The 121,896-nt window shown below is 34.4% G+C and overlaps 4 protein-coding genes and 2 long non-coding RNA genes across 7 annotated transcripts; 4 read left to right on the forward strand and 2 right to left on the reverse strand.

Annotated features, from left to right (window-relative positions):
* Window positions 1-54,539: 54,539 nt before the first annotated feature.
* On the forward strand, window positions 54,540-100,191 carry LOC127874480 (dynein light chain Tctex-type protein 2B-like). 2 transcript variants are annotated; one of them, XM_052418837.1, is made up of 3 exons: window positions 54,540-54,586; window positions 96,924-97,085; window positions 99,396-100,191. In XM_052418837.1, exon 3 carries the CDS (start codon window positions 99,404-99,406, stop codon window positions 100,013-100,015), a length of 612 nt encoding a protein of 203 aa, XP_052274797.1. In that variant the 5' UTR covers window positions 54,540-54,586; window positions 96,924-97,085; window positions 99,396-99,403; the 3' UTR covers window positions 100,016-100,191. The 2 variants fall into 2 exon arrangements, with proteins under 2 accessions (XP_052274797.1, XP_052274798.1); XM_052418838.1 differs by lacking the exons at window positions 54,540-54,586; window positions 96,924-97,085 and adding an exon at window positions 99,025-99,148.
* Window positions 56,926-57,537, forward strand: LOC127872283 (dynein light chain Tctex-type protein 2B-like). The gene has a single exon (XM_052415613.1). It carries the CDS (start codon window positions 56,926-56,928, stop codon window positions 57,535-57,537), a length of 612 nt encoding a protein of 203 aa, XP_052271573.1.
* Window positions 72,841-73,440, forward strand: LOC127872284 (dynein light chain Tctex-type protein 2B-like). The gene has a single exon (XM_052415614.1). It carries the CDS (start codon window positions 72,841-72,843, stop codon window positions 73,438-73,440), a length of 600 nt encoding a protein of 199 aa, XP_052271574.1.
* Window positions 78,980-79,697, forward strand: LOC127872285 (dynein light chain Tctex-type protein 2B-like). Its single transcript, XM_052415615.1, has 2 exons — window positions 78,980-79,103; window positions 79,229-79,697. Exons 1-2 carry the CDS (start codon window positions 78,980-78,982, stop codon window positions 79,597-79,599), a joined length of 495 nt encoding a protein of 164 aa, XP_052271575.1. The 3' UTR covers window positions 79,600-79,697.
* LOC127874482 (uncharacterized) lies at window positions 85,573-92,333 on the reverse strand. The gene is made up of 3 exons (XR_008046940.1): window positions 92,216-92,333; window positions 90,079-90,172; window positions 85,573-88,621 (listed from the first exon to the last, which is right to left on the reverse strand). It is a non-coding gene; the product is annotated as an uncharacterized LOC127874482 (long non-coding RNA).
* A 2,107-nt stretch (window positions 100,192-102,298) lies between the features above and the next one.
* On the reverse strand, window positions 102,299-110,920 carry LOC127873483 (uncharacterized). Its single transcript, XR_008046177.1, has 3 exons — window positions 110,622-110,920; window positions 109,542-109,635; window positions 102,299-105,109 (listed from the first exon to the last, which is right to left on the reverse strand). It is a non-coding gene; the product is annotated as an uncharacterized LOC127873483 (long non-coding RNA).
* Window positions 110,921-121,896: the final 10,976 nt, after the last annotated feature.

Genomic DNA, 121,896 nt, shown 5'->3' on the forward strand with positions numbered 1-121,896 from the left:
ATGCGCTTTTTCGGCAAAGTTTTTTTTACCAAGCTTTTCACCTTAAATGACTTTTACATAACGCCAGAAGACATGCATGAATATATTCGAATATTTCAGGCTGATAGGAGATAAAACCTTGAACATTGACTACATCACCGTGTCTGGGCTCAGCGCAAAGGATGTAGCACTGTTCAATGTAAGGAATTCCGGACTACTCTCTATTTGTTTAAACGACACAAATTGTGACCCGGTTACAATTACGGGTTAAAATCCATCTCGCAGAATTTCAGGGTTAGTACTCGTTCTCTAAATCGTCCGGGGAATATTAAATTGACTATCGATAAACATAGTTTTGCTTTCAAGATGAAAAAAACAAACCTTACCGAATTACTATAGTGTCACGATAAGAGGAAAATCGTTTAATTATCCAACCAAAAATATTTGCCTTGCTCTGTCAGCACGTCTTGAAATCGTTCCTGAACGCCTGGATAGGCTGCCTTTATTTACCAGTTTGATATTTTGAACTCAATTTTGTATCGAAAAACATTGTGCTAAAATGTGCCATTTACAATTCGCAATGAGATTTTAAATGTCGCTCGTCATGCAAAAATTGGTCTTATTAATTATGCGCCCATCATATATAGTTCCCACTCAGCCTGCGCAACTCTCAGTTTGGTAAGGAGATACATTATGAGACCATAACACATTGAGTGATTTTATAGCAAATAGCATCGCCTCTGACCAGACTGCGCAAATGCACATGTTGGGCCTAAGATACGCTGGCCGAAACGCGTAAAACCCATTTTCGCATGACGCGGCTATGAAACTGTGATTCAAATGTGTCGAAAGAAAACTGCGTGAAAATCAAATATTAACATACGATAAATTTCGATTGTAAAGAAATACACTGATAATAAGCAAGTGAGGACAAATATGATGTGCACTAACGTAGTTTAGTTTTTTTTATCTAATTACTCTAATGTGTGGTTTGTCAATGATAAAACACATTCCATGCGGTGAATATGCGACTAACAAGTATTAAAACACAATAGTTAGCCTTTTGTATTCAATTCGCGTGCGTGGGTGGAGCTACTATTGCAAATATTACTCTCGGTGATTCCTGTTTATTAACTAAGAGTTACACATTAAATCTGTAAACAAATTAATGGTTTTCAGGACGCTAGGTCCGAATGTTTCGTAATGCAATAGACACCTTATCCGGTAGTAACTGAGGAGTTCCTTTCCTATGTGCTTTTACAACGCAATTGTTGTCGCTTATTAAGTTATAGAAAACATGATTTAGCTTCGAAAGCAAGGGCAATTTTTAAAATCTGTTATAATCACGCCGTTATAAACACCACCTGGTAACAATAATATCAGATTCAACAGATGCTTGACATTTAACTAGCCGCTATGTCGCCTCGTGCTTTCTTCTTCTTCATTATTTTTTATCGGGTGCACCGTAATTGTCTCCCATATGGACATCGTCCACAGAAAGACCTGTTAGTTGGTTACGGGGGATAGTGCAAGATACAGGAGACACCCCGTTCCAGAGGTAACCCTAGGTCTTTAAGTGCCCGGTGTATAGCACATAGTACACTGCACATCGGTTTAAAGTCTCATGCGAAAGACGAGTTAGTAGGTTAGGTGCAGCGGGGGATCGAACCAGCGATCTCTGGATTGTGAAACCAGTGTGTTACCACTAGACCACGAAACCGCTACTCGCCTCGTGCAACGCAACGTTAGATATCTTTAAGGAGACTGCCACAGAGCAGAATACATCGATATTAGATGCAATAATACAACTCCCAGCTATATTGACCCTCCTCCCAGCTATATTGACCCTCCGGTTCGCAGGGAGTTGCAACTGGTTTCTCGATTTACCATAAAAAATTTACCGCCTGGATTCCGGGCGCTACTTTATTGTTAAAATTAGCAACATAAACTATTTTCTGGCATGAATTAACACAAATAGATCGTCAATAATGAGCAAATTAAGATAACTTATATGATATGGTGTGCTGGCAGAAACAAGATTTTAACAAAAGTTTCAAACACGTCAACCGTAAATGCAAATGTCAACTTGTTTGCATATGGAACAATTTTTATTAACGAAAAGAAAAATTGAAGGAACGCACGCGGTGTGTTTACAACAACATGTACCAATAAACGGTTAACCTATGCTTTTCTCCGAACATACACTTTATGTTTTTAAGAAAGTTTATTTTCAAATATTAAACATTTGTTTTAAATGGACAGAAATTTTCTCTACATATTGTTCAAATTTTAATTAATACTTATGTTAATTGTAAATGAAAAGCGGTCAGACAACAGACTTTTGGAAGAAACAAAAGGAACGACGACCCTTAGATCTGCCGTAAGGGAATTATAATACAACATTTACAGCAGCAACATCATTAGCTCTAAAGCATACCATTGCTTTTAGCCATATACAAAATAGAAAATAACATTATTATTTCCCCAGGCGATTATAGCCGATTGTAGGACAAACGGCACCCGGACAATCGGCACCCAGTGTTTTTTTGCAGAGGCGGACAAACGGCACCCAGTAAATTTGTTGAGGCGGACAAACGGCACCCGGTTAATTTGTTGAGGCGGACAAACGGCACCCGGTAAATTTGTCGACCCGGACAATCGGCACCCGATTAAATTGAAAACTCGGACAAACGGCACCCGATTTAAAGCTAAGAAACATTTAATGTTTGTTTTTGTTACCAATAAAGACAGTTGACACCTTGTTGGACTTTATCGTACTGATTAGTTTAATCCGCTAATTGGGTTGAAAAACACAACAAAATGTCAATGTTAAAATTTTTTAAAAGACATTGCGAAAATAGGAGTTATATCTCCGCTAAGGACCGATTTTAAGATTCACGCAAATCCGTTTAGAAAATGGGGGGCGAGCTAGGTATTAACGACTATTGATCTCGGAGAATCTGTACCGGTGACCGGTAATACCCCGGTAATTATAGAGGTAATAGATAATCCACTGATAAGAGATAACATTACGTGCGTAATTAATATTCAAGCCGTATAACACACTCGTGTGCGCTGACACAATACACAGATGCATAGCGAAAAAGTCGCTTTCCAGGCACCTAACTGTCATGTTCGCTGTCCAATCGGTAAAGAGAATGCGTATGCGGGCGTGGTTAACTCGGCTTTTATTGACGATGCTGGAACAGCATCGTCTAAGGTATGATAACCATCAAAAAATTCTTTACAATGGCGACTTATGTAAAAGACCGAGCCAGTCCGATTGAGATAACTCGATTTTTCTAATCGAAATACCTCGACATCGTTGATTTTCATTGATAACATTCTCCTAGCAGAGTTGTCTTTCGTGTTTGAACATTAAACAATGGCCGCCCCCATGAGAGTCTCGAGTAAAAACTTTCTTACTGCATAAATTGGCTTGTTTTGCTATTTAGAAGCTGTCATTTATGATATATGAATTATTTATTCACTAAATCTCCGCTAATGACAACAATGGATGGAATTCGAAGGATATAATCGATGTGAATGGATCACTTTCTACAACAATGGCTTCGCCCATGAGAGACTTGATAACACTCGTGTCAAAACTTTCTTACAGCTTTAATCGGCTTGTTTCGCTATGTAGTAATGCAACAATAAATGGAATTCGAAGGATAGATTCAATGTGAATGAAGCACTTTCTGGATCTCGACAGCTTGACAAGGCAAAACTGGCATACTGATGATACTGGTATTTTTAGTTATCAATTTAAGTCACATTTTGCTTTATAAATTTTGTTCGAGCATTTTGCGACTTATTGAATGGCTATGGTACCCGATATCAACATGTCATATGGGATTTGCATATCATCAAGCTGTCCTGAAATACAACATTGAGTACAAAATCTTTACTCAAATTACTGGTTTGTATGAATTTTTTCTTCTTTCTATTTAAGTAGTTAAAATCATTAAAGTCCAAATAATTAGACGTAATTTACCGTTTAGTCCATGTATATCGACCTGATATTTATAGGAGTAGATATTATGTTAAAGGGGTCTTTTCATAGATTTTGACATATTTTGAAGTTAGTCATTAAATGCTTTATATATTGATAAATGTAAACATTGGATCTTAAAAGCTCCATTTAAAAATCCAGAATAAAATTCTTTAAAGAAAAAAAGTAGTTCGCAGCAGGGCTCGAACCAGTGACCCCCTTAGTCCTGGAGTAAAAACGCATTAGCCTGCTCGACTATTCTGCAAGTATAAATGGTTGACGTATTTTATACCTAATAAAAGCAATCTTCGTAGTTTCACACAACTAAACAACAACAACATAACTCTCCAAATTATTAAATCGTTTCGCGTTGCAACGCTTTATAATTTTTAAATCGTTAAAAGATGCATATAATGGCTATATTAGACCATGGTTAATGTTCAGTAATACTGTGTTTTTTTAAATAACATAACTAAAACGAAAATTTGCGAATCCGATATAACTTTTTTTAATTTTTTGTCAATTTACCAAAACGTGAAAAGATCCCTTTAAAGTTATATGAACTGTGTCTGTATCCCAGAAAAAGAGACATTAAGACGATTGGGGCCAGTTTAGATCCAGTTCAGCCTGCAGTTGCTTGAAAGCTGTTTGCTTAAGAGCGGTTTTCTGACAATGACAAATAGTTTAATTGGATACTGATTAGACTGCCATTTTCCTGTGACCTGGCTAATTAAATTCAGAAGCCTGGTAACAGTTTAACGTTAATGTTACCAATGTGTCAGACCAGGGCCTGGATTTTGAAATCTAGGACATGCATGGTCAGAAGATGTCATTTAAGATTATACATATTTTGAAACACATACAAATGCATACAAATATAAATAGTAAAATGCACTAAGTCAGAAGGCATTTGACTTCGGCTGGTGCTTTGGCACACCAGGTGTTTCGGTTGCAATAGTTTGATGGACTCGCTACTTGGATGTGTAGTTACATTATTTACAGTATATCAAACAGTATTTAGCATGAACCAATGATTTTTTCAAGAATAAATAATTGATGTAAAATGCTTGAAGGAATAATATTTAAGGTTTAAGAAGACATTGTCTTTTTGTTTTAAAGGATATCTTTGAAAATTATATTTTTTATGAATTTTTTGGCAACAAGGGGTAACGCATTTTTAAAAAATGTAATTAATTTTCTGACAAAAAAATGGTACCATGAATAGCATGAAACAATTTTTTTTTAAACATTTGTAATTGATGAAAATGATTGCAAAAATAATATCTAGGGTTTAATAAAGCATTTTTTATTTTATTTTAATAGGTTACCCTGAAAATTTTACTTTTCATGATTTTTTTTTCGCAACAAGAGGTTATGAAATTTAAAAAAAATGTTACTGGATTTTTAGATCAAAACTGGTACTATGATAATACTATGATGCACGCCAAAACATTTATAATTATATTGTTTATTCTTGAAAATATATTTCCCGTATTCACTAAAAATAACACTTTTGATCAGAAAATTCATATATAATGATGTTTACTTTTATTTTCAAGAAGCATAATGCCTCTTTTTAGTTGTATTCAGCCACAAGTTCTTGTCAGCCACTAAAGGGTTACATGTTGCCTTTCTTTTACTAAATGCAAAATAATTCTACACTTTGAGACATTCATAAAATATTTTATGTCTTAACAACACCGACAGGCTAATAAATTTATATATCAAGTACTTCCGCACTAACAGGACCATTCTAGGCGGGCAACCTAGCAACCTTGATTTGTTCATATCTTCCTATCAATCTGTTATATGTGTTATGAATCATTTGTTCGGAGAACATTTAGTGTTTGTTATAACTGTTAAATAATTCAATGTTCAAAGTGATATTGTTATTGACCGATAAACCAACATGCTGATTAAAAGGGAATATTTTACTAATTATTTGCATGTTATCTTACATGAGAAATATTTGCCGAAATGTTTTTCAAACTAAGAGAAATCTATATACAATTAATAATTGACGACGTTTATAAAAAAAACCATTTATGACATGGAAGTTTAAAGATGAAAATAAATAATGCAAGTTTTATCAGATATTCGTAATAATTTCCAATATAAATGAGTGTCTGAGCAATGTGGATGAATGAATATATCGGATAAAATGAACACTTGTCTACACTTGAATTATGATTTATTTTTCAATATTTTATGCACTTAAGTTTAGCCTTAATGCGTTTTTATAAGCATTTATAGACAGTGTCCCTCCCCAAAATCAAGGAATAATTACTTGTCATTCATTTGTGTAATGGTATACAATAATTTTGTGGTAGATTATTTGAGAAAAACATTAGAAACGAAACTTGTCAGGGATGAATTTTTCCATATGGTTATGGAAATTACCGATCGTCGGTTTCCGAAAAACGATACGTCACGGTTTCCAAAAATATGATGGTTGTGCCCAAAGATTTTGGTGTTAATGAACATTACTGGTTTATATTTTAATAATTTCGATTCTCATTTGATTAATAGGTACTTTCAAGGCTGATAAACTTGAAATATGCAAGCTATTCTTTCGTTTTGCATATGTCTGTCGATACATCTGTACAATCGGTTATTTCCGTAACCACTCGTTAAATTGTAGCAGACACAAGTTTAAATAAAAAAATTATGTTTTACACTAATATTCTACCTCTTTCTTGCTAAAAACTAATGCACGAATGATTTAAAAGTAATATTGCATCTTTTTTAGCCAGCTATGACCGCGAAAAAAAAACATAACAAACTTTTTGAATTACGATATTTACTTTATAAATAGCGTGCATGCGGCATGGCATTGCATGACGTTCCGCAAGATAAATATCTCGACTTTATTTATTGGATAATTTCGGACTGTTTCATCCAATCAGAAAATAGCTTTTCAACGTAATTTAGACCCATGTTTAGCGAGATAATTAAGTACCACCTTTTATACACTGCCAAATTGTGACATTACAAGTTGCCTCCCTTTTTGGTTTATGCTACTGTATTATTATGCCCCCCTTCGAAGAAGAGAGGGTATATTGTTTTGCACATGTCGGTCCGTATGTCCGTATGTCCGTCCACCAGATGGTTTCCGGATGATAACTCAAGAATGCTTATGCCTAGGATCACGACACTTCATAGGTACATTGATCATGACTCGCAGATGACCCATATTGATTTTGAGGTCACTAGGTCAAAGAGCAAGGTAACGGTGACTCGAAATAGTAAAATGGTTTTCTGATGATAACTCAAGAACGCTTATGCCTATTATCATGAATCTTCATGTGTACATTGATCATGACTCGCAGATGACCACTCTTGATTTTGAGGTCACTAAGTCAAAGGTCAAGGTCACGGTGACCCGAAATAATAAAACGGTTTCCGGATGTTAACTCAAGAACGCTTATGCCTAGGATCATGAAACTTCATTGGTTCATTGATCATGACTCGCAGATGAACCCTATTGATTTTCAGGTCACTAGGTCAGAGGTCAGGGTCACGTTGACCCGAAATAGTAAAATGGTTTCCAGATGAAACCTCAAGAACGCTTATGCCTAGGATCATGAAACTTCATAGGTACATTGATCATGACTCGCAGATGACCCCAATTGATTTTGAGGTCACTAGGTCAAAGGTCAAGGTCACGATGACCCGAAATAGTAACAGGGTTTCCGGATGATAACTCAAGAACGCGTATGCCTAGGATCATGAAACTTTATAGATACATTGATCATTACTCACAGATGACCCCTTTTGAGGTCACTAGGTCAAAGGTCAAGATCATGGTGACCCGAATTAGTTAAATGGTTTCCGGATGATAACTCAAGAACGCTTATGCCTAGGATCACGAAACTTCATAGATACATTGATCATGACTCGCAGATGATCCCTATTGATTTTCAGGTCACTAGGTCAAAGGTCAAGGTCACGGTGACCCGAAATAGTAAAATGGTTTTCGGATGATAACTCAACAACGTATATGCCTTGGATCATGAAACTTCATAGGTACATTGATCATGACTCGCAGATGACCCCTAATGATTTTCAGGTCAATAGTTCAAAGGTCAAGGTCACAGTGACTCAACCTTGAAAAATGTTTTCCGGATAATGACTCAAGAATGCTTACGCTTATGATCATGAAACTTTTTAGGTACATTGATCATGACGCGCAGATGACCCTATTGACTTTCAGGTCACTAGTTCAAATGTCAAGGTCACGGTGACTTGACACAGTAAAATGGTTTTCGGATTATAACACAAGAAAGCTTACGCCTATGATCATGACACTTCATAGGTACATTGATCATGACTCGCAGATGACCCCTATTGATTTTCAGGTCACTAGGTCAAAGGTCAAGGTCTCAGTGCCAAAAACGTATTCACACAATGTCTGCCACTACAACTGACAGCCCATATGGGGGGCATGCATGTTTTACAAACAGCCCTTGTTTCAAAAATGTGTTCATGTAGTATACTTATATTGATATTTACAAAATTGATGCATATGAATGATAGACTTTACTAAAATCATTTTAATGATACTGAAATCATGACAGTGAATTAATACTGATAATTATATAATATTTTGCTTGATACGATCATGTACATCTATATCAAATGCGATCATACTGTAGCTTCAGTGATGAATTTCATTGAATTAAATTAAATCCAAAATATAAGTAACTCCTATATCTCTCCCGCAGCGCGCATACCTTAACATCCTGCTGTGTACCTATCCAGATCCAGAAAAAGATATGATACATACTTAAGTATCATAGTGTTCAGAGGGGATAATTTTACCTCTGTTGTATCAATGTATTGTTTTACTTTTTTAACCAGTGTGTTAAAAGATATAAAACATAGCTCCAGGGTCTTTGCTTCAGGCAATGAATATTTCATATCCCGATCTCTTTTTCTAATGTATATTTTAACTAGTTCCTACATTCAATACAGTCAAATATATGTTAAGTAGTATCTGTACACATTGGTAGATTAAATTTGTACATCAAATATTATTTTTTAATTGTTTTAAAAAGATATAGTTACAATGTTCATACTAGATTAATTTAGAACCTTAGTCATGTCACGGAGATCTAAAGTCCGTGGTCATGTAGTAATTAAACATTTTTAAATATAACCACTTTTATATGGAGTCCTGACCAGATGGCAAATTATATGCAGAACTGCTCTTTATACACAATGGTTGAATGAAAAAAGTGACATCCTTTTCACATGGAAATTTCACTTTGACAGTCATGAAAAAAGAGCCTGCACAACACAGATCAAAAATACTTTTTATTTGTGGAAAATCCCATATCTTGAAACTCTATGTGCATGAATATCTCAAGTCTTCGTGAATTCAGGACAACAAAAATATTTTTTTAAGTCCGTAATTGACCTGGCTATAGTAATCAGATTATTATAAGCTCAATTAGTCTATTTATGTCATATGCTTTGTGTAGTGTAAACATACACACAATATTTCAGGTACATGATAGCAATAAATAATAACAAAGCCATCCATACTATAAAGGTCAATGTCAAAGCCTGTGAGAAAAATTTTAACGCATTGAGTGTAATCACCTAACGTGCTCATGGTGAGCTTTTGTGATCGCTTTATGGCCGTCGTGCGACGTCAACATTTGCCCTGTTAACTCTGTGGATGCCACGTTTGTATTCCAATCTTCATAAAATTTGGCCAGAATATAAGTCTCAATGATATCTTGGATCAGTTCGAAAATGGTTACAATTAGTTGAAAAACATGGCTGCCAGGGGGTGGGGCATTTTTCCTTATATTGCTGTAGTAAAACATTGTTAACACTCGAGAGGTCACATTTATTTTCCGATCTTCGTGAATTTTGGTCACAATATTTGTCCCAATAACATCTTGTTATCTCAGGTGAACGACTTTGGGCCTTTCATGCCCTCTTGTTTGTTCATCTTACCATTTGAAGAAGAGATATCACTGCACAGATGCCTTTTACTTTTAGAATATGTTATGCTGCATTTCTTATGTGGCTTGTTCGGGGTATATTGTTTAGCACATGTCGGTCAGTCCGCCAGTCGGTCCGTCCACCAGATGGTTTCCGGATGATAACTCAAAAACGCTTACGCCTAGGATCATGAAACTTCATAGGTACATTGATCATGACTAACAGATGAACCCTATTGATTTTAGGGTCACTTGATAAAAGGGTAAGGTCACAGTGACTAGAATGCTTAGGCCTAGGATCATGAAACTACATAGGTGCATTGATCTCTACTTGCAAATTACCCCTATTGATGTTTAGGTCACTATGTCAAAGGTCAAGGTCAAAGTGACTCAAAACAGTAAAATAGTATCCGGATGATAACTCAAAAATGCTTACGCCTAGAACCATTAAACTTCACAGGTACATTGATCATGACTGGTATATAACCCTTATTGACTTTCAGGTCACTTGGTCAAAGGTCAAGGTCACAGTTACTCATAACAGTTAAAAGGTTTCCTGATGATAACTCAAGAATAGTTAGGCCTAGGATCATGAAACTTCATAGGTAAATTGATCATGACTGGCAGATGATCCCTATTGATTTTCATGTCACTTGGTCAAAGGTCAAGGTCACAATGACAAAAAATGTATTCACACAATGGCTACCACTACAACCGACAGCCCATATGGGGAGCATGCATGTTTTACAAACAGCCCTTGTTTGTCTTATGTTGGTAAATGTTCATCTCGGTCAATTCTAGGTTAAGTTTGAAAGTAGGTCATATGTGGTCCAAACTAGGTCAACAAACCAAATCACAGAAAAGGTTAGTGAACACTCCAGAGGTCACATTTTCTCCCAGATCTTCATGAAAATTGGACAGAATGTTATCTCGATGAAATAAAGTTTCAGTTTGAAAGTTGGTAGTTTGTCAAAAACTAGGTCATTAGGTCAAAATATAGCAAACTTCATTTACCTTTCTACAGGTCACATTATCTTCCTGATTTTCATGAAAATTGCTTACAATGTCCATCTTAATCAAATCAAAAGCTGAATTTGCAAGTTGGTCATGTGCAGGCTAAAGCTAGGTTACAACTTAGTCAAATTATACACAAGTTTTTGACACTATAGAAGGAGTTTTGGGTGAGCGATACAGGGCTATCTGGTTTTAGAACAGCCTGTAGGTAGAAAGGGAAGGTATTGTATTTGTTTCAAAAGTAACATTTTATTGTTATTGGAAGTAACTGAGCAATTATATGATGTCATAAATTTGGTTATTTTGCTCACTTGTTATGATGTGACAAGGTGAGCTTTTGTTATCACTCTGTGTCTGTTGTATTTTATCCAAAGTTTATTGTGAACACATAAGATATCATTTTACAATGTTTAAAATTGGGTGTCACCTCTTTGCCAGATTCTTATGAAACTAGTCACCTCTATGTCATTGTGGGTTTCATATTCTATCAAAAATTAGGGCACTTGGTCAAATATAAGAAAAGGTCTGTTAATACTTTAGTGGTCACATTCTCTCTCTGATCCACTTGTAAATTGGTAAGAACATTATTTTAAATGATTTCAAAGTCAAGTTTGAAAGTAGCATATTCAACAGTTAGGTCACAAGGTCTAGTCTCAGTGATTAACAGGTCACGTTCCAAAGTGGGCCATGTGCTTCCAAGCTTTCTATAAATAACTAGAATCATTAAAATCTGTGTTAACACTTACTTTTTTTACCTGATCTTCATGGCAGTTGATCAAAATGTTCAAATAAATAAAAGTAGGAGCTCGGTAACAAGGCTCAACTAGATCGGATAGACGCAAATAGTTTGTTCATACGCACAATGCCTTTTTTTCTAGATCTTCATGGAAAATTAGTTAATACCACTAGGAAACATTCAGTTTCAGGTGAGCCACATTGTGCTGTTAAAGCTATCTATGTATAGTATAGATTGTTACAAAACCTTGTTTATCAATAAAGATAAATGAAAAAAATGGCTTTCTAAAAGTTGTAGTCTTGGATGATATATTCCTCAACTTATAATCTACGACAATCTTTTGAGAAGAAAAACTAAATTTTACTATTATTATACCCTAACATACTGTGATTGGGGGCTAGCACAAGAATTCTCAATTATGTTCCTCGAAAAATAATGGGTAAGCATATTGTTGCTGTTTTATCCAGTTGTCTGGACCATTACTCCCAAGAGAATTGTAAGTTCAAATATGAGATATTTAGGTAAATAAATCTCATTGATCTCAGTGTCCAAGAACGAAAACGATTGCACCACAACCATTAACTATTGACCTGTGGATAAATGACAAGCAATAAAAAAAATACACAATTGCGGTTATGTAGATAAACTTAAATGGATGCTTATTTATTTTATGCTTTCCGGTGATTTTTACAATGAAATAAACTGGTATTTTACTGTTTTAAACAGTGAAAAATAACAGTGAAAATATCGATATTTTTCGCTGTTTTTCTGGGAAAGTCGATATTCCACCGAATCCACAAATATCCTCTTTATATCCATCCTCTTCAAATGTATCGTCAAACCAGTACTTTCAGTACTTTGATTAAAAAATTAGCCGACTGCGTTCAATTTAGGCAATCAATCGGGCAGACGCTGATCTCCCTCTGTTATATGGCAATATCATTCGCTATGGCAGCGTGTCCACCCGCTTGATTAAAATAATCAAAATTTCATGACTTCGCGCAATAAAACTGAAAACATGCGATGTTGATATATTTAAAGTGATTTAAAAATAAAACATAATAGAGTTGATTTTTTAATATGTCTCTGAACCAATACGTAATAGTAGTATTTAAGGAAATGTTAGCTTTTATACAATTACACTTTTCAAAACGCCATTCCCTTCAACTTAATTATTTCTTTTTGAAAATAATTAATAAAGTATAGTTATGCAGAAGATATAGAGTCAAATCTAGAGTCAATAACTTTGTGCTTTTAACGTTAAAATTTTCGAATTTACTAAATAACAATACTTTTCGAGATTTTATGCCGAGTTAGACTATTTAAAAGTAAATATCTGCCTTTGCTTTAAACTGTATTGTTTCTTTATAAAAACATCTGATTAACGTATCATGTTAAAGGCAATATAAAAGTGTACACGGCTTCAAAAACGTAATTCATAAGCGAATCTATGTAACATTTCAGGCCGATGCAGATTTTCTAATTGAAAAGTACATTTCCTTCTTTGTCCTCACCTTTACTATTGCTAATATAAAAAGCTATAGTCGAAAATAAATTTAACGATTTTCAATGATGTAGCTCAGAAGATATTCAGTGGAGAAACTGTAAAAGATTTCATGCCGTGGCATACATTTTTTATTGAAAAGTTAGTATCTGCCTTTGCTTAAACTGTAATTGCATTAAAGTTTCTTAATCAAGTATCATTTTAAACTTAATAAAAACATAACGGCTGAAATAAAATGGATGAATTTATATCAAACTGTTCCGGCAATCTTTGCAATATTTCCTAAACTGATATATTTCTTTATTATTTTTTCCAAATAAAGTGTTATTTTACGATACACTATAAAACTATAAAACAATATATTGATGTTGCCTTCACTTATTACTGAAAAATAATATTAGCAAGACAATCACCATTTTGAATACACACTATTGAAATAAGAAAAGCACACCAATAATTAAATGTTAATTACTTACACGTAGAATTCTTATTGTTGCACAGAAAGCTGAGTTGTTTATTCCAGTGTCCCAACCAAAAGTTTTTGAAGTCTGTCACCAACAAAACGCTCACTATTTTATACCCAAATGAAATGACTAATAACTCCCATAGCTGTTCAGCCAAGTGATTAGAACATCCCAAAAGGCGCGTGTACAATCATCATTGCTGTCCATTATTATTTATTCGTAAACACGAACAACGCTGTATTGGATTTACTAGTCAATGAAGCCATGGGATGTTAGTTATCAAATGGTTTTGTCTCTCTGATAGTTTAAATCATATAAGTGCATTTTCTCTACACATAGTTTGTGCGTATGACAATTCCTGTGTGTGCTATCTTATATGTATACAAACATTTTCTATTAAGAAGAATCATAGGTGTTTCATCATAAATAATACAACAATCGTGTTATTGTCATAACAGAGAGTAGTTATGAGTAACGATAAAATAAGAAACCGTTGGTCTTTCTGTTAGGCGATTCGGAAAAATATGTGCATATTTAACATATTATGCATAAGATTTAATCAGCTGTTTAATTGGTAATCTACATGTACTTCACTTGTTAGAAACAATGAATCATTAAGAAGCACTGACAAACTCAGCATGCGGTGGAATCGACGAAAAATCATACCTGATCTAACAGGGACTTACTTAAACTATTCACACGGTATTCAATGCATATTGAAGTTTTATAGGCAAGTAGTCTTATACTGATATCACTGCACAGTGTCGTTGAGTCGTTTGGAGTCCGCGTACCCATAGGTCTTTGTATTTCTCATTTAGCGTTTACAATCCGCAAAATGCTGCGTAATAAAGATAAGGTATGATATGTTTATGGTAAGGGTTGCTTGTCGATAATAAGGATCGTCACTATGCATTAAAGTCACAATATACTAAAAGATTTCTTTAGCAAAATAAATGTTAAAGCAACTAGAGAAATGGCGCGGCAGAGGCCGACGCGTATCCCCACGCCGCATAGATGTTAAATTAAAAGGCATGTTTGGGTGGGCAAGGTCTATGTTGGTGGGGCCCCGCGGTGGGTATTGGGGACATGGATGGTCGAGATAGACGGTGTTGACATAAGAGATGTTTAGTATTAAGTTGAAGTCAATTCATGAATAAATCAACATGTTATGTTAAAACAGAAACAAAAAGCGTGTACGAAAAAAATATTGTGAACGAAAAAAAAAATGGGTACGAAATAAATTGGGTACGAAAAAAATATGCCAAAAAATTTGGGTAGCAAAACAAAATTTGGTTAGGAAAAACAATGGGTAGGAAAAGAAAATTTGGGTTCGAAATAAAAAATTGGGTACGAACAAAAAATTCGGTATGAAAAACTTTGGGTACGAACAAAATCGGGTACGAACAAATTTTGGGTACGAACAAAAAATTAAGAATGAAAAAAAAATTGGGTACGAAGAAATTTGGCTACGAAACAAAATTTGGGTACGAACAAAAAATTGGGTACGAAAAAAATTTGGTACGAAAAAAATTTGGGTACGAAAAAAAAATTGGGTGCGAAAAAAATGGGTCCGAAACAAAATTTGGGTACGAAAGAAAATTTTGGTAAGAAAAAAAAATGGGTACGAAAAAAAAAGGGGGTACGGGGAAGTAGTACCCGTGGACCTCTCGATAAATTTGAAAGAGGACGGGAACCAAGCTGCCTTTACCTTTATCAATGGCCCCGGGGTGGGTAATGTGGCCATGGATGGTCGAGATAGACCGTGTTGTCAGAAGAGATGTTCAGTATTTATTTGAAGTCAATTGGTAAATAAATGAAGAAGTTATGTTAAAACAAAATTTTTGGTGGGCGTGGTTCTCCACTATCTTCTCCTACACCATAAGCACTAAAACCTTGACACTTACACATATGGTACCTATGAGCATATATGCGACAATACACTATTTGGAATTTTGATCTGCCTCCTGGGTCAAAAGTTATTATCATGTGCGTCGCATGTTGTTCGTAAAATGAGTTTTTTTTACCCATTTTACCCATAACTTTTGACCCAGGGGTCAGATCAAAATTCCGTCGCCGTCACCGTCGCACAAATTCTCATAGCTTCCATGTGTGTAAGTTTCAAGGTTGTAGTGCTAATAGTGTAGGAGGAGATAGTGGCCAGGACGGACGGACAGAAAACGGAGATCAATACAATATCCCGACGCTTTTAATAAAAAGTGGGGATAATCACTTAACAAAAAATCAAGTCAAACTTTTGCGCATAGAGAGCCCCATTACCATATCTTTTATTAAAGAGAATTCCAAGCCAAATCGATTTAAAAAATGAACACAGACATGCCATGCTGTATGTAAGAAAGAACTGCACGCATAAATATTTAAAAACAAATCATAACAAGTGACAATACAGAGAATTGTTTCTTTAAATAAATGATGTTCCTTCCAAAAATATTTTCTATACTGTAACCTTTAAGTTTAAACTAGCCTTTAACCCAACCAACACGTTTAAGGGAATACACGCTGGTAAATTACCAAAACAAACAGACATATAACACCAAGGACTTATATCACTTTTCATTATTGTGTATAAAATACAAAATACCACACACACCTGAAATATTTGATATAACCCATATAAGCAGTATGATTTCCTTTCTAAATGTAATAAAAACTTAATTTTCAATCATGAACTAGTAGTTTCAGGAAAACAGGAAGCCAAGAAAAAATGTGAAACCAACAAAGGCATAGAATTGTGAAATATGCAAGCCAGAGTTCTCGACTTATGATTGTTGAACGCTGCACTTCTATACACCACAACCTACCTTTGTTCGAAGTTTGATGTCAATTGGTCTTATTGTAATTACGTTATGACCCGGACAATAAAAAAGTGAGATAAATAAAGTAATGCAGGGGCTATAGCTATAGTTCTTGTGCACTGAACTTCTCATCAGTGAGATCTATCCATATATGAAGTTTCATGTGAATAGGTGATATAGTTAAAGACTAATACTCCGGACAAAGTACTGGAAGCTGCCCGACCCCAGGCATGACATAGGTAATCCCTTAATATGGCTCCATTGCTCATTGTCGGCTCGGGTACTACTTACGTGTACCCCGGGTACTCTTAAGTATACTTACATGTACCCCGGGTACGGTAAATATACAATAAACAACCAATCCACCATTTACACCACACAATACCTGGTAATAAGACAAAATGCTGTCTTATTTCCAGGTATTGTGTGGTATTTAATATTACCTGAGCTAAGACACCTTATTAAATTATCTTCCTATATAATAAATTGATCAACAAGCACCTGTTTTAAATTAAATTCTTAGATTTAATATTCCTTGATCAATGGATTAAAATTAAATTATTAATTAAATTCTTATCTTAATTATTAAATGACTCTTGTTTCAAAACTAAATTTATAAATTAAATCATATATTAAATGATCAATTTATTAAAACTTCCCTTAACTTATAAAACTGAAGCACTTTTTTAATAAAGCACATTCTTCGATGGTTTTAACTACACAAAATAAACAAACCATTATTTATACTTATTTACACAAAGTAAGATTGTGAATGAGAATGAAGTCAAATTATAAATGTTTAAATTATTATAAAAAGTTGATTTAATTGGGGAGGGCTTATCTCTTATCTGACACCATACTGTGTCTGCCATTATAAATTTGAGATACATCAACTGATAAAGCGCATTTCAACACCCATATGCCCATAAACTAGATGACAACATTGGCAGTTCTGTATGAAATATTTCAGAACATTAGTAACTGGTATCAATTTGACATCTTTCTTGGGTGGTTTTTATGGATATTAGGGACAGTTAGAAAAGGAGAAATCCATCTCTGTTTGCACTAAAATTGAATCCAGATACTGAGATATGCTCAGTTGTTCATTGTTTAAAAAATCAATACTTATGAACCATTATCATATTATACTTGAAATAACTTTACTGTAATTAACATTCACATGTGGAATTTGAGCTTTAATTCCATTGAAATACTAGCCATAACACTTGTCAACTGTAATTTCCCATAATCTCCCTCCGTGTCTTGCCAGCCTGAGTCCATTTCTGTGTAACAAATTTATTTTTTATTCATTTTTGTATAATTTCAATCATCTTGAGATATAATTATTTATAAAAAATCAAGTTTATCGCATTCTCTCCGTTACGATTGCCATTTGCTTTTATTCATGCATCTGCCAATTAGGATAAAAAGTATGTAGTACATTTCTTCTGTTGGATAGGAATTTTACTAAGCAAAATACAATAAAATTCGCACTTTAGAGAAAAAAGTTATGATGATTCAAGCACCATTTGTATAGCTTTAATCAGCTTCCTATACCTTTATCAATGATAATCAGCGAGGTATGCCGATTAGAAAAATCGAGCTATCTCAATTGGACTGGCTCGGTCTTTTACATAGGTCGCCATTGTGAAGAATTTTTTCATGGTATGATAACTTTGACGAGCTGCTTCGCAGCATCGTCAGAAATGTATATGTATCAAATGACCGACTTTAAAATAATGATACAAGTTGTCATTCATATGTTCGCAATGCATTATAATGCTTCTTAAATAGTTTCATATGGCGTTTTGCCATAGCCATTTGCTATCCAAAACATACTATCCACCAGTGTTATCAACGGGACCATAATATAAGATCCTGTGTGTATACATATGTACTTAATATTTGTTTCACTTTGATAGCACGCATATTTGTATATATCCGACCATTAATAATAAAGTCAACGTAGTTTAAGTATCAGCGATGCTATTTGTGTAGATTGTGTGAAATTAATAAGTGTATCTGTTTAGCAGATGTGGAAGTTTATCAGTAACAAATCTGTGAACATAATGAATGTAATTAATTGTCAATTTAAATGTAGTTAACTGTTGAGCACATATGGCGTAAATGCAATTTATTGTCAATTTAAATGTAATTAACTGTTTAGCAGATGTAACGGTATCTCATAAAATTATCTTCGAAATAAATGAATGCAATTAGTATCTATTTTATTGTCAAGCTGACGCCACGCATTACGCACAAATGTTGCCCATGCTGTTGATGTAATTTTGAAACTTCCTATGTTCAGATACATGATGTTGTGATCGCTTTGCACATGCGCACTTAAATATTTTACGGGTCTTGCAGATTTTACTCTAAAACGGAAATGACCGAAAACGGAAGTTAAAGTATTGTAATTACCTAAAAAAATAACCTTTAGAAAAGGTTTGGTTACATACTACGGAAAAACGGGTACGAACAAATGTGGGTACTTAAAAAAAATGGTATGAAAAAAATGGGTACGAAAAAAAATGGGTACGAACAATTTTGGGTACGAAAAAACATTTGAGGGTATGGGGAAGTAGTACCCGTGGACCTCTCGATAAATTTGAAAGAGGACGGGAACCAAGCTGCCTCTACCTTTATCAATGGCCCTGGGGTGGGTAATGTGGACATGGATGGTCAAGATAGATCGTGTTGTCATGAGAGATGTTCAGTATTAATTTGAAGTCAATTGGTGAATTAATGAAGAAGTTATGTTCAAACAAAACTGTGATTGGGCGTGGTTGTCCTCTATTTCCTCCTACACTATTAGCACAAGAACCTTGAAAGTTACACATATGGTATCTATGAGCATATGTGCGACGGTGCACTATTTGGAATTTTGATCTGACCCCTGGGTCAAAAATTATTATCATGTGCGTCGTATGTTGTTAGTAAAATGATTTTGTTTACCCATTTTAAAGTTCTTGGTTGGCGTGGTCGGCCACAATATCCTCCTACACTATTGGCACTAGAACCTTGACACTTACACAAATGGTAGCTATGAGCATATGTGCGACGATGCACTATTTGGAATTTTGATCTGACTCCTGGGTCAAAAGTAGCTACCATGTGTGTAACTTTCAAGGTTCTAGTGCTTATAGTGTAGGAGGAGATAGTGGCCAGGACAGACGGCCAGAAAGCGGAGATCAATACAATATCCCCACGCTTTTAAAAGCATGGGAATAAAATTATACGCTTTATAATTGATACTACCAAATGTGTTTTGTTTAAAGAGCTGCATTTTCGGTTAATTAACAGAAAACGTTTTTTTCTAACTTTTAACCCTTTGCAAAACAATGCCTTATTCAGAAGATTTTCCCATTTATATCTTGGTCCAGTTCAAAATTTTCGTTTATACCTAATGATAAAATATAATATTTCTGCAGTGAAATAACAGCAGTGAAAATAAACAAATTGTTATTTTCACCGGTAAAAATAACAAATTTTCGGAACTACTTTTTCTATTTTTAGATTATCATATTAAGATTTACTTCGAGATTTATATATTTTTTATGATCACGAGTGAATTAAAAACGATATTTCATCGAATCCAACATTTTTTTACTATATGATTTTTTCACCGTTTATTTACATTGTAAAAGAGTTAAACCGGAAAATTTCGCTGTTATAATGACGTCAGTTTGTGTATTGAAATGTATTGAGGCTCGCCACGGGAGAAAGGGTAATATTTCAGCGAAAGGGAAACAGCTGTTAATTATTTTCTTGAAAAAGGGGCATAAAAGAAACAGAAAATTTGTTCATGTCAGTGTAAGATCGTTTGTTATTTCACTCGTGATCATAGAAAAATAATATTTTCTATGATCACTCGTGATATAACAAACGATCTTACACTGACATGAACACGTGTCCTCTATGTGTTACGTGAGGTGAAAAAAAAATTGTCACTAAATCAAAGTAAAGAAAAAGCTAATTAAAAAACATGGCTGCCGAAGGGATGGGTAATTTTTCTTATATATCTGTATATGGCTATACTACTAGTACAGAAGTCACATTTATAGTCCAATCTTCCTGCAAACTTTGTCAGAACATTTGTTCTAATGATATTTCGACTGAGTTCAAAATAGGTTCCGGTTCTGAAAAACATGGCAGTAAGGGGGCCGGCAGTTTTCCTTATATTGCTTTGGTAAAACTTTGTAACAATCTAAGCCACACACGGGCCGACAGACGAACATGATCTGTACAATATGGTAAGGTCCATCCTATCGGTCCAATTTACAGGAACATAATCCGGTAAAAAAAGAAACAATTAGTTAGTTTGTCCACGTTTGTTTAGGCCTCTTTTAACCCGATGTGTTGTAAATTGTAAAAAGAGCAATAGCGTCTTTATTAATATACTTTTCCAATCTCCACGCAGAGTTGTCGTTCCTTGCCCTCACAAACAATCTCTGCAATCTTAGAAAAATCCTATCAGATTTGGAAGGATTTTTTTGTTTAAGTATTATATTATGAAAAGTTATTTCCTTTTTTCTGTTTTGAAAATAGTGAATAAGTTTAGGTTCATAATAAAACCATAAATTATCTCAAGTGGAAAAAAGGAAACATAACAAAGGAAAAATTATTGTACAACGTGGCTGGACTATCATCATGTGGTTGGTAATGAAGTCATGGGTTTGATCCAGCTTGAGGTTGATTCTTTTCTGTGCGACCTGTTACTGACAAATTTTCAACGGCACCCGATTGGTATATTTTTGTGCATTGTTGTTATCTCAAGAATGCGGATCACAACGGTCAAATCTATGACGACCTAGACTCTTAACAAGATAATCTGAGTGTTATGTCATGCAGATGCTATCAATTTGTGTTCTTGGAATGGCAATAGTAATTTATAAATTACACTTCCCCGTGTGCTTGCACGGATGGTCGAATGGTTTCAGCCTTTAGCTTACTCAAAGGGTCAGTGGTTTGAGCCCAGTTTATGTCTTTTTTCATTATTTTATTTTATTAATGTTGTTACTGGAGCTATTTAGTTCCTATGTTTACATTTATCAATTTAAAACATTTATTTACAAAATTTAATTCATGCAAATATATGTGAAAAGATTCATTTAAATAATAAAGCTAGTACAACTCGAATGTCTTTTTTCATAATGTTTTAGTATACCAACATGCGTAACAGATAATACTGCATACAACATTATCAATGATTGATCGCGCTTTATTTAAACAAGTTTGTTCTCAAATACTTTTTTCATTTCAAAGAAAGTGTCCTAACTTCTGTGTGTATATAATTGTTCATTAGCTATATAAACAGAGCTGGTATCTACGGAAATTCTATTACATATATTCCTTCCAGATAGACATTCACATTATACGTACAAGAATTGACAACGATATCGTGATTATGTTCACAAATATGAACGCACAATATGTGCATTTCGCACAATAATGTCTATTTGGTATTATGTTTGATAAAATATAAATATTTATATATTATGAACATATGTTTGAATAAAATAAAAAATAATGTGTTATTAATTATCTTATTATGTGTACAGATGTTAGTAGAATGTAAACATAAAATACTCAATATTGCAAGCATCATAGTGATATGAATTTCTTACAGAAAAACAGAACTTTATATAAAAAATGAACAAAGCAAAGTACAAAGAAACATATTTACACTAATAAACGCAAATATGGATTATAATAAATTTAAAGACAGATATATTTCCAACACCTATATATTTTCCTTAGTATCGCGGGCTACCGCCCCCAAATCCCCGCTTTGTCGATAGTGGTAAACAACTGCGTACCGGTAAAGTGCAATCTAGCCCGTTTTTGTAGTGTTTAGTGTGGACACTACGGCATGTAAACAATAAATTCTTTTAATTGTAGAGACATGTGATGAATGCTATACTGCTTCATAAACTAAGGAGAAACGTTTCGATGTAAATAGTTGATGTTTTGTATCATGACAGTTTTTAATTTATTGTAATTTATTCAGTTCAAATGATATGCATCCAATGTTTTAGTCTGGGAACCAGACTACCGATGTTAACGATTATTTTGTATGATTAGTCAATGCACAATTCGGATTTATTCATTTCGGACCTATCCTGAATGAAGTTGACCCGTACTTTGTTATTTATGCATTGCTTGTTACCCTAGCAGTTCACACCGTGTCAACAACTCTGACTTTAACATAGGTAAAGAGCACTAATGCGCTTTTTCGGCGTGGCTGTTTTACCCAGCCCTTCACCTTTAAGAACTTTTACATAACGCCAGCAGACACGCATGCATATTTTCGAATATTTCATAGGCTGATTTGAGAAAAAACCTCTGAAATTTGGCTGCATCACTGTGTCTGTGCTCAGCGCAAAGGATGTAGCACTGTTCAGTGTAAGGAATTCCGGAATACTCTCTGTATATTCAAACGATACAAATTGTGGCCCAGTTACCATTACGCGTTAAAATCCATCTCGCAGAATTTCCGGGTCAGTACTCGTTAACTAAATCGTCCGGGGAATATATAATTGACTGTCGATGAACACCGTTTTGATTTCAAGATGAGAAAACAAACATTACCGAAATAGTATACAGTGTAGTGTCACGATAAGAGGAAAATCGTTTAATTATCCAACCACAAATGTTTGCCGTACTCGGTCAGCACGTCTGGAAATCATTCCTGAACGCCTGGATAGGCTGTCCTTATTTACAAGTTTGCTATTTTGAATTCAATTTTGTATCAAAAAGCATTGTGCTAAAATGTGCCATTTACAAATCGTAATGAGATTTTTAATGACCCTCGTCATGCGAAAATGGATCTTATTCTATATGCGTCAATCATATATATAGCCCACTCAGCTTGTGCATCTCCCAGTCTGGTCAGGAGATACATAATGAGTCCATAACACATTGAGTGATTTTATTGCGAACATCATCGCATCTGACCAGACTGCGCAAATGCACATAGTGGGCTGAAGATACGCTGGTCGAAAGGCATACGACCCATTTTCGCATGACGCGGCTATGAAAGTGTGATTTAAATGTGTCGAAAGAAAACTGTGTGTAAATCAAATATTTACATACGATATATTTCGAAGGTGAAGAAATATACTCATAATAAGGCATGTGAGGACACATATGATGTGCACTCCCGTAGTATAATTTGTATCTTCTTACACTAATGTGTGGTTTGACAATGATAACACACATTTCATATGGTGAATATTCGACTTACAAGTGAAAACAACAGCACAATATTTAACTTTTGATTTCAATTGAATTATTTAGAAATGTTAATTGCAAACTTTATTTCAAAGTCAGCATTTACGCCGACTTCCATTTTTAAAAAGATAGTTCTTGTTATATTTAGTTGTTTTCTTATATATTCGGTTTTAGCGATTATAAAGCATTTTTGTGGTTGTCTATAGTATACCTGTAGTAATTGGTGAACTCTTTTTCAACGTTTTATAAATTGAGAACTGTGAATAAAAACAAGCTTTACCTTTTACTGTTGCGTTATTAGCACCCGTAAATACAAAAGATCGCCGCTATCTGTTGAGAACAAAAGAACGTTTCCCAGAAATATCAAATTTAACCCCTGTATAGAAGCATGCACTATGAACGAGGTAACGAAACATCCCACTATACTTGTTTATCAGCAAAATTGTTATTTTCCCGCATCTAATAATAGCCTCAGATTATGCTGATGCTGTGGTTATCGTTCTTAGCGTGGTTAATAGCAGACCGACTTGTAACGCAAAACAACTAAGAATCGGCGGACAACCTGAAGTAAATTCATGTCTGTGTACATGTTAATTCATGCTATGTTACAGTTAATTACGGTTCCAGCAATAGCTATTCAACATGTTGTACACAATGTCAAGACGGTCAGAGAATGCATCACGTTGCGTGCCTTTGCGCCGATAACCATACATATGGGATTTAGTTAGTCACATTGAAGCGTTCTTCTCTTGGCAAAACACGCAACAGCAGCAACATTTGGGCGCCATTTACAACCTTATGTATGCATTTTCCATCGCGAAGATTTTTTCGACATAAACATCCTTATGCACACATTTCTCATTTCGGCTCTGCATGGTGTGTGTGTGTCCATGTTTTTTCGGCGTAGCTGTTTCACCCAGCTTTTCACATTAAATAACCTTTACATAACGTCAGCAGACCCGAATGAATACATTCGAATATTTCATTGGCTGATTAAAGAGAAATCCCACATAACGTTGGCCTGATTATTGCGTTTGTGTGCAGCTAAAGGATGTAGTATTGTTCAGTGTAAGAAACACCAGACTACTCTCTGCATGTTCATACGACACAAACAAAACACATTTTGGCCCAGTTTCAATAACGCGTAAAAATCCCTATCACAGAATTTCATGGCCCGTACTCGGTTACTAAATCGTCCGGGGAGGACATAATTGACTATTGATACACCGAAATACAAGTACTATAATGTAATGATAAGACGGAAATCGTTTAATTATCAGACCACAAATGTTTGTCCTTCTAGTTCAGCCCGTCTGGAAATCGTTCTTTAAAGCAAGAATAGGCTACCAAAAGTTTGCTATAAATAACACAATAGTCTACCGAAACGTAATCTGCTTAAATGTTCGATTTACAAAAAGCAAAGGGATTTGTTAAGTCCCGCGTCATGCGAACATGGGTTTTATTCCATATGCGGCCAGCGTAGCTATAGTCCAGCCTGCACATCTCGCAGTCTGGTCAGGATTTATTTAATGAAGCCACGACACTTTGTGCGATTTTATTGCGGACAGCGCAGCTTCTAACCAGACTACACTCGTGCGCAGACTGGGCTTGAGCTACGCTGGTCGAAACGCCATAAGACAAATGACGCGCCTCTAGATAGACTTTTATTTTCCTCCATTCATTATGAGCAAAAGATATAATACAGATTATAAACAATTACATACAATCGAGTATATACACATACAAGAGATCAAAATGAAGTAACTCAATACAGCCATTAGATTATTTACAAAGATAAGTAACATAACTAGAGTATATATATAAAAATAATTGTTAGGTCAATGACATGAATAAAGTCAATGATAATGAATTGAGTTCATTAATTCAATAATACACACATACGCACGCACGCACGCTCGCACGCACGCACGCAAAGTGTGATTTGAATGTTTTAAAAAAAATGTGTTAATCACATATTAAAATACCATATATTTCGAAGGCGAAGAAAAGGTCTATTAATAAGCAATGCGAGGACACATTGATGTGATCTCCCGTAGTATATTTGTTCACGTACGAACACTATTGTGTGGTTTAAATATACGTGCACTTAATAACACATGTGTCATGCGGTAGATTGGCGAATAGCATTAAAAAAACAATAGCAACCCGTTGTTTTCAATATAATTATATAAAAATGAAATTTTCTTAATTTTATGTCAAAGTCAGGATTTGCGCCGTATATCTTAAAAGGTATTTGCTGTTCTTATATGTGTCGAAATGCGTGCATTAAAATAAGGAAAGGTGAAAGAAAGGGATAATAATCAAAGACACCATAGGTCGCCGTAGTGTAATGGTTATGGTGTCCGCCTAGCGACCGAGAGATCACGGGTTCGATCCCCAGTGTGGGACCGTTCTTTAGATCTCCTCCAAATGACACCAAGTACTTGTTTAAGGCCCATGAAACGGACTCGAGGAGAGCGTTTCAATATGCCTGAGGCTTTCGATGCAATAGAGCTAAAATGAATAGGTTTAAACTAAAAACTTAAGACATAGATCAAATATCTCAGTATTTTAATGATACAGCTTTACTTTTTGGCAGATCTAAACCATCCCTTAATTGTACGCTAAATTAATTGCCAATATACTCTTGACTAAATATAAACTATGAAAAACTTAATGTATTTGATTGTTTATTGATTAACAATAGTGTAGTGACACGATCAATCACACATTATGATTCATATGGACAAGAAATGTCAGAAAATGTGAGTTCAATAAAAATATTATCTTTATAAATTTATAAATTGCTCGTTCGTGGAAAAGACACAGTAACCAACAAAGTTCATTTCTGATTTCTTTGCGTTTTATTTTTGCTTATTAACACAACACAACGTTTCCAAAATGTTTGTCAAATACAAGATACATGCGAAGCCCGCAATGGGCCCATCCCGCGAAAGCCAGCAATAATGCGACTTGTATGTCCGGCCGTTTAAGTAAGACTGTCCATAAATATAGATATAAACAACGAAAGCTTTGATAATTGTTATGTGTACAATTCTGATTGGCTGTGTAACGTCACGTGTCTACATATTCTGATTGGCCGTTTGTTAAGTCACGTGTCTGCAACCTAAATATACGTATGCAACGGACACCTAACGAATACATACGGAAATGACCGAAGATTGGCACATACGGTAAGCAAATATTCGTGTCCGGTAATTATAACCCGAGGCTAATGATTTGTTGATCCAGATGGCTGCCTATTTAAGATTGTATGAAATGTGGTACAAATTTCGATCATTATATAAATCCAACAATGCCCCAAATGTGCGTTTTGTGTGCGTTATGTTACACAACTTTCCCCCTTAATTTGATTTTTTTATATTTTATGTTTTAAAAAAAATCTTTTAAAATTTTACTATTGAATTACTAATTAAATAACAAAAAACTACATTCATATAAACACACTCAAATGATGGAAAATATGCGGATAACAATATAATTTCCTTGACAAGCATCTCTGCTGAAATAAATAACATTAGTAATTGATATACAATTTAAATGTCAATCGAAATGTTGTGTAGAACATTATATGTTGATCGTTGGCCATCTGTACATCTGGTGTCGTCCATGTTGTCTTGAAGTTGTAGCTCGCGGCGAATACGATGTTTCATTGAAGTCATTGCCGCCGTCATGAAGATAAGCCGATTGTGGATTCGCCCGTGGCAATTGGAATGCGTTTGTTGATTCAGCTCTGCTTTCCGATGTTTAACTTGCGTCGTCGATTGTCGTTTCCGTTGTATTCATCGTTGTTGTTGTTTTCGTTGTCGTTTGTACTTTTGTTGATGGCCCCAGCGTCTTCATTTCTCTCGGGACATTAAGATCTTCTATTGGCCATAATGCTCACGAGGTATTAACTATAGCAGTGTTCTCCTTGATGTCTTAGGCCTCGGAAGTATCATTCCAAATGCGTTATCTACGCACGTCAAACAGTTGAACTGCTGCATCTACTCTATAGTGTTTAACGTCACAAGTATTGTGTCCAGTGTTGCGTCACTTGTTGTCCTTCGAAATCTTCTGGCGTTGGTCTTCTTTTAGCGATAGAACCAGGTATTCACTTTGAGAGTAAACGCCGTGATGTTCCATTCTAATTATGTTGTTTGTTTCTTCTATTCGTTGTGGAAGGCGTTGTCTCGCGAAGTCGCTCTTCTTCGGCGTTGTCTTCAAATCTCGATATTTTTATCTGCGTCGTGGTGATACAAGTATCAGTTGTTCAAAATCATGGCAAACATTTATAAATATCCCCTTAGTTATTGTTAAATATCGTCATGACAACTTACTGTGATATCTTATTCAAAAAAATAAATTCTTTACAACGAAAAAATATTAGTCAATTCCTCAAAACATACTTCGGATAAGTACATGACAGTTTGACATCTGACAATCCATTTACTTAATATGACTTGTGTACCGCCTTAGGCATAATCATTTTACGCACGTGCAGCCAGTAAATTTTTGACAGGCGCGCGCCACTTTATTGACCTAGAGTAATGGGTAATGATAGACGTACCTGTTCATATCATGGTTTCATAAACTTCATCTTTATCACTATAGTTTTGCCGTTGGGCATAGATTTATTGACATGTTTGACCTGTGCACTTGTAAAAATGCGCAAATATGACAAGGCAGACTTTTATATATATGCATTCATAATATTAGAACACGTATCGGTATACTTCAAAATTCAGGTCTTCGCTCCTAATCGAACTACTCAAATAATTCTTATGCGACATCGCATCTTCTGTCCATAGCGTAATTTGCTTCGATGGCACAGGGATAAATTCTCTTACTCATGAGGACGCTAAGGTTATCAGAACCTCGGGCTCGGTATGTCCGAACGCTGATCAGTCAGCCGTGCTCATAAAATATAATTGTAACCCTTAAACAATTATATTAGAAATTTAATGCGTACATATCGTTATATTTTCACTGCGCTATACGCGTCAGATCGCATTAAATTCTTACTTACAATTACTCAAGACCTTCAATATTACCGATATCCTACATATATTTGCATCAACACAATGACGTATATACATATTTACATAATATTTTTTTTGTGTGTCTGCCCTATTCATATTCGCAATCAACATTATTTTTCTTATTTCCTATTTTCTTTATTTTACAATTCAGAAAACTATTTTTAAATTTTCCAATAATTTTATTTATTCGTCCTCTTTAATTTTCTTTATCGTTCTAATAAACAAAACCCGCCTTATGTTCTTTATTAAAATAATAAACAAAACTGTCTTAAATAATCCAAATTCCTAACTTCTTAATTCTGCCAATGTAAAATACTAGGTAAATTCTTTGAATATTTTTTTATATTTGTTCCTTCTTCGAGTTTTTCTATTATATTAATAAATAAAATCATCCACAAATTTTCTTTATTAAAATAATAAACAAAACTGTTTTAAATACTCTTATTTTTCCTCGTACATTTTAATTTAATGAAAATTTACAAACATTCCAACAATTTAAAATGTAAGTCCGTACATAATCCTATATTCTAACAATACCAAAAATATATAAAAATTCTGTAAATACTCTCTGTGTGTACACCTTTAATTTAATGAGTTCCATAACTCATAAAAATAATGTAAAACTCAAATATCTCTTTTTATTCTCAATTCACCGCTATTTATAAAAATGTGCCAGTAAATGCAAAATTGGCATGATTTTGATATTTGTAAAATTTGTTCGTATATAATTTTTTATCAACACTATTATTTTTAACATCTAACTAGATTAAATTCTTTAAAACAATTCTTAAAAATTTCGTTGTCATGACGCCTTTTACTTTAATTTTCTACTTTATAAATTTTGAAATTCCCTCTCCAAGTTTGCCATATTTTTTTTAAACAACTGACCTGAATTCATGTCGCGTTGTGGTTGTGATGTTTTCATTTTTTCGGCACGTGATCGCACTTGTGATCGTACTTCGGTCGTATCCATGGTACACGGCTCCATAAAATGTACTGTGTCACGTAATAATGTATCGTTCGTGGAAAAGACACAGTAACCAACAAATTTCATTTCTGATTTCTTTGCGTTTTATTTTTGCTTATTAACACAACACAACGTTTCCAAAATGTTTGTCAAATACAAGATACATGCGAAGCCCGCAATGGGCCCATCCCGCGAAAGCCAGCAATAATGCGACTTGTATGTCCGGCCGTTTAAGTAAGACTGTCCATAAATATAGATATAAACAAAGAAAGCTTTGATAATTGTTATGTGTACAATTCTGATTGGCTGTGTAACGTCACGTGTCTACATGTACAATTCTGATTGGCCGTTTGTTAAGTCACGTGTCTGCAACCTAAATATACGTATGCAACGGACACCTAACGAATACATACGGAAATGACCGAAGATTGGCACATACGGTAAGCAAATATTCGTGTCCGGTAATTATAACCCGAGGCAAATGATTTGTTGATCCAGATGGCTGCCTATTTAAGATTGTATGAAATGTGGTACAAATTTCGATCATTATATAAATCCAACAATGCCCCAAATGTGCGTTTTGTGTGCGTTATGTTACATCATGTCTTGTCTGTCTCCTTTTCTCTATCAGCTCATTTCTTTGTCGCTGTAATTCTTGAAGTTGTAACATTAGACCTGCAAGTAATATAACCAAAGTTCCATCACATATGCAATTTATATTACTGTCCGCTTTAAAGGAGTTAAAAGTATTATTATTGATTATTATGCGCGAAGGTTGTTAATCGGACGCTGTGTATCGCATACAGCAATTAGCGATTAGAAAAACATAGACAAGTTTTAGTGCAGACATTGCGTTTAACACGGAATTTCACTGCATGTGGGAAAATAAATACTTTTAACTCCTTTAAAGAGGACAGTAATAAAGCTTAATAAGAAGATTAAAGTAGGTTTAAATAAATTAACTTAACACAGGAGAAAGTTAATACAATATTTTGCATATAAAAATATAAAATAAAATAAATAATATAGATTCATAACCATATAGAGAAAATTTAATTTTTTTTTTAATTCAATAAAAGTTGCAAAGAAAATAACTTGAAATAAAATTAATAAATAATTATAATTGCAATGAAATAACATAATTGGATTATTAAACTTAAACTAAATTTAATTGCATTGAATTAATTAGATGAGTTAAATTAAATTAACTTAAATTAACTTGATTTAAATAAAACTAAATTAAACTTTATTAGGCTGAAATAAACTAAATAAACAATTTAATTGAGTGAAATTTAATTTAATTAGATTAACTAAATTGAATAAATCTTAATTCATTTAATTAAATTACTGAATGAGATGATGTGATATTAATGGAAAAAAAAACGTCAAACGAAATTGAATTAAATTGTGTTAGATCGTCAAATTGAATTAAATTCAATTGAATTGAATTAAGTTATATTAAATTAATTTTAATTAAGTTAAATTAAATTAAACTAAATTAAGTTGATTTAAGTTAAATTAAATTATATAAGATTAAATTAAATTAAAAATAAATTAAATTAAATTGAATTGAATTAAATTAAATTAAATTAGTGAAGTTGAAGTGAAGTTGAAGTGAAGTTGAAGTGAAGTTAAAGTGAAGTTAAAGTGAAGTTAAAGTGAAGTTGAAGTGACGTTGAAGTGAAGTTGGAGTGAAGTTGAAGTGAAGTTGAAGTGACGTTGAAGTGAAGTTGGAGTGAAGTTGAAGTGAAGTTGAAGTGAAGTTGAAGTGAAGTTGAAGTGAAGTTGAAGTGAAGTTGAAGTGAAGTTGAAGTGAAGTTGAAGTTAAGTTGAAGTTAAGTTGAAGTTAAGTTGAAGTGAAGTTGAAGTGAAGCTGAAGTGAAGTTGAAGTGAAGTTGAAGTGAAGTTGAAGTGAATTGAATTAGATTGGATTGGGTTAGATTCAATTAAATTTAATTGACTTAATTGAATTAAATTAAATTACAAAGATGGATGATATACATTTGACTGAAAGAAAAAAGGATACAACGGAGAGAAGAGCTTAAGGCAGAGATTGCTCAGAGAGAAAGAGAAATACAAGAGAGAAGAAATGAGAATAGATTGGAACAAATTAAACAAAGGGACAGAGATATAGTAATGTTACAACTTCAAGAATTACAGCGACAAAGAAATGAGCTGATAGAGAAAAGGAGACAGACAAGACATGATGTAACATAACGCACACAAAACGCACATTTGGGGCATTGTTGGATTTATATAATGATCGAAATTTGTACCACATTTCATACAATCTTAAATAGGCAGCCATCTGGATCAACAAATCATTTGCCTCGGGTTATAATTACCGGACACGAATATTTGCTTACCGTATGTGCCAATCTTCGGTCATTTCCGTATGTATTCGTTAGGTGTCCGTTGCATACGTATATTTAGGTTGCAGACACGTGACTTAACAAACGGCCAATCAGAATTGTACATGTAGACACGTGACGTTACACAGCCAATCAGAATTGTACACATAACAATTATCAAAGCTTTCTTTGTTTATATCTATATTTATGGACAGTCTTACTTAAACGGCCGGACATACAAGTCGCATTATTGCTGGCTTTCGCGGGATGGGCCCATTGCGGGCTTCGCATGTATCTTGTATTTGACAAACATTTTGGAAACGTTGTGTTGTGTTAATAAGCAAAAATAAAACGCAAAGAAATCAGAAATGAAATTTGTTGGTTACTGTGTCTTTTCCACGAACGATACATTATTACGTGACACAGTACATTTTATGGAGCCGTGTACCATGGATACGACCGAAGTACGATCACAAGTGCGATCACGTGCCGAAAAAATGAAAACATCACAACCACAACGCGACATGAATTCAGGTCAGTTGTTTAAAAAAAATATGGCAAACTTGGAGAGGGAATTTCAAAATTTATAAAGTAGAAAATTAAAGTAAAAGGCGTCATGACAACGAAATTTTTAAGAATTGTTTTAAAGAATTTAATCTAGTTAGATGTTAAAAATAATAGTGTTGATAAAAAATTATATACGAACAAATTTTACAAATATCAAAATCATGCCAATTTTGCATTTACTGGCACATTTTTATAAATAGCGGTGAATTGAGAATAAAAAGAGATATTTGAGTTTTACATTATTTTTATGAGTTATGGAACTCATTAAATTAAAGGTGTACACACAGAGAGTATTTACAGAATTTTTATATATTTTTGGTATTGTTAGAATATAGGATTATGTACGGACTTACATTTTAAATTGTTGGAATGTTTGTAAATTTTCATTAAATTAAAATGTACGAGGAAAAATAAGAGTATTTAAAACAGTTTTGTTTATTATTTTAATAAAGAAAATTTGTGGATGATTTTATTTATTAATATAATAGAAAAACTCGAAGAAGGAACAAATATAAAAAAATATTCAAAGAATTTACCTAGTATTTTACATTGGCAGAATTAAGAAGTTAGGAATTTGGATTATTTAAGACAGTTTTGTTTATTATTTTAATAAAGAACATAAGGCGGGTTTTGTTTATTAGAACGATAAAGAAAATTAAAGAGGACGAATAAATAAAATTATTGGAAAATTTAAAAATAGTTTTCTGAATTGTAAAATAAAGAAAATAGGAAATAAGAAAAATAATGTTGATTGCGAATATGAATAGGGCAGACACACAAAAAAAATATTATGTAAATATGTATATACGTCATTGTGTTGATGCAAATATATGTAGGATATCGGTAATATTGAAGGTCTTGAGTAATTGTAAGTAAGAATTTAATGCGATCTGACGCGTATAGCGCAGTGAAAATATAACGATATGTACGCATTAAATTTCTAATATAATTGTTTAAGGGTTACAATTATATTTTATGAGCACGGCTGACTGATCAGCGTTCGGACATACCGAGCCCGAGGTTCTGATAACCTTAGCGTCCTCATGAGTAAGAGAATTTATCCCTGTGCCATCGAAGCAAATTACGCTATGGACAGAAGATGCGATGTCGCATAAGAATTATTTGAGTAGTTCGATTAGGAGCGAAGACCTGAATTTTGAAGTATACCGATACGTGTTCTAATATTATGAATGCATATATATAAAAGTCTGCCTTGTCATATTTGCGCATTTTTACAAGTGCACAGGTCAAACATGTCAATAAATCTATGCCCAACGGCAAAACTATAGTGATAAAGATGAAGTTTATGAAACCATGATATGAACAGGTACGTCTATCATTACCCATTACTCTAGGTCAATAAAGTGGCGCGCGCCTGTCAAAAATTTACTGGCTGCACGTGCGTAAAATGATTATGCCTAAGGCGGTACACAAGTCATATTAAGTAAATGGATTGTCAGATGTCAAACTGTCATGTACTTATCCGAAGTATGTTTTGAGGAATTGACTAATATTTTTTCGTTGTAAAGAATTTATTTTTTTGAATAAGATATCACAGTAAGTTGTCATGACGATATTTAACAATAACTAAGGGGATATTTATAAATGTTTGCCATGATTTTGAACAACTGATACTTGTATCACCACGACGCAGATAAAAATATCGAGATTTGAAGACAACGCCGAAGAAGAGCGACTTCGCGAGACAACGCCTTCCACAACGAATAGAAGAAACAAACAACATAATTAGAATGGAACATCACGGCGTTTACTCTCAAAGTGAATACCTGGTTCTATCGCTAAAAGAAGACCAACGCCAGAAGATTTCGAAGGACAACAAGTGACGCAACACTGGACACAATACTTGTGACGTTAAACACTATAGAGTAGATGCAGCAGTTCAACTGTTTGACGTGCGTAGATAACGCATTTGGAATGATACTTCCGAGGCCTAAGACATCAAGGAGAACACTGCTATAGTTAATACCTCGTGAGCATTATGGCCAATAGAAGATCTTAATGTCCCGAGAGAAATGAAGACGCTGGGGCCATCAACAAAAGTACAAACGACAACGAAAACAACAACAACGATGAATACAACGGAAACGACAATCGACGACGCAAGTTAAACATCGGAAAGCAGAGCTGAATCAACAAACGCATTCCAATTGCCACGGGCGAATCCACAATCGGCTTATCTTCATGACGGCGGCAATGACTTCAATGAAACATCGTATTCGCCGCGAGCTACAACTTCAAGACAACATGGACGACACCAGATGTACAGATGGCCAACGATCAACATATAATGTTCTACACAACATTTCGATTGACATTTAAATTGTATATCAATTACTAATGTTATTTATTTCAGCAGAGATGCTTGTCAAGGAAATTATATTGTTATCCGCATATTTTCCATCATTTGAGTGTGTTTATATGAATGTAGTTTTTTGTTATTTAATTAGTAATTCAATAGTAAAATTTTAAAAGATTTTTTTTAAAACATAAAATATAAAAAAATCAAATTAAGGGGGAAAGTTGTGTAACATAACGCACACAAAACGCACATTTGGGGCATTGTTGGATTTATATAATGATCGAAATTTGTACCACATTTCATACAATCTTAAATAGGCAGCCATCTGGATCAACAAATCATTAGCCTCGGGTTATAATTACCGGACACGAATATTTGCTTACCGTATGTGCCAATCTTCGGTCATTTCCGTATGTATTCGTTAGGTGTCCGTTGCATACGTATATTTAGGTTGCAGACACGTGACTTAACAAACGGCCAATCAGAATATGTAGACACGTGACGTTACACAGCCAATCAGAATTGTACACATAACAATTATCAAAGCTTTCGTTGTTTATATCTATATTTATGGACAGTCTTACTTAAACGGCCGGACATACAAGTCGCATTATTGCTGGCTTTCGCGGGATGGGCCCATTGCGGGCTTCGCATGTATCTTGTATTTGACAAACATTTTGGAAACGTTGTGTTGTGTTAATAAGCAAAAATAAAACGCAAAGAAATCAGAAATGAACTTTGTTGGTTACTGTGTCTTTTCCACGAACGATACATTATTACGTGACAATGAAAAGGATGAGCAACATAGAGTTGTTGAAGAACAGAGAACAGAAATAAGAGATAAGCCTTTGAGGATCCAAAGTAGGACTTCAGACATTGAAAGTCAAAGACTAAAGGAGACCGTGATTAAAATAGAATATGAGGACGAGGACTTGAAAGGAGCATGTGGGCATACTAACTTCCATCCGGATATCGAGGAAATCGAATTTAAGGAAAATAGATATACTGAAAGGACATATGCGGATCGGTCACCTATTACAATCAATGAATACGGATATGTCGACCGTGAAAGGACAATGCCTAAGGACCAGAATCATTGTAAATATTTTGACCAGTTCTCAACCGTAAGCAATGACACTGTGGACAAAGGATTACAGTGGTTGCGAAGAAAGGAAATTCAACTTGAAGAAGAACATCATGCGAATTCTGAGGATAGAATTAAAATTGAGGGAGAGATAGATAGAACACAATGTTACCAGTTGATACACAAATGCAACAAGAGGGAAATGGACTTTGAAATGGAAATGGAAACTTTGCAGAAGCAAATTGAGTTAATGAAACTCGAGGAGAGGGAAGCAGTCAGAAAGATACAGATAAAGGAAGAGTTGAGAGAAACAAAACAAAAAGAAAAGCTACAAGCAGAACAAAGGAAGCAAAATGAAGACAGATTGAGGACACTCAAACAAGAGAAATATGAATTAGAACAGAGTTTATTAGAAAAACAGAGCGTTTTAAGCTCACTGGATGAAGAACTAATAGATTATGGCAAAGAACGAAATAAACCACCAAGTTTGTTGCTTGTCAATAAACCCACGAAGGGCTGACTAGGCCGGCGACATAATAATAATAATAGATATCTCGTGCATAAACCGGTGTTAGTAGTATTTGTTAGTAAGGCTACACATAACCATTAATGACTGTATACTCACTATGAAGATAGACTATATAAACTACATATATGTGGTATCTTGACGATAACAGATTATTAAATTATCACCCTATGACATAATCCCCCCTATTTGTAAAATGTCGTCTCGACATTTAAAGGAGTTTAAATAAATCTTTTTAGGGATTTAACATTGTTGGACTTGTAAAGATAAACAACAATGACAACACATACACGTTAGGTATGCCAATTTCATAATTTTATTTACAATGTAGTAATATATAAAACATATATTTAAGCATAATGAATCAACACCATTGATGTGTTACCTCTCTGTACATCGATCGTGTAACACATATGACTTAAAAAAAATCTGATCATTCACACATGCAAGTTGATTTATAAATCAAATGTTATATATGTGGAACACATCGATCACTGTCTTTGCACATTGAAATAACACTAAAATCAGTCACTTCTGGTCCCTCACTCAACAAGTTCATTTCATAAACTAAAGAACTGTTTTGGTGGGCGACGGATTCGCGTTGATCTGCGCAATGCTGGTGTTGTTTCGGATCCTCCGTCGTCGTCGGCCAGGGAAACGTTCCGTCTCCTCTGTGGGATAACATCAATATAAAACGGTAATAAAAGATCAGCCGTTAAACAATACAAACAATGCAAACGATGTAATATTCATTAATTGTATCATTTCAATACTAATAATACTAATAATACTAATAATACTAATACTTATAATAAAAAGAATAATAATAATAAGGAATATATAACTAATAATAGAGTTTACCTGCAGATATACATATGTATGTCTGCATTCAACGTCAGCACGAATAAAGGCGTCTGATCGTCAGTGTAAATCTGGTCTAGTGAAAGTGGCGGTAAGGATTAGATATCTCGTGCATAAACCGGTGTTAGTAGTATTTGTTAGTAAGGCTACACATAACCATTAATGACTGTATACTCACTGTGAAGATAGACTATATAAACTACATATATGTGGTATCTTGACGATAACAGATTATTAAATTATCACCCTATGACATTAACATGAAGTGCAGAAAACAAAAACCAAATTTAAATTGTTTTATCCATAGTCTTAAACTTAAAATCCAGATTGAGAAAGAAATAGCCCTCAGTAATGACAAATTGCAGATCCTTTATCAAAAATGGAATCGAATAAATTCTCATAATGCTTGTCCACTTACATACTATTCACTCTTATTTTAAGTTATATTTTTCAAATATTTTTTAGTATAATTGTATTTTTTTCAATATTATAAGATCATTATTAATATATAACAGAACCCCTACTATTGTCATAGATCGAAATGTCACACATCAATGTCTAAAACTGTATCAGGCATAGTTTCTGTATACTTTGTTAGAACCATTGTTGGCAAATAAAAAAAACAAACATGTAATTATGTATACAATATATGCTTTATAATGAATAAAAAAACTCGTTTACTGGTTTTGCATTTTCAGTATCAATATTATGAGTTATCAAAGTTGTATGACCTCTATCTCCAGCATCCTTACTAAATATAGATTGATGTTTAATTGAGTATTTCCTCAACATTTCAGTTTGATTAGAATCTAAATTTTCAGATGATTTTTGAAACATTTCTGTTAAATATTCAGGCAAAGTATTTGTTTTCTGACGTTTACCTATTTCTACTGCATTAACTACCATTCGGTAAACAATTTCAACATTTTCCAGTTTTGCAGTTGTAGTATCTTTAAAAACTGTAACTGGCTTATCTGTGAAATTAATAACTCTCACCGGTACAGTACAACTGTTTGGATTGATCAGCACTTTAGCTACCATTGAACCAGTATTCTGCACAAAACTGTCTGTACCCTCCAACAAACAACATACATTTCTGTCTATGTGATCTAAACCTTTTCCTGGAACTATCGTTTCTGTATTTGGCTCAACGACTATATTTTTGTGATTGCTACCCTACAACAACTAGCTGTATGTTTTGAAAAATTTCGAAGTAATTGCAATTATGTCACTTTTAACTAACATACAAGTTTTATTAAGGATCAAATCACATTTTTGACTTCTCATGCAATCAATATCAAGAATACCATCTTGCACAATGTCTGAAACTAACATCTCATGACTAAACACATGATTTCCGAATTGTTTATCCACTTTTGTTTTCACCAAAAAAGGCTTGTTTTCACAAGTAACAGTAATCATCATCATATTCACTGGATATTGTTGAGAGTGGAAACTCAAATATGTCGACATTGAAAAACTCAAACAAGCATTATTAAATTTAACATGATCAAAGTCACTTACCTTGTATTGACATGAGTTGAAACTCTGTTGTTGAAATTTTTTATACTTACTTCTATTGGTTTGAACTGGCTGAATCACAAGAATTATGTAGTCGTTTCTAACTTAATGCATTTGTTTGCCAGTTGTAATAGTAATGAAGTTGTTGTTCCACTACATACCATTCCAGCTTTTAATGTATCTTCGTATCCATGCATTTTCTTAAACTATGTTACTCGATTCCAAACTCATGGACGATTTTGTTGTCAAATGTTAGTGGTTTTCAACGCGATGTATACTTATCTACATAACAGCGCAGTAGGGTTCATTTTAAATACTTTGTGGTGATTTAATTTGTTACTTTTTTCTCAGCGTTCTTTCCAACGTTTTCGTCTCAGTCATCTTATTTTAACTGTCAGTATCGACTTAGTAACGAAAGTATGTTTTTCTCCCGAAAACGAATTGAGGTTCGTCTTTAAAACGCTAAATGAACTTTTCATGTGTAATGTGAACCCACTTATTTGCAAACATGTTATTTGTTCACGAAAATGATACTTTAGCCTGTAAATAGCTATTGTAAACTTCGCGCACCGAGCTGCCACTGCATACTACGATTTGTTTCGTCATGCCACAGGGGCTGTGGCGTTCCACAAAAGTTGTGGCGTGACACAATGTGGTGCCACATTGGGGTGTGTGGCATGTGGCATGCCACAATGTGGCACCGTGACGAGTATAAAAAGCCCGAGCGCGTTCATTCGGCACTCCAACATTTCTCAAAGAATCTGAACTCCATCTCGGGTTCACTAGAATTTCTAAATTAAACTAAGCAAATAGGTGCGCGTCTTTTCTACGTATTATTAATTTGGTAACTTACATAATATAAACAATATTTAATATCGAATATACTTTAAATTATTAAATATATAATCATAATTCGTGTAAAGATTTAGTAAATGATATATTATAATATATTAAATACTATATCGTAGTTTTTGTGTAACGCACTTTGAGCCAGTTAGTCTCTTTTCGATAATAGTACGTTTTGATAGGTTACATTTCACTAAGTTGTGTATACGGCTTACTATACTATTATCGCCATATCTTAACAAGTTTTCTTCAATAAAAATCTTAAACTGTTTTCAAACTCTTTGTCGACTTTAATCCTTTAAGTTAGAGTCATTAACAACAGCAATCACTCACTCACTTATAATTACATAACAAACAATTCACAATCACCAGCAGTACTAATGGATGACAAAGGCCAGTCACTACTGGAGGCGAAGACCAAGCCTGACAAAGTCCAGTCACCCCTGAAGGTGAAGGCCAAGCCTGACTCGCAACAATATATCTCCGGTCCACTATCTTTTTCCCAATTTTCTAAAATTTGAATTTATAATAGAAACATATGCACCAGAATCACACGAACAATATACTAGATATCCATTGATCATCACTTCACAAAAATAAACATTTTCAGCCCCTAAACTATTTAACTGAATAAATACACTTTTGGACCTTACATATGCTGTGGTCTGGTTGCGGTCCCCCAACTTTACCTGTTCCCGTTTCATACAAACCTTCTATCTTTGAAATTATTATTGTTCTGAACAGTTCTATCTGTATTCTTTTTTCTGCTAGGATATCTGCATGGTGGTTTGTAAGCAGTTCTGATATTGTTGTGATAATATATACTGTTATTTGATATATTTGTATTAAATAGATTTCCTTGAGTGATAAGTATGTGCTCTCTTTGATGATATTGACCATTTTTCTGTGATTCTAATTTCTACTTGAGCTGTCAGTGTCTCAATTGTATTTATCACATTTTCTAATGTAGGTTTAGAATAACCCTGAGTTTAAACACTTCTTCACATTAATTGGTTGACTTTTTTGCTTGTCCGTCAGTTGGTCAGTTTCTCCCCTTATAGCAATAGTTTCAGAGTTATCCAGACTATCAATGAAGCAATCCAAGGACAGAATCTCGATTTTTTCTGAATTTGCATCTGGGTAAGCATGTCGTGCAGTTTTCTTAATGTGTTGAGTAAGATCTGAAATTGTCTGATTTTTTCCCCAAGTCATTGATTTTAACTGAGCTCTAATGATTTCAGCTTTATTTCGAGTACCATACTTTGTTCTCAGTATTTCCACTCAACTATAGAAACATCTTTTCTCTATCTCTGTCAACTCACGAAGTAAAGACCTGGCATTTCCTGACAAGCTACTTGCCAAACACGACGACTTAGCTTGGTAAGACCAGTCTCTATCTCGGAGATCAAATAAATCTGTGTTGAATAGCCACCAATATAATTTGCACCATCATAAATCTGTTGTTTAATTTTCAAACTAGATGCTGAATTTGTGTGAACAATTTCTTATGGTGAGGTATTTGTGAACTGATTTGTGTTTAAGTTCCTTGTAACTTGTAAGTTTGGCAGTGATTGAAACTGACTTGGAACAGTGCAATTATTGTGTACATTTCTATTCCAATTGAAATCAATTTCTGGATCAGAATTTCTCATTTCTGAAATTTCTCCACACACAGTGTGCATTTTTAATTCTTTAGAGTCCATTCTGTTTTGTTATGTATCATTTATACATTAAATTGTATTCAAAATTGAGTATATTTGTTTTGACATATCTAGCAATTTCTCTTCTACTCTAGAGCTACAATCTGTTTCTAAATTATCTGACCTATCAGCAGTTGATATATATTGATCTATAAAAAATATGAAGTTTCTAACAACTGATTAACATATCACTGATATTAGCCTTTAAAATGTTAGTTACATATCCATCTGAAAATTTCTATCATATTATTTTTTTCTATTTTTAGTTACTGATGAGAAAAATTTCAAAAGTGGTGCCAGTTAAATTAATGCATTTGAAATATATGTATTATAAAATTAACATTTTGTATGTGTTTCTTTTTACTTGTGGAAAATTCATTATCCCTGCTAAACAAGGCCCTCTTTGAAATTCCCACAAATTTAGCATTGTTTTCTCTTTTCCCGAATCCCACTTATGACACCAATTTGTTATGCCGTATAACAAAATAAAACAAAGGGTTCATTCAAAATTGCTACTTTTACTTTCAATTTCAGTTTCATTATTTTCACTATAGCAAAAGCACATATCCGAAAATAGCATAAACAATCAATGATAAAATATTTGTACCTGCATCTTATTCTTGTATAAAATTTAATATTTTATTGAAACCGGATGTTTAATGTTTAAATTGTATTCGAAACTGAATGTGGTTTACTTTCGAATCCGCTATTTATACTTTTCGGGCGTGACGTCGATGACACGCGACGACCGTTATTTAAAAAAAAAACTACATATCTTAAGCAATACTTAAAAGAAAAATGTTTAAATTGTCGTTTAATTAACAGAAATCAGTGAAATAATGAATTGTTAATGACGCTTTAAAATAAAAAATCCTGCGTGGTGCATCAGTGACGAATTTGGCATTTGCTTCCAGATGTCTCTTGTTCGAATTCCGGATGATATGATACAATGTAGATTCTAATCAGCGTTTTACTTACCTTTATAATTTGTTCAGACTATCAAAACATTATAAAGTTCTTAATAAACATAGATTATGACATTTGTTCACACCAAAAAACTGTGCACAAGTTGCTTTAAATATTCACTATTCACTATTTATCGGTACATAACTAGTTGTGTGACTTCAAGAATTGTTGTTATAGCAATAATATACTACATTAAAACAATTGTAAAACTAATTCGTAGGACACTTGAATATTCAAATATTTAAAAACCACTAAATAAGACGTTCATAACGTGGTTATCTTCAATCATTTCTTCAACAGCACACGTTGTGCATAAAGCAAACACGGATCTTAACCTGTCTTAAACTCATGTCGTCACTTAACCCATAGACAGCAAGTGTTCCGTGATATTTTTTAATAGAATACAGTGATGGTATGTATGTTTATAGAGACTAATTATGAATATGCGACCCAGCCAGCGGAAACGAATTGATTTAACTTGATTTGTGATTTGAGTTAGACCGGATGTCCAGTGTATGTTGGCATAATCAAACGCCTAAAGAGAGTGGAAAATCATAAACACGTTCCGAGGAAACTACTTAAGGTTTAGGGTATGCAAAACAACTTTCCCATGTTCGTTTCAGTTTTTAATCAATTTCCTCTTTTGTTAAAGGTTTGTGAATACAAATTCCATTATATTCATGCCCCGTGACGTCATTATGTTAGTATCAATATTCCAGGAACAAACATGGAATACATCAAGAAAGCAGTGGCCGTAAATCTGAAAGGTTTTCATTTAAAAAACAACGAATCTTGTGTGTACGTGTTACACTAAGTGTATTTTTATAATAGTAGCAAATAAAGCAAACCGTGTTCACATGATCGATGATGTTCTCATTGACTTCAATGTTAGGTACTCGATGTTTCGTGCAGATGGAGCCCATGGAGCCCCCCCCCCCCTCGTTGTTCCCACCATTTGCATTTCACAACCTCCCACCAAACCCCTTAATTAATTTGCTCAATGATTGTTGTTTTTTTACTTTTTGTCGTTGAGTTCTGCCTTTACTTTTTAGAAAATATATTTTCACAAGTAAGACTTCCACAAAATTCAAAAGGGTGACATTGAAACTTCAAAAAGAACGCTTTGAAATAAGTAATCAATTAACATTGTCAACACAGATTTGATTCATACTTTTAAAAAACAATGTTTATTACGTGTCTATGCTTGGCGAGGACTTATTATCGAACAAAAAAACTGCATTTATCAATTATATTTCCCATTGACATTTTAAACAAAATTGATATTGTTAACGAAGCACAAAATGAAATAAATGCATTTTATAATACATTATCTTAAATCCTGTATGTGCTAGATTAATAAATAATTCACATTCAAAAATGTTAAGGGGTAGGTGTACCTTAAATTATCTATAAACTATTGTAATTATGCTTCTTTATCTAGTTACAACTTGCCATTGATCCTTTATATTGCATTTTTCTTACAACTGATATAAATGACTCTTACCCTTATTTATATTCACACATTTAGATTTATTTTGTCAGAAGTGTTATGTAAAATGATACTTAAACACATCAAACCGTTAATTGCTTGTTTCTATGAAATCATGTCGGCTGGATCATAGTTTTATACCAAGGGATTGCAAAACAAAAGTCCCAATCACTTCTTTCTTGCACGGTACGAAGCCTCCACATCTTAAAAACACGTTCTATTTGAATGAAGATGATAATGAGAACAAAAGCAAACACGTTCATCACTAAGTGGTTTCTTACATGTTAATGTCTGTACAACGAAATCAAAAATTGGCTTCAACGTTTTGCCTTTTTACAAAGGAAATAAGCAAGTAACATTAGACAATATTGTTAACGTCTACTCATTGAAGATGAAGATCGCCGTTATTGACTTATTTAGAAAATGACCGTGAAACGCCTGCGCCTACGATGCGTGTATCGTGTATATATATCTTCTTTGCAAAAAGTGTACAACACTTATTTTCCGCAAAGAACATTTAAAATGTGTTGTCAGAAATAAGCCCATTTCAAATATTTGCATTTGTATTATTTCATGACAGATAATTGATTAAATAAATTTGCGATAATGTTTAAACTAGTATAAAAGATTCAATTGCTTCGTACGTACTATTCTTAAAACACCACACGTACATAAATGAATCAATCGATATATAATAACCATTTTCTCGCCTGTGATGTCTCTGAACCGATATCGATCTCTTACTTATAACTCCAGGCCAAGGTGGAAATTTACGCAGAGGCTTGTAAGGAACGCGCCGTTTATGTCATATAAAAGACGTTCAAACAATGTCTCATGGCGCCTAAGTCGGTAGAGGATTGAAATGTGACGGCACTTGTAGGGGACTTGGATATAGACATCTTTTGAGTCAGGGCAATACTTAATAGTGTGTGATATTCAAGTATAGTGAGAAGAAAGGTATTTTGTATTTGAATTATTTAAAACTGTTGATGATTGTGTCGAAATAATTATTCGTATTGTTTTTGCAATAAAATTAAATTCTTTCATAAATAACGTTAATACTTTATTAATAGATTACAAAGAAATACATCGTTTCTATTTGTTAATTTAATATATAATGATGTTGATTGTTAGTGTTAATTTTTGTATGTTCTATGTTAATGTACTTGAACGCATGAGGCTATTGCTTGGTACTCTCGTATTCTCCGACAATAATATATATTTAGAAAAATGATTAGCTTCTCGTATTTACGAGTATGTGAATTCAGCTATTTTACTGCTATTATACAGCTTGTCAGTGAATCATATCTTAAACAAAAAAAATGCATTCAACATTTCATGAAAGAATTTTTGATGTGTGGCTTATATCTTCTTGTATATACCATTTGTATTCGTTTGAAAGCTGAATTCGTTTTTGTTTCCAATTACACGTCTTTCAACTATTTCATAATTATTCATTTTTTTAATAAAAATAAATCAAAACATTTAATAATACAGCCTGGTTTGATTGGTATTTTTTTATTTACAATACTCAAACCATCGTTAAATACTCAGCATTAAATGGCACCATACTGCGCTTAATAATTTTTGATAGACGATTTGTACAGAAATACTTTTTAAATATGTATCTATACGTTGATTTAGCAAATGCAAACACACGAAAAAATGCTCTTAAAAATATTTACAAGTTTGTGTTTATATTAGGACGATTATTGTCAAATATTTGCTCAGCTCTAAATCATTGAGATATCGATTAGATAAGGGTAATTTGTTATTCTCTTTCGGTAAGTATACTCTTGTGTCCACACCTGATTTTTAAGCTATCACTATGGCTTCAATATTTAAAACAAAACTTTAACTCAGTCAAAACTGTTAATATATATTTGAGGTAATAATTTTGTCTTATATAAAGAAGCAGTTTAGTATTTTTGATAAGTATATCTACATTATGTAAAACAACAACAATCAAAAACATTTATAAACGCGTACTTGTTAAAAAAAAAATCTAGAGCAATGGACATATGTAATGTAAAAAAACTCGTGTAGATTGAACATTATCGAAAAAGTAAAATATGTACGCATTACTTAAGAAATGTGATAAAGGTCATATGATAAACTATCAAGATTTCGTGAAACTACTTAGAAACATGATAATTAAGACTTTTAAACAAGTTTTATACGAGAACTCACATGTTCTTGCGGAACATCATCACTGCCGTGTTTCGTACCTGATACACTCACTGTTTCAGTAATTGTGCTTACTTTAATTATTTTGTTCGCTATTTTATTGTTTAACATTATTCAAAACAGTGCTTCTACTAAAACAACATAATGCTATTTTAAAAGACATTAACTGCTCTCATATTATTCAGTGATATTTTGTATAAAGTTTAAATGATTATTTGTGAGGAAATAATTAAGCATGTGGTCTTAATTTAAATATGAACTGATTGCAACGTGGTTATTATACATACTTTTATAGCGGATTATAGCGTATAAAACTTTATTCACTTTCAAGGCAGTTGTTCGAGTCCATTGGCATGTGTTCTTTTATGTACTTAAGAAATGCAAGATTGACAGAAGTTCGTTAATTTTGCTACACCTCATTTCTGACGTTCGTTTATTTAGCTACAAATTATTTCTGACGTTCGTTAATTAATCTGCACGTTATTTATAACTTTGTTCATATTGCTACAAGTTATTACTATCCGGTTTGGGTTTCCTTTTCAGAGTGTAGATCTACTAAAATGCAGACTTTAACTGCGGAGAATCTTGCGGATTACCGTAGCGACCACTCCGGAAGTAAGCGTCCGTCGCTGTTGTCAAAAGGGGGCAGCGAGGGTCGCATCAACACATATCTCAGTATGCGCCGGATGTCGCGTTAAGAGGGCCGTCCGAACAACCATTCAAGCCGAATGTCCATGATATCGCGATCAAGCGTAACCGGAAGTTCCTTTGGAATTAAGAACATTGGGCTATATCCCGTTAAGCTGCAGAACACGTACAAGCTGAAGCCGGACCCAAGTGAATTGTTCAAGCGCGGAAGTGTTAGTTATGTCATGCAGGAAGTGCTCGCTGAGTTCCTGGACGGTGAGAAGTACAACCATGCGCAGTGCCGAACCCTTTCACAAATGCTGACGGATCTCATCAAGACGCGCGTGAAGGACATGTGATTTCAGCGGTACAAGTTTATAGTGACGGTGACCATTGGTCAGGACAGTAACCGTGTAGTTAGCCGGTGTCTATGGAACAAGGACACGGACAATTACACCGAGGCTAGTTATAACAAGAATGGGTTGTATGCGGTAGCAGCGGTGTACGCGTGCTATTTCGAATAGAACATTGTTATACAGAGTGAGACATCCACATTATATGCTATAGACCATTTCTGTTGTTTTACTTGTAATTATGTAAAATATTGATATTCCTTAGTGCAAATTAAATAAGATCTAAAGGATAAAACGTATGTGTTATCGAGATTACGTTAAACAGTGTTTAATTTTTTGCATGTTATTAAAGTTAATTGGTTTCGTACTTCATGTATCCCCCGATAGCTTTTGAGAATAGTTTTGCTATTCAATTCAATTTATTGCTTTAAGATATTGATAATTTTGTATGTAAAATCGCTTTTGGAAGACAGAATTGCTACTACTTGTGCACTGTCTCCAGGTGATATTACAAATGTACATAACAGTGTTGTCTATTGAGTAAGACAAAGTATTATTTAGATGGTCAAAATCAACATCTGTAAGCCATAATTCCCAGGTAAGTGGCATGTGTCATGTAGTGTGATGTTTTTCAATTTTTATTATTTTTATTTTCAGAAATAATTGTGCAATATGTTTTGATTATTTCTGGTCTCAATTGACATCATTTGTTCGTGTAATTTAATGTTAAACAATGTTATACTATTGATAATTTTGTAATGCATTACTCCGTCCTGCATCCGTCGATACCCACCCTGTCCCCATGTTATAATATTGACAAGGACTGACTTAAGAATGTCCTCAAGCAAATCGTCTGCGCAAGAGTTCAGTTATTGACTACCTGAACTTTTCACATACGAATAACATGTACTGCTTGAAGTGGATGGAGTGCTTGAAGAGAATAAGGCGATACGCATTATTGATTGACATTAATGTTAAAATTCATTTAGTATATTTTCGTCTTGTGATGAGTGTAACGGTCATGGTTGTTGCTACACGACTAACTGATCGTTTGAACAATTAGTAAATATTGACATGCAATTGGCTGATTAACATGGGCGTGTGTGTTATTTAACCAGATGTTATCATTCCAAAGTGTTCTAGGTGCCAAAATCAGTACGTTGATAGCTGTTCCAGTATTTGAATGTTTCTATCTTAATTCTATTGCAAATAATTCACACAAGTTTTACTTGTATTCTAACACGCTGATCAATGGCTTTTTATTTCCTTTTGTAAGACGCTCTAAACGTAATTTATGTACATTGTATTTCATGTTTTACGTATACAAAACTGAAAAATAAGTCTTCCATTAAACATAGTGCCATTTAAATTACTCCTCAAACGACACTCATTAAAAATGTGTTAATATTTCAAATATTAGTTTTGTTTACGACATTTTATGATTCTCAAACAATACGTAATAAAAGACTTGCCATACCAAACCACATTATAACACTGCACGAGACAAGTTGGAGAGAAGAGCATAATTGCACAATCAGTCATTTGGAGCTCAATGCTGATTTACTGCTGTCAGAGATTGTCGGACAGAAACTAGTTGATAGGCGAGTCAGTGCAAGATAACATTTATAAATTTGAAGCGAAATTTCGAGAACGTAATTTTAAATACAGGAGTATGCAAATGCAGTTCTTAATATGTATATACTTAACAGTTTTGCACTTACGAGTTAATTCGACATTTAAACACAAAAAGTTGTTAAGTTAAGAACCTGTCGATGTAGCAAATATTATATAACCTAGCATATAAAACCTACCGTCAGGGAAATCAATTATAAACATTGGTTTATAAGCTTGTTTTGTTTTATGCTTTCCGGTTGTATATAGAGAAATATCAGTGAATTAGAACTGATGACTTCACTGTTTCAAACAGTGAAAATTATCAGTGAAAATTATCGATTATTTTCACTGTTTACTGTCAAATGACGTCATTTTTTTGACAAAATGACGTCATTATCCAAGCGAAATTCTTTAGTTAAACTCTTTAACAATGTATATAAATGGTGAAAAAAACCTAACATAAAAAGAAAATGCGTTGGATTCGGTGAAATATCGATTTTAATTCAATCGTGATCATAGAAAATATATTTTTTCACTCGTGGCTGCGCCACTCGTGAAATATTATTTTCTATGATCACTCGTAAATTAAAATGGATGATCCACCGAATCCATTAAATAGCCTCTATTTGTTTTCGGGTTTTCTGCCGTTTTTAAAAGTATTACAGTTACTTCAGTCAGCTGACCATGGATTACCTGGTTCACCAATACTAAGTGCAAACACGTATACCAGTAACAGACAACTGTACTACTTGAATCAGAAGTAGGCTAACATGGTCGTAGAAAGGATTTGAAATTCAATCCTTTGAAATAAATTGTATGGTAAAGCTGGGGATCGAATCCGCGATCCTCAGATGTGCTGTTTTTCCTTCTACCAACCGATCAGGGATCTTTATAAAAGGTGAGAGATGTTTCAATACATGGTGTGTTTCTCTGCATGTTTTGTGTTTTTTAACCATTAATGAAAGCGTTTCCCCTGCATGCTATCCTTTGATTTTCTTGCTGTGAGTTCTGTTTGTGATCGACTTAAACTCACTTCGTAAACTAGCTGAAAATCGCAAACAAGAAATAACATGCCTTTTTTTTTCTTTTGCTAACAAGGACACAAGCACAACGACATAAGAATGTATCATCATAGCTATAATTCGACATGTATATTGAGGCGTGTTATTCATGTATGTCAAAAACAAATGTTCTGTGCTATCGTAATTTTCAAGTGACTCGTCTTTAGGCACACTTCGCAATCTTCAAACATAAAAGCTATCTTTGAGTTAATATTACCAAAACATAACACCTTTTTGAGGTCTGAAATTAACAGGCTTAAGCGATATGAACGTCAAAGGGGACTGTATAATATTAGTTACACACATCAATATATCTTTCTGTTAGATTAGTGTTTATTGTGTTGATCTATTAATTTCTAATAAGCCTCTTTATAATCATAGTATTTGGATTTTAGTGTTGATTAAAACGCCGCGAATTTGTATAAACAATACAAAAAAGAACATTTTAAATAGTTTTTCAGAACTCGGGATCACCATTGTTCATACAACTTATAAAATTCATGAAAGAATTGATTCATTGACTGTCGAAAAAATGCGAGTTTCTAATGTTTTTCTCAAATATTCTACCAAGAAATTATTGTATGCCATTACACACACGAGTAACAAGTAATATTGCCTTGATTTTGGTGAGGAACACCGTCTATTAATGCTTATTAATACGCCTTAAGGCTAAACTTAAATGCATACAATTTTGAAAAATGATTAATATTTCAGTTTTTCGCTCCATCATATAGTTTAATCAATTCCCATAGCTCAGTCACTCAAGTATATATGAAATTATTACCAATATCTGATAAAACTTGTATTATTTAATTTATATTGAAACTTCTATTACATAAATGTTTTTGTCTTTTTATAAAAGTTGTAAATTTTATATAGATTTCTCTATAGTTTGAAAAACATTTAGGCAAAGATTATGCATTTAATATAAAATGCAAATAAAATATAAAATATTCCATTTTAATCAGTATGTTGGTTTATTGTAAAATAACAATATAACTTCATTGAATTATTTGAAAGTTATAACAAACATTAAATGTTTTCTGATCGAATGATTCGTGACACATATAACAGATTGATAGAAAGATATGAACAAATCAAGGTTTCTAGGTTGCCCGCCTAGAATGGTCATGTTAGTATGGAAGTACTTGATATCTAAATTTATTAGCCTTTGGGTGTTGTAAAGACATGACATATTTAATGAAATGTCTCAAAGTGTAGATTTTTTTTCATTAAGTAAAAGAAAGGCAACATAACCTTTAAGTGGCTGAGAAAACCTTGTGGCTGAATAAAAAGAAAAAAAGGCTGATCAAAAGTAGCATTTTTAGTGAATAGGGGAGATACATTTTCAAGAATAAACAATATATTTATACATGTTTTGGCGAAGTGCATATCATCCAGTATTATCATAGCATCAGTTTGGGTCTAAACAACCAATATCATTTTTTAAAGTTCGTAACCCCTTTGTTGAAAAAAAATCATGAAAAATAGAATTTTCAGAGTAACCTATTAAAACAAACATAAAATGCTTTATTAGACCCTAGATATTATCTCAGCAATCAGTTGTCATCCATGACTTATCTTTATAATAATTATTGTTTCATTCTACTCATGGTACCAGTTTTTTTGTTACAAAATTAATAACATTATTTAAAAGTGCGTAATCCCTGGTTGCCAAAAAATTCATAAAACATATAGTTTTCAACGAAATCCTTAAATACAAACAGAAAATACCTTCTTGAACCATAAATATTATTCTGCAAGCACTTTACATCAATTATTTATGTTTGAAAAAATCATTGATTCATGTTAATTTAATTAAAAAATATTATTTTGTGCATGTACGATGTGAATCTAAATTTAGTTTTACGTGTCACGTAATACACTCAAAACAGATACATTGTTAATGTATATCAATTTATGTAAATACTATCTTCATAGAACAACTTAATCATATAGAAATTAAAGTAATAAAGTAGAAACTATTATCATAAAGGCAAATATCAAATATTAAATAGTAATTAATAATATGATTATTATTGTGGCATATACTAAATATTGAATCACTCATAAATCATGTTTATAAAACGGGAATGTCATTATTAAATCGTGTAGAAATTATCTTCATGGAATATATACAACTAAAATACAAATTTCTTAAATTCGTATTGAAAGTTACTTTGTTTAAGTTTAAAAAATTGTCCGTTGAAAGTACGTAATAACGCGTGACCAGCAAACCAGTGAGGTAAACGCTTCCCGTTTCAAACGGTGAAGTTTTCAATAATTTTCATAATCCCGAGTCGATTCGTCTATCTTTTCTATTAATAGATCGTTTATGTATAAGTAAGCCGAAATGACAAACTCGTGCACGACGGTTACATGACATTCACCTCTGTGTTGGGCTCAGAACGGACTATTGTTATGAAAGCGTCTCATTTATGTCATGATTATTCCAAGCGTTCATCATTGAGGTTACAGAATACTAAACAAACTCTTGCACGACGGTTACATTGCATTCACTGCATTAAAGAAAACCATCTCATACCATGATATCTTATATCAGTCTTAATTCATTATTATAAAATTGATATGGTTTTTTAATGTTAAGAAACCAACATACATACACACGTCGAAGCAATTCCTAACGTCACTCAAAAAAAATATGTTCAATTGTTTACATTTGTGAAGTGCGTGGAATGATTCCATCTGCGTAAATGGGCAATAAATTAGTTCAAAAGAGTTGCATTAAAACTCGCAAGTTTTTGCACGATTTATCGTGCATTTAAAAGTCATATTTCTTAATTTAATGCATGCGATCTTAAATATCCAATCAAATATACGTTGAATGCGTTTGTTCGGTTTTATCTATTTTATAGACAAAATGGAGGGCTGAGCCTTTCGCAGAGTTGTATGTGAGAGCAAGGAACGACAACTCTGCGTGGAGATTGCCGAAATGACCGTAAGTTGCATCTCAGTAGACGGGTTGTTTCCCGGCTAATGAATGTTCTTACGATACGGTTACTATGTACTGAAAATTTATGTGCGTTTATTTCCGACTGTATTTCCGCAACATTTGGTATTTAAAGATGTTTAGAAACGAGGAGGTTGAGACTCGGAAAATGGTTTTAGATTAAGCGTATCTTTCTTTATTGACTGTGTAAACTGAAATTATTATTTTAATTGGACATTAAAGGAAATGTTAAGAAAGACTAATGTACTGAGGAACTCGTGTTTTAGGTAGTTATTGACGGAATAATTGAAATTATAAGTTAAATTGGATTTGAATTAATCTATGACTATGTTATTCATTTTACCACACATTGTTATATGGAGAAATTGACAATATTAAGATGGAAATAAACTGCATTCACTCAGTTAATACAACCAACGTCATTACGGCAAATTGCGCATGGCGTTGTTAAGTAAACTGAATAACGTCACATACGGATCATTTTAATTTCCTGCAACGATATCTTTTCATACGACACACGAACACTAACTCCGATCTCAATAACAAGACGAATGCTTCGGTTATTGTAGGAAAAGATGTACGAAATACCTTCGTCACAATTGGCTCGGGGCGCTTATTTGTCTTTGCTGTATTTTACGAAATTCGTCTTCAATGTACAATTTGTCTTGCCTATTTTGTGTTATTGTAACATATTTTTATAAATAAATTACAATTTAACACATATAAAAATCGTATAATATCACTTCAAAAGAACTGTATTCCAAATCGATATCTATAAATCACAAAGCGTTTCCTTAAGTATGCTGGTTATACCATACATAGCATGGAGCTTTTGCTTATACAGCACTCACTGATTGTATTGACATGTTAACATACACTACGTCGGCTTTACAGATCGACAGGCAAATTTCGACATAGTTGTGACTATCGAATTCCGCTCATTTTCATTGGGACATTTGCATTATAACGTTAGTTTGCATGTAACGGTCTTTTCATATATTTAAGTCATACAACTTATTTGGCATAGTAAATTTAAGTATAAATAAGAAACATATTTTACCTATGCCAATTAGAATATATCTGGTGGTAACAAGGTAGAAATCCGTCTTTTAGCGCTTTTAAACTAAAAAAATAATCGCGTTTGTCGAAATTAACGTATATGTATAAAAATCCTACTTTCGGTTTTAAAAGCGGTACCGTTTGAAAAATAATAAATTACTTGCTTACCAGGCTATAGATTAAATTTCAATTATGTCAATTAGAATATATCTGGTGGCTACAAGGTAGAAGTCCGTCTTTTTGCGCTTTAAAACTTAAAAATAATCGCGTTTGTATAAATGGACGTAAACGTATAGAAATCCTACTTTCGGTTTTAAAAGCGGTACCGTTTGAAAAATAATAAATTACTTGCTAACTAGGCTATAGATTTAATGACAATTTAGCACACTTTCAAAAAGCATCTATATGTATTGATTAATTGACATGTTCTTTATTTCAAGGTCAGAGGCAAGTTGTGTGGCTTTAAACAAGCAGCGTGTTTTGTATAGATAAATAACTGTGTTGTGTCGTGCGATGTATTGAACTACACTCCGCTTTCAACAGTGTTTCTTTTGAATAATTTGAAAACAGCACAATTAAAATAAATCCTTGACAAATGTCAGCAAAATTTACTTATATTAATCCGTTCGCAGTGTCCTATTCATTAAATATCAATGTATAGCTAAAAAAATATTTCGATAATCGATATCGCCAAATATGTTTATAAATCGATATAGATCTTTAACTAAACAACCCGCCAGGGTAATTATTTGCGCAAAGAGATGACAGCGGCAAATACGGAAGGTGCTTTTCATTTGCTATAAAAGACGTTCGATTTTCTTTCGCGCCTGAGAGGTTACGAAACTGAGATGTGAAAGGCGTTCGAGGGAGCTTCTATACGGACATGTTTTGAGTCAGTGTAAGAACACAAAGTTTGTTTTAATACGCACATTATACAACGGAAAGGTTTTTTACGCACATTATACAACGGAAAGGTTTTTTTCCAAATCTTTAGGTATGTTGTTCACATTTATGAACGAGAGTTATTTTTTCCATATATCATACACTAATATGATCCACAGCGGTTATGATTGGTATTCGTCAGTAAATATTAATATGAAAATTATTGGCCATTTTTTTGCGTGTAAAACATTGACAGTTATATTGTGTAATGAAAATTGTAACTAGTTTTTATTTACGATCTAGCCTCACAAAAGTTAAAATATATAAATGTTATTCATGGGAATTTTCAACCTGTGATAAATTAAATTGCAATACATCAAATACATAATCTATGAGGTGCTTTGTAATCTGACTTGTTTTCAACTGTATGGTTTGTGTTTTATTATATTTGATTTTGAGGGCTAAGCTAAATGTCCAGTGCGCGTTTCACTCGTTTAAATCACCACTTGCTTTGCATTGACATTCCAAGGCCTAATATATTTCGTATTTATGATATATCGAATAAAGTGCCCTGATTGTTTTTACTTGCAAAGGGTCACTGGGAGAAAATAAAAGACGCAATGATTGTAACACGAAATTCTCTTCAAATAATGATTAATGAGTTTCATTATTTCTTTGTTTATAAAGTGTGTTTGCTGTGTTGATTTTATCTTCTGGTCCGTGGTCTTTGAAATCCTTTTCAATACGATTGTTTGATAAAAGTAACACCTCGTCCTTCAAAAGTGCATTATAAATTTAATATGCCATGCACAGAAATCAAAGAAATTAAATGTGTATAATTAGTTTGCTAAACAATGTTAAAAATTATTTGCAAGCTTGTGTTTAAACTTGGGCGATGATTGTCAAATATTTGCTCAGTGCTGACTTTTTCAGACGTCGATCAGATAAGGGTATTTTGTTATGCTCTTGCGTTAAGTATATTGGTTTTCAACCTGTATTTTTCAAACTTTTAACAATACTTCAATATTAAATCGAAAATACTAATTTTATTTCAATCTGTAAATATTTATGTAAGGTCGGATATGTTTGTGACAGAAAAATACCTGGTTTCTGTTAATAAAAAGAAAATGTATACAGTTGAAATTATTAACAATCATCTTGCACATGGAACATTGGACATTATGAAAACCTGTAAAATACATGACACTTTTAAAAACTTTGCCGAACAACTTCAAGTCCACTCTACCTGAAATTACTTAGGAATATCTAAGCATTATATAAATAGAACATATACAGCTGTATTCCATATGCTATTGGGGGCATTTTTGAAACGTAAGGATTCATGCATACGTGGCCAAAACTGCATTTGACGACAATTATTTCATGTTAGTTTATTTTCTACAGATCTCCAGCGACAGTGCGCAAACTGAATGTATTCCTCTCTATTTCAATACATTTCAATATGTTGACACTTGTTTCCAATTTCCCATATATTGCAGTACTTTGTTGCGTATTGATGCAGCCTTATACTTTATTACAATATGTATTAAGCTGGGTTTTAATGAGATTCACTACCATAGAAATTATAGTATTGTTTTATTTTGATTTAATAATGTTTATTTAAAAAATGTGTTTACCCTAGAAATTGCTGTTTCAAAGATTCGATATTTTAATCATAGAACAGCGCCAATTATCATAGTTTGATCTATGCAATTAATCTACAATTTTACAGTGCATTACGTGATATTGTTCTGACAATAAAAATGATGCATGCTTAGACGTGTATGATGTGCCTAGCTTTATCTTTTAATTTCTTATTATGGAGAAGCGAATGGTATTATATCGATATATCATGTTTTAATTCTCTGTACCCGTTTAATTCACAAAAGCGGTTTAGATTCACCAGTATTATTGTTTAGGAACATAATGTTATATTTCATTATTGAAGTAATTGAAATCGCTTAAAATGCCAATCTAATTGCATTCGCCCACGTAAAGAATCTGTTGTAGATAAATGTTCATGGTTCGTGTCAGGCGCTTTATTTTGCTTTATTATGTATTATGTAACACTAGTCAATACAGTATTCATGTTGCAACTAAAAAGTGTTTATGCTACTCATCATTGAATACTATGATGTTGTTTAATGGATTCCAAATATAAAGTTAATTGGGGTTGTTCTTATGTATATGATGCTACCATTAATTACTATCCAGGTTTGATTGTCTTTTCAGAGAGAGAAATGGCTAAAATGCAGACTTTAACAGTGGAGAATCTTGCGGGTCACCATAGCGACCACTTCAGAAGCAAGCGGCCATCACTGGTCTCGAAGGAGGGCAGCGAGGGTTCCCATACGACCAATTACAGTATGCGCCGGATGTCGCGTTTCGAGGGCCGCCCTAGCGTCCAGTATAACCGCCGGATATCCATGGTGTCCCGATCCAGCGTAACCGGAAGTTTGTTTGGAATTAAGAACATTGGACTGTTTCCAGTGAAGCGGCAGAATACGTACAAGCTGCAGCCGGACCACAGTGAAGTGTTCAAGCCCGAAAGTGTGCGTGCCATTATACAGGAAGTTCTCGATGAATGCCTGGACGGTGAGACGTACAACCCTAGACAGTGCCGGAACCTCTCACAGATGCTCACGGACCTCATCAAGTCGCGCGTGAAGGACATGGGATTTCAGCGCTACAAGTATATAGTGACGGTGACCATTGGTCTGGACAGTAACCAGGGATTCCGTGTAGTCAGTCGGTGTCTGTGGAACAAGGACACGGACAATTACGCCGAGGCGAGTTATAACAAGAATGGATTGTACGCGGTGGCTGCTGTGTACGCGTGTTATTGTGAATAGTTCATTGATAAATGGCTTGTAAATTGCATGATGGGTGAGATGTTTCAATATAAATGTTATTTATTTTGACGAATACTTATGCAATATATTTATTTGAGAGTTCATCTCCAAGATGATTTGTGTGTATTTATCATCGTGATTAAATGTAAAACTATTTAATTGTTTATAATCCATATTTATTCACCACGTCCGCTCTTTATTCACCGATATTTCTTCAATATAATTCTGCAGGGTAATGATTTCTGACAGATGTTGCTTTTGACCATCTGAACAGTAATGCCCCTTTCCGACTGTACAGACAAGACTATCCTTTGTCATCACTTTAAGCAATCCCAGTCACCCAGAATCTTTCTTTCTCTAGTCCTGTTCTACACAAATGCACCATCTAAAACGTTTTCTTTGACTTCTGTTGTTACCGTATCTCCTGGTTCCTGAATTTAACACAAGGTGATCATATCGAAATAGTACATTAGTGCTGGAAACATTTGTATCGTTTTCATAAAAACAACATTATAAACTGAGTTTTGTTTCCAAGCGAGATTATTTAGGTGGATGTACTACTGCCTCAAGGTGGGCTGTAATTTATAATCGCCTATGACACAAGAGAAAAGGCAATCTCATTTTAATTAAATTAATTAATTAATAAATCAAGCATCTTAGACCTTCTCATTGCGACACACTGTGCTGCGAATAGTGGGTTGAGTACTTGAAGAAAATCAGGCTAGGTGCAATGTTGATGGAAAGGCAACGGTCAGCATATTTAGCTGACTGTTGTTTTCATTTCGTAGAACTCCGGAGACTGCTTCTATATGACGCTTGAACAATGTATTTGTTTATAGTATATACCGATTTAGAGGGGACTCTCGTGTAAAATAGTCGTTTATTTAATTTTACTTCAAACCATAAACCATAACCATTAAATGTAAATGGTTTATGTGTTTGTATATCAATATATTGTCATTTTCAATCCCAATATTGGTTAAAGTTGTCTAGAAATCTGTTTTTCCAATATGGTAAAGGGGCCAAATCAAGTTGTTTGGAAGCTCGTTCAAGTACTAAATATTTCTTCACTATTCCACTCGATTCTGTACGAGGGTCGATGCAATTGTTCGTGGTACATACTGAGAAAAACATGTAAGAAGTCGGACCCATTTCAAATTTCGTCAGCACATTATTTGAATATATACCCGCTCCTTGGAATACTGATGTTGTGATGAGCTTAATTCATCACACATGAACGTCGTTCACAGATGATTGAATTTGATACTATTTAGCCCGACCAGTATTCATCGATATCCGTCCTTTTCCATAAAAAACAACGATTGTATTGATTATAGCTATTGTCTCAGAATCTAACAGAAAAAGAGGCTCAACACACAACACGCAAAAGTTTTACTTTCATTCGTAAACGCTAATCAGTTGTTGTTAATTTGCTTTGAAATACATTTTTATTGTGTTTTTTTTTATTTATTTAATGTTTCACGGCAACCAAATTGGAATATAAAGAAGTTTATAAAGCGTTGTGCCATTTAAATAAATCCTCAAAGGCATGTCCTTCCTATACCGTTTTAAGAGTTGAAATGTTATTTTTGTTAACAATTAAATGTTATTAAAACAATTCGTATCCGGTAATACATAGACTTGCTCAACATCCCCTAACCACATTGAATACTTGGCAACACTATATGGGCAGTAAGAAGATAGGGAGAGAAATGCAATCATCTGATACTTAGTACTGATTTACAATTATTTGTCAAAGTCACATTAGCAACGAGTTTAACGGAGAGAATATTAAATAACAGAATTGATTTTCAAGTGATAAAATGTATTCGAATGCATTTCTTTAAAACAACTTTTCGGAAACGTAGTCATAAATGAAAAAAAATGAAATCGGAGCTATGATTTTAGATTGTGTTGTTTGCATTGTCATATACTTCGTTTGCAACTCTAATGAAAATTATACGAAAACTACTATATTCATGATTTGTTTATTAAGTATACGATAAACATAACCCCACGATAGGCGCTTCGGCAACGACCAACTATATGGAAGCAGATTGTGTGCATACATTAAGACAAAGTTTCGTTCTTTTTATTATCACGTCAAACATGCTTTAACAATACATATATTTCACACATGAGTTCGCAATTATTTTATATGCAGTATAAACAATAACCCGAAATAAATGATAACATACTATAGTACTCTTTAAATTGATAGTAAATAAGTAACTACATGAAACCTAATATACACGCATACATATGAATATATAAATAATATAGAAAACAATCATACGATAGCAATAGCACTGTAAACGCAATACTGCACGTGCACATGAAAAAAGGCGAAAAACGTGTAGACTTCCATGCACATTCATTCCATTCTTAGAACATCCAGATTTAAAAGACAAATTCGTTCTAACGTTTTAATTTTTTTTAAACACAGAGTGTGAACGATTGCATAATGTGCGATTGTTAACACCGGTTTATATCGCACGTGCAAAACAGGTAGTACACAGGTATCACATCGCTCATAAGGAAGGTTTAGTTTGACAACAAAATAGTCTAATCCTACGTGTATATCATTTATATAGCATGTTTCACACGAGTGTAAAGACACAACATACAACCTTTACTAGCTTAAGATAAATTAAACGCGTTATCGGGGTTGATGAATATCCCACCAATATTTATCACATATTATATGTTTGCTACGTGACAGATGTGTCATTGAGTCCGAAAAACGAGTGAACATATATGCTATCCAGCAAACAGGACCGAAAACTTATAATATGCAAGTTAAATTGCGAAATATTTTTTAATTGTTTTCAGTGAAAGTAAATATTTTTAGTTTGTTTCATTTTGTGTCTGGCGGTGTAGCTGTCTATTCTGATGTAGGCATTTATCGACCGTCAGCGTAACTGTTTGTTTCTGGTGATCCCAAGGTCGATCTCCAAGTAGTCTTTTGTATATTATTGTGTCAGTTTCCTCGTCATTGTATTTTTTTAGACAAGTTCATACTTATAAACATAACAGTTTGTTTTGTACGCTCAGTGATTGACAGTTCCCATTAAAAACGAAAACCTGTTAGCAAGTCCATTTAATGATTTAAATGATTTTCCCTTTTTAGGTTTGTGAAAAATCTAATGAAGATTTTGAAGCAAATGACGATCTATTTAACAGTTGAAAAAGCAACGGACAGCGATTATGCTTTAAGTTTTTCGGGTTAAATAACTGATCATGCTGACAAAATTGAATGGAGAAGATATGTTAGTCTGTATTTAAATAAAATTAGTAACAACTTATGTGATTATGATAATTCGTCATATTTTATGTAAATTGAATGTAACCCAAATACATACAGTCATTATTTTCCTTCATTACACAGACACTACTTAAGTTAACATAGAAGTAAAATTTTATTGAGAGGCGGTTATCTCTATGTTTTTCTCTAGCTTTTCTACATGCATCAGATTAGTACAATAAAAAAATCTGATGCAAAACAGATGGAATCAAATGTTTAGATATAAGATGAAAACGTTATTTCAATACATTTGTACATCAATATTCTGTAGAATATATCAGACATATCATTAACAACGCTACCTTATGTCAAGATTCGTTGACAGACCTCGCACAATATCTCATGCAGGCGTTTTCACAGCTCCTGCAGGGTAATATCCCCGTTCTCATATCTCTCTGCGCCTGCACTCTGTTTATCACCTTCAGCATCAGCATCTCCAGCTCTATCCTTCTCCCACTGAACCACAAGAGCGGCTCAGGGTGACAGATAATGGCTTGTAATATCTTCTCTAATCGCAGTATCACACTTGGACCTTCGTCCATCATATCCGTGATATTTGCTACCCATTTACGCTGCTGTTCATTCTGCAATCCACACGCTGCCATCAGATTTCGCTCCGGAATCATGTAGTATGGCAACTGTGATAGCCGATATGACAGTTCTTAGTGTTCCGAGTGCGTCATGTACCCAGTGGATCAAATTCCTGTCTTGAAACATTGCGGGCGGATTGCGGTCAGCCTGCCAAAGTATTATATTTTTCACCACGTAGGAAGATATTTCTTTATTTTTTTGGTTTCAGAACCTCTTTTGCAATCATTTTTAGAATAACGTACACTTGTATCTGAATGGCATTAAGATTATGAACGAGTTCCGTTTCACCCATGTTGAAGCAAATCCTCCACTCTAAATATTGAAATTCACTGCCTTTAAATGCTATGGGGGTAACAACAGATCCCAATGATACAACTTTCTTCACGACATCTGTAGGCGGCCAAAGTCGAGATCGTTGAGCCCATCTCTGCAGGATGCCGGGGCATTGACATCGTAATGCATACACCATGTCGATATTCAATCTAAGTCGTCTTGTTTTCGCTAATATCGGTAGTGAGGGCCCGGCGCGTTCAAGTGGAACTACGTCGTTAATTTGTTATTTTACCATTCGATCCAAAAATAATGCGCTGCTTAGCAAAACATTCCCTTGTCCATCATCACACAGAGCAGTATAAATATAACGATTAGTTACACGTGTGGAGGAAGGTCTCTTAAATAACATCCTGCAGTGTCCTGGGTAAACACGTGTATCCGTTATGAACATTTCTATATCTTCAGGTATGGTGTGTAGATTGACTCCAGCTTCAACACAGAGGACACTGTTTGGCACGAATAAAATGTCACAGTCGCTTTCATTTAAGCAGGTCAGCCCCTCCGCCTTGCTGCCAGTTGTGATGGCGGTAACATTATCAGAAACTGCGTTCACCAGCATATCATTTTCCCTGTACTTCTTAACACGCCTCCGTCTGATCTTTTCCCCGATTCCCAGCAGTGTCATTATATGGCAGACTTTCACGGACACAGCTTTGACATGATTCTGAAAAAAAACAGGATCAAATTATTCTATATACTTTAAACGTCATGTTATTTACCAGTATCATATTCCAGTATTGTGCATTTTTTTAAAAATAAAATATACATTTTGTGATATCAGCTAACATGTAAAATTGTTCATTATGAACATATTGTTATTTATTTTTATAAACTTAAATTAAAGTATTCTTAAAAAGAAACATAAAATCATTGATTTGCTTTACATTTACTTACCCCTATTATTTTAGTTACTCAATTTAAATTACTATTATCAAAGCGGCTTTTACGAAACGCATAAGCCTGTGTACATATATCTTTCGTTATCTGTGCACAAGCAGCATTCAATTATATAGAGGATATTTGTTGGATTCGGTGGATTATCGATTTTAATTCACGAGCCATCAAAGAAAATAATATTTTCACGAGTGGCGCAGCCACGAGTGAGAAATATATTGTCTATGATCACGAGTGAATTAAAATCGATACTCCACCGAATCCAACAAATTTCCTTTTTATGTTATGCTTTTTTCACTGTTTACATACATTGTTAAAGAGTTAAACTAAAGAATTTCGCTGGGATAATGGCGTCATTGTGTCCAAAAACTGACGTCATTTGACAGTAAACAGTGAAAAGTATCGATAATTTTTACTGATAATTTTCACAGTTTAAAACAGTGAAATTATCAGTTTTAATTCACTGATATTTCTCTATAAACCACCGGAAAGCATAAAATAAAACTCTACATCTATCAGATATTGTTCAAATTATATAGCGGATATTTGTAGGATTCGGTTGATTATCGATTTTAATTCACGAGTGATCATAGAAAAAATATATTTCCTATGATCACGAGTGAAATAAATTCGATATTCCACCGAATCCAACAAATTTTCTTTTTATTTTATGCTTTATATCACCGTGTTTATACATTGTAAAAGAGTTTTACTAAATAATTTCGCTGGGATAATGACGTCATTTCGTCAAACAAATGCCGTCAGTTACAGTAAACAGTTAAAATTATCGATAATTTTCACTGATAATTTTCACTGTTTGAAACAGTGAAACTATCAGTTTTATTTCACTGATATTTCTCTATAAACCACCTGAAAGCATAAAATAAAATTTTGTATTTTATACATCCAAGCAGAATACATTCGGTTAATAAGAAATTCCCTGGCTAACTCCAGATTAACATCTGTCTCCACCTCAGTATCTGGGAACGTTTTCAGTCCCTGATTTACCCCAAAGTGACGACTGTGTTTGACTAACGATTTTACAGGCTTAGGTGTGTGGCAACGCTTTACGACCCTGATTTACCCATGTGTAACGACTTTACAGACTGCAGTGGTTTGGAACGCTTTCAGTCTCTAATTCGCCGGTGGAAGACGACTGGACTGGCTGCTATGTCAGTCCATGACTTACACATGAGTGATGACTGTACAGACTGCTGTGTCTTGGAATGCTTAACGTCTCTGAATACCCATGAGTGACGAATGCACAAGCTGTTGAGTCTAGTAACGTTTAATAATTGCTTTATCCATGGTTGACGGCTGTACAGGGTGCTGTGTTTGGGAACGCTTTCAGTCCCTGACTTACCTGTTAGTGACGATGTGCTATTGTATCGGGGAAAGTTCTCAGTTCCTCACATAACATGGAGTGATGACGATAAAGACTGTACTGCTTCATATGGGAACGCGTTGAGCCTCTAACTTACCCAATAGCAGCGACTGTACAGAAATTGTGTCCGGGAAGCACTTTCAGTTGCTAACTTACCTGAGAGTAACGGCTGTATAGGCTGCTATGTATTGAAACTCTTCCGGTGTCTGACATGGTACGATTATTCCTGCTTTCTGCCATTTTCGTCGGCTGCAAGTTCAAATGAATTTGAAAATTTAACATAAATTCAACAGAAATAACTCAGGACTTAACATGTAGCCTAAACATTCCATTTTGTAAGAGATGGAAAATCTTACAGCAGGTTAACATATGGCCGGTGCCATTATGATATTCTGGAAAAGGATCGAAACGTAATCAATTAAGCCTTTTTGGGCTTAATAATGTTTTAATTTAATTACTGTACACGTTGATTATGAAATAACTCATGGAATTCACCATTTGATATATAAATTGTTATGTATATGCTTGTTCAAACAAGAATATTATAACAGTCCAAAGTATTCTTTCCACATGAGTTAAATATAAAAATTATTTGCACATTTGCGTAGATATTGGAATGTTACAGTAGTATTTAAAAATACATTTTTTTTATTGATTTTCACTTTCCATTTTAAAATAATCTTGCTAGTTATTGAAAGGAAAAAAGTGTTACAGTTAATAATTGTGCGATAAACAATCGACATGAATGTGTCATGGGAAACAAACTTTATCAACAAAAAAATATTTACGTAAGCATTAACAATGCTGCAAAAGAACTAATTGCAAATGAACTTACCGTCAGTTTAATCACAAGTAAACAAAGATTTGACAGATCATGGCAATGACTGCTGGGGATCTGTCATCTACCGGCTCTCTGTTATCTACCAATACATACATAGTTGGTGTCATTGTATGACTTCGCACTGTATAATTGATAACGATTGAAACACGATACAAATTTTTATATGTATTTCAGCTTTAGAAAGACTTGCTTAAAATATTATCGAAATAACAATTTTTATTTTTTGTCACGAAATGAAAACAAGAGAAAAGAATATTTCTCATGAATGAGCGAAAAATAATGTCGTAGACATATTCGTTTATGAGTAATTAATGTAATGTTCTATTGTTCTTAATCTTACGTATGTATTGAGTGCCTGGACCCATAAAGGGGTAAGTTTATACAAGACCCATAAGGGATAGGTTTTTGACACGTTTATTCGCTATGACTATCTAAGAGGAGCTACTAACGAAACAAGCATATGAAATACAGCAGGCAATCTTATTGGCCGAGTCTGGCTGTAGGCGGGGTTATCAGTAGGCGTTGCCAGACCGCTGACCATTACATCCCTCCATTCATTTAGAATGAAACATTTATACAGAATAATAAAAAAACACAAGTAGTAACCAATTCGTATTTAACTAACATAACCATATATAATAATATATGAATCGAGACACTTCATATGTTAGCACATCAGTTTCTGATATATTAAAATCATCTATATGTGACTGTTTTATATTTAAAATATGATCATGATTATTGGTACTGCACATAAACAATGTTCTTCTAGAGTGCATGTATCTTTTTTATGATTATCAGGCTTAAACTGTTCATGTTGTACTCAAGAGAACTTCCGATGTTTAACTAACAAAATTACAATAAAGCATACTGTTCAAATAAACAGTTCTCCATGGGCTTGGCATACATGTTTTTACTGGTTTTAGTTATAAATACAATCCTCCCATGATGACGATAATGAAAGAAATCATTAATGTTTATTTGTCTGCGATTATCTTAACACCCTGTTAATGTCCGTATCTCATGGGAGCGAGCGAGCAGATTTCTTGACCGCAGAGAGTGCCTTGGTTGTTCGTGGTAATTAATTTTTAAACGGTCAAAGAGTTCATAGGTTAAGAATTAAATTGTAGAGAGTCTGAGTTTTGATTCCGAATTGAAACCACACAATTAACAACTTAGGCATTATTATGGCCTTATCACTTTTAATGAAACACATATTTCACGGAATTCCGGACTGATCTAATTAAATTATTAAACATTCATTCACATAATATATTTGTTATCAGTCCTCAAAACGTCGTGGCGGTCGCCGCTTCTGCCGTTGGGACCGTCGGGTTGGGATTGTGCTGCCGTTGTGGACGTTACGTCGTCGGTCCTGGACGTCTGTCTGTACTGGTTTAAAATGTGATGCATCGCGACGAAACTGTTTTCCATTGTGTTCAACTGTAATTGTAGAGCCGTTCTTTTTGATGAGTGTCCCTGCAGCAGGGTTTAATGGCGCATCCAGTTTATGACGCGGTTTCTGTCGTATCAAAACGGTATCTTCGATTCTGCGATCCGCAGGTTTTGACTTCCGTTTGACGTCTGCGTTTCGCCTCTGGTTGCGTTTTGCAGGTGTGTCCCACGGTACGTTAGGAAGTGGACTTGATTTACGGAATGCAGTGTTTACATGCATCGTCGACAAGTTTATCCATTTATGGAAACCAGCATGTTTCTCTGAGTACACTTTTACATCGGACTCGACCTTGATGGCCTTCATGAGCTAGGTTTACAACTTGACGTTGCATACTTTCTGGTATACACAGTCTTGAACCGCGGAGTACTACATAATTGTCTTATATCTTCACTGAGGATAACTCATCAGCCAGAGCGCGGTATTGCTCATAGATAGCGCTGTTTTGCATTGATTGCCTTATGCCACTTGTTTTGTGATAGGGCAATAATTACCGAACATAATACTAAATCTTTGCTGGTCGCCTCTGCTATTTCTGCTAATGTTAGCGAATCCGGTACTGAAGAAATTGCCAGAAAGTTCGCGTAGTCTTTGGTAAAACTTCTTGTGCTGTTTGTTTTCACTGGATGCCTGGAACAATAATCGCAAATCATTTGGTTCCCTGAGCGATATTTGACGTTTAAGTTGTATGTGGTTAATTTCAATTGCCATCTTTCAAGTCGAGCAGATTGTATTTCCTTGGTGTTGTTGAAAATTGATTCCAGGGGCTTATGCTTAGTGATTAATGTAAATTTTGATCCGAAGAGATAGAGATGAAAGTGCTAGCAAGCAAACACGCATGCCAGTGCCTCGCGTTCGGTCTGTGAATATCTCTGTTCTAATGGTGTTAACGCGCGGCTGCCGTATGAGACAATTTTATTTTCCTGTATCAATATTGCTGATAAGCCTACGGGGCTAGCGTCCACCCACACTTCGGATCTTTTTGTGGGGTCGTAAAAGGTCATGACCTGGTCGCTGGTTAACACTTTCTGAAGACGTCTGAATGAATTTTCCTGCTCATTACCCCATTCAAATGCTTGATTTTGATGTGTAAGACGGCGTAACGGTTCTGATATGCTTGAGTAGCCATTGATGAATATCGATACATAATTTGTCATTACCAGAAACGACCGAACCCCTGATGCATTTTTCGGCCTTGCGACATTTTAATGGCCTCTATTTCCGCAGGGTCTGCAGAAATGCCGTCTTTGCTGAATATATATTCATAGAACTATAATGAGGATTGTCCGACTTTGCACTTGTCTTTGTTCAATGTGAGGTGTTTCTCTTGTAGTCTAGTCAAAAGAGATTCGAGTCTTTCATCGTGATTTTTCTTATTCGGACAATGGCATACAATATCATCGGCCATGTTTAATGTACCGCTAATGCCTGAAATCGCTTTGCGAATTACGTTCTGGAAGGTTTCTGGAGCCGCATTCACGCCAAAATTTAACCTTTTGTAGCGGCGTAGACCGACGTGCGTAGCAAACGTAGTCATGCTTCTCGATTCAGGCGCTAATTCGAGTTGATGGAAACCGTTCTTTAGGTCCATCCTCGAAAAAACCGTTGAACCATTAAGTTCCACAATTACGTCATCTATTGTTGGTGTCACGTGTTTTTCTCGCATGATCGCCTGATTTTTCTTTCGCATGTCTACGCACATACGAATTTCGTTTGGTGCATTAGGTTTTGGGGAAACAGCGATGCTGGATACCCATGGCGTCGGGACGTCTACCGTTTCAATGACGTCAAGGTCTTCAAGGCGTTTGAGTAACTTCTCCACTTTTTCTCTTATGTTAAACGGAATCCGTCTGGCCGGCTGTGCATCAATATGAAACTTGATCTGTGTGTCTTTTAATTTTCCGAGACCCGTGAATACGTCGGGGAATTTCTGGATAAAGTGTTCATAATTTGAGTCACTTGAAAGCGTCTTGATAATAGGTATAATACCAAGATTAGTGGCAAGTTCGTATCCAATTAAATTGTCATTATTTTGACGCACTTCGTGAAATGTTGCAGTCGTGAATTTGTTTTTTCTTTCAACTAGCAAAGTACATTCACCTCTCATGGCAATTGGTAGTGTCTGTCCAAATGCGTATGACTGAGTCTTTGATGGTCTTACTAGCGGATTTGGGTTCATTCTTGAGAGTGTTTGAGCATTGATGGTGTTGAGTGTACTTTCGGCATCTACTAGGAATGTAGCTTGAGTTCCATTTACGGTGAGTGTCACTTTTGGCAGTTTTGAAGTCGTTATTTTATTAACTGAGTTAAGTCCGAACAATACTTCAGGGTTCGAGTCCGCTTGAGAGCCACTTCCGGTATGTTCATGAATTTCATGGACTTTTGAGTGTGCGTAAAGACGTTTTCTACACACGGCTTTAAAGTGGTTCAGTTTGTGGCAGTAATTGCACTCTTTTCCTTTTGCTGGACAATGTGTGTTTTGAGGAAACTGACCTCCGCAATTTCTGCAAATGGTATTTGTTTTGTGCTGTCCATGTCGTGTTTGATGATGTGTTTAAGGTTTTCGTTTTTCTTTTTGCCTCGATTGACCTAAGCTTGTTCACGTTACGCTTTTCCTAGATAATTTAAAAAGAACTTTGAGTACTAAGATAGCGTTTATGTTTAAAATTAACAAATTCCGCGTGGTGCAGCGGTGACGCAATGGCATTTTCACCAGTAGGACTTCCTTTTCCGCTATTCAGTCATGAAATTCGTATAAAACAATCAAATTGGGTGACATTGAAACTACAAAAAGACCGATTAGAAGTAGATATCGAATAAGATTGTTAACACTGTTTTGAAACATACTTTACAATGTCATTTACATCTCAATGCTGGTCGAGGACATATTATCGAAGACATATTCTGAATGAATCAATATACCATTTCCCATCGACATTTTTTAACCAAATGATATTGTATACTGAGCACAAAATTAATAAATGAAATTTAAAATACATAATCTTAATGCCAATATGTGCTTATTCCATAAATAATACACCTTCAAAATTGTTAAGGGTACAGGTATGTGTACCTTAAATTATCCTAAACTAGTGTAAGAGGATTGATAGTAAGTAATTGAACTCTTTAATTGAATTCTTCACATCGTTCTCCCTTATTTAGTTACAAGATGCCACTGATTCTATATATTGCAGTTTTCTTACATCTGTTTTTAAATGACTCTTACTCTTATTTATAGGCCCAAATCTAGGTATATTTTGTTATATTTGTTATGTAAAATAAAAATGCAACCAAGCCGTAAATAGAAACATCATAGTACACACCATATACTTTATAGTCAATTTTGGATGGTATATGTACCTAACGCAATATTTGGCAGGCCTCTTTCCTGAATAGTTAAACAAATGCACACCACTGCATTCTTTAGCTGCACAAATACCATGTATATGACGATTATCAGTTATAATTGTTTGGTTTGTATTAGTCAATATATGAACACAATTTTGATGAGCTACAACTAACACGTGCACAAATAACATTCAATTTTTAACACGCATATTTATCTTGGTCGAATCTATCATTGTATACGAAAGGGCTCCTGTATATTTGACTTTATTTTCTTTCTATTATTCGAATAAACATCGCATAATTTTTATTGTTATGCTAATCGATAACAACTTTAAAACAGTATGAAGTATGATATGATTAGAAATATGAACAGTATGTGTGTTTTTTCTAACATGCGATCATGTCGGCTGAAGCGTAGTTTCCTACAAAGGGATTGCATGACGGTAATGCAAACAACTTCTTTATTGCACGGTAAGAAGACTCTACATCTTTAACAAAACTGTTTTAATGATGGTTAATGATTATGGGAACAAAATGAAACATACTTTCATCAATAATAGATTCCTTACATGTTAATGTCTGTACAACAAAATGACATTGGCTGCAACGCCTTTCTACACGGGACTTATATTAAATAACACTAGATAATATTGTAACGTATACATATTGAAGATCGCCGTTATTTAATTATTGAGAAAATGACCATAAAACGCCTACCGAATTATGATGCGTGTATCGTACATAAACTGGAGCTCTTACAAATCAAGCTCACGGTTAATTTATATTTACCAGTTCAAATGCACGTGTATTTAATTGAGCTTTACGTAATTGTCTCTTTATCTCGAAAGCGGCATATGTCGGTAGGAAATTTCCATAATCGTCTTTGCAAATAATGTACAACACTAATTTTCCGTAAAGACTATTTAAATTGTGTTGTCAGTAATAAGCCCATTTTTAATATTTTCATTTCTATTATTTCAAGACACAGAATTTATTTTTACGCCCAAATAATTTTATGATAATTTTTAAAACTAGTATAATGAACAGATCAATCGATGCGTACGTACTATTCTTAAAAAATAAATAAAAATAAAACATACTTGAATAAATCAATCGATAAATAATAACCCTTCTCTCGCCGATCATGTCTCTGAACCGATATCGATCTCTTACTCATAATAACTTCATGTCACGGTTGAAATTTACGCATCTCTAGATGACAGCGGCTTATTTTCATAAAGATGACGTTCAAACAATGTTTCTTGGCGCCTGAGTTGTTAGAAGATTGAAATATGACAACACTTTTAGTGGACTTGGATATGGACAGACGTTGAGTCAGTGCAATAATAAATAGTTTGTGATATACAAGTATAGTGAGAAGAAAGGTATTTTGTATTTGATTTATTTTAAATAGTTGATATTTTTTTGAAATTATTATTTGAATTCTTTTTGCATTAAAATTAAGATTTTTTTCATAAATTGCGTTAATATTTTATTACTATATTACCATTAATACATCCTTTCGATTTGTTTATTTAATATTTAATTATGCTCAATGTTAGTGTTATTTTTTCTAACTTCTCTGGCTATGTACCGGAATGCAGGCAGCTATGGCTTGGGACAATAACATACATGAATGAAAATGATGAACTTCTCGTATTCATATATTAACAGCGGGTTTTAAGTGAATCCAGCTAGTTAACTGCTATTGTGCATTTTGCGTGTCAGTAAATCATGTCTTAAATATTTAAAATACAGTCAAGATTGATGAAAGTTCATGTTGTGTGGCAAATATCTTTTTGACCATACCCTTTCTATTCGTTTGAAGCTGAATTCGTTTTGTTTCCAAGTACACGTCTGTCAATGGTTGCATAATGATTTTTTAAAACGAAAATTAATCAAATCATTTAACAATTATGCCTGGTTTGTTTGGTATTATTTATGTACACTACTCAAAACATCGTGGAGTACTCTGCGTAAACTGGCATTAGACTGCGGTCAATAATGTTTTATAGTAGATTTGTACAGAAATAATATTTTCAAAATGTATCGTTAGGTTGATTTAGAAAATGCAAACAAAGATTGCTCTTGAAATAATATTTACAAGTTAGTGTTTATATTGGGACGATGACTGTCAAATATTTGCTCAGCGCTAAATCATTGAGATATCGACCTGACAAGGGTAATTTATTATTCTCTTGCAGGAAGTATACTCTTGTGTCCAAACCTGATGTTCTAGCTATCACTAAGGCGTCAATATTTAAAACGAAACTTAAACTCAGTCCAAACAGTAAATATATATTTGAGGTCATATTATTATCTTATATAAAGAAGCATTTTAGTATTTTTGTTAAGTATATACATTATGTAAACAACAACAATTTAAAAACATTTATAAACGCGTACTTGTTAAAAAATATCACTAGATATTGGACATATGTAAATGTAAAAAAGCGTGTAGATTGAACATTATCGAAATATTAAAATATGTACGCGTTACTTAAGAAAGATGACAAAGTTCAGATGATGAAGTATAAAGTTTTCGTGAAACTACTTAGAAACACGATAATTAAGATATGTAAACACGTTTTATTCGAGAACTCATATGCTCTTGTGGAACATCATCACTGCCGTGGTTCGTAACTGATACATTCAGGACTCACTGTTTCAGTAATTATGCTTACTTTAATTATTTGTTTCGCTATTTTATTGGTAACGACATTAAAAACAGTGCTTCTATTAAAGCCATCATAGTGCTATTTTGAACACCATTGAATGCTCTCATATTTTATTGATATCTTGTATTAAGTTTAAAATTATTATTTGTATGGAAATAAATAATCATGTGGTCTTAATTTAAATATAAACTGATTGCAATGTGGTTATTATACACATTTTTAAAAGAGGATTATAGCGTATCACCATGTATTCACTTTTAATGCGTTTGTTTGCGTCCATTGGCATGTTTCCTTATATGTACTTTAGAAATGCAACATTTTCAGAAGTTCGTTAATTTTGCTTCACCTTTTTATCTGACGTTCGTTTATTTTGCTTAAAAAAATATTATGACGTTCGTTAATTTATCTGCACGTTCATTTTGCTACATGTTATAACTGTTCGGTTTGGGTTTCCTTTCAGAGTGCAGAGCAACTAACATGCAGACTTTAACTGCGGAGAAACTTGCGGATAACCGTAGCGACCACTCCGGAAGTAGGCGTCCGTCGCTGTTGTCAAAAGAGGGCAGTCAGGGTCCCATCAACACCAGTCTCGGTATGCGCCGGATGTCGCGTTTAGAGGGCCGTCTGAACAACCATTCTAGCCGAATGTCCATGGTATCGCGATCAAGCGTAACCGGAAGTTCCGTTGGAATTAAGAACATTGAGCTTTATACCGTTAAGCTGCAGAACACGTACAAGCTGCAGCCGGACCAAAGTGAAATGTTCAAGCCCGGAAGTGTTAGTAACGTCATGCAGGAAGTGCTCATTGAATGCCTGGACGGTGAGAAGTACAACCCTACGCAGTGCCGAACCCTCTCACAGATGCTGACGGATCTCATCAAGTCGCGCGTGAAGGACATGGGATTTCAGCGCTACAAGTATATAGTGACGGTGACCATTGGTCAGAACAGTAACCAAGGAGTCCGTGTAGTTAGCCGGTGTCTATGGAACAACGACACGGACAATTACGCCGAGGCTAGTTATAACAAGAATGGGTTGTACGCGGTAGCAGCGGTGTACGCCTGCTATTTCGAATAGAACATTAGTATATAAGGGAATTGTCCAAATGATATCATATAGAACATTTGTGTTGTTTTACTAGTAATTATGTAACCTATTTATATTCCTTAGCGCAAATTAAATAAAGTGAAGGTATGTTATCCCTATAACGAATTTGTTACAAAGATTAAGTTAAACAGTGTTTAATTGTTTTCATGCTATTAAAGTTAATTGGTTTCGAACGTAATGTATTCCCAAATAGCTTTTGAGAATTGTTTTGCTTTCCAATTATTGCTCAAAGATGTTGCTCTTTTTTGTCTGTATCGTCGCTTTTGGAAAATACAATCGACAGTATGAGTGCACTGTCTTCAAATGATAATACATAATAGTGTTGTCTATTGAGTAAGGCAATGTATTATTCCGATGGTCAAATACAACATCCGTAAGCCACATTTCCCAATAAGTAGCATGTGGCCTGTAGTGTGATAGTGTTTTTTTGTTCAATTTTAATGATTTTTATATTCAGAAATGATTGTGCAACATATCTTTTATTTCTGGTCTCAATTGAAAGAATTCGTTAGTGTAATGAAAGGTTTCACTATGCTATATTATTGATAATGTTTTATTGCATTACTCCGTCCGGAATTCGTCGATGCCCCGGTCTCCATTTTATAATTGACAAGGACTGACTTAAGGATGTCGTCAAGCAAATCGTCTTAGCAAGACTTCAGTTATAGACTACCTTCACCTGCGAGTTGCTTGTACTGCTTAAAATGGATGGAGTGCTCTAAGAGAATAAGGCGATGCGCAAGATTGATTGATATTAATCTTACAATTCATTTGGAATATTGTCATATTGTGTTTAGTGTAACGGTGAAGGTTGTTTCTACAAGACTAATTGATCGTTTGAACAATGAGTTTACATGTGTATATGTCATCGGCTGATTTACATGGGCGTGTGTGTTATTTAATCAAATGTTATCATTTCAAAGTGTTCTAGGTGCCAAAATCAGTCCGTTGATAGCTGCTCCAGACTTTGAATGTTTCTATCTTAATTCTATTGCAAATCATTCGCACAGGTTTCACTTTCATTCTAACACGCTGATCATATGCTTTTTTATTTCCCTTTTAAAGACGTTCTAAACGTAATTTATGTACATTGTATTTCATGTTTTACGTAGACAAAACTGAAAAATAAGTCGTCCATTAAACGTAGTGCCATTAAAATTATTCCTCAAACGACATTAATTAAGAATGTGTTAATATTTGAAATATTAGTTTTGTTGACGACATTCTGTGATGCACAAATTATACGTAATAAAAAATTTGCGAAACCACACCACATTATAACACCGGACGAGACAAGTTGGAGAGAAGAAGATAACTTCACAATCTGTCTCAATGCTGATTTACTGCTGTCGGAGGGTGTCAGACAGAAACGAGTTCATAGGAGAGTCTGGTCAATTATGGAATTGACGCGCGAGATAACGTGTATAATTTGTATTTGTTAAAAGCGACCAATGGAGTTCGTAATTTACAGTTTACTAGCGTTGAAAGTAGAAATACGGCATTGCTTTCCAAATGACATGCATGGTTTATTTAAATACCGGATTATGCGATTGCAGTTTTAATTTGTATATAATTTACAATATTGCACTTACTAGTGCATTTGACATTTAAACACAAAAGGTTGTTAAGTTAAGAACATTTCAATAAAGCAAATATTATGTAACGTAGTTTATGTTGCCTGGCGCCAGGGCGATCAGTTGTAAACATTTGTCAATTAGCTTGTTTTGTTTTTGGTTTTGTCGTGTTCAACGGTATTTCAGTTATTTCAGTCAGTTGGCCATCTAAAACTGGGTTACCTGGGCCACCAGTACGAAGTACACACATTGATACCAGTAACAAACAACTGTCCTACTTTAATCAGAGGTAGGCGAAATGGCCCGCGATCCTCAGATCTGTAGCCCTGCCGTCTACAGACCGATCAGGGATGTTTATTACAGGTAAGGGATGTTTCAATACATATGGTGTTTCTCTGGAAGCATTGTGTTTTGTTTTTTTATCAATTAATGAAATCTTCTCGCCTGCATGCTATCCTTTGATTTGCTTGCTTACCGTGAGTGGTTTGTGTACTTGACTTCAACTCACTGTGTCAACTAGCTGAAAAACGCAATCAAGAAATACCATGCCCTCTTTTCTTTTGCTAACACGTATACAAACACAACGACAGAAGAATTTATGTCTATCATTGAAATATATATTGAGGCGTGTTATTTATGTATGTCCAAAACAAATAGTTTAGTTTTATTGTAATTTGCAAGTGACTCGCTTTAGCGCACAATACACAATCTGCAAGCAAAATAGCTTTCTTTGAATTAATGGCCTATTATCAAAACATAACACCTTTTTTAGGTCTAAAATTAACGTGCAAGCGACCTTCCTGGTTTAAGCACTATACACGTCAAAAGGGCCTGTATAATTAGCTACACCGATCAATGTATCTTTCTATTCGATTTGTGTTTATTGTGTTGATCTATCAATTTATAATACGCCTCTTTATAATCATAGTATTTTGTGTTTCATTGCTGATTAAAACGCCGTGAACTGCATATACCATAAATAGAATGGAGCTTTTGCTTATGCAGAACCTGATTTATATTGACGTTTAACAATACAGATACACTATGCCGACGTTACAGATCGACAGACAAATTTCGACATAGTTGTGACTATCGAATTCCGCTCATTTTAATTGGGACATTTGCATAATAACGTTTTAATTGGGACATTTGCATAATAACGTTTTAATTGGGACATTTGCATAATAACGTTTTAATTGGGACATTTGCATAATAACGTTTGTTTGCATGTAACGGTCTTTTCATATAATAAACAAGCAGCGTTATTTTAATAGATTAATAACTGTGTTTTGTCGTGCAATGAATTGAATTATACTCCGCTTTCAACCATGTTTCCTTTGAATAATTTGATTACAGCACAATTAAAATAAATCCTTGATAAATGTCAGCAAAATATACTTATATTAATCCGTGTCCTATAAGTAAATGTATAGCTAAAATATTACGATCATCGATATCGCTAAATATGCTTATCAATCGATATAGATCTTTAATTCATAACAACCCACCAGGGTAATTATTTGCGCAAAGAGATGACAGAGGCAAATGCGGAAGGTGCTTTTCATTTGCTTTAAACGACGTTCGATTTTCTTTCGCGCATGAGAGATTACGATACTGAGATGTGAAAGGCGTTGGAGGGGGTTTCGATACGGACATGTTTTAAGTCAGTGTAGGAAAACAAAGTTTGTTTTAATACGCGCATTATACAACGGAAAAGTTGTTGGGTTTTTTTCAATTCTTTAAGTATGTGGTTCACGTTTATGTACGAGAGATTTGCATTAACGTAAATTTGTTTTATGACATAACATGTATGTGTTCATTTTAAAACTAAACCTCTGTCTGTCTGAACAACTCACTGTTACGTAGAGTTATTTTTGTCCATCTATCATACAGTCATATGATCTACAGCGGGTAATCTGGTATGTGCCAGTAAATATTAAAATGAACATTATATTATAGCCATTTCTTTGCGTGTAAAACATTGACATTTATATTTTTAATGTAAATTGTAACAAGTTTTTATTTACGATCTACCCTCAGAAAAGTGTAAATATATAAAGGTTATTCTTGGGAGTATTCAACCTTCAAGAAATTAGATTGCAATACATCAGATACATGATCTATGAGTTGCTTTGTAATTTGTTTTTTTTTACTGTATGATTTGTGTTTTATTATATTTGATTTTAAGGGCAAAGCTAAATGTCCAGCGCGCTTTGCATTGACATTCCAAGGCCTTATACATTTCGTATTTAATGATTTATCGAATAAAGTGTCCTGATTGTTTTTACTTGCAAAGGGTCACTGGGAGAAAATAAAAGGCATTATGATTGTAACACGAAATTGTCTTCCAATAATGATTAAGGAGTTTCATTATTTCTATGTTTATAAAGTGTGTTTGCTGTGTTGATTTTATCTTCTGGTCCGTGGTCTTTGAACTCCTTTTCAGTACGATTGTTTGTTTAAAGTTACACCTCGTCCTTCAAAAATGCATTATAAATGTCATATGCCATGAACAGAAATAAGAGGAACTAAAAATGCGTATGATTTGTTTGTTTCACAATATCTTAAACAAATATTTACAAGTTGTTGTGTGTACTTTAGCGATGATTGTCAAATATTTGCTCAGTGCAAACAGATTCAGACGTCGATCAGATAAAGGTATTTTGTAATGCTCTTGCTAAAGTATATTGGTTTTCAACCTGTGTTTTTCAAGCTGTCAACAATACTTCGATAATAAATCGAAAATACTAATTTTATTTCAATCTGTAAATATTTATTGAAGGATATGTTTCTGACAGAAAAATACCTGGTTTCTGTTAATAAAAAGAAAATGTATACAGTTGAAATTATTACAAATCATCTTGCACATGGAACATTGAACATTATGAAAACCTGTAAAATTACATGACACTTTTAAAACCTTTGCCGAACAACTTCAAGTCCCGTCTACCTGGAAGTACTTTGGAATATATAAGCTTTATATAAATAGAACATATACAATTGTTTTCCATATACTGTTGGGGCAAGAACTGCATTTGATGACAAATTATTTAATGTTAATTTATTTTCTACAGATCTCCAGTGACAGTGCTCAAACTAAATATATTCCCCTGTATTTCAATACATTTCAATGTGTCGAAACATGTCGTTTCCAAATGCCAATACATCACAGTACTTTGTTGTGTATTGATGCAGCCTTATACATTATTACGATATTTACTAAGTGCAGTTTTTATGAGATTCACTGCCAAAGAAATTGTATTATTGTTTAATTTTGATTCAATAATGTTTATTTAAAAATGTGTTACCCCTAGTAGTTACTGTCTCAAACAATCGATATTTTAATCACATGTTGATCTATTCAATTCCTCTACAATTTCAACGTGCATTACGTGATATTGTTCTGAAGATAAAAAGGATGCATGCTTAGACATATCTGACGTGCCAAGTTTTACCTTTTAATTTCTTATTATAGAGCAACGAATGGTATTATATCGATGTATCATGTTTATGTTCGCTTGTTCACCAGTGTACTTGTGTTGGAACATAATGTTATATTACATTATTGAAGTTATTTAATGCACTATAAAAGCCAATCTCATTGCATTCTCCCATGTAAAGGATCAGTTGTGGATAAATGTTCATGCTTCGTGGCAGGCACTTTATTTTTCTTTATCATGTATTATGTAATATTAATCAAAATAGTACTCACGTTTCACCTATTAAGTGTTTATGCTTCACATTATTGAATGCTATGATTTTGTTTAATGGATATGATATTGATATTGTGATATTGTCTAATGGATTCCAAATATAAAGTCAATTGGGGTTGTTCTTACGGATATGTTAATGATGTGGTTACAACATATTATAGTCTGTTTACCGGCGTCTACAATTGATTACTATCCGAATGTGTTTCCTTTTCAGACTGAGACATGGCTGAAATGCAGACTTTAACAGTGGAGAATCTTGCGGATCACCATAGCGACCACAACGGAAGTACGCGACCATCACTGGTCCCGAAGGAAGGCAGCGAGGGTCCTCATACGACCAATCCCAGTATGCGCCGGATGTCGCGTTTCGAGGGCCGCCCTAGCGTCCAGTATAGCCGCCGGATGTCCATGGTGTCCCGATCTAGCGTAACCGGAAGTTTCTTTGGAATTTAGAACATTTGACTGTTTCAGTGAAGCTGCAGAATACGTACAAACTGCAGCCTGATCACAGTGAAGTGTTCAAACCCGAAAGTGTGCGTGTCATTATACAGGAAGTACTCGATGAATGCCTGGATGGTGAGAAGTACAACCCTAAGCAGTGCCTCTCGCAGATGCTGACGGATCTCATTAAGTCGCGCGTGAAGGACATGGGATTTCAGCGGTACAAGTATGTAGTTACTGTGACCATTGGCCAGGACAGTAACCAGGGAGTTCGTGTAGTCAGCCGGTGTCTGTGGAACAAGGACACAGACAATTACGCCGAGACTAGTTATAACAAGAATGGATTGTGCGCGGAAGCCGCTATGTACGCTTGTTATTTTGAAAAGTTCATTGCTAACTGACCTGTAGCTTGCATGGCGGGTGAGATGTTTCAATATTAATGTTATTTATTTTGATGAATACTTATGCAATATATGTTTATTTGTGAGTTCATTTGCAATATGATGTTTGTGCATTTATCGTCGTGAATAAATGTAAAACTCTATTTTATTGTTTAGAACCCATATTTATTCATTCCGTCAGTTCTTTATTTACCGATATTTCTTCCATATAATTCTGCTGTGTAATCATAACAGACAGATATCGGTGTTGACCATCTGGACAGAAATGCCACTATCCGATCGTACATACAATACTATCCTTTGTCATCAATTTCAACATTCCATGTCGTCCAGAATCTTTCTTTCTCTAGACCTCTTCACACAAATAAACCATTTAAAACACTTAAGTTTTCTGTGAATTCTATTGTTACTGTATCTCCTGGTTCCTGAATCTTACACAACGTAAGCATATCGAAATAGTAGATAAGAAAATGAAACATTTGTGTTCATATAAGCAACGTTATAAACTAACTGATGTTTCTTAGCGAGAATATTTAGGTGGATGTACTTCTGTCACAAAAAGAGCTGCTATTAATATTCGCCAATGACACAAGAGAACAGACAAGTTTCAAATTAATTGAAAAGTAATCAATCATCGGAGGTCTTCTCATGACGACCTTCTGTGCTGAGAATAGTGGCTTGAGCAGTTGAGAAGATCAGGCTGGAAGTAAGGCTTGTCGAAAGGATAATGTCTGCTTATAAAGCTTACTCTTGTTTTATTTAGTAAAACTAATGAGGCTGGTTCTATATGACTGTTTGACCAATGTGTTTTTTAAATTACAACCCAATTTACCGTAGATCCTCATGTACAACGGTTCATTTGTTTAACTTTTTAAGACAAAACCGAATACAATTAAATGAATTTCGTTGCATTTGTTTTAATAACATCGGTAAATACCTTTTTAGAAGTGTCATTTATTACTGGTACACACATTTCACGTAGAAAAATGATGATTTCGGTACGCGCGCAAGCGTCTTGGAGCGTTTGTAAATTTCCGAAATACCTATTTTAGGTAGCATATGTTATTTAAACACCAATTGTGTTTTAATTATAATATCACTACATGACGCAATACCTCTTTCCCGTTTTTATAGGGGATAAAATATCCATAAAATTTTTCAAAATTATCTATATACATTGACGCCACTTTGGTGTTAGCTTTTCCAGCTATTTGAACCCCTAGTCCACGTTAACAAGTGGGCGGAGCGATCGTGTTCCAGGCGCGATGTCAATTGCATTTTCTTCTTTCCATATCTTGCTGAAGAGCGTATAGAGTAGCTCCACATATTTCCATCTAAGAAAAAATGACACCGAGGACCGTGATATTTACTTATAAATAAGCTATGGTGTAATTAATTAAGGCTTTCAGTTACCTTTCCCTCTTCACATATCTAAATGAGGAGCGGGTAGACTAGCTTCACACTGGTCTCGAGGTCAGCCGTACGCGCTTCTACAGGTATGCTGTTAGGTCTTGCGGATTTGCCGTTCTTCAATTGCTTGATGGCGCTACTGATTTCTTCCTTCGTTTGTCAGATAGTTTTGTGAAAGGCAATAAATGTTTTGATACTTAAATTACAGCAGTTTAAAGAAATATAAGCTTTGCTTACTGTAAAAGCCTAAATTATGTTTTAAATGTTGACAATATCTTTTTGTGGCACGTTTTTTCACAGCGGAATTCAACCATTAACGGATCAGTAGCAGTCATAACGGATCATGTTATCAAAACCCCTCAGAGGCATATCAAACGCTATTTGAAATGTCAAAACATGAACCTCATACTTGTATACTGTGATTTAAACATTTCGCACAGTTGTTATGCTAATAAACAGTGATTATGTTGTCTTTTATATAGTATTTTACATATTGCAAGCCGTGGAAATAGACATAACAAAGGCTGCACTAGACTGGAAAAACACACTTACCATTTTAACCTGGTGGTTCATTTTATCCACCAATAGTTGTTTCATTCCATTAATAAAAATTGTAATGTTATTTGATTTTGAAAGGATTATCAATATGTCAGCTTTGTTCTAGCACATACGTGGGTTTCTCCACAGGCTAGGTAATTTAGAGAGATATATATTGTTTGACTGTGAATTATTGGTTTAAATGTCTTTAATAGATCCAACAGAAATGTATATCTTTTAAAACATTATAATTTCTAATCATCAATATTTAATATGAAAAATAACTAAAACGTGAAGATAATAATCTATTGAGATCATTTATTGGAAAAATCAACAAGATCATCATACAGTTTAATATACAGAACCACACTTAATTTGACATGAAACACCAAAGACAACAGTAAACTTTGAGCAAGCAAAACAAAAGTAAAACAACTGAACACAAGACATAAATAAAAGATACACAAATATCAATGTAAAATAGCATCACATCATACAAAACATTGATCATATAATTATATTAAACATGATGACTGATTGAAACATGTACATGTTACAATTAAAAGAATCGAAGTACTGATTTGTAAGAGTAACACAATTTTTAAATTATATTTTTTCAAAAGAGTTATGTTTTATTTAAAATTCTGGATGTTATAATTACTAAACTTGTTTGACTCCGTTCAACAGAAAACTGAAAGCTTCAGATTGACACATAATTTTGATACTGATGCTTGGAAGGTTTGAATAACGGTATTTGTCTAATAAAATATTTCTGTTTGTAAATATCTTTACCAAAGGTTGCACTAAAAAAATGAATGTAATTATCTACGAAAAATAGCACACACCATAGCAAGGTGTAAATATGTTAGCATTTCAAATATTGAAGGACAATTATATTAGTAGTTTTGGTATGTATATGTAACACGTGCCTGAGACTGTATATCATACAAAGACTAAAACTTATCAAAGAATTGATAATTGCGTAGCTTTGCCCTCAAACATATCGGAACTTGATTTAGATAGACATCTACATCTGTCCTTACATCTACAATTCATGGTGATTACATATTTCTAGTTTCAATTTAATCTCTTTGGAGATGTGGACGAAATTCACTACACATTCGATACACATGCTACTGACATTTTATGCCGACATACAAACAAGAGTTTGTTTTTGGCAATATATTTACATAAAACAGTTAAGGTTGATGTTGTTAAAAAGTTCAATAAGTAGGCCTACATCGATATCATACAAACATTTGTTGTACACATGAACTTTCGGTCATTTTAGTGATGAAACAATTTATTGTTATACATTTATTTTTTATGAATGAACAATATATGTTTATCATTATTATGTCTATATGTATTCACACAGTAAAATCTTATTTTTCAAATGTTCTCCAAAACATAAGATTATACAATTCCCTTACAGTCTTATTTTTCTAATTTTAATGTCAGTTACAGATTGAATTGCTTTTCAAATGTTTGAGACATAAACTTTTACTCATGTCAACAGGAAACGCTTTATCCGCTATTACCCTTATCCTTCATTTCCTTAACGGTGGTGCAAAATCTTAAAAAAAACTAAAATGGTGTTTTGCAGGCAGAAAGACTATAAAATGGCCTTTAAAAAATGTGCAGATACTTCTTACTTTCCAACATAGTTATAAATTGTGGCTGCGCTAAATGTTCAACCTTATTCTCGAAACGAGACGGAAATGAACAAAGTCGTATGTTCTTGTCAGAAAAACTCACCAAATTTGTTGACAAAGAGCTGTCCGATTCTGAACAATATCGCGTTTTAAAGAAAATGCAGAAGATAAGATGTCTGCAAAGTATCATCTAACAATGTTCCGCGGTCGGAGACATATGCCCCCATCCCCAAACAGGGCTTGGAATTAGTAACCCCAATTTCAATAAGGTCATCTACCCTCCATTGCCAATGCACATGTGAAGTATAAAGCCAACCTTTCAATTTGTTGACGAGTTATTGATCGCAAGCATTGTTCACACTTATTGTGGGTGACCTTGATCTTGGACCTAATTACCCCATTTTGAAAAGGAGTCATCTACTGTCCAAGCCCAATGCACATGTGCAGTATCATGTCATTCGGTCGATTCCTTCATGAGTTATTGATCGGAAACGATGTTCACACTTATTGTGACAGTGATCTTGACCTTTGACCAAGTGACTCCAATTTCAATTTGGGTCATCTACTGTCCAAGGTCAATGTACATATAAACTATCAAGCCAATCGGCCAATTCGTTGAGGTGTTATTGACCGGAAACAATATACCCCCTTTTTTAAGGGGGGGATGGCATAAAAATGATAACATTTAATTGTGATACGCATTCTTGATCATCAAAGTATTCCACTATTGGTAATGATCTGTAAATGGTAAATTGACTGAAATTCTTTCCGAGTATTCACAAAATCTATTTAATAAAACGCAGATATTCCCAATATGACTCAACCTCTATCTTCACATCGAGTTTTGTCAACCAAGCTAAAGTATGTATTTTTTAGTTATCGCAGGATCCAGATTTAAGTTTTCAGTAATTTCTGTTACAATAGAAACCATAATTTGAATGTGTGCATGAGAAACAAAATGTAATAACTTGCATATTCACCACGTTGCTTTTTATCCCCATAGCGTAGCTAAAGACCTTTTGTTGTCATCGCATGATCCAGGTTTTGTTAGACGGACGGACGCTAGGAAGGAATGACGCCTACCATTTCTCTCTGCCTTAGCCTTTCGGCGGGGGATTCAAAATGCTTATAGTAGTATTTGCTCCATTCAATTGTGTTCCCGATTTGTTATTGTATTCCATTGGCAGGTATAAAGTGTTTTACTTTGGGACTTACATTCATTTTGTTTATACATTTTGTACTACTAATTCTAGGCAAAGTGTAATGTTCGGCATGTGTTACAACAGGTGTAAACCTCCGATGGTAGCATTGACGGCTCCAACTTGAAGTTGGCGACACTATGTCCACTGGTGTCACTGAAACAAACTTGTGTGCGTCTCCACGTGGTATGATGGGTACTACCTAGGTACTATTTTCATATTGATCCAACATGTGTATCAGACGATTTGACTAAGAATTTGCAAATCGTCATTCTGTATATTGTTTGGCAGTAACTATGTCCATATACTTATTCTATGCATCATGGAAATCAATTTTACAATTGGTATCCCCCTATTTGATGAATTAACAAACGTGTTCATCTCAAGTGTGTATGCGTGTAAACGTATTTATAATTGAAAGTAGAAAACACATGACAGCGCAAGGACACGTATTTAACTACACATACACATAAATTAAAAGAAAACAATTTGTGTAATGTTGAAGTTAATACGATGTAAACGCCATCTCGTAAGAACATGCTGTTTATAAAACACAATAAACTATGTTTGTTTGAAAACAAAATCATTTTTCCGCGCCTATATTAATAGTTACAGGGTTAGTTGCTGACCCGATACGGGATATACGGTTCTGTGGAAAACCATATCAGGGCGAGACCGAGACGATTATATCACGCCAACTACTTTCCATCTCATCAAATTAACAAGGACAAACAATGTTTTTTATAACTAGTATTATCAACTATAGTCAACTGACACCATATAGAATATATGTGGTCAGCATGTGACGTCAAACAGCTAATGAGAGAAGAGTATTTTGTAGATGGCGTGATATCTAAGTGTGTGGCACAACTGGGACGTGTGCGTATATTCCATATAGAGACTGGACGAGGACAGAGAAGTTACGTTTACAGTAGAAGAATAAGTCCACTAGATAGACACTAGATATAATTGCAATATGTTCAATGTGTTATTGTATGAATGGTCATACATTGAGTAGGTAACTCTAATAAAATTCCTACCACTACTACCAAGAATGTTTTTATGCTGTGTCTCTTCGCCGTACGGTAAAAATAATCAACCTAATACCCACATGACAGACGCGTCGGAAGCTGCCGAAAATTGGGAAGCGGATTTTGTGGTAAGTTAAGACATAATTTTGTTCCATTTATTATCAGTTCAAACACCCTATATCAGAACATTAATTACACACATGAGTCCGCAAATATATAATACGAAGTTATACACATACACAAGATAACGAACATTTAATTTTACATACTATCATACATGAATTAAATCGATAGAAAATAATAAACTTTGCATTTATACATTATACACGCATTCATCGAAATTTATGAACAGCATTGTATAACGAAAACAATTACACGAAAATGAATAAATTAAACGCAACACTTTGATCATTGTTATTCTCAATAACGGATCCAGATGTCAGCTGTAAATGTTTATTTTTGTTGTTTGGGAACGCGTTTTACATTATTGCATCAGATTAAATAATTTACAACACTCTGACACTTCTAGACCACGTGCGTATGTGGTTTTCGCGTTCTGCAAGTGCAAATAAAGTTAAGCGAAACATACAGATTTTCATTGACACATTATTCCATTCTTATGACATGTAGTATACAAGTATCGCATCACACCTAACGAACCTTTTGTTTGCCATTAAAATAACCAATTTAAATATATAACAATTATAAAACATTTGTGGCGAGATGCACATTGGTGTAAAGACACTACCTACAGCCATTTCTATCCACGAGAAATGGAACAGGCGCGTAATCGGGATGGATGAACATTCCGCCGATATTTATCAGACATTATAGGTTCCTGATGATATGTATGTGTTAACATGTCATCATTTAGTTACCAGACATGATATCGAGCAACAAGGAAAGGAAACTTTTAAGTGCAAATAACATTTCGATAAACTGTGCTATTCATTTGCACTGAAAGTAAATATTTATCAATAGTGCCATTTCACGACTGTTAGCGTAGCTGTCTTACCCAGAATTTGCGCTTTATTGACCATTATCCACTGCAATATGGATAAGTTGGAGAAATGTCCCGCCAGAAGACACGAATTATTCAAAGATTGCATTGGCTAATTATAGAGAATTCCTCTAAAACGTGTTAATGGCAGATATATGACAGATTAGTGACGTATACGTGTATTACCAACAACGCGTTTGAATTAAACTCAAAAGGAAGTGTTCCTTCCTGAGGTATAGGATCGAACCCAAGGGCCGGTATACTTAAAAACTATTTTATCCGGTTTTTCGTGATTATAGTTTTTCAAACTATTTCAAACATGTCAATTCATTTAATGACATGTTTAAAAAAAATACCAAAATGTGTCAACAAGTCCCTTTAGAAGATTTTCGGACGATTTATGTTGAAAAAAAAAACAACACCACTGTCATATAATGTGTAGGCAACACAACGCCGAGATTATGATTTAAATTTATGGGTTACATATTTGAGCAAACATGAAATATTTGAATTGTGAATATGTGTTTGTTTGCATGTTTGTTCACCAACAAAGTTAAATCTAATTTTATTCTGATAAAACAAATCGTAACAAAATCACTGAAAAGGGGAGCAAGTAGTATTTTAAGTCAATGATATCCTTTGTTCAGTAATTAGTTACCAAAAGCCTACTGACAATTAATATTTTATTTTAGTGTATCCTACTTTCCACAATATTTCACCTTTTTGAGATGCGATTACCTCACTGGTTGTGTTCCATATTCTACCACTTAGCATAAAATAAAGACAAAAAACTCGGATCCAACACAGGTGCAATTAACTTGTACATGTGTGAGACTATAAAGATGTCATTTCAATTCATTTTTACATACACACTCTGCGGAATATGTCATCCATATAATTAAAAACGCTGCCTTCGATAACGAACCGTAAAGCAATCTCTCCCATTATCTGGCATGTGCGTCTTTTTATCTCCTGCATGATGATATCTGATTAATAAATCCCGTTCTCATCTGTGCATTGTAGGCTTCTGCTCATTCGCTCCAGTCTCAGCAGCTCCACCTCAATCCTCCTCCTGCTGAACCAAAACAGGGGCTCTTTGTGACAGATAACGGCCTGTCGGATCTTCGACAATCTTAATATTACCCTCGGCCCTTCCTCCATCATATCCGTGATAACTGCTACCCAATTTTGCTGTTGTGCATCCTGCAATCCACAGTCTGCCATCAGATTACGTTCAGGAATCATGTAGTATGGCATCTGTGTAGAGGATATGACAGTTCTGAGTGTTCCCAGCGCGTCATGTAACCAATAGATCAAATTCCTTTCTTGAAACATTGCGAGTGGATTGCTTTCTGCTTGCCAAAATATGGTATTTTTCATCACAAAGGATGTTATTTCTTTATTTTTTGGTTTCAGTAGTTCTTTTACAATCATTTTTAGAATTACATACAATTTTGCCTGAGTGCCACTAAGATTGTTAACGAGTTCCGTTTCACCCATGTTAAAGCAAATCCTCCACTCTAAAAATCTACATTCACTCCCTTTTTGTCCTACAGGGGTAACAACCGAGCCAAATGATACAACTTTCTGCACGACATCCGGTGGCGGCAAAAGTCGAGATCGTTGAGCTCATCTCTGCAGGATGCCAGGACATTGACAGTTTATTGCAGGCACGATGTCGATATTAAGTCCGTATATTCCAGACACCGGTAGTGAAGGCCCCGTGCGTTCAAGTGGAACTCCTACATAATATTTTAATTTAGAAAATTCATCAAGAAGCAAACTGCTGCTTAGCAAAGCGTTCCCTTGTCCGTCATCACACAGAGCATTATTACATAATGTTACACCTGTTGAAGAAGGCCTCTGCAGTATCATCCTACAGTGCCCTGGGTATACCCGTGTATCCATACTGTACACTTCCATGTAGTCTGGTATGGAGTGTAGATCGACTCCAGCTTCTACACAGATGACACTTTTCAGCACGTTTAACAAGTCAATGTCGCTTTCAGCCCAGGATGTCAGCCCCTCCGCCTTGCTGCCAGCTATGATTAAAGTCGTAGCACTTTGTCTTCTGTCCATCAATATATCATATTCCCTGTACTTCTCAACACGTCTCCGTCTGATCTCTTCCCCGTATTCCAGCAGGGTCATTATGTTGCAGACTTCCAGGGACACACCTTAGACATGATTCTGAAAATAAACAGGGTCCAACTACGGTGTTGTCATTTAAAGTCATGGTATTTACTGGTTTAATAGTCCAGTATTATCCAGTTTGCTTTCATAAAATGATACAGTGTGTCATATCACTAAATGTTCAATTGTGTCTTATATCTGATAAATCTGTTATTTCATTTTGATAAAATTCGATAAATCTTTTTTAAGCCTGATATTCAATGATTTGACTTATATCTGTATTAATGTTGAATCTTCTTACTGTAATAATTCATATATATTGTAGTAATGTATTTTGAAAATACTTTAACGGAAAGGTTTCATTCAGACGAATACCAGTACACTTCTTCATGAACATAAAGGGCACTGAGCATTGATAAAAATTGACAATACAATGTGTCCAGTGTAAGGGCCATATCCAAGGTCAGTGATATAGCAAGGATTTAAAAAAGGTGATCAACCTTAAGCATATTTTCAATAAAGCATGTGTAAGAACTCCAAATACATTTTGATGTTTAATATTGCAATCACATCAAAAAGGGTCAGGTTTCCGAGGTGGAAGGCTGGGACCTTACAGCGGCCGAGTTATGCGTCCTACCGTTTAGGCCTATCAAGGCCTTGTACAGTATTTCCCTAAAATATGAACTCAGATTCGAATCAATATCATTTCCTTTTTTCATTAAGTAGACGCCATGTTTTACAAAACAAGTCAGGGGAGGTAAACTGCCAAAATAAATTTTTTAAATAGAATTTGTGACACTGTCAAACTCACTGTTTAATTTTTTTGTTTAAGTAATAAATCGTCGCAAATTTTATAAGACAGCATGCAATCACTTATTTTTATCATTAATTATTGACGTTTTTATGTTATTGTTTTTTCTTTTGAGGGTAAATGTCCTTGACTGTCGTTAATTTGCAAAACACACTTTCTTTTTCGTGAGCACACACCATCTTCGACAACCTCGCAAATACTCCTCAATACGGATCTCAAATGCATTATTTTATCGATCAGCAAAGATGGCATGGTCATATTTGTTTAAACAAATCAGCATTTCTGCTTTTTTTGCATGTTTTAAGCATTTTTGACTTTTCTCCACTTAATTTGAATGCGACATACATCGCAACTAGCAAAACCAATTTGCGACATTTGTTAAAATTGTACAATAAAATGAAAATGTTGCGTCCTCGCCTGAACAATGCCTGACAGAACCGAGAGGGACGACTGTACTGGCTACTATGTCTGGCAAAGCTTTCAGTTGTTGACTTACCACAGAGTGGCGACTGTACAGACTATCACTAACTTAACCATGAGTGATTTGTACAAGTTGCTATAAAACGCGTTCAGTCCCTGGCGTATTAATTAGTGAGGAATGTACACCCTGTTGTATCGATGAACGCTCCCAGTCCTTGACTTACCCGCGAGTGATTACTGTTAAAGTTGTTGGGTCTGGGGACGCCGTCAGTCCCTAACTTACCCTGGAGTGACGGCTGTACAAGCTGCTGTGTATTAGACCCCTTTCGGTTTCTGACATGGTAAACTCGATGCTTCCTTCTGTCATTTCCAGTCGGCTGCAAGTACACAATTATTCTTCAATTTTTAAGAAATTAAATGGGAGGATCTTAATAGTTAACGTTTTAGACAAAATATTCCAACTTTTTAAAGATCGATATTATAAAAGTGTATCATATTACATATTTCAACGCGCAAGCAAGGCCGGATGCGTGCAGCACGCTTGCACCCACCATAACCCCTCGGACCCACGCCATGTATTTGTTTGTTTTATTCTACAGCAAATTTAGTCGAAATGTCAATGCTATAGTGAAAATATGCCACAGGCATATATCTTGTATGGCCCTGCGGTTAAGTGCCTTTTAGACAAAAGAGCACCCAGCCATTTTCAAATCCAAAGTTGAACTCTACCTGTATAAGTATGACTTTCTGGAAAATGATCTTACCGTTCACAAAGCAGTCTAAGATGTCTATCCGTAGTATCGACCCTCTTAATTAATACATACGAATTTTCGAAGTGAATAAATACAAAAAAAGCATGTGTTATATGTCAATCTATAGATAAATGTGTATTCTTGGATACAACAACGACAAATGCATTTAAATCGGCAATGTTTTGACAAAATACTGGCTAGACTTGTAGTAATAGGTTTTCTGTACAATTATCTCATTCTATTGGCCCTTCTGATTGGTTGCTAGGATTTGTTACTATGCGCATGAGCTTATTCTAAAAAAAAGAAACTTCATGGAAAAACAAAACTATTGCTCATGTTTTGTTCTTAAAAATATTGTTACATTTAAAAAAAAATAAGCGGTATATAAAACATTTGATAAAGCTATTATTAATTTAAAAAACAAACTAACATAAGTGTGTGTTACGTATTCAAAAATCCTAGCATCATCTGGAATAAACATGACATACTATCCAACGAACACCGTAAATCCAATCTCTTGCACGACGGTCACATTACATTCACCTCTGTGTTGGGCTCAGAACGGACTATTGTTTTGAAAGCGTCTCATTCATGTCATGATCATTCCAAGCGTTCATCATTGAGGTTACAGTATACTAAACAATCTCTTGCACGACGGTTACATTGCATTAACTGCATTAAAGAAAACCATCTCATACCATGATATCTTATATCAGTCTTAATTAATTATTATAAAATTGATATGTTTTTTATGTTAAGAAACCAACATACATAAATACGTCGAAGCAATGCCTAACGTCACTCAATAAAAAATATGTACAATTGTTTACATTTGTGAAGTGCGTGGAATGATTACATCTGTGTAAATGGGCAATAAAATAGTTCCAAAGAGTTGCATTAAAACTCACAAGTTTTTGCACGATTTATCGTACATTTAAAAGTCATTTTTCTTAATTAAATGCATGCGATCTCAAATATCTACTCAAATATACATTGTATGCGTTTGTTCGGTTTTAGCTATTTGGTAGACAAAATGGCGTGCTGAGCCTTATGCAGAGTTGTATGTGAGAGCAAGGAACGACAACTCTGCGTGGAGATTGCCGTAAATCATGAGAATGAACGTCGTAATAGTCATGGATAACAATCAAATAAATAACAACTTCTAAAAATTGAAAAAAAACGTTAACTATTCAGCACTTCTTGAAAGTGTTTTGTTAAAGGCACGATACGATGAGGTGGACCGACACTATGAGAGTAAGGGATATATGGTCTTAAAAAGATTTAATTCCCTTACCGTAAACCATGATTTTGAAATAAACATGGAATTCCCAAGTTCAGTTTTGTAACGTTTTTTTTAATTGCATGCGTGTTTAAACTTTAATATTAATACAAAAGCCGAATAGCTAGATAAACATATTTAGTAACTCAAACGTGTATGCAAATAGCACTCGCACATTTGATTATAAATTAGAATGATACCGTATTATTTAAAATAACGTCATTTCGAAATTGATTTTGCACTTTCGATTTCAAAATCATCTCACTAGTAATATAAAAGGAAAAGTGTGTATTAGAATAAATTTGATATCAACATGAATTTTACATTATTGTGTATAATAAAGTAAGCGTTAAGAATTGCGAAAGGTAACTCACTACAAATGTACTTACCTTCAAAGTAATCACTCGATAAACTTTCAGGTAAAGTTATGAATGCTGTTAGTTATATACGTATACTAAACTATCATTTGTAAAGGCAAACTTTAACCTAGTGTGCATAACGTCATTAAACATTGCGTAGTGTTATCTCCGGTACGGCTTTTAATTTTGGCGACGTTTATTTTTGGATGTTTATTTGCTATTATCTTTGTACGTGGTCCTTTACAATTGTCTTTGTTCTTATATGATTTAAAATGCAATGTAGAAGAAAAGAAGTCTTTGTTATCGGTATCAATTAATTTTCATATATGCCTATACGATCTTTATTGCATTAAAAAAGTAGTGAAACTCAATCATCTACGTTCAAACACTCTCAGCAGTGTTTTGTTGTTGTTGTTTTTTTGCGTCGGAGAACTAATCTGTAAGCTTCCCGACAGCCTAAATAGGGATTTTATGTGTGATGGAAACCATATCAATATGTGCTCAGTAAGCGTAAACATGTGCTTATCCTCTCTTAAATGCATTGAAGAAGTAATGGACCCTTATCAGTTTGCGTGAGGGAACACGTAAATGGTGCTTATACGGTAATTATTGCATTAAAGCCACACAGCTTATTTGGCATAGTTAATTTAAGTATAAATAAGAAACATATTTTAAATAGGCCAATTAGAATATATCTGGTTGTTACATGGTAGAAATTCGTCTTTTTTGCGCTTGAAAACTTTAAAATAATCGCTCTTGTCGAAATGGACGTATACGTCTAGAAATCCTACTTTCGGTTTTAAAAGCGGTACCGTTAGAAAAAAATAAATAAATAACTTGCTAACTAGGCTAAAGATTTAATTTAATCTATGCCAATTAGAATATATCTGGTGGTTACAAGATAGAAATCCGTCTTTTTGTGCTTTAAAGCTTAAAAATAATCGCGTTTGACGAAATTGACGTACATTTATACGTATAGAAATCCTACTTTCGGTTTTAAAAGCGGTACCGTTTAAAAAATAATAAATTACTTGCTTACTAGGCTATAGATTAAATGACAATTTTGCACACTTTCAAATTGCATATTTATTTATTAATTAACATGTATTTCATTTCAAGGCCAGAGGCTTTAAATACGCACCTTTTCTGCGCTCTGCACCTAAATAATCTTCTCAGGTTCTTATATGGTTTTATTGGCGACAGATACTAATAAAGCCCTAAATGCGTTCCCACTTCGAGTGAACAAGTAAGGGTCACATTTAGTCACTCGTAATTGCGGAAACCATTTGAAACAAAGTACTGTGCTGTTTTCATCGTTTATCTTGCAATCTTTGAATATTTCATACTGACCACATTCGAGCTAAACACTTTCATACACACTGATATAGAATTAAGCTTTACTCTTAACGTTTTTATTGAGTTTTCCCTATGTATATGTTTCTTAATGGTGGCTTACTTTCACCAAACAAAAATGGTCATATTCGGTATAGAAGCTAAGGAATACCGTAAGGGCCATCGTGGATACACCTTTAAATCCAGAGGGCGAAAATGCGATAGTGCGATAGTACGATGGCGACAATGCCATAGTACGATGGCGACAATGTCATAGTATGATGGCGACAATGCGATAGTACGATGGCGCCAATGCGATAGTACGATGGCGACAATGCAACCACACGACAGTTCGATGGCGACAATGCGATAGTACGATGGCGACAGCGCAACAATACGATGGCGACGATGCGATAGTACGATGGCGACAGTGCGATAGTGCGATAATACGATGACGACAGTGCGACAATAAGATGACAACAGTGCGACAATACGATGGCAACAGTGCGATAGTACGATGGCGGCAATGCGATAGTGCAATAATACGATGACGACAGTGCGACGATACGATGGCGACAGTGCGATAGCACGTTGGCGACAATGCGATAATACGATGACGACAGTACGATAACGCGAAAGTACGATTTCGACAATGCGATTATACGAAGGCGACAGTACGATATGACAATTGCATTGTCACCATCGTACTATCGCGCTGTCGATATCGTATTGTCGCACTGTCGCATTGTCGACATCGTACTGTCGCGTTGTCGCATTGTCGCAATCGTATTATCGCATTGTCACCATCGTACTATCGCACTATCGCATTGTCACCCTCTGCATTTTAATGTGTAACCACGATGGTCCTAACGGTATTCCGTAAGAAGCAGATACAATTATTGTATACTCTTAATACCGCATTAATTCTTTGAAAATAATTGCAGTTCCGATGGATGCATCTGATGCGGAATAGCACTACGAAGTTAAATATAATTGAATTGTAAATGCAGATGAAATGTGATACACGAATAAATCGACATTGGTTTCACAATTTGATGGTCACATTTGGTTTCAAAATATTAATCTGATACTAGTTATGTACTCCTTTTTAGAAACAATTCGTAATACAATATTTGTGAAACCAACCGTTATACATCAATACTACACTTTTAATGTTAAATCCTTTCAAGCGACAATTAGCAAGATAAAAGCTGCCTACTGAATTATCGCCGTCGACAGAAGGACAAGAATAGACGCGAAAACAATCAGATCTGCCCGGGTTTTGAGAAACAAAAATACATGTGGCCCAAAAGATTGACCAGTACGGTACATAATTTTTATAGAAGGGCAAGCTTGCAAATCTAACATGAACACATTATTATGTTGTTGGTGTACATTATAACTCAAGCATGTAAACACTAAATGTACCTTGTTTTGTTAATATCATCATGACAGTAATAACTGGGTTACTTAAGACAATTATATAAACTAATATATGAATTAACCAAAATTGCTGACAAAGATTATTTTGTTTTGCAGAAAACATGTATTAGGCATGTTAGAACGACGGAGGTTTTCAACCATATCACATGATACACACTGTTTTGAAGTGTTCATGAAGAGTTCGATAGGAAAAAGCGCTCTAAAATGGTGTTCTTGAACGGTTTCTTGTACAAGCAAATAGATGTGATTCAATTTGCATTTTTATTTAACGTGTATACAGATTTTTGTTTATTTGCAATTGGGGCACGTATCAAATTTTATATAACTTAATACCTTGCCATTTAATTAACAATTGACAAGCGGCCAAATATTTCTTATAAATAATAATACGTAAGAATCCCAAGATTTACTTTTACCTGGGTACCCTAGATACATCATGATTATTATTGATAATTATCGATTGGTTTTAGAAGAACCAAAAATCAATATTGCACTTGCAACAATTTACATAAATGCATGATGAACAAAGTAAACAACAACGTTTATCTACTTTGGATTTAGTAAAATCAAAGCCTTTAATTCGTTAACAATTTGAGCCTTGAAAATTCAAACGATACATACCAATAACCCATAAAGCATTATATAAAATATTCAATTGGCAATCATTTAAATATATTACTTCAAAAATGTATTAATTATTATTCAAAGTAAGTTGTAACATTATTAGCGAGTGTGTGAACAATTTCAGTGTGTAAATACCATCACTAAGCTCTTTTTGAAATGAAAGTATACTTAATAATGTTAATATCTGGTGTAGATCTATTTCATTTGAGATTCGTTGATGAAAACGCAATCAAAAAGTACCATGTCTTTTTTCTTTTGGTATCAAGAATACAAGTACAACGACATTAGAATGAATGGCTATCATTATACAATGCATATTTAGGCCTGTTTTTTATGTATTTAAAAAAAAATAATGTGTTGTGTATTATTGTCATTTTCAAGAGACTCGCTTTGGGGTACAATGCACACCCTGCAAGCACAAAGGCTCTATTATCGAAACATAACACCTTTTTGATGTCTAAAATTAACGTTCAAGTGACCTTCGTGGCTTAAGCGCTATCAACATCACAAGGGCATGTATAATTAGCCACACCAATCAATATATCTTTCTATCTGATTTGTGTGTATTGCGTTGATCTATCAATTTATAATAAGCCTCTTTATAATCATAGAATTTGGAGTTTCAATGCTGATTAAAACGCCGCGAACTTGTATTCACAAAACAAAAACGAATATTTATAGTAGTTCTTCAGAACTAAGTATCAACATTGTTTATAAAGCCAATAACATTCGTTAAATAATTTATTCATAATGTTCTTGAATGAAATCATAATAAAACCGTATTTATAATTGATATAAATCACAAGGCGTTCACCAAAGTATGTTCCACATACAATAAATAGAATGGAGCTTTTGCTAATGCAGCACTCACTGATTTATATTGGCATTTTAACAATACGGATACACTACGCCGACTTAACAGAGAGACAGGCAAATTTCGACATAGTTGTGACTATCGAATTTCGCTCATTTTAATTTGGACATTTGCATTATAACGTTTGTTTGCATGCAACGGTCTTTTCATATATTAAACAAGCAGCGTTTTTTGTATAGATTAATCACCTTGTTCAAAATGTATTGAATTATACTCCGCTTTTAACCATGTTTCCTTTGAATAATTTGATTACACCACAATTAGAATAAATTCTTGATAAATGTCAGCAAAATTCACTTATATTAATCCGTTCGCAGTGTCCTATTCATTAAATATCAATGTAGAGCTAACAAAATCGATCAACGATATCGCCAATATGTTTATAAATCGATATAGATCTTTAATTCATAACAACTCGCAAGGGTAATTATTTGCGCAAAGAGATGACAGAGGCAAATGCGGAAGGTGCTTTTCATTTGCTTTAAAAGACGTTCGATTTTCTTTCGCGCCTGAGAAGTTACGATACTGAGATGTTAAAGGCGTTGGAGGAGGCTTCGATACGGACATGTTTTAAGTCAGTGTAGGAAAACAAAGTTTGTTTTAATACGCACATTATACAACGAAAAGGTATTATTTATTTATTTATTGTTCGAATCTTTAAGTATGTTGTTCACATTTATGTACGAGAGATTTGCATTTACGTTTGACATTACTTGTATGTGTTCATTCTATAACTAAACCTCTGTCTGTCTGAACAACTCACTGTTACGTAGAGTTATTTGTGTCGATCACTCATACAGTTACATGTAAATGATCCACAGCGGTGACGCCTGGTATGTGTCAGTAAATATTAATATGAAAATTGTCTTTTAGCCATTTCTTTGCGTGTAAAATATTGACATTTATATTGTTTCATGAAAATTGTAACTAGTTTTTATGTACGATCTAGACTCATAAAATGTAAATACATCAATTTTATCCTTGTGAATATTCAACCTTTGAGAAATTAAATGCAATACATACCCTACATAATCTGTGTTGCTTTGATATCTGAATTGTTTTTAACTGTAAGGTTTTATTATATTCGATTTTGAGGGCTAAGCTAAATGTCTAGCGCGCGTTTCACTCGTTTTAAACCACCGCTTGCTTTGCAGTGACATTCCAAGGCCTAATACATTTTGTATTTAATGATTAATCGAATAAAGTGTCCTGATTGGTTTTTACTCGCAAATGATCATAAGGAGAAAATAAAAGCATTATGATTGTAACACGAAATTCTCTTCTAATAATGATTAAGTAGTTTCATTATTTCAACGTTTACAAAGTATGTTTGCCGTGTTTATTTTATTTTTTCGTCCGTGGTCTCCGAATTCCTTTTCAATACGATTGTTTGTTTAAAGTTACACCTCGTCCTTCAAAAAGGGCATTAAAATGTCATATGCCATGAACAGAAATAAGAGGAATTAAAATGCGTATGATTTGTTTGTTAAACAATATCTTAAAAATATTAAAATATAAGTTTGTGTGTTTACTTGGACTATGATTGTCAAATATTTGCTCAGTGCTAACTGATTCAGACGTCGATCAGATAAGGGCATGTTGGTATGCTCTTGCGTAAAGTACATTGTTTTTCAACCTTTATTTGTCAAGCTTTCAACAACACTTCAATATTAAATCGAAAATACTAATTTTTTGTCAATCTGTAAATATTTGTTTTAGGTCGGATATGTTTATGACAGAAAAATGCCTGTGTATATATTTTGTTTGACAAATACACTTTGGTTTCAAAAAGAAAATGTACACAGTTGAAATTATTTACAATCATCTTGCACATGGAACATAAAGCATGATGAAATCTTGTAAAATACAAGATACTTGTAAAAACTTTGCCGAATAACTTCAAGTCGAGTTTACCTGAAATTAATTAGGAACATCTAAACTTATATAAAAAAAGAATGTACACAATTGTATTCCATATGCTTTGGGGGAAATTTTTGAAACGTAAGGATTCATGCATACGTGGCCAAAACTACATTTGATGACAAATTATTTCATGTTAATTTGTTTTCTACAAATCTCCAACGACAGTGCGCAAACTGAATGTATTCCTCTCTATTTCAATACATTTCAATATGTTGAAACATGTAGTTTCCGTTTTTCCCATATATTGCAGTACTTTGTCGCGTATTGATGCAGACTTATACATTATTACGATATTTATTAAGCGGGTTTTAAATAAGATTCACTACTATAGCCAAATATATTATTGTTTTATTTTGATTTAAGAATTATTAATTAAACAATGTGTTTGCCTCAGTAATTGCTTTCTCAAACATTCGATATTTTTATCATAGTTTGATCTATGCAATTAATCTACAATTAAAAAGTGCATTACGTGAAATTGTTGTGACGATAAAAACGATACATGCTTAGACGTATATGATGTGCCTAGCTCTACCTTTTAATTTTTTATTATGGAGAAGCGAATGGTATTATATCGATATATCATGTTTATGTTCGCTGTACCCGTTTAATTCACAAAAGCGTTTTGATTGATCGTTTGGATTCACAAGTATTAATGTGTAGGAACATAAGGTTATATTACATTATTGAAGCAATTTTATGCGCTAAAATGCCAATCTCATTGCATTCGCCCGCGTAAAGGATCAGTTGCGTATTTAATGTTTATGGTTCGTGGCAGGCGCTTTATTTTGCTTAATGATGCATTATGTAACATTAATCAACACAGTACTCATGTTTCAACTATTAAGTAGTAATGCTACACATTATTGAATACTATGATAATGTTGAATCGATTCCAAATATAAAGTTAACTGGGGTTGTTCTTATGGATATGTTTATGATGCGGTTAGAACATATTACAGTCTGTTTATGCTGCTACAATTAATTACAATCCGGGTTTGGAATCTTTTTTAGACTGAGACATGGCTAAAATGCAGACTTTAACAGTGGAGAATCTTGCGGATCACCATAGCGACCACAGCGGAAGTAAGCGGTCATCACTGGTCCCGAAGGAGGGTAGCGAGGGTTCTCATACGATCAATCCCAGTAAGCGCCGGATGTCGCGTTTCGAGGGACGCCCTAGCGTCCAGTATAGCCGCCGCATGTCCATGGTGTCACGATCTAGCGTTACCGGAAGTTCCTTTGGAATTAAGAATATTGGACTGTTTCCAGTGAAGCTGCAGAATACGTACAAACTGCAGCCGGACCACAGTGAAGTGTTCAAACCCGAAAGTGTGCGTGTTATTATACAGGAAGTGCTCGATGAATGCCTGAACGGTGAAAAGTACAAACCTTTGCAGTGCCGAAGCCTCTCACAGATGCTCACGGATCTCATCAAGTCGCGCGTGAAGGACATGGGATTTCAGCGCTACAAGTATATAGTGACGGTGACCATTGGTCAGGACAGTAACCATGGAGTCCGTGTAGTCAGCCGGTGTCTGTGGAACAAGGACACGGATAATTACGCCGAGGCTAGTTATAACAAGAATGGGTTGTACGCGGTAGCCGCTGTGTACGCTTGTTATTTTGAATAGTGTATTGTTAAATGGCTTGTAGATCGCATGATGGTTGAGGTGTTTCAATACTAATGTTATTTGTTTTGACGAATCGTTATGCTGCATACATACTTATGCAATATATTTTTTATGTGCGAGTTCATATTCAAGATGATTTGCGTGTATTTCTCATCGTGATTAAATGTAAAACTCTATTTCATAGTATAGAATCCATGTTTATTCACCCCGTCTGCTCTTTATTCACCGATATTACTTCCATATAATGCTACTGGGTAATGGTTACTGACAGATGTCAATTTTGACCATAGGAACAGAAATTCAACTGCCTTTGTAATCACTTTAAGCAATCCCAGTCACCCAGACTCTTTCTCCAGTCTTGTTCCACACAAATAAACCATCTGAAACACTTAAAGTGTTCTGTGAATTCTATTGTTACTGTATCTCCTGGTTCCTGAATCGAACACAAAGTAATTATATCGAAAAAGTAGATTAGTAATTGAAACATTAAGATCGTTTGCATAAAGACAATATTATAAAATGATTATTGTTTCCAAGGGGGATTATTAAGGTGGATGTACTACTTTCACAAGGTGGGCTGCAATTTATAATCGCCAGTGACACAAGAGAACAGGCAATCATACATTAATTGAAAAGAAATCGATCATCTAAGCTCTTCTTATGACGACACATTGTGCTGCGAATAGTGGGTGGAGTACTTGGAGAGAATCAGGCTAGGTGTAAGGCTGGTATTAAAGAGGAAACTGTCAGCCCATTTGGATGATGTTGTTTTCATTTCATAGAACTACGGAGACTTCTTCTATATGACGCCTGAACAATCTTGTTCGTTATGTCATATACCGATTTAAAGGGGACCCTCGTGTAAAATGGTCCTTTTATTAGTTCAACACCAAACCATATACCATAACAATTAAATGGACATGGTTTATATGTGTTTGTTTATCAATATATTGTCATATTTAATCCCAATATTAAGTAAATTTGTCTTTTAAGTCTGTTTTTTTTCTAACATGATAGAGAGATCAAGTTGATTGGAAACTTTTTCAAGTTCTAAATATTTCGTCGCTGTTCCACTCAATTCTGTATGAAGGTCGATTAAATTGTTCGTGGTACTGAAGAAAACATGCAAGAAGTCGAACACATTTCAAATTACGTCAACACATTACACGTGTACATTACACGTACCCGTCAACACACATATATAACCGATCCTTGGAATACTAACGTAGTATGAGCTTAATTCATCGCACATGCACGTCGTTCGCAGATTGTTGATAATGTTCATTGCATTTGTCCGACCAGTATTCATCAATATCCGTCGTTCTCCAGAAAAAAAAACAGTGTATTGTATGTATTAATTGTTTCAATATATATACTCGTTTTCGAATCTAAATGCAAAGGATGAACAACACATCTATTTTTATATATTGAAACTGTATTCAGAAACGATATTAATATTATTTGCATTTGCAATCGAGATTGTATTGATGGAATGCTTACTCCGAACTTCTTTTAATAATTGTCATTTCAACGTTTTATACGGGCCAAAGCAGTTTTTTGATAGCTGTTTCAATCTTTGAATATATGTATATCTTCAATTTATTGCACGCAATTCGCACAAGTTGTACAATCATTCTTACCAGCTAATCAGTGGCTGTTGATTTTCTTCGAAATACGTTCTAACTGTATTTATTTATTTAATGTTTACGACGACCAAATTAAAAAATAAAAGGTTTATTTAGCGTGGTGCCCTTAAATACCTCGTTAAACAAGCGTTGTAAAGAGATGAAATGTTATTTTTGTTAACCATAAAATGTGATTCGAACAATACGTACCCGTCAATACATAGCCTTGCTCAACATCTCCTAACCACATTGAACACTTGACACCGCTGTATAAGACAGCAAGAAGATAAGGAGAGAAATGCAATCATCTGATACTTAGCACTGTACTATTATTTGTGAAAGTCAGATTAGCAACAAGTTTAACTGAGAGAATATTAAATTACAGAATTGCTTTTCAAGTGATAAAATGTATTCGAATGCATTTCTTTAAAACGACTTTTCGGGAACGTAGTAATAAATTAAAAAAATGAAATCGGAGCTATCATTTAAGATTGTGTTGTTTGCATTGTCATATACTTCGTAGGAAACTCAAATAAAATTATACGAAAACTACCATATTCACGATTTGTTTCTTAAGGATACTGTAAAAATAATCACACGACAGGCGCGTCGGCAACGACCAACCACAGAGAAGCACGTTTTGTGCATATATTCAGACAATGTTTCGTTCTTTTTATTATCACTTCAAACATGCTTTAACAATACATTTATTTCACACATGAGTCCGCAAATATTTTATATGCAGTATTAACAATAACCCAAAATTAATGATAACATACTAAAGTAGTATTTAAATTGATAGTAAATAAGTAACTACATTAAACAAAATATGCACGCATACATATGAATATATAAATAATAATAGAAAACAATCATCTGATAGCAATAGCACTGTAAACGCAATACTTAAAAAAAAAAATCCTATTTCTCGACCGCGGTTGAAAAAATCAAAATTGAAAAGTTTCACGTTGTTATTTGGGAACGAATCCTTTTGCAATTATTCATCTACGACACTCTAACACTTCTGTGTCATGCACGTGTGTCGTTTTCTCGAACTGCACGTGCACATGAAAAAGGGCGAAACATGTAGATTTCCATGCACATTCATTCCATTCTTAGAACAGCCGGATTGAAAAGACATATTCGTTCTAATTTCTATATTTTAAAAAACACAGCGTGTGACCGATTGCAGACTGTGAGATGGTTAAAGCTGCAGTGTATTAACACCGGTTCATACTGCGCGTGCAAAACATGTAATACATAAGTATTACATCACTCATAAGGAAAGTTTGGTATGACAACAAAATAGTCCAATCCTACGTATATATCATTTATATAGCATGTTTCACACGAGTGTCAAGAAACAACCTACAACTCTTACTAGCCTTAGGTAAATTAAGCGCGTAATCGGGGTTGACGAATATCCCACCAATGTTTATCACATATTATATTTTTGCTATGTGATACATGTGTCATTGAGTCCGAAAAACGAGTTAACATACACGATATCCAGCAAACAGGATCGGAAACTTATAAAATGCAAGTTAAACTGCGATTTATTTTTAAATTGTTTTCAGTGAAAGCAAATATTTTTAGTTTGTTTCATTTTGTGTCTTGCGGTGTAGCTGTCTATTCTGATGTAGGCATTTATCGACCGCCAGCGTAACCGTTTGTTTCTGGTGATCCTAAGGTCGATCTCCAATGTAGTCATTTGTATATTATTTTATCAGTTTCCTCGTCATTGCAATTTTGTATCTAGTACAAACTTACAAACATAACAGTTTGTTTTGTAAACTCACTTATTGACATTTTTCCATAAAAAAACGAAAATCTGTTAGCAAGTCCATTTAAAAGATTTTCCCTTTTCCGATTAAAAAAAAAATATTCTGAAGATTTTGAAGCAAAAGACGATCTATTTGAAAGTTGAACAAGCAACGAGCAGAGATTATTCTTTAAAATTTGCGGGTTAAATAACAAATCAAGCTGACAAAATTGAATTGAGATTATATACCAGTCTGTTTGTTAACACAATTAGTAAAAACTTATGTGATTATGATAATTCGTCATATCATCGCTTGAAAAAGGACTCAATTAGTATTTTATGTAAATGGAATGTTTCCCAAATACAGCAATTATTTTCCTTCATCACACGGACAACTAACAGTTCATTTTAGTTCATGAATGTTCTGCTTTAGTTAATAAAGTAGTTAAGCAGAGGCGGTTATCTCTATGCTTTTCTCTAGCTTTTCTACATGCATCAGCTTAGCACACAATACAAACAAGAATCTGATGCAAAACAGGTGAAATCAAATGTTTACATATATGAGTAAAACGTTATTTCAATACATTTTTACATCCACAACCTGTATAATATATCAGACGGGTGATAAAAAACAGTGCCTAACATCAAGAACTGTAGACAGAACTCGAATATTATCAGCTTCATGCGTGTCCATATCTCGATATTCCTGTTCCCATCATAACGGTGCATGCCATTCCTTAACTCCAGCTGGAGTAACTCAACCTCCATCCTTCTCGCGCTGAACCACAACAGCGGCTCTGGGTAACTGATAACAGCCTGTCGTATCTTCCCCAATCGCAGTATCATTCTCGGACCTTCGTCAATCATATCCGTAATATCTGCTACCCATTTACGCTGCTGTACTTCCTTCAATCCACACGCTGCCATCAGATTTCGCTCAGGAATCATGTAGTATGTCAGCTGTGTAGAGAATATCACCGTTCTGAGTGTTCTCAGAGCGTCATGTAACCAGTGGATCAAATTCCTTTCTTGAAACATCGCGGATGAATTGCTTTCAGCTTGCCAACAGATCCCAATGATACAACTTTCTGCACGACATCCGGTGGCGGCCAATGTCGAGGTCGTTGAGCCCATCTCTGCAGGATGCCGGGACATTGACAGCGTACTGCATACACTCTGTCGATATACATTTTTGAATGGCTACCTTCAAATAAAAATGGAAGTGACGGCCCCGCGCGTTCAAGTGGAACAAATGGATCTTCTCTTTTAAGTCTTTACATTTCATCCAGAAATAATTCACTGCTAAGCAAAACGTTCCCATGTCCGTCATCACACAGAGCAATATTAATAATATGACTTATATAATTTTGACGTGAGGAACCAGGTCTCTCTAGTAACATCCTGCAGTGTCCTGGGTTTACACGTGTATCCATCCTGTACGTCGTCTGATATGGTGTGTAGATCGACTCCAGCTTCAACACAGAGGACATTGTTTGGCACGAATAAAAAATCATAGTCGCTTTCATTAATGCAGGTCAGCCCCTCCGCCTTGCTGCCAGCTGTGATGAAAGTAACATTATCGATAAATGGGTTCAGTAGAATATCCCATTCCCTGTTCTTCTCAACACGTCTCCGTCTGATCTCCTCCCCGTATCCCAGCATGGTCATTATATGGCAGACTTCCACGGACACACTTTCGACATGATTCTGAAAATTAGCAGGATCAAACTAGTGTATTGTCTTTTAATGTTATAATATTTTCTAGTTTTACATCCAAGTACTGTCAAATTTGCTTTCATAAAATGCTATAGGTTGTGAAAAAATGTTAAATTTATTCTAATGCACGCATGATGTTTTATTTTGATAAATAGAACACGCATATTCAATATATCTTTTTTTAAAGCTGGATATACGATGCTTTTATATTTATTTACATGTATTCGCATTTTTTAACAAATAGAATTCACAGTTGCTGTATTAAAATTGGTATGCTTAAACTTATTTTACGGAGCGCATAAGTTAAGACGAAAGCCGTTACATGCTTTACGAAAATGAAGAGAGTTGATACAAATTCGCATTATTTTGCTCATATACATGTATTGAGAATACAATGAATCAAATTTAAGGGGTATTCCAAAGGTATTTCCCTTAAATATGGACTATACTTCAAACCAATTCATTTTTTCGCTTTAGTAGACACATAATATTGCTCAACAAGTTAGTCAATTTACATGTACATTGTAAAAAAATATTTTTTTCGATAAAAAACCAACGGGATAAACAGACATGCCTGCAATGTCATGCACTTCAATAAGGGTTTAAACATCACTGTTTCCAATAGATAGCTAAGTCAATTACATTGCATTCATTATGATTTTAATATTTAGACTCATTTTCTCGCACCAATGAACAGATTTCCCTTGATAACTTTTTATATATTTTATTGTGCGTCTATAAAAACAAGACCTATACATTAAATCGCCTTTATATAAATACTTTTTTTAAAGTAAAATTTTCTTAAAAATAATGTATAATATGATATCGAAAAATGTGGATATGAACAGAGTGGCAGGGTGAGCCTCTAGCAGGGAACAAGATTTAAGATTTCACACTAAGGGCATCGAGCGGGTTTGCTTTTAGATCTTTGCTTATGCAGGGGGTGTGGGGGGGGGGTTGCGTATACGGGAGCTTAACGGGTTAAAGTGAGGTTGGAACTAACTTCTAGAGGATGGCGTCGTTTAAGTGTTTTTCGTGAAGGTGAAGCGGATTTTTTCAGCCTGTCAGCCACTTTGTATTTTTATTTATTTTAAATGAATTCGCCTTTTCATCTCTAATAACTTTGCCTAAAAAATTGGGTTAACCCCCCTTTTTGGAACTGAATTCCTTTTAAACACATTTTTGGATCTGACTTCTCAATGGCAAACAGCTCTTTCCTTTGTTAAAGAGCTTGAAACAAAATGCATACTCTTTAATGAAGTTTAAATGTGTAATTCAATATTATAGTTTTATAGCATGTAATGTGGTGCAATATATGTTTTCTTATTCACGTTACTTACTGTAGAATTATAATAATGCTGTACAAAAAATCCTGCCGACCAACTGAATCAATTCACCTTTTTTCAAAGAGATGGGTTGTGGGACGGCTGATGTACGAGATAATAGATTATTTATCAGTCATTTTCAGTAATATTTTTATTCATTTAATGTATTTTTAATATGTCAATCTTATTCTGATATAAACATTTGGTTTACCATTCTTTTACAAGTGGAATATGCCAGAAAGAATCCTTCAACAGAGCTGGACTAAAATAACAAATAAAAAACAGGAACCAAACAAAAACACGTACAGCTGATGTTTGTAGTTTTATTTTTATTTTATAAAGTCTACATTGACAAGTCTGACATACAATTGATGTGCTACTTAATTACACGTTTCGTTCCGTATATGTAATAATGCTATTTTCTACACTTTTTTTATTTAAAATAAAACATTATTAAACCAGCGTCGGTTTTCATGCAGATTTTTCTTTCTAGAGCGGTACACACTTCGAAACGTCTTCTCTTTTAATCCTGGCATCCTCTACGTCTATATAAAACATGCGTCTTGATACCTGGTCATAGTAGCATAGTATTCCGATTAGAAAGAATACTATTTCGATTTAGGCATATTCAAACTTAAGTTTGTTCATATGTGTTAAAATAAACAGGTAAGAATAACACCGTGTAAATAATACCGTCAAATCCTTATAATACTCACACGTAATGTTAGAGTTAAGTATGTTAGAAGACATATGATAATAAATATGAATAATATAACAATTAATAATAAAATAAAATAAAAAAAGATAACTATTGATCTCGAAAGGGAAAATGTTTTCCAAAACATTCGCAGGAATGCGGATTTCATTCACGACAGTTATTACATGTCAAACCTTCTAACATAGGAACGATGTGTATGTCATTTGGAAGTCAGGTCCCAAAATGTACTGAAAAGGAAGTCAGTTCCAAAAAGGGGGGTTAAACCAATGTTTTAGGCAAATAATTGGTTATCATAGATGAAACAGCATTTTCAAATATGAAATAATCGTGATTTTAGTTATATTTTACTGTACATGTGCGTCAATACTGTGTTTTATAAAAGAAAATAATATGTGTACATCCAATTTCTCGAACGTCTCGTAAGTAGACAAAATATTTCTAGACGGTTTTCCTTCAAAATAACTTTTTATCCCGACGTCTACGATCTTGAAACAAAAAAAAACGAGGGAAGCACAAACACCGTAGAGCCGAAAGGGCATTGTTATTTAAAATAAAATACAAAGTGGTTTACCGGGTGAAAATAGCCGCTACTTCTTCACGAAAAGCACAAAAAACGACGCCATCTTGGAAGTAAGTTCCAACTAATCTCTTTTAAACCCGCTAAGCTCCAGTATACGCATGCCCCCCTGTTGTGATTTGATCAAAACATATTATTTAAAATGAATTAATGCGTTTAACACACATATTGCATACAGGATCAACTTGCATACCAGGTATGTAACCAAAATAATTGTTATAAAATATACCGGTAATCATTTGTTTTTAAAAGTCAACTGTTGGATAAAAAAAGTATTGCTTCTACATTATCAAATATCGAATAGCGGTAGAAGCTATTTGTTATTGGAGTCATTGACTACACCGACTATAATGCGTATTTATGTTGTCATAATTTGTGCAATAGCCGCTTAACGGTTTCTTTGTATTACTATATTTATATTCGGAAGAGTTCAAATGCGTTATCTCGAACGTTTAAGCAAATTATAAATAATAAGACACAAATTAAGAGACTTACTCGAGAGTAACAACTGTATAAACCTAAGTATTTAAAAACTGTCAGTTCCTTACTTACCCAAAAGAGAAGACTGTACAGACTGCCCTGTCTCAGAATACTTTAAGTTCCTGACTTACCAGATAGTTACGAACTGTACATGCTGCTGTGTCTGGGAACGCGTTCATTCCCTGAAGTACACATGAAGGACGACTGTACATGCTGCTGTGTCTGGGAACGCGTTCAGTCCCTGACGTACGCATGAAGGACGACTGTACATGCTGCTGTGTCTGGGAACGCGTTCATTCCCTGACGTACACATGAAGGACGACTGTACATGCTGCTGTGTCTGGGAACGCGTTCATTCCCTGACGTACACATGAAGGACGACTGTACATGCTGCTGTGTCTGGGAACGCGTTCAGTCCCTGACGTACACATGAAGGACGACTGTACATGCTGCTGTGTCTGGGAACGCGTTCATTCCCTGACGTACACATGAAGGACGACTGTACATGCTGCTGTGTCTGGGAACGCGTTCAGTCCCTGACGTACACATGAAGGACGACTGTACATGATGCTGTGTCTGGGAACGCGTTCAGTCCCTGACGTACACATGAAGGACGACTGTACATGATGCTGTGTCTGGGAACGCGTTCAGTCCCTGACGTACACATGAAGGACGACTGTACATGATGCTGTGTCTGGGAACGCGTTCAGTCCCTGACGTACACATGAAGGACGACTGTACAAGCTGCTGTGTCTGGGAATGTACAGACTGCTCTTATATGGAACGTTTTCAGTCCCTGAGTAACTGTGAGTGACGACACTATAGATTGCTGGCTCTAGGAAAGCTTTCAGTTCCTGACTAACCCGGGATGTGCGACTTTGTAGACGTTTCTGTTTCTGAGAACGCTTTTATTTCCCAAAATACGCATGAGCGACAACTATACATGCTGCACAGTCCCTGACCAAACCTTGAGCGATGATTGTACAGGCTGCTATATCTGGAAGCGCGTTTAGTCTCTGACTTACCCATGAGCAACGACTGTACATGCTGCTTTGTCTATCTCTCCGAACTACATGTATGGCAGTCCTTGACCAAACTTTGAGTTAGGGCTGTAAAGGCAACTTCAGGCGACTTACCTGAGAGTGACGACTGTAAAGACTGCTATATATGTGAATGTGTTCAGTCCCTTACTTACCTATGAGTAACGGCTCTCCATGCTTTTGAGAACAGTTTAGTCCCTGACCAAGCTTTAAGTTATGTTTGTTCAACCTCTGACTTACTCACGAGTTATGACTAAACACACACCCTCAATCACTCACTTACTCGAGAGTGACGGCTGTACATACTGCTATGTATTGGAACACTTTCAGTTTCTGACATCCTACGATCGGTGTTTCCTTCTGTCATATTCAGTGGGCTGCAAGTACACATTCATTAACAAATTCACTTAATTCCGTGGAAATAGTTCGCTAACACCAAAGGTATCATGTTGGTCAAAGGATTAAAAATTCTTTAGATATTGATCTAATATAAATCAGGTTATCACGTGGACTGTGTTTCAGCTAGGCCTAAACGGAAAGATGCAGAACAATTTTGCCCTATTTGCAATGATCAAGCTCCCAGCCATTGCTCGTACGGGTCGCAAGGACGAGGGTAAACGTTAAAACTTAAAAAGCATTCAAAAAGAATTACCTGCCGCCTAACAGTCCCTCCCGCCATATAGGACTCAAAGCCATGCCTGTATTTATTTTATAATGCCGTTAATTGTATTTGAATTTGCAATGATAAATTGAAAATATGTTGTAGTGATAATATATGTATTATCGTGTGCGCTGAAGTGACCCTTAGACAATAGGGCACTCTGCCCTTTTCAAATCCTTTGTGGAACACTGCTTGTGTAATTATGCTTTTCTGGATAAGGACGTGTAAACGTTCTGAAATCAGTAATATGGTCTTAATACTGTTTTTAATTCCTTTAATATACACACTGATTTCACAATTAACACATGGAGTTCCCCACATCAGATGTTTATTATATGCCTGTTTATACTTGAATATTAATACAAAAGCCGAGTATTCTTCTCACATGTACAGGATGCGAAAAAAGCTAGATTCACATAATCATGCGTTACTCAAACATGTATACCAAAACACTAGCACATTTGTATATAAATTTGAAATATTCAGTCCGAGTCGTATTTAAATAAAAGTCTTTTTGAAATTTATTGTTTGCATTTTTTATTTCAAAATCGTCTTGCTAGTAATTTTAAAGGAAAACTATATGTTTTATCAGCGATATACATTTTACATTAGTTTGTCATGGGAAACAATCCTCATTTAAATCTATTAACGTAAGCACTTACAATACTGCTGCATAAGATGACTTACTACAAATCAACTTACCTTCAATGTAATCACTCGATAAACTTCGAGCAGCAGTAGGAAATACTATTACCCCTTACTCCCATAGTATCGGTCCTCCTCACAGTGTCGTGCCTTTCACGAAAACCCGTCAAGAAGTGCTGGAAAGTTTGATTTTTTCAATATTTAGAAGTTGTAATTTATTAGATGGTTAGCCATGACTATCACGACGATCATTCTCATGATCTCCTGTGTTCGTTGGAAAAAAGGTCATGTTTTTTCCAGGGTGATGCTATGATTGTTAATTAAGAAATTCACAATTATGTTTTATATGACGCTTATTTTTGAATAAAATGTAACAATATGTGTTCGAATTGAATCTTCTAAAAAAACATCTTAAACCGTTGATGGGTTTCATACTCAAAATACCTTTTTCAAGAACATAGTCACAATGATGGTATTGTTTAGGTGAGTGTTTCTTTCAAAAATCACTTAGTTTCAATTGTAGATTTCTCATTATGAATAGACTTGCCAGCCTAAAATCTTCCTTGTTAAGTAAAACACTACTAGTTATTAACAATGGTTTGAAATCTGCATACTTGACTCTGTATTTAACCCATTGAGGACAATCTACAAAACATCCTCCTCCAGTCTGAAAGCTAAATTATTAAAAGTGCTTTTTGGAAGGGACCATAACAAACTTTCCAACTATTTTTTATAGATTGAACAATTTCTAGCTTTAATATTCCATGTAAAAGGAATCTTGGTCGTCAGACTGAAGTCTGCAAAATAATATTTAAAATGTCAACACAAATATTAGAAAAAAAAGTCAAGAAATTAAATTAAAACAACACAAAGTTAATTAAGAAAAAGAATGCATTCAAGTGAGTCTACAATACTCTGAAAATATTCATGTGTTGCTTGCAGCCCATATCATACATAATTAAATATGTCACAGACACTGATCCCCAATGACACATGTTTGGAAACAGTCAAATCTAATAAAGATTATCACAAAAATATCATCTTAATATATTAAATACGTGAACAATACTAATAAGTCATAATTTAATGAAGCACATAATATCAGACTGACACAAAAGTACCAGTACGTAGCATGTCAGACTTTGACAATGGTATCAGTACGTAGCGTTTCAGCCTGTGACAATGGTATCAGTACAAAGCATGTCAGACTGTTACAATGGTACCAGTACGTAGCATGCAAGACAGAGACAGTGGTACCATTACATAGCATGTCAGACTGTGACAATGGTATCAGTTCCTATTATTTCAACGTTACAAAGGTAACAGAACGTTGCATGATTGTTAATTAAGAAATTCACAATTATGTTTTATATGACGCTTATTTTTGAATAAAATGTAACAATATGTGTTCGAATTGAATCTTCTAAAAAAACATCTTAAACCGTTGATGGGTTTCATACTCAAAATACCTTTTTCAAGAACATAGTCACAATGATGGTATTGTTTAGGTGAGTGTTTCTTTCAAAAATCACTTAGTTTCAATTGTAGATTTCTCATTATGAATAGACTTGCCAGCCTAAAATCTTCCTTGTTAAGTAAAACACTACTAGTTATTAACAATGGTTTGAAATCTGCATACTTGACTCTGTATTTAACCCATTGAGGACAATCTACAAAACATCCTCCTCCAGTCTGAAAGCTAAATTATTAAAAGTGCTTTTTGGAAGGGACCATAACAAACTTTCCAACTATTTTTTATAGATTGAACAATTTCTAGCTTTAATATTCCATGTAAAAGGAATCTTGGTCGTCAGACTGAAGTCTGCAAAATAATATTTAAAATGTCAACACAAATATTAGAAAAAAAAGTCAAGAAATTAAATTAAAACAACACAAAGTTAATTAAGAAAAAGAATGCATTCAAGTGAGTCTACAATACTCTGAAAATATTCATGTGTTGCTTGCAGCCCATATCATACATAATTAAATATGTCACAGACACTGATCCCCAATGACACATGTTTGGAAACAGTCAAATCTAATAAAGATTATCACAAAAATATCATCTTAATATATTAAATACGTGAACAATACTAATAAGTCATAATTTAATGAAGCACATAATATCAGACTGACACAAAAGTACCAGTACGTAGCATGTCAGACTTTGACAATGGTATCAGTACGTAGCGTTTCAGCCTGTGACAATGGTATCAGTACAAAGCATGTCAGACTGTTACAATGGTACCAGTACGTAGCATGCAAGACAGAGACAGTGGTACCATTACATAGCATGTCAGACTGTGACAATGGTATCAGTTCCTATTATTTCAACGTTACAAAGGTAACAGAACGTTGCATGCCAGACTGTTGATATGTTAGCAGTACGCAGCATTTCAGACTGTTTCAATGGTGCCAGTACGTAGCATGTCAGACTGTGACAATGGTACCAGTACATAGCATGTCATACTGTGACAATGGTACCAGTACGTCGCATGTCAGACTGTGACAATGGTACCATTACATAGAATGTCAGACTGTTACAATGGTACCAGTCCGTAGCTTGTCAGACTGTGACAATGGTACCAGTAACCAGTTCCATTAACAAATCTTAACAACCAATCAGATGGGCCGATACTATGAGACAATTGTGCATGAAACATATAACTACAGGGAGCTAAGTATAGCCAGTATTTTTTCAAAACATTGCCGATTTAAATGCAGTTTTCGTTTTTATGTTCAAGAACACACATTAACTATAGATTGACATATAACACATGCGTGTTTTTGAATTAGTTCACTTCCAAAATTCGTACGTATTCATTAAGAGGGCCGATACAACGGATAGAGATGCTAGATAGAGATGCAGATTTAACGACCGTTTGTAAAATGTATACAATAACCTTCTGTGCAAGACGTCATCAGAAATTACGTATTGTTGGAAGACATAGTCTACGAAACAGCTTTGAGTTTTGGCGGTGATGTTTATATACTAAAACACAATTTGTCTGCGTCTTTACAATCAATATTCACATGTTCTAATATGGTTTAAATTGCAAACAATGAAATTATGAAGCCCTTTAAATATTGATCCATTAACTTTCACTTGTGCCAATACGTTCTTTATTACATTAAGTACGTATTGACAGGGCCGGATTAAGCTGTTTTGGGGCCCAAGGCTGCATATGTTTCGGGGGCCCCCTTCCCTCTAGCCCCTTCTGTATATTGAAAACAATACTTGATACTACAACTACATAGATCAGAAAAATTGAATTTGTATACAACAAAACAACATTGACAATGTAAAACTATTTTATTATCTGAACTTAAAATGCATGTTACATGTAACAGATTCCAGCCTATAAGTTTCTTTTACGACAGCTGTGTAACGTCTAGTTCTCGGAGGACTTGACATTCAGTAGACAGTAGCCCAATGCTGTCAACCTTTCCTGAATCATGGTGTTCCGTAGATAGTTTTTCACGCGTGATTATGTTGAAAATGACTACATTGACAGTTATCACTGGAATGATTCGTAAAGCGATCGCAAAGTTGTCTGTAATTTACCGCCATCTAACTTCAACAGTTCACTTATGTGGGTGATGGTTCTGTCTTGGTCCGCTTCTACGATGGTTTTGAATGAACGAGCCCATCAAAAAAAGACGCCTCAATGTCATCTGGATTAGATTCCAATAGATGCTTTGCACATTCTCGCAGATCATCCAAGGTGAAAGACTCAAACTATGTCATGAAACCAAACAGTTTGTCAAGACCAGAATATGCGCTCAACCACTTGGGAAGTTCAACAATTAATGAGACAATATACTATGCATGTCGTATGTGTGAATTAAAAAATTGTCGCGTGCACTTACTCCAAATTTGCATCTGGTGTCGAACTCTCGTCACGAAATAGTTTCCGCCGTTTCTTATGCGTATTCGCATCCTACTATTCGTTGATTGCTACAGACGCTTTGGTCTTCTCTTCAATGTCGTCAGACGTGTCCAGATGTTGGCATGACCATACGGGCAAGTCGTATACTAAACAGAGAGATTAACGGTTCTGAATGGATATACAACACAGAAAGAAAACTTAACTGATAGCATAGTTAATCAAAGCGAACTAAACGGTAACAATTCGACTTACATCGGGAAACTTGTAAAATTACACAGAACATTTCTACTGCATTCCATTTAGAGTCGTTCAATGGCGTAATAAAGAACGACTATACATTGGGAAACTAGTCAGCCGTTAGGGGCCCCTTTAAAATCAGGGGCCCAAGGCTGCAGCCTTGTTAGCCTAGTGGTTAATCCGGCCCTGCGTATTGAATCTTATTCATCTGCGTCCAACAACTTTAAATGGCTCTTTTACGGTTAAAATTGGGTTTTATATGTGATAAAAACATGTTAGCTGCGATCAGTAAGCAAACAATGAGCCTATACTCTCTGAATTGTATAAAACGGTCTTTATTGGATTAAATACGTAATGTACCCATGATCATCTGCGTCCAAATAATCATTGCAATTTTCTGACAATATTGATACGATAATTAATCGACGACAACTCAGTTTATTTTAAAGTTTTGTTTGTTTGTTTGTGGTGTTGTTGTTATTTAATTCTTGAATCATAATTTTTCCATTCTTGTGAATCACTTTGGTGCAAAAGGCATTATCAGAAAATGTTTATGTTTTAAAACGAGTACAGCATCCATTTCAGTCCGTTATGTTATCGGAAGTATTGTATAAAGATGTTATGCAATATGCAATCAATGTGCGTCTTCCGACTGTTATATAAACAGCATGCACACTTATTATTTTCGCATCTTCTAACAATTGAATGGCATCGTGTTTTAGCATATATTTTGCGCTAACCTGCGCATCGTTTACCTCATCATCGGTATGGTGCCACATTTTCATGGGTACAAATGTGTCTGCAGTGCCCACGCATGGACTTAAAAGTTGCTCCATAATAAACACACACTGTGAAATATGTTCTGGTAACCATTTTGTCTGAAAATGGTAATGATGTGCACATTGAAAACAAAAAAAAAATATTTTAAATATGAGAAAAAGTGTTAATAATACAATATTGTTCCCGTTTGCTATGGCAAAGATCTATAAAAACACATGTGTATTAAAAGATCTTAGGCTAGGGTTGAACCCGATGATTTTTGTTATTGATATTATCAAATCAATCAATTTTATTTTTAGAAATGAAAGGGCTTAACAAAAGCGTGTTTTATTCGCTATTACAATTCCGTTAAATTGTTTTTGTGAAATAGGATTGTCAAATATAAATCATTTAATATATGTTTTCATTAGTTTCTATCTATAAACGTACTTTGTTATTTGAAACAAATACTCAAGGATAAAGATAGCAAAAAATCAATTCATTCTTGCAGAACGGTCAATAATGTTATTCAAGTAATGTTGAAAAATAACAGTTATACCAATTGTTACTCATACAGAGGTCGCGAAAACCGTCGGTCCGCCGGCCTGACAGGCAAATTGTACTCTGGACCGACAACAATCATCACGCAGAGTTGTCGTTCCTTGCTCTCACATACATTTGATCCAGGTATGCTTATTACCGTCAAATCTCTGCGCAGAAGTTGGTCCGACAAGTGATTCAAGAAAATCGATCCGACTGACCAACACAAATATTTTAATTTGTGGAAAAAAGTTCGGAAGTGACGTAAATTTCAAAAAAGCAGCCCATTTCCATTGCGTTCAAATTACCATACCGGTTTCGGGAGCATACATAATGCTGTATTTAGAAAAAAATATCGGTTTGGATGAAATGAAGATACAATAAATCATGGCGAAAGTTGATACAATAAAACAAGTAATAATAATAAACCACAAATAAGCCAAACTCATCTGAACAAAAATAGATTTTTCAGATTTTCTTCGAATGGGTAGTAGACCGGTATGGAACGGACCGTTTTAGTTTGGGACCTAATACCAAGAATGCAGGATCACGTGACTTTGTGGGGTTCACAATTTAGCGTTAATGGATGTAAACACACAAGCATGTGGTGCTTTTCTTCAATTAAACTGTTTTTAACAATTTTTGTAAAGAATTTCAACTAGAGCATAAAAGAAAGTTTCTATGCTGCTTATGGCAATGTGAAATACATCAGAATCACTTAATTCTATAAGCCGGTGCTTTATGTCAAAATTCTATGTGTAACGCATAAACGTACACGGTTATGCTGCACACCGAAACTTTTGGCACACAGGTGATTAGCGTGTGGCTGTGATATTAATTAGTGAAAACATCATTTTGAATGATAAATAATCATATTATAATGAAAAATCAACTTTTCTGGAGAAAACAAATCACTATCAAATATGTATATAACAAGGTATTCAACTCGAATTCACCCGAAAACAGGGCGCATCGCTTTGAACAGCCATTACTTCATCAACTTTGCAGCGATTTTCACGATCTCGGTCTTATTCAACGCATAAATGAATTTCCTGTCTGGAAATGTACATGTCTTGCAATATTTTTACAAATACTGGGTCAACTTTTAAGAAATAACACGATACACAACTCGCGTGACCCACTTGATATCGATCAGACATGATTTCAGACTGAAATCTTCACGGAGTAAAGGTCATTTTGCCTGCAAAGTTCACGAACCTCGATACCATAATTCAATAAAACGTATGAAAAAAATTCTTACCGTGCTTGCCGTTGCATTATGCATCAAAACTAACGATCCAGCGCCGTTTTAAATCTCTGTTTACATACATTTCAACTAACTGACATTTTAAACACACGAGTATTCATAAATACTGTCTGATCGCCTTCAAGTAGGTCAAGCGCATTGTGTATCGTTTTATTTCTTAAAATTTTAACCAAGCATGTGTAGAAATATAACAAGATATATACATTTCCAGAAAGGAAATTCATTTCTGTGTTAAATAAGACCGGGTTCGTGAACATCGCTGCAAAATTGATGAAGTAATGGCTGTTCAAAGCGAAGCAGTGCCCACGCATGGACCACCTATTGAATACCTTGTTATATATATATATTTGATAGTGAAAATATTTATTTTTTTCAGAAAAGTTGATTTTTCGTTATAATATGATTATTTATCATTCAAAATGATGTTTTCACTAATTAATATCATAGCCACACGCTAATCACCTGTGTTTTGGCAACGATTTCAGACGTATTCCATGATTTATTCTTAAATCTTAAGATATTGTCAAAAACTGCAAGAAAAACTGTATTTTAAGCACTAAAGATGTTTGCTAATGTATTTCAATAACTTGAGATATTTGCAAATATAAACTTCTTAACAGTGTGTTTAAAGCCACACACCTTGAATTGAAGTACATGTTAATCAATACATATAGATGCAATTTGAAAGTGTGCAAAATTGTCATTAAATATATAGCCTAGTAAGCAAGTAATTTATAAAAAAAAATAAAACCGAAAGTAGGATTTCCATACATATACGTATATTTTGACAAACGCGAGTATTTTTAAGTTTAAGCGCAAAAACACCAAATTTTACCTTGTAACCACCAGATATATTCTAATTGAAATAGATAAAATTAAATGTATAGCATAGAAAGCAAGTAATTAATTATTTTTCAAACGTTTCCGCATTTAAAACCGAAAGTAGGATTTCTAGACGTATACGTCCATTTCGACAAACGCGATTATTTTTAAGTTTTAAAGCGCAAAACAGACGGATTTCTACCTTGTAACCACCAGATATATTCAAATTGGCATAGATAAAATATGTTTCTTATTTATACTTAAATTTATTATACCATGTTTTGCATTTCAAGGTGTGTGGCTTTAAATTATGTCCAGCCCGTGTGTAAACCCCTGTGAACCCCGTTGATCCCGCATTCTATGCTTGCATTTAATTCAAATATCCTTTAGCCAATCGTATACGAGGATATTCACAACAAGTTTTCGAAAGATGCATTTACTTCGAAGACAATACAGTAACTGAATTCGTGTGATACCAGTTGCTTTCGTTTTCAATTTTCGTATCGTTTAATATTGTTTAAATCTCAACTGTTAATTGTTGGAAAAATGTTGAACGGGTTGTCTTTAGAATATTATGAAGGTGCAAAGCCTGGCAATAATCGCTCAAATGCTACTTGAAAGAGTCCAACAATTGTTAAATCTCATGAATTGAGGTAAACACAAAAGTTGTTAGGATACGATCTAGAGCGAAATAGGAGGTAGCTACACCCTGCTCCTTTTTGGTCCCCCTTCTGTTCCTTAGGGATGGTCAACAAACAAATATGAATGTATGTCAAAATTGAAATGTTTCCCCTAAATGTTTAATCACAATCGAAACTCCTTATTGGTCTGGATATATCAAATTATGAAAAAAAAAGTAATTGTCTGGTCCAAATTGTCACGCTGCTTCTAGCTTTACCCTGTCCCTTTTGGGATTCTCCATCTTTTCCTAAGAATGTGCATGTGATTACGTAATAATTATTTAATGCAATAATAATTTTATTTATATAATAAAAAAGTAACATAAAGATATATTTAAACATAACAATAACACATCGAAAAGCAACTCTTATTTTGTTGCGTTTTTCTGTCATAGTTTAGTCGGACTGACATAGACTGATTCGGATTGACAAATTGACAGACAGATTTTTCAAGATTTCGCGAACACTGTTCAAATGATTTAAATCATCCCCAATATTTCGACAAAACACGAACTAGTAGTACCAATTAAGGTTCGAATTAAATGATTGATATAAAATATAGTTGTATAAATATTAAATAATGTTGTATTTCAAATCATTACAATAATTAACTAGTATGAGTTAGTGAAGCAAAACATACACATTAGAGTTAATTTAGACTGAATGTTGAAGTTTTATGTTTACAATCAGCGCGTTGCCTTCTTCAATGTAGTTGATGTTTAAACTCAATAAGATTAAAAAACACTCGTTTGCAATAATGTTCGTACCTTTTTCACTTACATGTGTCAGGAATATAAAGATTAATGAATAATACATGCTTTGTAATTATTGTATAACTATTGACTCGCATAGTCTGTGTTTAATAATATAATATCATGTGACCGTCAAAATAATGCATGAACTAATTAATTCAGCAAAGTTATATGATTTTCGAAACTTCGGAATTTAAGTCTCTGAAACACGCACTGGGGAATCGACATATTCCATTTCCCTACAAATAAAGCATGTAGCTACTAATTGCATGTACTGGACGAGATTTATTGATAGCGGTTACCGCACAGTGGTTACCGGAAGAGGATCACTGGATGCTTCCCATGATGAAGATTGTCTCAAGTATTGTTATCAGATGTCAACGCGCACCCAAATCAAACAACACTGACGATACATTTGAGTCTCAATGTTGAACACGGGGCTTCATGATTGTGCGTAAAGTATCGTACCAGATTAGCCTGTGCATTCCGCACAAGCTAATCAGGGACGTCACTTTCCGCCTAAACTGGATTATCGCTAAACCATAACATACCATAAAAGCGGAAAGTGTCGTCCTTGGTGAGCCTATGCGGACTTCACAGGCTAACATGGGATCACACTTATCGCAAATGCATGAAGCCCGTTTTCTCGAAGCGTGCCCCAATTATTTCGGATTGAAAACAATGAAAAACTTTCCGGTTGGTGTTTACGTTAAATTATAATGCATTATTACTGTGCATATTAATATTTCCTATATTAAAGTTGACGAAGATTTTTCAATTCGAACGATCCGAAATAAAGTTAAAGCACATATTATTCATAATAAAACTGGATAAGATTGTGCTAGTAATCATCGAGATATCACGTGCAGCTCTTAATACATTTATTTTAACCTCCTAGATTTCGCATAAAAACCCGTCTTAACTCGAGTCTACACTCGATGCGCAATTAAATTATTGGTCAATAAGGATAAATGCTGTTCAAAACTTTAAAAGGAGTAAATTGTAGACGGTAATTTATACATCATTGAAATATCCGTGTCGATTTATTTTTAAAGTTTAAACCCAACCATGTGCAGACTGCACAGGCTAATCTGGGACGAAACTTTACGCACATGCATTAAGCCCCGTTTTCAAATAGCGTAACTCACATGTACACGGTCTCTTATCGTGTTATCGGTGATCCCAAATAGCTCACGGCGTATCCGCTGTATTGGAGAAACATCACAATTCGTTCAGTCGGCCGCGAAGGCTTCAGAAGAATTATCGTACAATTAGTTCATCCAAAATAAAACAATTGCTTATTACGGTTAAGATTAAGAATAGGATCAATGGTTTATTATACAAACTGAGCTATTGGGTTACGCGAGGCCCGTCGATTGTAAAGTTCAAAGGATATATTTTGAATAACAGAAGTATATATGAGTCGATTAACAACGCAACAACAAATATCATTTATAGTTATTGCATACACTAAAGAAGAAAATAAACTATAACTAATATCTGCAAGGAATGCCTTGATAGAATGCTGTGTGCGGTTCACAGTCACAAGCATTTACGGACATACGACTAATTGGTTCGTACATTGAGCAACCGATTAAACGACAGACAAATTGCAAAACAAATGTTACTCGTGAATGACTGCATTTCATCGATTTTTATGATACGAGTCGTGTCTGGCAAAAATATGTCTTATGTCATGGGAAGCATAACTCCTGTCTCATGAGCGGACAGAGTAGCATCTGACCAGACTGCACGGATGCACAGTTTGGTCTGGGGCAACGCTGGGCATATATGGTATAAGATCCATTTTCGCATGACGACTGGGATGTATGAATTACATTTTGTCCCGACACATGATATTTGGAAAGCGGTGATCATAAATAAGCAAAACCTTAGCACGGAGAATCATAGACCATCGATAATCCACTGTATGTCGTTTTACGCATCCAGTGGGTTGCATTGTATATAGCATACGATATCTAAATAATGCAAGATCCTATGATACTCCGGTCGCGCCTCCACCTCTGGGCGCATAGAGAATCACTGATACCCGTATCAGTCAAATTTATCTCGCATTGTTTTATTTATACAGGTTCTGTCGTTGCTATAGAAGAAGGCACTACAAATAGATAAACTGATGTAGTGTGTACAATTAACTTGGTACAGTTTTGTGACGCAGGTTTGCTGTAGAATCTAGGAATTTAAGAAATAAAAATCACTTGGACTATCAATGCAGGTAAGCTAAGATTGTGTGTTATAAGAAATAAAATGTTCCTGTGTTATATTGCCGACGAAACGATACTTTTTCAGACTACTGTTCGATTAGTGTAAATATGTCATCACTAAGTATTAGGAAATTATGAGCCTAAAACAATTAACGCTTAA

The sequence above is a fragment of the Dreissena polymorpha genome, chromosome 3, assembly GCF_020536995.1.
Source record: "Dreissena polymorpha isolate Duluth1 chromosome 3, UMN_Dpol_1.0, whole genome shotgun sequence".
Classification (NCBI taxonomy): domain Eukaryota; kingdom Metazoa; phylum Mollusca; class Bivalvia; order Myida; family Dreissenidae; genus Dreissena; species Dreissena polymorpha.

What these genes read in the sequence shown, in the direction of transcription:
- LOC127874480 (XM_052418837.1), top strand. Translation starts at nt 99,404, where the DNA reads ATGGCTAAAATGCAGACTTTAACAGTGGAGAATCTTGCGGATCACCAT.
- LOC127872283 (XM_052415613.1), top strand. Translation starts at nt 56,926, where the DNA reads ATGGCTAAAATGCAGACTTTAACAGTGGAGAATCTTGCGGGTCACCAT.
- LOC127872285 (XM_052415615.1), top strand. Translation starts at nt 78,980, where the DNA reads ATGGCTGAAATGCAGACTTTAACAGTGGAGAATCTTGCGGATCACCAT. An exon ending in TCCTCATACGACCAATCCCA is followed by an intron (nt 79,104 to 79,228) that starts GTATGCGCCGGA and finishes TGACTGTTTCAG; the next exon opens with TGAAGCTGCAGAATACGTAC.
- LOC127872284 (XM_052415614.1), top strand. Translation starts at nt 72,841, where the DNA reads ATGCAGACTTTAACTGCGGAGAAACTTGCGGATAACCGTAGCGACCAC.